We start from the raw sequence: 141,639 nt of genomic DNA on the forward strand, positions 1-141,639 counted from the left end.
TCTTTCCATTGTTTAGCTTTAATGAATTGCTAGTGAGGGATGACCTTTGTCTCTCCTTCCTGAACGAAGAAACAAATAAATTTCTCAAAATTTCAAGGCAAAGAAAACATGTCAGATTGCATGATGGCCACAGAGCTACTGAACGTGTCATTGACAAAGACCATAAGAGCTGCAGCAAGCCAGCAAGGCTAAAGACCTGCTGTAATCAGGGAGGAATCAGAGGAGCTCTGGATGGCTCTGAGGGAGAAGATGGACCGCCCTGAAGAGCAGAGCCAGCAGCAAGCCCTGGAGCCCAGAGACTTGCAGGTGCAAAGTATCCCAGGGGCTCAGGCTTTTATCAAAATTGGCACAAAGAGAGTCTCAAAGATCTCATCTGAGATGGGACCCCATCTGTGAGCACCTAGCAAGGTGGTCACATCTGTCTTGAAGAGCTAGCTACCAAGGAGGGGCCCAGACCTGCCTGTCCTCACACACCAGAGCCAATGTTATTGTGCTCCAGGTTCACAGAATAACAGAATCACAGAATGGCCAAGGTTGGAAGGGACTTCTGGAGATCCTCCAGTCCAACACATTGCCCAGGATCACATCCAGGCGGGTTTTGAATATCTCCAGGGAAGGAGACTCTACCACCTCTCTGGGCAACCTGTTCCGGTGCTCCGTCACCCTCGCAGTCAAGAAGTTTCTCCTCAGGTTCAGATGGAACTTCCTGTGCTTCAGTTTGTGCCCGTTGCCTCTTGTCCTGTTGCTGGGCACCACGGAGAAGAGGCTGGCCCCATCCTCTCGACACCCCCACCTTCAGATACTGGTACACATTGATGAGATCCCCTCTCAGTCGTCTCTTCCCCAGGCTGAACAGGCCCAGCTCTCGCAGCCTTTCCTCAGAGGAGAGATGCTCAAGTCCCCTCATCCTCTTTGTAGCCCTCCAAACAGACTCTCTCCAGTAGTGCCATGTCTCTCTTGTACTGGGGAGCCCAGAACTGGACACAGTACTCCAGATGTGGCCTCCCGAGGGCTGAGGAGAGGGGCAGGATCACCTCCCTCCACCTGCTGGCTACATTCTTGCTAATACACCTCAGGATCCCATTGGCCTTCTTGGCCACAAGGGCACATTGCTGCCTCATGCTCAACTTGTTGTCCACCAGGACTCCCAGGTCCTTCTCTGCAGAGCTGCTTTCCAGCAGGTCAACCCCCAGCCTGTACTGGGGCATGGGGTTATATATCTCCCTAGGTGCAGGACTCTGCACTTGCCTTTGTTGAACTTCATATTGAAATCCTTGACCTAAACTCAATCTCACTGGCCTGCGGACTTGGATGACTTGCTCTTAGAAAGAGGCTTGGTGACCTGCACGGTGGAAGAGACACGGGAATGAGAAGAGCAGCATCACAATCAGAAGTTACTGTGCGCCATCCACATCAGTTCATTGCCCATCCCTGACCTCTTCAGCCTAATCTTCACTACAGCAACCACCAGCCTTTCATGAAGTAAGAAACTTAGCACAAAAAGTAATCCCTCTCCCAGATGTTGGACTTGAGATGGTGCAGAAGTTTTCCCATTTTGAGGTGAGAAGCTTTGTTGCACTGGAAAGAAGGGCCAAGTGTAGGAGTCTCAGGTACGTAGTTTGAGTATTGGATGGGAGTGGGAAATGAAGTAATGCCAGTATAGAGCAAAAGTGATGTGTGAGGAGTGGGAACGAGGAGGAACCCTGGAAGGCTCAAGGTGGGGACAGGAGATGGGTGGCACAGAGTTGGAGCCTGCAAGGCAACAGCACTGACTCAGACTGATCCAGATGTGAGGGAGAGAGCTTTGAAAGGAGGGAGATCTTGAACATTATTTTAGCTACTGACAGGCAACTTGCTGCCCAGGCAGTGAGATAAGGGGTGGGAGAAGCCGAGAGTCTTTACTGCCTCCTGGCTGATGGCTGGGTGCCAGAAGGCTTTGTTTCTGAGCAATGACAAGTAGAGAATTTGTTATTTCTTGAAATGATGCATTTATAAAGAATTGGCAAAATATCACAAGCCTGTAGCAGAGACTTTTTCCGGAAAGGCTGTATGGATTTTTATTTCCTCAGGAGGAGGGAGGCCTCACCCCTCAATGCTCCAAATGCCCCAGCTTAAGTGAGAGGTTGCACGCTGGAGTGAAGGTCACCACCAGTCCTGTATGCTTCCTAGCTTTGGGAAATCCTTCCATATTCATCCCCTCTGAAAAGTTATGGGTAACTGGGTCCCTTTTAACTCCATCCCTGCTGGGGACCCCTCTCCTGTGAAGATGCTGGTCACCCCGTGGCTGCATCAGTAGTGGCCTGCAGGCTCAGGGGAGATGGTGGGCCAGAGCAGGCTATTCCCAGGCTACAAGATAATCACTGAGGGCCAGGTTGGGAGTCTCTTCTCACTTGCTGTGTTTCCTCAGCACGCTGAGAGATGGCAGCAAAGCCCCTGATAAGGCAGAGCATCTCAACCAAAAGAGATGTGCCCTATCACTTTCTGGAGAGGAACCCGGATGTAACCCTGCAAGGTGATATGCATTGCCCTTGCTCTGAGGTCCTGCTGGATTTGGCTGAGCTGAGAGACCTTGAGCCTGCAGTGTTTCAGGAGCTCCAGCTCCCCAAGAGCACTTTCCTGCAGCATTGCTGGGCTCTGTCTGGGGGCAGCCAGGGCACTCACTGCAGTTACTCTGACAAGTGATTAGCAGTCAGAGAGATTCCCAGATTACAGCCAGGGAGGAAATGCACGTGTGAGAATGAAAGAAATCAATCATTCAGAAAAATTTTCCCCTACTCCTGGCTCCTTGTGTTCAGAGCACATCAAAGCAGCATGAAGGGGCTGCTAATCCATCAGCTAGGCCCTTTCCACAGCCCTGACATGTGTCTGATACATGGGGGGATCCTCAGACACTGTGGAGAGGAGAAGGTCGCTCTGATGTGTCTTGGGCTGAAATCCCCTTTGCAGTGCATGGAAAGTGCTTTGAATTTGGGTCACTGAATCTGAACTTGCTTTTAGGATTAGATGGACTTTAGCATTTTGTCCTCTGTTCTAGCCCAGGGTTGCCCAAGTGTTTCTCAGTGCCATCTGACAGTCCAGGGCAATGAAGATCCCATGAGAACAGCTCGTAAGATTTCAGGACTGTCAAAGCTGAATTTGAACCCTGATCCCAGCCTGGCCCAGTGCCCACAGCGCAGCCAGACCTAATCTGAGACTGTACACTACCCATGTTTAATGAGGTATTGTATATGGATGTGTCTGACTGTGTGTACGCACATGTCACGGGGCTCTGGCTGTCTTGCTCAATGTTTGCATCTGTCTGTTAGCAAGTCTGGGCATCTGGGACCATTGCCCTTGCCTGCTTAAATGTCTCCTGGGAGCGTGTTTGTGTATCCGTGGATCTTATCACATACGTCTGTGTCTATACGCAGAGGTGTTCACAGCTTACTGCATTTGCACACATACCGTATTTACATCGTGCCAGTGGGTCATGCTGGGCTGTTGGAGATACTTCTTCCCACTGATGGGACAGGATGGGCTGAGCAATGGGGGGACGGCCTGGCAGCTGGAGTGAGGCTGAAGACTTGGTGACATCTCCACATCATGTTGCATGTGTGTCACGCTGCACACCAAGCCGGGGGGGTGGGGTGGGGTGGCGGGGTGGCGTGCTGGTGTCTCTATGTTTTTATGTAGCCTGCAGGCAGCTATTCCAGTATGGCACAAGGGCCATACCACAGAGCAGCCTGCTGGGGAGCACTGCCTTTCTCTCAGGATCTGTTAGGATTTGGGAGGAATTTGGAGGATTGGGAGGTTTGGGAGGCTGAGCTCCTCAGCAGGGCCCAGAGCTGCTGTGTCTCATAGCACCCAGTGAGCTTGGTGTTATATCCTGAAAAGTTTCTTCTTAGCAGTGGTTCCCCTCTAAGACTCTTGAAGAGGCAGTGATGGGGCATATCCCTTAGTGTCCCGTTCCCTTCCACCCCTTGCTCGCCCCACAGCTCCTGGATGTGCCCACATCCTGGTCAGCCCTGGCAGGGCTCTTCCTCAGTACAAATGGCCCTGTTGAGCTCCCTGTAATCCCTCCTGTTCCACAGGCCTGTTTCCCCCTCAAGCTTCATTGCAGGTGGCCAGCAGAGCAGGTTGCAGTGGCATTTCTCCATGGGTTGTGGGTGAGGACCAAGGCATTGGCGCTGCTCTTGGTGCTGTTCCTGTTCTCACCTAAGCAGGGAGGGCTGGAGCTCAGCCTAGCCATTTTCCTGCACCTCAGAGGGAAGACGGGTGGTCACAGAAGCGGGGAAGAAGTAGCATTCCTGATGCTTGGATGCTGGGTGCAACTGCAGCATCTCTGACAGCTGCCTGCTTGCAACGAGGCATCCCTGCTACTAACACAAAATACAGGTCGGGGGGCTGTTGACAGACTTCTCTGACACTGGGCAGAGGGGTGCCTAAGATTTGCCGTGGATCTTTTATCCAGAGTGGCTCCAGGGAGAAATAGGGGTCCCCCCTTCGCCCATGAAGGAAATAGCCCATGTCAGATAAGCCAGGGGCAATGTTGTGGCTGTCTCCGCCCAGAATTTCTTCACTTTCTCCCTCTACCCAGCACAGCCAGAACTCGTGCCATTTTCTTTCCTGAAGAACATCCCTCACAGACAGGGCTATCTTGTTTGTCTCTTCCTCAAAACAATTCCTTCTCTGGAAGGACTATCCAGGCAGCCCCTGCCCCAGAGATGGGCCTGTCTGCAAGGGGGGATGGGGTCGGTGCCATGCAGGGAAGCGTGGCAGTGGGCAGTGGGAGGATTACAGCCTCCTGCACATATGTTGTCCACCCTGTCATCGCCTCTGTGAAGTGAGGATGCTGGTTGGGGAAGTGCCCCCCAGCTCTCTGCCTTTGTCATGAAGAGCCAAACATGCGTGCTGGGAAAAATCACCCTGTGGTAGAAACCATCCCGGCTGGAGCAAGGCACTCCCTTCTCTGCTCTGTGGCCGCAGGGGTGTTTGGCTGCAGATATTTACGGAGCAATTTGCATTCAATTACAGAAGCCGGAAGGACTAGGAGGATTTTCCTTCTGATTTTCTCTTAACTGAAGCCAACTTGTCCGAATTACAACCTAGGAAGCATCTCATTAATGGGAAGTGAGGTCTCCAAACCACAGAGCTCACGGAAAACATTCTCCCAGCAGTGCAGGGACATGGACTGGCTAGAATACAAGATGGTGAGGGACTTATCTGCTAACCATCCTCTCTCCCTTGATGATACTTTTCCCAGTCAAAGCCTTCTCCCATGGCACCTAGTCAGAAAGGAGATAGGATTTTGCAGGCTGCCAGCTCCTCAGATTCCTTTCTTTGGGTCAGGAGAAACTTAACTTTTGCTAGGACTACACTGGTTTTCCCACCTATTTCCTTCCCACCCACCTCCTTCTGCCCTCCCTCCCACAGTGAGAGGTTTGACCTGGGCCAGGAGAAAGTGAAGGTCTAGTGGCACAGTCCTGGGGAAGGCAGTTAAAAGTGATGCATTTAATAACCTTGCTGAAAGCAGGTTCTTTAACAGAGCTGTTGGGCCAGTCCTGAGCACAGTCATCTTGAGAGGGTGGTGGCTGGGGGTAAGTCACTCGCCTGGCCTCTGGGAGATCTGGTTCCCTGCTTGGCTCTCCCTGAGTGACCTCTGGTGAGCCGTTCAGGCTCTCCGTAGGGCTGAAGAGGGAAAACAACACTGTCTTTGTCTGTAGAGCTGGCAGGCTTTCCCGGCCCAAGACTGCCCCTACACTTCTGCTTAGAGCTTGGTGCATGGAGGCCCCAGCTGCAGCTGAGGGTTTCCAGCGCCATGGCTTTCCTTCAAACTCTATGTATAGGGGCTGATTTCCAAATTGTGCCCAGACTCTGGTTTTGGGGTCTGATATCTCTGAACACAAGAGTATCTCAAAGCTTGCTAGAGTCCTTGCCTAAGCACTGGAGATGGGAGTCAAATGCACACAACTGAGCAGAGGCATGGGGAGAGAGAGATAAGGCAGGAACTGGCCTATGCACATGGTAATTACAGAAATGATGGGCAGAGGGAAAAGGAATCTGGGGAGCTCCTGGCTGAGAATACAAAGGTGTTTTCTGCCGAAGGCTTGAAAGCAGAAGCAGAGAGGCAGGGAAGTGCAGCTGGCAGCTGTGCTTGGGTTTATATGGCTGCAAGGCAACTTTTAAGCCAATAACCTAATGCCCTTCCAAGAATACTTTCCTGGATAGAACTCATGTGAGAAGTGCTGAGCCAGCTTCCTTCAGGGATCAAGTCTGAGCGGATGGGGGTGGAGGTAAGGCTCTGAGGTCTTCCTAGTCACTGTGGCACTCACAGACATGCATGCTGGCTGAAACAACTCTCTGTCATTTATATGCAAGACAGAGGACAAATATGTTTGTGGGGGATTGGATTTGTAAGTTTGCTCACTCAGCCACTTATCCTGACCCAGCAGACACCTCCGGCTACTGGCAGGGGAGCTGTACCATCGCGCTGGCTCCTGGCCTTTGCGTGGAGGTGTCTTCTCTCTTCCCCCTGCTGACTGCGCCATCTGCTCCCTGGGCTGCCAGGCCAGGTTTGCTCTCCCTGGCTGCTGTATCTGCCCAGGGCCCTCTCAAGCCTCCTCGACGCACGTGATCTGGTGGTGATGGGGAATATGATAGACCTGCTGTCTGCACTCTGCCACTGGGATACTGTGATGGAGACTGCCATGGCTGTCCAGCCCTTGTCCCTTTCCCGCCCTGCGCACAGAGGCTGTGACATCTCTCCCAGAAGCTGGGTGACAGCATGCGCTTGGCAAGAAGCCCCAGCTTGAGCTGGTCATGGTCACACCATTGAAAGCTGCTTTATTTTTTCATTACCTTTCCTGTCAGCTATAAGGTTGTAGCTTTTATTTTAAGGTTGAATTTGATGCCAGCTTCCAGACAGGAGATCTTGTTATTACTTTGTCAGCAAAACATTGCCCCTTCATCCTGCAGTCATTCCCTGTGAAAGGGTCTAGGTAGACATCATCTCCCCTGAGTATGAGGGGAATGAAAGACTCAGATGGAGAAAGCCAAGTTGTCTGCATCAGCTCAGCCATTTCTGTCAGCTCGACCTGCACCCAGGCCTGAAGAGAGAAGAGATGCCAGGTTTCTTTGATATGACTTGCTTTCCACAAAGCCAGGCTGGCTGGCATTCATTATGTTTGTGTACTTTAAATCTTTATGTCTCCAAGATGCTCCAGTATCTTGCTTATTTCTTTAAGCTTCTGGATTGTGAATTATCTGAGCCTATTGACATGACCAAGTTTAATTTTGGTACTGAGTCCACCCGTTGCTCCCCATGACGACCTTCTCTTCTGTGTACCATAGAGAGAAGGAGAGAAGTTTTCACTGAAGAGAGACTGCTCCTCTCTAGCAGGAGAGAAAGGAAAATTGTGACCTGGCTCAACTCTCCTGACTATGAGCTGCTGCTTTAACTACTCAGCATTCTGCTTCCAAATCTTCCCCCCAGCGTAGCTCCCTGCATCCCCAATGCTCCTTCTACTGCCCTGTACAGATGAACCAAGAGCTAGGTCTTTGAAACCAGTGGTAAGGCTGGCCCACAAATTTCCACTGCTCCTGGAAGGTGAAGACTGCTGCTTCTGCATCTCAGCAGCACTGTCTCTGACCCCCAGTGGGATCCCATCCCATTTAGCAGCACTTATGGTGCAGTACTGTGTCTTGGCTTTGCTGCTGCCCACCACTGGCACCCCTTCACTTCTCCGATCTTTGGCAGGGATAGCCCCATGGCCTGAACTGATGGGTCTGTGGATGCAGCACCCACCACAGCCAGGCTTTGCCCTTCTGCAGGCCTGTCCCTGCTATGGTCGCCAGAGAATAATGCGGCCCGTGGAGCTATGACGGGAATGGGTCTGCAGAGGGCCCTGCCCCCTGTCCTCCCTGCATGACAGGGCACTTAGTTGGGGTCCCTGCCATGTTTGGCGGCTGATCATGCAGCTCTGGAGTGCAGAGACACAGTTACAACCCTCACCTTGATCCTGGGACACTCTGCTCTGCCCTTGCTCAGCACTGTGTTTGTCTCTCCCGCAAATGCTCAGCACTTGGCACGGGCAGGAGTGTCAAGTGGTATCAGTGCCACACACAAGGCTGCAGCCTCCCTTTGCCCACACGCTGAGAAGGGTTCATCACAGCAGTGCGGGGCAGAAATAACCTCCAGACTGCGCGGGACAGAGAAGAGGAGCAGGAAGGGGTGCAGGGAGAACAGAGCAGTCTTGCCACGTTGCCTTGAGTGGGGCCAGCATGGCTCACATTGGCTTCCCTCTCCTGGGCCCCGCCATCTCATTTATTACCCCTCTGCCATTCATCGGCCTCAACAGATGCCCCAAAATAAAGGCTGCATGATTGATACCCAAAGACAATAGGGTGGGAGGGGCCAGTGGGGCTCCTCATGAATAAACATGAGGGTTTTTGGACACAGCTTCCTCTCTTCACAAAATGAGACTGATTGTGTGGCAGGCATTTAAAATTCAGCCGTGGTCGGCCTGTCTTCTAGTGCCCCCCAAACCACTGAGGTGGTTTATTTATTTAATTATTTTCCCTCCTCCCCTTTTGCACTCACTCAGTGATAGACCTAGGTCTTTTCACTCTTTGTCCTCCCTCTTTCTTTCGTTCTTGCTTGCTCCCTCTCTCTCTCTCTTTTTTTATCTTCCTTCCTTTTCCTACTTCTTGTTTCATTCTCTCCCTGGCTTTTGTGCAGGGGGCCATGACGAATGGCACAGAAAAGAGGGTGCTGTGAGAAACTGGAGCTGCCGCTGGCGGAGTGGGTGGTGAGGACTTGGTGCATTGGGGGATGAGGGGGGTCTGTGTGTGAATGTCCGTCTGGGGGCTCCAGCTTGGAGGTGGGATGGGGGGAGGAGGCAGTGGGTGAAAGTGCTGACATGGGCTGTAAAAGGTCCTTTATGTGGTGCAAAGGGTGTATTTGGAAAGCAAACTGGGGCCCACAAAGTGCGAGTGTCCAGAGGCCAGTGTGCTCCTGTGAGGGGTGGCCATGCTGGGGAACTGGTCCTGTGGGGAGGGGGTGAGGGATCCCCTTCTGTCTGTCCCTCTGATGGCTTTTCCCATGGCTGGTGGGAAGTCAGCCCTTCTCACTTAGCCATATCCACAGCAAGTCTCCCATTTGACTTTGACTCACTTTGTGACCATAGAGAAAGGTCTGCTCTACTGTATAACCCTCCCCAGCTAAAAGCAGCCCTAAGCTAGGATGACTGAGCACCTAAAAATCAGGAGACACAGAAGGAGTAAAGAGCTAGCTGGCCACCCAAATGCAGTCCTGATTCTGCTGGAGCTGCAGGACTCTGCTTTGGTGGAGGGCTCTTTGTTCAGGGCTTTCCAGACCCCTAATCTGCTCCCTTGCTGGGACAGTCCAGTGCCTGCTCTAAGTCCCAGCAGAGCCAGTGCCAGTATTTAGATCCTGCATAAGTGGTTTTTTGTGATCTTTGCCAACAACATCCCCAACTGGCTATCCAACTCCAAAACATCCCCTGCCTACACAAGTCTTGTCCTGAGAAGCAGATGAACAGATAAACACAAAGTCAGAGCCCTGCAGGAGGGTGTTCAGAGGTGAAAGTCCCGGGAGAGCCTGGCTGCAGCATGGCTTAGAGTCTTGTTGAATGTGCTGAATTGGAGGTCCTTCCTCACATCCTGGATACTCTGGGGGAGGAATGTGGGATGTGGAGAGGTTGAAATCCTTCATGACCCAGAAAGGGCCAAAATATGTTCTAGGAGCAACTCACCAGAGCAAGGGACATGTTAGATCTCTGCGCAGGCTCATGGCATGTCTTGCCTCACTCTTCAAGCTGCCAGGTCTGTCACTGTAATGCTCTGGGGGGTCTCTAGGAGGAAGTATGAAAAGGTAAAGTCACTGATTCTCATTCTCCTGCCCAGACTGCTTCGTGCCTGCCTTTCAGGCCTCCAGCCTGGCAGGGAGATGCAGGGCCCTGATCCCTGGACATCTGGCTGAATGAAGTGCCTGATGTTGCTCAGGGACTTTTTGTTGAAAGACCCTGGGTGCAGAGTGCCACAAGGCAGCTATGATGCTGTCCTGATGCCCCAGCTGCTTTACAGTGCTACAATTTTCCCTAAGCAACCCCAGGAAGCATTTCTACCCTTTCTCTATCTCTGGGACCTGCTGTCCTGGCCCATCTGAGGCCAAGAAAGGAAAGGTAGTTCTAGACAACTATTTGCGAGAAGGTCCATATGAGTGAGAGGCATCACCTGCCAGACCATATCCTCTCAGGGAAGTTACTGGGGTGAGGAGTGCAATGTCAGGAACAAGAGAAGCCTGGCCACTGGCACTGCAGGCTGAGTCCTGATGGGACATCGGCACTGGAGGCAGTGGCTGGCAAAGGGCAGAGATTTCCCTCTAAAGTGCTGAGGGCCATTAGTTTCAAATTAGAAATTAGAAATTTTATTTTCAAATTTTATTTTTCAAATTATAAATTAGAAAAAAACCTAAACTAGAAAATTTGGCTGAAGGCCTTCCTTAAGTCCATGAGGAGCCCCAGGCCAAAGGTGGAGGACAGGTGGTTCAAAGGTCTCACCCATTGGAGCACCTGGGTTTAGTAGGTGATGCCAGTGACTCTGCTCAGATGTCACATGGGCATTTCTGCAAAGACCCTTTCCTCACTGAAGGCAGCTCCTCACCATCCTCCTTGCTGCCCTCCCTCGCTTCCTCCTGCACATGCTCTCCCTGCATCCCACTTCCCATATCTGCATCCTAGAGCTCTCCATCCTCCACCGCTGCCTAGGTACTGCAGCCAAACATCATCTGCCTGTCACCTCCGTGTGGGGATCAGCTCCCCGGCTTCCTCCCACCATAGGCTGCTACCCTGGCCCACTGACAGGCGGATGGCCGGCCAGTAGCCTGCGGGAAGGATGGGCCTGGCAGGCTCCAGCAGCAGGAGGGCTCATGCATTACAATCCAGTACAATCTGTCCCCCTTCCCTCTGCCCAGCAGTAGGGAAGACGGTTACTGTTTAATCCCATTTGACAGCTCTTTCATCATCTGCCTGCCTCCCTCCAGCTTCCCTGTGGTTCATCCAAGGCTCCTTTGTGGCCGTAATCAAAGCCTGGTGAGTGATGGCTGTTCAGGGGGAGGGAGGGAAAGGACAGAAGAGGAGTGGAGTGAGGGTGGCTTGCCTGGGGGGGGAAAGGGAACAAGACCTTGCCGCAGCACTTGTGTACTCCTTGGGACGGGGGATGGAGCAGGATCCCAGGGGATGGAGGGTGCCTTTGTTGTGCTCCTCCTCGCAGGTGCTTGCTTTGTGTGGTGGCTCTGGAAGTGAGGCACTGGATGAAACATCCCCACTGGTAGCCAGGAGGCTTCCCCACCACAGAGACTGACTGGTGTGTTGCGGGTGAGATGCCCCACTCTGGCCTGGCCGTGGTGGAGAACAGCAGGGGCTTTTATCTGTGCTGGAGGGCAGGCAGGAGGGCAAGGCCACACTGAAAGCTGTTTCCGGTGCTGAGCAGACAGGCAGATTCTCTACCTGCAGCCCTATCCCTTTTGCTGAGTGGTCCAGCACACCCAAGCCTCCTCCCTGGGGATGGACAGATGGGACCCTGGGTTAGACCCCCCTCTGATGCCCTGGTTCCTTCTGCATTTCACTCCTCTCTTCCAGTCTTTAAGGAAGGGAAAGAGCAACGCTGCCCTCAGACCTCCTGCTCCCACCAGTTCCCCTTCCTGATTTTGGCCTCTCTGCTCCCAAGGGGCACTAACCCATGGGGAGCTGTGGCCAAGCACGAGTGCTAGAGACATGAGCTGGCAGTAGCGCAGTGACCTGCCACTTCAGGCCCTGGCAGGGGATGGCAAGCGCTGTGCTGGGCTCTGCGAGTGAAGGATATGCTGAATCCTGATCCTCACCAACTCTGGTGGGCAGGGTGAGGTTTCCTCCAGCCTGCAGTGCATTTTTGCATGAAATCTCCTGATCTTATTTGAAGTCAGGGCAGCGAGCGCATCGATCCAAAGGGAGGGAGGGGAGGGACGAGGCGGGGAAATGGGACACATGCCTTCGCAGCCCCTGTGCTGAATCCCAGCTGCAGTCCTTTCAGGCCAGAGCAGTCTGTTGCTAAGGAGAAAGGGCAGGTCATCCCCTTGTGGAGACTCCCCAAGGGGAAAACAAATGTCGGTTTGTGAAGTCAGTTTAAGACCTCTTTGTTCAGGACACCTTGTTGTTGGAGACTCGGTTACTGGCAAAGCTCACTGCTCTGCATGAGAGCATCACTATGCTTGTGTGCATCTGTGTAGATGCACAGCTCCTGGGTTCCTCTTCCCTGCTGCAGCTCACTGCAGGCCAGGGGATGCCCTGGTAGTGCTGCTGGCTTCCAGCTTCTTGTGAGGAGTGTCAGCACCTGAGCCCATAGCTGCTTCAGTTTGCAGCACATCAGTCCCAGGGGCTGTAGGTGAATGATTGGAATGGGGACAATGGGGCTAGGGCTCATCTGCCTCTGGAAACAGAGATAGTCAGGCAGGGGTTGGCATTTAGAACCCCTGTTTTCTTTTCCCCACACCTTTGCCCCGCTATCCCCTCTGCATGTCTCAGTAAAGCACAGTTGATCTTTACATATGCCAGGGAAGACTGGGGTTATGTGGAAAGAGGCTTTGACAAAAAGCCCTTGGGAAGTGCACAGAGTTCTTGTGCACCTGGTGCTACCACTTCAAGGTGAGACTTGCAGTGGCCTCAGGAGGACGTGCAGTCCCCATCACCAGAGATATTCAAGAACTTAAGCTCAAACAAGGCTAGTTTAAGTCAAAGTAGGGTGGAGGACAGATTAAAATACTCCCAGCAAAAACAGGCCACTGTGTTGGTTCCCATGGCCTAATATAGCTGCCCCTGAGCCTTCATAATTGAGTAAAAATCCAGAGGCAGACCCTTGAGTTTCCCTGAAAGAGAGCCTGCACATCCTCGGGTTATCACATGCATCGAAACTTGGTGACTGTGTTTCCTAAGAACACATGTTCACTCATAAACCCAGGATCCTCTTATCTCAAAGGGCACATCCGACAATTAGCTTATCTGCTGTGAAAGTGAGGAACAGCTTTGGTTATCTGGTTGGCTTCCACAAGTTGAAAAGAAGGGGAAAGACCCCCTAGAAGAATGAAGCAGATATTTGGTATCCTATAAATAAAGTGACTGTGCTCTGAATGTGCTGCAGATCGGCTCCATGTGCTTTGGGTGTGGGGGGGGGGGGGCTGGAAAAGCCCCCTACTTTTAAGGATGCTTAGCACTTCCTTTTATAAAATCCTGTCTTTGGTTGTTCATAACTTTGCCAAACTGTTCCAGGCTGGGTGGGAATTTTTCAGGGTATGTTGCAGCCCCCAGTTAAATTTGGGGGGAAAATTTCAGCCAGGGAGCATAGCTGTTTCCCAGAATAAGGGTAGGGGGAAAAAAAGTATTTGACCTTATTTTGTTTCAAAATTCTGCCTTTGAAGCAAGAGTTTGAAATCTGGCAAGTGGGGAGGGAGAGAGTCTGAGATTTGTCTTGTGTCCCTGGAATATACTCAAATTTGACCAAGTTAAAACACTTTATTTGGGAAAAAATGCAGTTAGCACAAGCTCAGTAGAGTAGCTCTTCTATCTGAGCAGCTTCCTTCCCATGTAGCAGGTCCCCCCACCTCTCAGCTCCTGTGTGAGTTACTGGTAACACAAAGAGACACCATCACAGGCAGACCAAGCCTGCTCAGCTAACCCACAGCTCCAGGGGTGCACACACTCCTGCTTGGCATTCTGTTTTTCTGTGCTCCTGACCTGGTTCCTGTAAACCGTACTGGACAGGGAGTGAGTGTAGATTATTTTTGTCTTCCTTCCAGATTAATCTTCATCTGATGGTCTGGCCATACAGTGTGGGCTCTTCTGAGAGAGGCTTGTCCATTTTGAGTGTTTGGGGGGCGCTAAACCCAGCCAGAGGTGTAGCAAATGTCATAAGGGATCAGATGAACATCTTGGTTTCAAAAAGGACTGTTATGAGGAAGTTTGCAAACAGGTGAGCTCCGTCCTCTGAAAGCCATGCAAGGGTTATGCTATGCTTTGATTTGTTTCAGGCAAGTCATGCCATTTTTCTGTTGTCCCATAAAAGCCTTGCTCAAGTAACAAACTTACAGACAAGCACTGATAAAGATGTGCAAATACACTGTGAGGAGGGTTTTGCCAGGAGAAGAGCCTTGGCTGCCAGGGCCCCATGATAGTGCAGGGGAAACTCAGCATTTGATTTATTCTCGTGCCCTTCAAAGCTGACTTCTCTTGCAGGTTTTCCTTCTTGTCTTAGTTGGGTGTCTTGGGTGTCATGGTGAGTCTCCTAGTTGCCCCAGCCTCATATTTCCCTTCGGAAATTGGTAGAACAAGTTCTGCCGGACAGGGTCTTCCTCATGCGTGGGGAGCTACCAGTGCTGGGTAGCCCCGGTTCTGTCCCCACTTAGAGCTGTGGTGTTGAGTACGCCGGCGGAGTCGGGGGGTGGGGAGTGGGGATGCAGGACCTGGAACCACCTTGTTGGCTAACAGTGGTTAGCACCTCACTCTCAAGTGGGGAGGGAGGCATTGACTCACAATCTCCAGTGCAGGTTGAATGGAAAAACTGGTAAAAATCCTAATTATAGTTTGAAGTCTAACTATTGAGTCATGTAACCAAATAGGGAACAAGTTGGCAGGTCAGCAATGTTCTTAGCATGCCACTGGGTCCGTCTCCTTCCCAGGCTCATGTCTCCAGGGTGCCACCTCCATCTCCTCATGCAACACCTCAACACGCACGGCTTCCTGATTCTGACTCCCAGCCCACCCCTCCACTGCAGAGGGATCACAAACAGGGGTTGGGTTGGAAGATTGCCCGGAGAGCAGGGACAGCAGGCATGTTTCCTCCACCTCAAGGATGTTTCATCTCCCTGCCTGGCCCAGGATACTGTATCCCTCACTTTGAGAGAAAATTAAGAATTGGTTGAGTTGATTTGCTACTGATCATTGTCTGAGGAGCCAAAAACCAGAAAACCTGGTGAAGAGCCCAGCTTTCCACCAATCGGCTCTTTCTTTCTGGAGACTTTCTGGAGGGCAACTGGTACCCCTGGTGTCCTACTCTAAGAAAAGAATATGTTCCCTTTGGAAAGATGCAGTAGGGTATTTCATTTAGCTCCTGTTCATAATGTGCTTCTTCCTCCTCCCTCTCCTGCTGCAGCCCTTCCTCCCTGCTTGCCCCAAAATCCGTATGAAGAAACAAGTATCTTGTTGGCAAACTGAAAACTAGAAGTGATTTATATGTTTATAAGCACAGCTCTGGTTCTCTTCATTTTGGCAAACGAATTGTTTGCATCTTTTTAGAATTCCTTCAACCAAACCACTCATTAGATATGAATTTCAAAACAGCTAGAGGGAGTGGGTGACTCAGGGGAATTAGCAAATGGCTTCCCAAAGCGTTTTATGTCAAGACCACCAGTTCAATTCCAGATCTCAATGCCAGTGGCCCAGAAATGTCATCTAATGGGCGAGTGATCTCTTGTGAGTGTATTTGGGGACCTCGGTCTTTGATTTCTAGCTGGCAGGTGCCTTCACCATAAGAGACCTAATCCAAGGGAGAAGCCAGAAAAGAAGGGAAGAGAATAATTCAATCAAGCAAGTTTCCCTGAGCATGATGATCCCAGCTGCAGGGTCTGACAGTAAGCTAACTGAGAAGTGGTGATGTTCCACCAAAGCCACTTTTACCCCAGCATGGATGTCTGGGAGCTTTTGGGAAAGCTATTCAAATAGGTGTCAGCTTTGAAGTCTGGAAATGGGGAATGCCTACCGATCCCTCTGCTGCAGACATGGTTCAAAGATCGCCTTTATTTTCACTTGGAAGCAAGTAAGAAATTAATGCAAGACACAATACCAGTTGTTGCTTTTCTCTTGCAGACAAGAATTGACACAGCAGCAGACAGGTGTGGCACGTACTGTAATAGCAAAGGGAGCATGTACACATATACACTGGCATTTAGGTTGGATCAGGAGCAAGTTTCCCAGTGGCCCCATTTACTGTGATTTGGATGGTGACAGTAATCTCAGGGTGTCAGGACCTTGAATGCACTAAGAGGCCTTGATTCCTGTGACCAGTCCCATGTGGACCATGCCCTCCTTCCCCCGCCACGGGCCCAGGAGCCTAAGGGCCTTCAGTCCCTGCTCTTTATAGGTGTATATATAGGTCTCCAGTACTGTCTCCTGCACGGATCTTGGACTTGTTTGTTAAGTAGTGTGTCATCTGGATGGACCTCTTTGATGTCTGTGATAGCTTGTCTCCCATCCTGTCTCTGGCTCCATCTCCTTTTGCTCCTGACCGGACTCCCTGGATGGACCCAGGGACTGGTTCATTGCTTGTCTTGTCTGGGGCTGACAATGGACCCTGTTGCCAGGACCTGGCTCTGCCTGCTGTGTTCCCACCCTGTGCGACTTCGCCCCACTGGGGAGGGCATTGCTTGTCGTGACATAACCCTTGGCTTATGGCTTGCCTGCCCTTCAGGAGCAGCTGGCCCTCGTGCTCCCTGACACAGGGCATGTGAACTGGAAGAGTCATCCCAGGAAGGCATCTAATGGGTGTTCAGTCCATGGATCAGACTAGCGCTGCTCCAAAGCAAAGCCTGGAAATGTGCAGTGTGTGGATCCTAGTTCTCAGCACCAACTGTTGTACTCTGTCGGCTGGCTCCTGTTGTGTTGCTCTGCTGGCTCAGGTGGACATGGCTCAGGGAAATCAGAAACTTTTTTATCAATAGCACATGAGGGTGTGTAAAAACATGATTCTCTTTGGGGGTGGTGGGGAGAAGGGATATATTTCTGTGGTAATTGAGCACAAATGGATGGAGCCATCAAAGAGCCCAGACATTTCTTGTTATTCCTCCCTATGTAAGTCTCATCAGATGATGTCCTATCACTTTATCTTTGCTGGAGTTCCTAACTTGGGCCTGCACTGGGAATGGGAGGCAATAGTTCAGCCTGCAGGTTTTCAGGACCCTTAAAGCACCCTCAGAAACATGTGCTTTATATGGGAGAAAGGACAAAAAAGGCCTCTTATGGGACAAGGTCTGTAAGGAGTGTGATCAGCTTCCCAAATCGCAGCTGAGTTCACCTCAGACAGGGAGGAGGCTGCATTCCAGAGCCTGGGACACCCGAAGTGTCTGATCACCTAAATTTCTGTGTGTTACTGGGTCAGGACTGTAGACCTAAGATGCCAGATAGTGCTGTCAGAGAAATGTGTGCTACTCTAGCTGGGAGCATAGAAACCAGAGTCGGCATCAACCTGGGCTGCTCTGCAGTTACTTTCTCAACAATCTTCCTTAAGATGGGGTGTAAATTGCTAAGCAAGTGACTGTCTAGTGATAGCATCTCAAACTAGAGCCTCCACATCACCAATTTTCCTTGAAGGCACATCCAGAGGTCCTTTAAATGCCCTGCACCAATGGTGCAAGTCTGTTCCTACAGTCCTGGTCCATACCCACATGTTTCTATGGGCTCTTTGACTTTGTGTCCTACCTGAGTGTACTGCTCAGAGGGTGATGTGGGGCATGCTGAAATGCCTTTTGCAGGGCAAGCTGTGCTCAGAACTTACTGGAGCCATTCCCAACTACATGTAGAATTTCCTTAGAGCCTATGGTGCCAAGAAAGTCCTTTGTTCAAGGTCTCCATCACTGCTTGTATATAAACCTTTTCTGCTCCCAGACTCCACGCTCTGGCCCACTCTAAGCAAACCTTGGGCCTTGTCTCACAATTAGAGATGAAAATAAACTCTGGTGAAGGGTCCTTTAACTTTCTCTACTCGAGTGAAAATAAATGCGATTTCCCTGCCACCCAGCCCTGTAAATTCCCCTCACGGTGAAATATCTTCCAGATATAGTAAAGAGATGGCTTTTGGCTATTTTTTTAAACATCTTTAACTGCTGTATATATTTCCAGGGAGACGTAATAAGCACTACAGCTAATTTATCTGCATGTACTGTAAATATTTTCAGGAGATAGCAGAAAGGATTTCAAACACATGGCTTGGAGGATTGGCACACAGCATAAGCTGGGTGGGAAGGACACCTTTAACCCTTTGAATGCTGCTTCCTTTCCCTTTGCTTCCTCTCCATGGGTTATCAACCGTACCCACGTCCCCCTGTTGCAGGACTCCCCGTGGCCTCCTGAAAGGGTATGCAAAAGCTGTTGCAGCTCTCCTTCATCAGGCCCTCCCCTGCCTGTGGCTGCTCCTCAGGCCTGTCATCTGGCCAGAAGGTGTTTTGTTTGAATGTTGATATGAAACTTGGTTTTTCACTTGGCTATAAAGTCCCTGTTCCAGGGGCAGCACTATCTTCCCCTGAGCACTCTGGGGAGCACAGGTCTGCTGGGACCTCCTCTCCAGATCTGCCATCCACAGCGTGATGGTTCTCAGAATCCTCCATGTCTGTCCACACAGCTAGTTTTTACTAAGAACATGAAGACGAGATTTGGAAAGAGAAACCTCTTCTTAAGTCCCTGTTTAGGCACCTAAATAACAGTCTTCTACTCCCTGCAGCCTGTGGGACTTCAGCAGAAGTTTCTAGCCCCACTGCGAAAAACCAGGGCAGCTAGCTAATATGGGCTTGGCAGCCTCTTAGTGGAGACACATTTCATCCTATTTCTTATCACTTTTGTTAGCCATTTCTTAACTACTAGCTGAAACTAGTAAAGGTATAGGCAACTTCCCACCACAGCTTTCAGACACCCTATTGAGGAATGGGTGAAAAGCCAGGGCCAGATGAAGAGGCTGAACAGAGAGGAGAGGTGGAGGTGTGAGTTAATATTCCCTGGCTCTTGAAGGTTGCCACAGGCGCTTGTCCTCTGGGGCTTAGTCCCATATCTCACTAGGGGGATGATTTTCCCCACCACTGTGCACTCAGCACCTGGTATAGGCATGCCATAGAAAGAGGAACTTTTACCACACTGGACAGCTCAGCCCCTGTGCTCCTCCACATTGGGATGGGAGAGGGCCAAGGGTTGGATGGAACAGGGTGGGGTGCTGAGGAGGAGAGGAAAGGAGGATGTGAGCACATGTAGCTGTTCAGCAGAGCTGGACACCTTCAGATGCAGACACTGGTTGTCACTTGGAAAGTGGGCAGAGGTCCTTGTTCCCCCCCTCTGCTCAGTAGAGCTGGCCTATGCTCCCAGTGGTTGTGCCATTATATCCAAAGTGCACAGGGACTCTCCACGCATCTGAAACAGAGGCTGGCCCAGGGCAGGGGCCTGCTATCTTCCATCTGATCTGGCTCTGCCTGGGCCATGTGGGGAGCAGGACTACAGAGCATACGTTGAGCAGCCCACTTTGCACTGGTGACCTTTGCTTCTGGCTCTGCTCCTAGGGCTGTGACCTCTGGTACATGTCCAGCTCATGACCCCCATTTATAATGCCATGACCCAGCTTGGGATAGTGACCTCATTTTAGGGAGAAGTCTCATGGGACTATGTGAGATGGGGCTTCAAAGGCCACCTTCACTCTCCACCTGCCTCCCTGTGCCCAGGGGATTGGTGGGGCCCCCACTATCCCCTGAATAGCTTACGTGGAAGGATGGGAATCATTCTAGGAGAAGGTCTGGGGAGAGAAGTCCATGGGGATGTTGGGGGTAGGGGGCAGGAAGCAGAGTCTTTCATCATGTGAGCCGATGTCAGGTGTCAGCAGGGAACTTCACAAAAAGCACGTTCAATTCAATGCCTGTTATTAAGCAAATGCAGCTCTGTGGCACGAACAGCGTGTCCTGAAACCACGGGTCACTGCAGCTGGCCAGTCACCCCACAGAGGTGTCTGTTGTACCAGACTGGGGAGGTTGAACTCTGACTGGCAGGCAAGGTACTAAGGGTTGAGCTGCCTGTAGGCAGAGCTCTTCATAGCTCGGCTAAAAATGTTCTGCTCTAAAACACCTCCTCATCCCTGGTTGTCCTCGCCTCTCCTCGCATCTCTGGAACAGCGCTCACCTCTCGTCCTTCTCATCACCTGCCCTTTAATTGGAGGTGATTTCGTCAAATTCTCAAAAGTGATGTTCCACCTGAGATTCTTGAGTAGTAAGTCCCTTCTTCCTTTCCGGTCACATCTGCAGAGCAGCTTCCAGCTCCCAAATGTCTCCTGGGGTCAGGGATTTCAGTGGAATCATCAAAGCTCCATTCTCTCTTGAGATGGACATTCTCTCCTCTCCAGGTGCTTCTGGTTTGCTGCAGCTGGGGCAGTTGCCTCTGAGAGGGCAAGCTTTGAGAAGCTCTTTGTTTGGGAGAGGTCATGCTGGGGTCTCTGTATGCATGTGCGTGCGCGCGTGCGTGCGTGCGTGCGTGCGTGCGTGTGTGTGTGTGTGTGTGTGTGTGTGTGTGTGTTCCTGTAAGAGATGAGTGGATATGCTGTGTTCCTGTAAGAGATGAGTGGATATGCTAAGGGCCTATTAGGAAGGAACATGGTATTTCTCTAGCTATTTGCACAAGCTCTTGAGGTGCTGGCCATGCTGGGACACCTCTCCATCTTCACATAGTCCTACCTGGTTTTGTTCTGATCCAGAACCAAAACCAGAGTTTTCCCCTTGGGCTTGGCACAAAACAGTCTGGCGGGGCAATTGCTCCCATCACCTAACATTAAACAACAGGCTGAAGTCTCCAGGGCATGAAAGATGACTCTTCATTCATCAGGAGGAGCAGTTTGGCACCCTGAGAGCTCACATATCCATGTAGCCTGAAAGCCTGGCAGTTGTGAGTCCCTCCAAGGAAGTGGGTACTAAGCTGTCTGTTATGTCCTCCAACACACTCCTTCTTGGAAAGCTGCTAGTGTATCTTGCTGCCTGTCGAGAGGCAAAGCCACCTTTGCAATATATGCATGTGTTGTGTGTGAGTATATATATATATATATCTTTTTTCTTTTATTAAAGGAGCTTTTTTCTTAGGCTTGTGACTTGCTCCCAAGCCTCATTTCTTTGTGATGTAATTTAACACAGAGCAAGGACACACGGTACCTATTGGCTTGGAGCCCACCCTAAAAGCCATAAAAAGGAGATAAAAGCCTTTAAATGCTAAGCCTCTCTGAAGAGACAATAAAAGGCAAATGTCTTTCCAGTTTTATGTCTATGCCTTTTATTTGATTTATGGACTTTCTGCTGTATTCCTTCATGGTTTGTGACTCTTCAAGCTGTTCAACTGTTGTAAAATGACCATGGAAGCAGGGCTCCATCAATCTGAGGCTTACGTGGTCTCCAGAGCTGTCCCTTGGCCTAAGTTGGTCCTATTCCAGGGGTCCATCCTGCAGTGCAGGATTACATGTCCCAGGATCTAGGATAGCCTTAGTCCAAGGTCCCATTCCCAGTGTTTGCTCCCCTACAAGGGAAAATCATTTGCAGTGTGCTTGATGTTCTGGTGGCAGACTCCCATACCATTGCAGAAGATGTAGAGAGAGTTTCATTGCCACATGGAGGGCAAAGAGGAAGAGGCAAGCAAAGAGAAAGGACCCAAATGTTTCCATTCAGCCTCCTTGCGACTGGCTACATTTAGGAATGAGAACTGCAAAAAGAATCCAGATGGGGAAACCACAGCTGTTCCCAGCAAGCAGAGCCTTGTTTTCTTTGGGGATGCGCTGCTCGAAGTGGAAGGTCAGGAAAGGCAGCCCTGGGGCTGCGCGGAGGGGTGCAGAGGGGGCCTGCAGGAGAAGGGAGCAGGAGACAATTATCATCATGCAGCCAATACGTGCAGATCTGGAGATAATCAGCCCAGAAACAGGATGCATGCATGTCCTCTGGGGCAGGGATATGAAAGCAATTTCTCTCAATAAAACTATCCTTTTCTCCTCTATTTCTTTCGGAAGTGAAGCTGTGAGCCTGGACGTCCTCAGTTGACTCTCATGGTAGGCCTGCCTCCTCTGAGAGGGAGGAAGAGAGAGAGGAAGAGAGGACCACTGTAGCTGAGGAGAAATCCATGTGCTCTAGCAATGCTCAGCACCCTGGCAGGGACATGTCCATCTTGGAATATGCCCCTGCCTCTGGACAAGACTCCATGACTCCGCCTACTGTGGCCCAGGCATTGTAGGCATTTGCTGGCTGCTGTGCTGGGCAGCTGAGCAAGTCTAGACCCAGGGACTCTTGGATGCCAGCATCTTTCCCAGGCCAGGGACTGAAGGTGACACTGCTCTGTACCTTTGCACAAGCCTGCCTTGCTGGCAGAAGTCCTTCAGTCTTTCCAGGCCCACTCTTACAGCAGGAGAAGCAATGACAGGACTTGAATCACAGAGAGTAGAAAAGGGATGCTCTCAGCCTGTATGGACAGCGTAACAGCACAGGATGGGATCTGGCCTGGATGGGGCAGCTTCTTGGGGCTGGGGCATGCACTTGCTGCAGAGCTGTGTCTGGGAGCAGCTCCTTCTTCCCATGAGAACTAGCCTGTGCCTGGTCCTCCAGGACTTAGTCAGCATGTGCACAGCTTTAAAGTCGAGCCAGAAGTGCTGACACTCGCTCCACTCCTGCATAGCGGCAAATGTCATGCTTCACCTGCCACCCTGAGCAGTCCTCCTGTAGAGCAGGATTGCAAAAGCCTTGAGGTGACTGAGCAGGAGGGAGCAGCTATATGCAGCTATACTGTGGGCATCCTGTGGCATCCCCGTGTTGGGGCATCCCTGTGGCTAGCTCACTTTATAGGCTAGCTCACTGTAAAGTGTCCACAATGGGGGGGTCATCCCTCCTCCCTCCCTGTTGCTGGTGGCCCTAGGGGAATAGCTTGCAATAAGTCCCCTGCCCTTGCTCTCACTCCTACTAGCTGCTTCAAGGTAGCAGTGGCCCTGAGAGCAGGGTGTGACCCCTCCCCTTGCCCAGCACCTCTGTAGGGACAGTTTAGTGTTGCAGATACCCAGACCTCCCCCCCTGCAAAGGCTAAGTGTGCCCTGGTAGGTGAAGATCACTCCTGGCAGGTTCTCCAGCACCACAGCCTGCAGAGCTACCCCATTAGTGAAACCAGGCACAGCCTCCAGCTTCTCTGGTGCCACTGTGCGGTGTTGGACACCACAGACGCGCATTAGCCCTCAAACACATTTCATTTTACTTTTTACAGCAAAAGGAAGAGATCAGACCACGAGAAGCCACGGGTTTGTTACCCTTCTCTGAAATATTCTGTTTTCCGGTCTGAGTTTTGCAGCTTTGTCCGGTTACTTTGGGTCTCCTCTCCCCACTATAGGTCTATTTCTGGGATGCAAATTGGAGAAACAGCTGGGCCTCCCCAGAGCTCACTGAGCCATCCACCACCTCTCACATTTATGGTCAGTTCATAAAAAACCCAAAGATCTGTGTGTATGTTTGGGGATGCTTGATGGGAGCAGGGTAGGGGAGCAGAATGTAGCCTTTCCTTAAGTCTCTGAAAATATATATTCTTGCTTGTAAAAAAAATTAGTAATTTTAAACCGCAGGCGAATGCTTCGCATTCCTGAGCAATGCTGCCCTCTGTTTACTGCCCTTATTGTTCTCAATGAGCTGGAACCGTGGAAATGAATATTCTCTCCGACCCCATCCTTTGCCCTGAGAAAGAAAGGAAAAAAGAAAGAAAAGGAAAAAAGAACCAAAAATGCTGAAGGAAAACAGAGTCATTCTCCCCACGACTGAGTGAAAGAATAACATGGAACCGTGGAAATAGAGCTGCCAGGGCACAGCAATTGATTTAAAGTAGGATCTGAATGCCGTCACCATTGTGGTGTGCAGGGCTCAGACCAGCCGGGGGGGTTTCAGCTGGGTTTCCTGAGTAGTCTCTTCCTTATTAAGAGGAGATATTGGCAAAGGGGGAGGCGGTGAAACACTTGGGGGTTGCTGGCTGGGGGACGGCAAAGGGGAGGAAGATTTAAAGCTCAGCCTGGGGCTTCCTGTGCTTAGGTTATCTCAGACTGGGGCGTAACTGTGGACCACACAGGCACACGCCGAAATAATTTTTACTGGTTCTGCAGTATAACATGCAGCACATGGATCTGGGAGCCTTGCTGTACTGACAGGCTGCCTTGGCATGCTGACCAGCCACAGGACCCTCTGATGCACTGGGGTCCAAGGAGGACTTGCAATGGGCTGCAGGGAAGACCCACATCTGGCTGCAAGGAGGACATGCAGGCTTTTTAATTCTGTCTCTAGGGGAGCAAAGGCTTCCACTCTGCTGGAGGACAGGGAGCATAAAAAGCTGCCTTGTGAAGCAATTCCAGAGCCAATACCTAGGTTTCCCTCCCAAAGTCACAAACCCATTGCCTGAAGACTGTGAGGAGCAGAAAAACTAGCTGAGCATTTGGCCTTTGCAGCAAACAGCACCTTTTAGCCCTATACCCCACAATCCTCTGCTTTTGATGAGAGGAAGGGAGGGCTGGACACCATAATCCATCATTAGTGAGAGTTCCAGGAAGGGAACACAGATTTGCAGAGTCCTGAGCCAGTGCCTTATCTTGCCCTATGCACCAATGTGGCAGAGAGCATCTCTGTGTTTCCTCAGCCGCATTGCCATGCACTCTTCTCTGGGCCATGGGATGCTTATGTGGAGACACGCGTCCCTCCAACACCTGTCTCCAGCCCCAGCTCCACTCTCTGGAGTGCAAGCTTTCCTTTGGGGATTGCTTTGGAGGCAGCACTTGCTGCTGGCATCCCTGAACTGTGAGAGAACCCATCCCTGCATCCACAACCCCTCTTCTCTGCTCCCATGTCAGTTTGGTGCCTAGGAAGCAAAGGCAGTGCTCTCTGAGTTAGTAGGGTTCAACCCCATCTGCCCAGCCACATGGATGGACAGTCTCTCCTGCACACTGCTGCCACTGACCACAAGCTGTGGCAGGTCAGTGGTGCAGCATCCATGCCAGGCTAGCCTGAGAGGGAGGCTAATAGCCTCTTTCACTCCCTCCTACCATTTATGCCTGCCCAACCCTGCTGGCAGACAAAAGTCCCAGGCCCTCTTGCACTCCCCTCAATTAATCATCACGTTGGGTAATTAAATGAGTGGCCGAGCGGGCAGCCAGTGAGGGCTAGGCCTGCAGGTGTGGTGTAAGCAGGTGGCCCTGGCTGCTGTGGCTTGGCGGAGAAAGCTTTTAACTGGAATAGGGTTACAGCCAGGCAGCCCAGCAATGCCAGGGATGTGAGGAATCCCCTACCTGCTTCAAAAGGATGCATTCTTTATCAGCTAATTAAAAAAGGGCAGTGGGTGGGAGGGGACCAGGGAACTGGTGTGCACCTGCTCTGGCAAACACCTGACCAAGAAGGGGGAGAGAGAGGGACTGACGGTGGGAACTAGAGTGAGGCGGTGGGTGCAGGGGGTTGGGGGCTGCTGGGATTTTGATAGAGGGCAGGTGGCAAAATAGCAAGGGAGGAGAAGCTACTGGGAGCTCAGCAGGCCTGGGGGTCAGGCTCCATAGAAGGCTAAATGTGCCCTCGTGACAGCACCCCAGCAAAGGCTTCTTCCAGGGGTAGATTCCCCTCCAAGGTTCTACCTTGGTGCTTCCCCTCCAGCAATGGGCCACCAGGGCAAAGCAACGTCCCACGCTCCTGCTCATAGCCCAAGCATGTCCCTTGGGGGCTCCCTTTCCTGAGTGGCTCCATGCTGTGTGAGGACAACAAGACATATTACGCCAAGAACTCCTCTGCTCTAGGTTGCCCACAAACAGTGTTGTCTGAGCGCTTCAGGCTCAGGGAGCCAGGGTAGCTTGGGCTGCCTTGAAGTCTCCGTGAGAGATTCCAGCAGTCTTGCAGGGTGCCTTGGCTAGAAAATCACCCAAGCGGAGAGCCACCAAAGGAGGCTGGACATGATGGAGGCTAAGGCAGCACTCTGGGAGCAGCACTGACCCTCCTGCTTCACTCCAAAAGCACCTCTTGATACTTTCTCCCAGCAACATGATGAATGGTGGTGAAATACAGAGGACCAATGAATTAAGCTCTCCTTTTTCTCACTGCCAGATACTCTCTAGTTTGCAATGGCCATCGCAGCCTGCTGGTATTGCTTACTCAAGTGTCATGGGGAGCACCTGGCCCTGTTCCAAGTAGCCACAGACATGATGAGGCCTTTGAATTCAGCAGGGACCAGAATCCTCTCAAACCCCCAAAGCAGGGCTTCAAACTGAGCATGCCTCTCGCTGTTTCTCTTGCCTTCTGTCGGCTGCCACATCATCCCTAGCTTTAGCTATTTGTCCCAGGCAGCATTTGGCCAAGTGTACAAGTGCATGACAGTGTCGTGCTCTGGGGGATTTGGTCAGATCTTCTTAATTTCCACACAACTACATCTCCAAATGGTCTCTCTCTTCATGCCAAGTTTGATTAAAAAAGTCTTGAAAGAGAGACCCAAGCTAGAGAGCATCTCCACTGTTGATTTATCGGTAGGATTTATTATCAATTTAAGATTAGTAGGGATGCTTCCTATATGGGTAATGGTCCAGTGTGTTTCATATATATCTACATGTCTCTCTTGCAGTAACCTGATCCAAGTTATGTATTGCTTGACTGTTGCTCTTTCACGGTTGATTTTTCCTTTTTTTTTGTTTTAATATTTTTAGGTGGGAAAAATGTTTCAAAATCCACATTTTGGTCAGAATTGCTCCCACAGTGAATTAGCACAGGGCAAAATTTCTGGTGGAAAAGAGCAGACTGTTCTGGGAGCTGGTAGGGGTAAGCCCTGATTTAGGAGTTTGTGCCTTGAGGGAGATTTCCCATGTGGATCCTCCAACATCCAGTAAAAGCAGGGCTCACCACAGCTTTTCCTGTTCTTCCCTTCTCAAGAAACATGTAGGAACAGAATATCTTTGAACTCTTTATCCCTCTGTCGAATTCAGTTGAAATTGGCTGGTGGCTTCGAAAGTTACAGGGCTAGACAGAAAGACATACCCACACATATCTTCATTGCATAAACCTCATTTTCTTTGGAAATCAAGCCAAAAAAAGAAAGAAAGGAAAAGGATGAAATGTAGTGGAAATGAGCCATTCATAAGCTGTCAGAGCAGTTTGTACACAGAGCCTAGCACCGATTTAATGAGATAATTTCACACCTTTAATTAGATAGGTGCAGTTCTGTGCATGAACAAGGCTGCGGGGCACTGGGAAATCAGGACAATTCACACAAATTATGTTGCTCAGATGAGTCATCCTTGGCCCAGCAGGGCCCCTCCGGAGGTAACCCATGGCAGGAGATGCAATGGGATCACAGCAATGGTTTTGCTTTTTGACTCTGACTCTGGGGAAACAGGATTGTGCTGTTACCAAAAGCACAAAAGAAATCCTGGAAGTGTTGTCCATTTTGAGGGGACTTTCATATCGTGCTGAATGGTCTGTGGGCAATGCACCAGCAAGGATGGACTCAGAGCAGAGCAAGGTCAGGAGCTGTTCCCAAAGTCCCAGTGTGACACTGGCGGCACCTTGCCAAGCCTAGGCTGTGATGTGTGCTTGCCCCTCTGAAACTGATTTCCCAACTGTAAAGTGCTGGAAGGGGCCTCTGAGAAGTGCTGCCAGGTGGCAACCGAGGGGAGCTCTGGTCCACATCTGAGAAGTCATTTTGGTGTCTGACCTGTGGATTAAAGTGACTGAATATGAATTACAGCCTAAATCCAGTTGGAGTTGGGTCTAGATCTTGCTATAAATCCTCATCTCAAAATGGGGTTTGTGTTTTCCTGGGGTCCTTCAGCTCCTTCTGCTTCTCTCCACCCCGGAGGGATGTCTGCAACTCGCTGCTAGGTGCAAGCCCTGCCAACACTGGCAGCAGTGATGGACATCTTCCCACTGGCTGCAGCTCCTGGCTCTGTGCTCAGATTCTGTATCCCCTAGCCAGGTTCACTTCCCATGGGTGCCATCCCATGCCACAGCACCCGTTCTCTACAGCTGACCAGTCCAGCACACCAGGCCCAGACCTGGTGTGTGGCCGCCCCTCGTGGTGCCAGGGCTGGGTGGGAGGCCACAGGACAGATCCTGTGAAAGCACGCAGGAGGGGAATGCCTGGGTTTAGAAAGGCTCCTGAAAGCCCTTTCAGCCCTCTCTTTCTCCCCAGAGCAGAAGGGCCTTCACACAGCTCCCAGGAGACTGGAGCTGATGGGAAACCAATGCAATCGCATCTCTGCTCTAGCAGCTGCTCCCTGCCAGCCTTGGCCCTAACAGTGCACAAGCTAGGCTTTGTCTCTTGGGATGGGAGATCGAGAGGAAAAAGTCTGAGAGACAGATAAATATGCTTTTAAAATATATATAAATTTCTTCCCCCACCCCTCTCTCTTCAGCTTGTAGCTTAGCTTCTCCTTCCTTCTCCACCTGGCAGCTGGGCTCATCATGGATGCATGCCAGCTGAAAAACAAATGCTCTTCCTGACCTTCTCAAAAATGACAAAGGTGGTTTTGAATGTGTGGTTCAGCCCGGAGGTGGTGTAGACCCTCATCGGCTGGGGACTGCTCTCAAACCTGGTGCCATTGCTGCCAGGAGATGCAGCTCCTCCTGGGCAGAGCCAGAGGATCCTGGAGAGAAGGCAGTGGGGAAGGAGGGCAGAGAGGCAGGAGCTTGACGGAAGAAGCTGTAAGGGCAGTGGAGAGAGACTGGTACCAGCTCTCTTCGCCCTAATACCTCTCCACCCCGGGTAGGAAGCACTAGTCCCCAGTGTAGGAGGACTGACTCCACGTGAGCTGTGTAAAAATGCAGCCCTGGCCTTGGGGGAATACTGGAAGTCTAAAGGGGGCAACATCTGCCCCACAGCACTCAAAGGGCGTGCAGAAGGGGTGATATGGGGCAGTACTGGGCCCACAGAGTCCTCTAACCCCCACTTTGGCAGGAGCAGGATTTGCGGGAAGTGGTACTCAGCCTTGGCAGGAGCATCGCAACAGCCAAGGAGGGACATATGGTCCCAGCCAGTTCTGGCAGGAACCAAGTGCTGCAGCAAAGGGAGGAAGCTGGGCAGGACAATATGGTTGGGGCAAAAGCTGTGCTGTGAGGAGGAGCTGGTGCAGAAATGAGTGTCCCAGTGTCGGCTGCTGGTGTCCCATAAGCTGGCCATGGCCTGGGGTGGCTCTGGCCTTTGCGGGATCAGGCTCTAGACCCTTGTCTGGCTTTGCAAAGCTATGCCATACTGACTTCTCCCTGCTCAGATTGCCAAGCTCAGTGACGCCCAAGGGGACAAGGAACGGTGTAACTCCCCTGTCCCTCTCCCACATGGAGGTTGCCCTGCCTGCCTGTGCCATGTAACGTGGCTTAATCCCTCCCATTCCAGCCCGCTCTCAGATCAAACCTGACCCCTGCAGCAGACAAGCATGTGCCAAGGAGCTGTGCAGCCTGGTTACTCAGATTGTGAACACAGGCCAAGTGAGAGCCATGCTGACTGTGCCATCTGAGCCGCTGCTCTCTGCAAACCTCAGTGCCTCATGGAGATGCGCCCTGCATCCCGCCAGCCCCAACAGCCATGGCAAAGATGGAGGCCAGGTGCTTTCTGCACCTGACCCACAAAGCCCTCGTTCTCTGAGACTTGTATGATTCAGAGGAAACTTGTGTGGTTGTCTAACTCAGGCAATAATCAGGGTTACAAAAGCACAGGCTGAGAAAAGCTAGACATATTTAAGGGGAACCCAAATCTCCTCCTTATGGGCATAAACCGATCTCTGAATATCTGGGCTAAGTAAAATTTCAGATTTTCTCCGTCTCAGTGCCGGAAGTCCATCTCTGGTGCTGGGAATTGGGACAAGCTGGAACACTGGGGTGGCAGGTGGTGTACACAGCCACCATGGTGCATTTCTGCACTGATGGCAAGAGAGTGAGCCCCCGCCAACTAGCCAAGAGCCATTTGGCTCTTGAATAGAGGGGTCCTGCTCCTCTGGAGCAGCCAGTGGTGGCTGCTGCTGGATCTGCCCCCTAAGCTGGCATCTTGCTTGAGGGCACCAGCTTGCCTCCACAATCCTGGCCACATGGGACTGTGTTGCTTCAGTCCAGAAACGCTCCTCAAGCTTCTTGTGTGTCTGAGGAAGAGTTTTGCAAGGATGGTCCACACACTGAGGTTTATCTGTGTAAGTTAGAGCTGCAGGCAGCTCAGCATCTGCTAGTACTGTCTCCAGCTGGGCTGCTGGGCAAGATTTTGGCACATAGGTAGCATTTATTTTAAATCTAGAAAATCAAAGCTATTTTAATACCCAAGTTTCTTGCTGAGACAATGTAGTCCCCTGCTTTCCAGCACATCTATCCTTGCTAGAGGACTTGGCCTATCACTGCCATCCCCAGATCCTTGTTCCTCCTGGCAGGAAGACAGCTGACTCCCAGTTTCCTATCTCTGCGTTGGCTGCCTCGGGGGATAACATACTGGTGTTGCTCCATGCCAGGAATGACAAGATCCTGCAGTTAGCAGCCACCTTGTCAAACATGCAAATCTGTCAAAAAGGCGGGCATGCCAGCTGCATCCTAAAAACACTTGCTTATCTCTTGCAAACACAGCACATGTGCTAGCTGGGCCCTCCAGCATCTCATGAGACAGGCTTGCCAGGCCCAGCAAGTGGCTTGGGAGTGCTCTTCCTCATCAAGGTCTTTGCAACTGCAGAGGGATATGATAAGCAGAGTCAGTAACAAGTCCATGGTCATATGCCTGATACTTCCCCTTCTAAGACTTACTTTTCTGTGCCAGGCCTCTGCTTCAGGTGATACATTTTAAAGGAAATTTTCAGGGAGAGGGTATGGAAACCTCAGTTGTGTCTCTAAATAAAGTTTGAAGCTGAATACAGATTTTGGCCAGATTTTCAAATATGTTCAATGGTTTACTAAGAAGGTCATGTGTCCCTGCTCTGGAGCATGGGCTTGCAACTTGGCAGGCTTTCACACTGGAATTGGGAACATATCTCTGGGTGTTTTGATGAAAATATCAGGTTTGGCTAAAACATTCATTCTTTGAAACCTCTCCATCTGTAGCAACTTGGCACAGGTTGGCAGCCAGCTCATAATGCCTTGAGCTGCTCACCACCAGCTCCTGTTCAGGCTTCCAGAGTTGAGCAGCCTGGTGGGAGCTGTGCTCTGGTGTGATGAATTGTGTCCCTGCTCAGCATGGCAGGACTGTCCCTCAGACTGTTGCTCAACACCCCTGAGGCTGCAGTGGGGGCAACACGAGAGAAGCGAGCTGAAAGACTTTTACTTATGCTGCATCTTCCTCCTTGGTGGTACCCAGAGGATGTGGCAGAGGGAGCAGTGTGACCTGAAGGCAGAGGGAGGAAAAGCTAGGTAAAGGGTGGTGATGGCAGTGAGAAATGAGTTGGAAAGGAGGAAGAGGCTGTAGGGAGGATGCAAGTGAAACCTGGGTTGGGCTGGGTGAAGAGGTGACAGATGAGCGAAGAGCTGTGAGTGGCTGGACAGGGAGATCAAAGAGTGAGGCTGATGGCACCGGGCACTGCATCCAGCTCTGCTCTGTGAGATCACTCTGCCACTCTCAGCACTGGGACACAGTGAGGTCACTGCCAACACCTTGCAGCAGGACCCACAGGCACGAGCTGAGACAGCACCATGTTCCTCTGCTGCAGAACTGTGATTTCTGGCCCTCCTCCTCACCTGGCTTCTCTCTTCTCTGTATCCCTGGGACGTGGCTCTGTTGCCTTCTTTGCTATTTCATGCTCTGGGATCCTCTGATACAGAAATGCAATCACAGCTCTGCTGCCTGTCACAGCATGGGGAGGTGCTCCCAGGCCTGAGATGCAACTCCATGACGTTTTCAGATTTTCCAGAAAAGATTTGAGAAGTTGAGCAGCCCCAGAGGAGAAACCGGGGGCGGGGGGAATGGTAGAATGAAGGAGGGGGAGTTTCCCCTCCTAATTTCAATAAACTAAATGAAAGGGGTGGAAAATTGGTATTTCATGCAAAACTTGGCGAAGATTAAACCACTTCCAGATGCCGTCTCAGAAGGTTTTGCTCCAACCTGATCTGTTGCAGATAAAGTTGTAGACTCCCCTGCCAGATATTGTATTACGAGCCAGTGGAGTTTCCAAACAATGCTGTGATCCAGTCGGCATTTTGTGCCATGTTGCCCTAAAAACGGGACAGAAAGGATCCAGAAATATCCCTGAGGCTGCAAATCAAGCCTTAGACTGGGCAGAGCATCTGTCTCTGTTGATTAGCAGGCTGCAAGAACCCGTGGAGGAGCAGGAGGTTGAGGTGGCTGCAAGGTTACATCCTTGCAGTCGGCAGGTGTCCAGCAGGTTAGCTGCAGGAGCTGAGTGTGCTAGATCAGTGCTGGGCTAAAGGCAGTAAGATCCTTGCTCCTGCCTGGAGGCTACGGGAGACCAGACGCAGGATAGCTGTTGACCCAAGGGCTCTTCCTCCCTCCATACAGCTTCAGGGGTTGTATTGTGTTAGATCAGTCCTTTTCAGTAGGGCAGTCAGTGACTTCACTAGCTGCTGGTAGTCCTGCCCCAACCCACAGCTGTGGGTTTCCATCTATGCATGCGCTCTGCTTCGCATCACGGTTGGACAGACAAGCTTTCCTCACCGAGCGGGGCAGGGTGCTAGGCCAGGAGATGCCAGGCCTGACATAGCCCACCTCCTCTGTAACTGGCAACCAGGAAACCAGTGCAGAGAGCCTAGAAGCCGCCATCAATCACCTCCTGCTCCCCTCAGATCCTTCAGCAGGAGCTGAGCCCATGGGAGGGTGAGAGGATGTGGGCCCAGGCCTCTCTGTGACAGCAAAGTTCTGCATGTCACAGCCAATACTGCCACTGGCTCATGACTTTTATCTGTTGCAGGACCCTGAGGATGGGGCTCTCCACATCCTGGTTCATACACAGGCCTCAGAAGCACTTTACAGGATGGGGGAAGTAACATATCCTTGATTTTAAGGCTGGGGAAACTGAGGCCTAGCCAGGCCAAGACTAGAAGAGGAAGGGCCTGCACTTCTCTGGCTGCTGCTCAGCAGGACGTCTGGCCATGCTGGGCAAAGGTGGGCTCCCACACCTCTAAGCCACGGCTTTGTCCTCACTGGTGCCAGTCCAGGCAGCTCTCCTGGGCTAGGCACGCTCGGTCCTTGGGGCTGGCAGGGCAGGGAGCTGAACTGCGGCTCCGCTTGGCTTGGGTGCAGCTGGGCCGGCACACCTGCCCAGAGCAGGGGACATAGCTGGCATTCCTGGCTGCCGGAGCCCGCTTCCTGCCCCCCCTCCCATCGTGCGCTTCACCCCCGCCGCCTTTCGGCCTCTGTTTGTTTTCTTAGAAGGCGGGTCCTGCACTCGCAAAGCTCAACAATTTCCTGCCTCTGCGAATACATTCCTCTCCCCCATTATATGTGTCTCTCTCGCCTGCCTTTCCCACCTTAGGGATGGATGCTGCAGTCCTTGGTCTCTTGCACTAAGCACAGCCCTCGCATCAAAATAGAGTACTGCTTCTGTCCCTGGTGTGCACCTCCTTTTCCCTCTATCCAGCCTACCTCAGTTTCCCTGACTGGGACTCCTACAGCCAGGGTTGCTTTTGGGAGGCATTTTTAAAGCCTGGGGATGCAGGACCCTGGGGCCTACAGGACCCAACCGAGGTCCTTGGGGTGCCACCGGAGATGATACCCATCTCCCTACACAGTGCTAGAGGTGAAAGAGATGGCTGAGCAGCTTGCATTCAGTCCAGCTAAATTCACTCACACAAGTATCATCTTCCCTGTGCAATCCCCCCTAAGTGACCATGTACTCTCCCTCCTGGTCCCTGCTGGTGGGACCTCTGCGAGCCCTGTTCCAAAAGAGCCAAGAACACGGAGGAGGTTGCTGTGGCTTGGTGGGAAGGGTGATGGAGCCAAGAGGTGCATGTCTGGCAGAGGGCGGGAGGCAGAGGATGACACTGAGCCTTGGCTCCTGGGGGAGGCAGATGGGGCAGAGCTGGAAGAAGAGAGGGGTTATAGGGTGGCACAGGAAGTTTGGCCACTGGGGACAGAAGGGTCAGGATGAAGGGATGGGCAGGGTCTGTGAGCCTGCCTTCCTGCCCTGTGCTCCCAGCCAATCTTTCTATCTCCCTCCCTCCCTCCTCCTGTCATCCGTCTCCCCTATTATCTTTATCCTTCTCCAGTTCCTGGCTTTAATGGTTTGAGGGGTAGTTCCCTGCTGGTAAGGTCTGGAAGCTGTGCTACAAGGCAGAGCTGAGCCCCAGGGTGCTGGGCTTTCTGGTTAGTACGTCAGCAGCCTCAGGGAAACAGCAGGACTCATGAGAGAGCAAACATGGAACAAGGCCTGGAAAGGAAGGTGCAACCCAATCTAAGGGGGAGGATTGGGTTCAGAGCTCAGCTCTGTTAGAATGGGCTGGGAGAGCTCTTGTTCTCCTGAGTTCCTGGGTCAGTATGTCATGAGTGTGGGGGATCTCAGACCATCAGGAAGGGCTGATCTACTTTGCTCCTGGCTGCATCACTCTGAAGTAGTTTATTGCTGGCCTGAACTGGGTGAATAAAGGATGCATCTTGCTCCAGGTGTGGGTGCTGCCTGGAAGGCAGGAGCACCCCTTCCCTGGGGCACTGCACTGTAGCTCTTTGTTCACTGCTGATCCCAGCTAATGAAAGCTGATGTGCTGACAGCACTCTTTCTTATAAGCCTTTACTCCACAGGGATGTGGTGATCTAAAGCAGGGGCCTGCAGGATCACAGGGTACCAATCCAGCCCAGACCCTGGCACCTGGCTCTTAGGGATGCTGCAGCCTCAGAAATGCCAGCTGACCTTGGAGACTACCTTCAGGCTACCAGGAGGACTTCCAGCCTCCTCCCTGGGCCACAGCACAGGGGCTCAGCTATCGAGGAGCTGCAGAAATTTTCCAGCTAGGGTGACGAAGTGTGGCTCAGCTGTTGAACTAGAAGAACCCTGATTTCTGGGGGTGGGTGCTGCTAACAGATGGGGTGAGGGCTGGGGAGATGGGTGAGGAATGGGTTGTGAGCCCTAGACATGGAGAAAAAGGCAAACTTGCCGGATGTGCCCTTCCCACCCTCATCTTTGTGAGGGCTGCCAATGCTCCTACCCACCCGTGGCCTGAAAAGAAAGAAAAACCCTGACCCGCCTGTCAGGAAACCTCAAATCAAGGCCAATGTTTTTGAAAGGTTTTTTCTCCTCTCCCTTTTAACACATCTGCCAATATAATCTGACCTTTTCCAAATAAATAGAGCCTACGCGCTCCAGCTTTGATCCAGCACTCCAAATTTTCTATTTACTTAATTGGCCCATCCAAGGCCTGAGTGAGCTGCGAGCCGGCAGCTGCTGCCTCTGCATTCCTTGGGGCTTATCGCCGGCCACTCACCTGGTTGTCATTACCCATTGCCGCTGGGAAGTGGGGCCAGCTGCGTTCCTGACCCCCTGGCTGGGCAGTCGCTGCACCAGATCCACCTGAGCCCATGCTCAAGCTAGGGTCCGGGGCAGACTCGCAGGGCTGCCCACTGCATACCGAATCAAACAGCTGCCATCTTGCAACCTCCTGGGCTGCACAGGAGCTTTGCTGTTCCCTATGCTCCACAATGAGGCCTAGGCTCTGAACCCCCCAGCACCCTGATGGGCACCCTGCCCAGCTGCACAAGCTGGCAGCACAGGAATGAGGCCTCCCTGGAGGCCTCTTACAGTCAAAGGACCTTCACTCCGATATCTCACTTCTTGTTCAATACCCATGCTTGGCCTAGTCACCCTGCTCCCCTTGCCTCGATCTCCGCTGATGCTAAGGGGTGATTTGCTCAGAGGAGACATCTCCAGTGAGGCAGATGAAACCCCCTGTGCGACATGGGGCTGGTGACCCATTTAACTTCATCCCTGGAGTTGCCGCTTGCGATGGGGTAGAGGGGTAAGTGTCTCCACAGGCTTCCTCTCTGGGCAAGGCAGGGAGAGATGCTCCTCCAGAAGGAGGTTCAGAGCCTAAGTCAGCTGCTTAGAGATGCTTCTGCAGGAGCCTGTCTCCATACAGACCATATCCTGGAAACTCTGCCCTGATTTAGGAATTGCAAATGTCCCCCCTCACTGCAGAAGGAATCACAGAACTTTCACCCCACATGGGAACAGCATACTCTGAGCACTCAGAAAAACCCATCTCTGAGCTGGAGTGGTCCATTGTCCCCTGAGACCTTTCCTGCTGCTGCATCAGCTCATGGTAAGGACAAAGATCTCCTGCTGAGCAACTGAGACGGCTGAAACTTCCTTGGCAGGACCCTCCTCTCCTGGCCATGGGCAGGACAGAGGGGTAAGGGAAAGTGGGCCTGAGGAGCCCAGCCTGGGACTGCATGGCCAGAAAGCAGAGGGGAGGACAGGGCTGAGAAGATCAGCATAGCTTGGGGGAGACTGGGACAATGTTGCCATCATTAAGGCATCGTGAGGATCAGATGGTGGGTAGATTTCGCTCCCAGGGATTGAGCGGCTTGTCTTCCTTGCTTCTACACTGTTTGCAATCAACACAGGGTGGTGCATCATTCTGGAGCATCCTCGTAGCCCCTATGCTCAAGAGGAGAGAGAACAGGTTCTGCCTGAGGAGGCCACTGGACCATGGTAGAGAAGAAAGCCCCCAAACTGGGGGGTGTGTGCTTTGGGCAGATGCCTTTAGCTATTATTATTCAGTTCAGAAAAAGGAAAGAAATGCAGGGAAGGCTGGGGTTGGCACTGTCTCTGCAGGCAGAACCAGATATGTTGCCTTGGTCCTGTGTCTTTCTACCACATGCTGGCTAAGTTTGTCCCTGTTCTTACCCTGCAGAGGCAGAAAATGCAATTTCTGGCTTCAATTTCTCAGCTTCTTCAGTTAATAACAAAATGAAATGGGCAGGCTGAGCTTTGGGACCATGCAGCTAGTTGGAAAGCGGGAAGAGCAGCATCCAAAGGCACTCTTCTCCAAGCAGAAGAGTTTTCTTGGAAACTGGTCTTTTGACATGACTCAGAGATTCTTCTGGGTTGATCCCAGCCTCTGTAGCCTTGTAGCACTGCAAAGTGTGCAGCTCATTGCAGTGCTTGCTGCTGCTGTGATCAAATACATGTAGGGTTGGAGAAGGGAGGGATGGCCGAGCTGGGCTCAGCAGTCCTTTACTTTCACTTTTCTTTACTTCTCACTTTTACATATTCACTCCCAAACACCTCACAGTTCACCTCTAATAGATCCTCTACTCCTTTGTCACCAGGAGGTATCAGTCAAAGCCACAGAGAGTCATGTCTAGAGAATCCACCCTTCATTTCCCATTGACTCTCTGGGGAGGGGGAGGCCTCTGGTTCAACTCAGTAACGTGAGAAGAGATTGGTGGTGTTCTGCACACCCAGGATAGCTTCTGGTGTGCGGGAGAGACAAAGCCTCTGAATGAGCCCTCAGGGTTTCTGGAGAAGCTGAAAGAAATGAGACTTCTTGGGTGTTTGACATTAATTTGGGGAACTGAATCCAGTCCCTCCCTAAATGGTGCTGTGCTGTCGATACATCAGTGGTGGAGAGCTCACAGCAGTTTATTCTTCCTTCCCAGCCATTAGAATCCACTTTCTGTTCAGCTTCATTTCTCTTTACAAAGGCACTGGGGCCATATCAGGCACTCACCGGGGAAGAGCAGAAGAGCATGTTTCTAGTGGCTCTGCATCCAGCCAGCTCTCTCTTCCAGTGGCCTCTGCTGCAGCTTCTTATGGGCTCTGGAGCAGCCCCGCAGCAGGTGTTTATCCTGCCCTGGAGTGAGGAGTTCTGTACCAAGGTACAGAACAGTGTTGGAGAAGAATCTATTCCTCTGAGGTGCACTTGCTTCTGTGGGACCAAGGAGAGCATCTTCCTTTGAGATGAGGGCAGGTAGATACAGAAGGGGATGGACAGTTTACAGTATTGTTTTAGTGCTCAGAAAGGTGGGAGAGGCTGGAAAATCTTCTTCTGGACACCACTGAGGCATGAGGATGGATCCTAGCTCCTGAAAGACCCATATGCTTGGCAATAACTGCTGAGTTCCTGATACCCCCCATAATGAAGTAAGGGAGATGAGAGCCACCTACAAAGCTCTCAGCCCTCTAGGCATCTCTCTTAGAAATTCTGCAGCTCTCCAGAATCATTTGCTCCTGTAGATATAATTGTCTAGGTGTTAGAAGCCTGTGAATATAAATTCTAGAAGCTGGAGAGAATCTAGCTGGGTCCCCCTGGACACTGCTCTGAGATCCTTCCATCTGTAAGGCAACTAGAGGTGCTAGTACATCTCTCTCTGCTCTCATCTCCTGAGAACAAACATTCCTGGCTGGTTGGGAGGAAGGAAATTCATGTGGAAATAGTTTCTGAAGATAACATAAATTAATTATGGAAGCTGTCCATGATTAGAGAAGAAACATTGTTTGAACAGTGCAGCTATATCTAGTAAAGAAATGCTACATTTGTTTGACTCAAAAGAATCACAAAATCCTTTACCTAAGTGATAGAGGAGCACTGGGATCCCTGAATCTCAGAAGGACCATGCTCCAAGAGCCCTCAGGTGCCAGACACTTCCTACTCATGAATCCTTCAGAGCTGGATGGGAATTAAGACCAGAATATGTTATTTCTCCAGGTCCTGGGCCACTTGAACAAGGTGAGTAACAGTTTAACAAGCTGATGCAGAGGTTATATTGAAAAAGATTTGGTGAATCTGCTGAGTTTTGAATACAGCCCAGTTGCATGAGCTGCAACCAGAGCAGAGTGCCCTCAGCACCAATGTTTTCTTCTACATCACCTGTCCTTTGCACCTTTAGCTACTATTAGACCTCCTTCACATACAGGCTATCCCTCCCTGCAGCCAAGGCACCCAGCCAAGCCTTCCCTACTGTGGGGGAGCTGTGCCTGCTCAGTTTGAAGGCCGCAGAAGAGCAGTTGGGTTTGACTGGTAGCAAAACTGGTATTGGCTGTAATGGCCTTTTCCCTTGTGGATCATCAGGGTGGCCTGAATGAAGGTGGATGGTCCTGGCCATTCGAACTAGTCATTCTTATTGTGAGAGAGACCAAGTAAGTGCCCTGGTCTTTGGGTAGCTGAAGAGAAGTAGATTAGAGAAGTTCCCTGGAGGCCCTGGCTTAATGACATTGGAAGCCGAGGCCAGACGTATAGAAGATGTGGTCAGGATAGAATGGATGGATCTTAACCTCCACAGGGAAGAAGGGTGTCCAGTACGGGAAGGGAGCTGGCCTAGCCCTGCCTGTGCATCATGCATGGTGGATGCCACCCAGCCCTCCCCCTTGCTGCTAGGGTGCTGGTCCTCCCTGCAGCCCTCCTGAATAGCTTATTGGAATTTTCCTCTGATTAACTTCTGGTTCTAGTTTTTCACATTGTGGCTCATAATTTATAAGTCAGAGCCACTGGTGGAAAAAAGGAATATTTCACTCCCAAGCAGCCCTGAGTGGCACCGCTGGATGCACTGGCTCAGTGATTGATGGGCACCATGGTGCGAGGGGTGATGGACCATGTCCAGGACTCAGCTGAAGAGCCTGTTCAAGAGTATAGGGCTTTGTGGTACCAGCCCAGGCTGCTGACAGATGGACCATGTACAGCCTGTGAAGGATGATACCTCCAGCGGCTGTGCTTACCCTTCTGCCTCTTGCTGTTACACTGGGGTGTCGCGGTACATGGAGCGTGTCTAGCTCAGGAAGGACGTCACCTCCTCTGCTATTCAGGCTTTTCACTGACATGCTCTCTCTTTCCCTGCATCTGTTCTCTGCTCTCCCAGCCAGCTGTGGAGCCAATATAAATCCTCATAGCCCATTTACACTGCTCTGAGTGTCTCTCTAGGCAATGACGATGATTCAATACAAGTGATCTGTTCAAGAGCTTCTTTCTAGGGGGAAGTGGCCCCGAGACCACAGGCAGTGCTTGCCTGTGTCCTGGCTGACTCACTGACATATATCTAATCAGCTGAGTTCACCCAGGGACTGAGAAAGAGCTTCTCTTTGCTTTTTTAAGGTGCTCCTGCAAAGGCTGGGCAGCTTTGGTGTGAACCAGGCCTTGGGCAAGAAAGTATGAGACACAGTCCTCCTGTTCTGCATGGTGCGGCATGGAAACAGAGGGAAGAGTTGAGCCTCTCAGGGTATCTCTGTCAGTGTCCCTCAATCTTTGGTGTCTTCCTGGGGGACCCAGGAGGGGCCCACCTCAAAATTGAGTTCCCAGCTCTGGCAGTGAATTCTCAGGCTGCACTAGGAACCTAGTGTCCTCAAAGTGTGAAAGGCTCCTAGAAATGAGATTCGCAGCACACTGAGAAGGGAGGATACTTGATATGTGAGGAAAGGGTTGGACATCTACCTTCTTCACTCAGCCAAAATGATGTGAACCCAGCAGCAGAACTTCAGTCTCTGTTCAATTCATCCCATACATTTATGGTAGAGGTAGCTGTGTTTTTAGGCAGGGCTGAGCCTCAGGAATCATCTGCATGCTGGTCATGCAGGTGCTAAAATTGCCCAGCTTGAACTCTGGGCTTGTGAGGAAAATAGATGTTGCAATGGTCTTTCAGCACCAGCCCTGATGGTGTGGAAGTGTGTGGAGAAGGAAAAAGAAAAGACTGGGAGGAGTGGACCAGAGGTAATGACTGACTTGTCTCCATTTCCCTACACCATAAACCAACAATGAAACCTGGGATAGGGGAAGACCAGATGGGAAGAGAGGAGAAGCCTTTAAGTAGGCCATGGACCTGTTGAGAAAGTCTTTCAGCCAGAGATCTCAGATGGCTTCACCACCCAGAATGTCTTGCTGCAGCTGTATCCCCAGCTCTTTGAAACCACTTCAGATATCTCCTTAATTGCCTGCTGCTGCTTTATCCGTCCCAAACACCACCATGGCCAATCTCTGAGTATCCCTCAACTTGGTAAACTGTTAGTTTCCAAGTCAAAAGCTGGGCCCATTGATGCTTCCCCACGACACTCAGCAAGGTCTTGAACAAATCACTCCTTCCTGTCAGTGCTATCAGAGGGGGCTGCTGTGGGAGGCACAACAAAAGGTTGGCAAGGAGGCAGCTGAGGAGGGGCACGGAGGGAAGGGAAGGTGGTGTAGGGTGGAATTTCAATGTTTGACATGTTGACGTTTCCCAAGTAGAAGCCAGCCACTCAACATCTGGCTGAAAATATTGCATCTTGCTTAAGAGCAACTCCAGATGTTCCCAAGACCTTTTTTCATTATTTTTTCCTTTCTTTCCTTTCTTTCCTTTCTTTCCTTTCTTTCCTTTCTTTCCTTTCTTTCCTTTCTTTCCTTTCTTTCCTTTCTTTCCTTTCTTTCCTTTCTTTCCTTTCTTTCCTTTCTTTTTCTTTCTTTCCTTTTCTTTTCTTTTCTTTCCTTCTTTCCTTTTTTCCTTCTTTCCTTCTTTCTTTCTTTCTTTCTTTCCCCCCTCTCTCCCAGCCACTCTTGACTCACTAAATCAAGGGAGACAGGCTTTTAACTCTCTGGAAAGAAATAAACGACTCAATGGTGAGATGAAACGAATTCTCTGTAACTGAGTGAGCAGATGTGTGTTGGGGGAGGGAAAAGGAGGGCAAGGTAAAGCAGAACAAGAGAAAGAGAGAGAGGCATATATACATGGCTATGTCTTTAACCTGAGGTGGCCAGATGAGTCCACAGCACGATGGCCTGAGGAATGTAAAGTCTCCACTGAACATACAGGAGTGGCAAGGGCAGGATTTGTGACTGGAAGAAAAGGGGAAAGGACCAGTTGCTGTTTCACTGGGTTGACTGGTCATCTCCTCTTCGGCATAATTGGGTCCAGTTCTTACCTCCTGGATGTGGCTCAGAGCCAAGAAGGTCAAAAGAAGGATGAGTCTGCTATGTTGAGGATGTTCATCCAAAGAGGTGATTTATCATCACTGACGAGAAGGAAAGAATGAGCAGCCAAACAGCAAGAAACTTGGAAAAAGAGAAAGTTTGGAGGGAGGGAGAGGTCATAGGTGAGAGGGATGAGTAAGAAGAGAAAGACGGAGGAGAGTGGTGAGAATGTGAGGGAAAGATGCAGAAATATAGAAACATGGCTTCTCTGTCATTTTTCTTGGCTCGTGCTGAAGATCTGTCCTGTTCTTCCCCCCCTCAGTGTCAAAAACAATAGTGTTCAACATAGACAGCTGAAGCATCTCTAATGCCCTGTAGCTGCTCAGTCTGAAATCTCTTCAGAGAGAGAATCACTAGCTTGGTGCCTGTCTTGTAGTACCTACTCTATCCCCTCTTGAGCCATTGGTTCCAGTTCCATCAATGTCTCTAAGTTGCTTTGCCTAGGTTTGAATGTCCCAAGCCTCTGACAGTCTCACCCTTTCCCTGTGGCTTTGTAGACTCCTTAGGTAAAGCCATGAAGCTTAAACCAGCTGCTTTCTTCCCTACGTACATTTGTAAAGTAACCCTAACAAAAGTGTGATGGGGGTAGCACAGGAAAAGTTAATATTGTTGCATTCCTGTTCCCCTTAGAAGTAATGAAGTAAAATATTAGGTGACCACTATCAAATAGGTCAAATAAGAGAAGCAATCTGGTGGCATTCTAGTATATGCTGTATAGGACTATACCCAAAAACCTGAGAGAGCTGGTCTCAGAGAAACATGTGATTAAAAGGGAGTTAGTATGAAAGAACCCACCTCTATTTTATTTTAGCCTGTGCCAGAAACCTAGCTCTAGTTGCTCTGAAGCAACTGATGAGCCAAGCATTTGCGCTAAGTAATTCTAATAAAGTGTTCACTGCATGGTGGTAATCTGGTCATGCCAGCACCTTGGCAAGACATATCCCATGAGAATTACCCATACTCCAAAAGTTTGGCAGTAGGTGAGGTCAGCCTTTCAGTCTGATGAAGTCCAAAGTATCAAGCATGAGAAATGGTTCCAGATGCCTGCCTATTCAGCCACCCTCATGGCAATTTCATAAGGGCATGTGGATTTTAAAGAGCTGATGCTCAACATTATCTGATAGTTGGGCCTCCAAGAGGTCTCAGGGCTGGAATCCTGGAAACTTATGCACATACAACCTTGTTGGGGAGTTTTTCACTGCACTTTACATACCTGAAACTCATAAGAAACCCTCAGAGACCTTCTGTTTGGTACTAAAAGCCCTTCAGAAAGTGATAGAGGAGATCTCTTGAAGCTAACAAATGAGTGGTAACACAGTTCTGCAGAGTAATTAAGCTCATCCCTATGCAGGAATGAAGTCTGGAGCTATGGAACAGGAAAATGACCTGCAGGCCAGCACCTCTGTTTCTGGCATCGGTGTGGCATGTGCATGGGAACTCCAGCACTTTCAGTGGCTATCAAGGAGAAATGACCTGGTCTTCACACCAGGAGAGAGCACACACCAGCCTAAGTGCCTCATGCAATTGTGGCCAGCGTTATGTTTCATGACAGTAAAGAACTAGGGCTAGTTAGAAAATTCCGAACAAATTTTTTTTCTCCTCTGAAAAAGGCAGTTTGCTTAAACTGAACTAACTCACTGGCCCACCTCTTCAGCATTCAGCCCAGCTGATGGCCGCTAAGCTGAACTGCAGTGCTGAGGGGAGTCACAGCTCTGAGAAAGGCTGAGACCCCTGCACCAGAGCTAGTGGCTCAGGAGCCCTGTGAATCTGAGTTTTGGCTCCAGGTGGGCTCATGGGCTCTTGGTCCTGGCTCACCTGCAGGTGGTCTGAATTTCCTTTGGGCTCCAGCTTGAGATGTGGCTATGAGAGTTTCTAGGCTTCCTGCCCTGGAGCCAGGGGTCTCAGGATCCTTGTTTCTGGCTCTGGAGTGTGAGGCCAAGAGGCCATCCTGGCTCTCAGGAGAACCTGTGCTTCAAAATTTTCCAAATAAATCACTTGGATTATTTCTAACTGACATTTTTTGGAGGCCTTTTCCTTCTGCCAGAAGGGAACAACTTGATTTATTCATTTTTCTAAAATTCATAAGGAAGGAAAGTTCCAACTTTTGACCACTCTATATCCATTTGAAAACAGCATCCACTTCATTGTAAGCATGCTCTCAAGATGTTAATTCCCCAAGTAGGGGAACAAACAGCCTTACCTGAACCCCCCCTAGATTCTTAGAGGAGAGCGGAGAGAGGACCTGATACTCTCCCCAATAAATTCGGCCAGACCAGCTGCCTCAGCCCATCCTGACAGTGCTCTCCTGTGACCTGCCTTTCCAAATGCAAAGGAATGGTATTGTGGAATAATTAGTGAATTCATGCACATCCTAGTCTGCTCCAGACAAGCTGAGTTCACCTGGGTAGTGCTTGTGGTTGCTCAATCCCTTCTTGTGCAGCTGGATGGAAGATTACTGCTGGGCACCACAGGGCTTGGGCTGGTTTGCCACTGTGTAGCAGATGAGCTTGTCTCAGAGGGATGCACAATGCAGAAGCACCTGATTCCCAAACAGGAGGACAAGGGAAGGTGGGATTGCAGCACAGGCGGGGAGACAACTGACTGAACAGAGGAAGGCAGCCATGGAGACCTGGTTCAAGTTGCATTTGAGCGGGAGGCTCACACAGCCACCTGTCCCGCACCTTTCCTCTCCAATGGACTGTGTCTCACACATACCCTGGGCTAGATGCAGCAGGTCAGCCTCATGTATGACCTGCCAGGCAGCTTTACTGGCAACTTGGCTCCCAGAGGAAAGGAAGGAGAAGATGCAGTGCTGTGCCGGGGGACAGAAGGGAAAAGCCATCTATGGAGCTATGTATGAAGGTGTACACCCTACAGCAGGTCTTCCATGACATGAGTCATCCATTCCCCTATGGGAAGGCATGGGTGGCATTTTATGACCTGATGCACAGGTCGCCCACTTTGAGAGAGGGACAGGACAAGAGCTGCAGCCTGCTTGGCAGGTCCAAACAGCAGGGTTGGGAAGGGTCCAGCCCAGAGCAAATCTGAAGGCTACACTCATGTTTATCACTATCACTCTATCCTGCTAGAGCAGGATAGACCCTGGGCACTGAGTTTGGTGGGTATACAGCTCCAAAGTGCTGTGCCCAGCTCTGTGACCATGGGGATCATTCAAAGGAGCCCTGAAAGGGCACCCATGACTGCTGGGAGCCCTCACTACAGTTGGCCAATGCACCCCTCTCTGGGGACAAGCTGCATATAGAAAGGTCAGGTGATGATGTCCAGCTCCTGACACCGTCTCCCCACCCAGGGCTTGATGGTGTGAGGGGCTGACTGGGATGTGTGTAGTGGGAAGTGGGACTGTCATTGTCGACTGTTAGCTTTTGAGACCCAGTGGGCTCCCTGGTACCTTTTGTGAACACCTATAGGCACCCCCAGAGCCTTCACACCACCCCCTGGCACTCATAGGCTAGTGTCAGAGGTCTCTTAAGCCCTGGGTCGCCAGCCCAGAAGCCACTGCCTGCTCACAAGACTGGTTGCGATGGAGCCATGGTCCCATTCTGGGTATGTGGAACCTGTGTGGAAAGTTTTTGATTTGTATGTTTTGGTATTTTTTTCCTTTTCCTTTGGCTGGGTAAACACTGGCAGGAGGTTTACAAGCCATGGAGAAGGGATGTGCCTCTCAGAGGAACACCAGGCCAAAGCAAGGTCGAGCTGCAGGCCTTTCCTAACTGCAGAAGCCACATCTTTCCACTTGGGGGCTGGGGCACAGCCATCACACGTTCCTCTGTTCCAAACTGGCTTTGTTGAGGCTAACTTTCCTTCTCTGTCTGTCAAGGGAGCAGCTGTGTCCAAGTCCATCTGTAAATGGGGTCAATGCAGGGTCTAGGATGGCCATTCCTGCCCTCAGTAGCCTTCTGCACCCTGGGAAGCAGAGTGCCATGTTGGGTACCAGGACCCCAGCTGGCAAGGCAGGAGACCCTGCAGCAGCATTGCCCTCATGTCCCCACTAGGCTCCAGACAGCCAGGCCTTGCACAGCATAAACTCCCCCCATTTGTGCTTGCTGCTTTTGTCCATGCAAAGGTATAGCCCCCACTACTGTTTTCAGTTCTCCCTGGGCCTGGCTGGCACCATGGGAAGGGCAAGGGTGAGGCAGGAAGAGTGGGTGCAGGAGGCAGGGAACAGCTCTGCTGCAGATCCCTTGGGGCCCACCACCTCCCTGGAGATCCCCTAAAGCAGTGAGACTGCGGCGGGTCTGAGCAGAGTGAGACAATGAAATGGAGTAAACAAACCAGGAATTTTCTGGTAGGAAAAAGGCTACCGGAGCTGAAAAATTCCTCAACTTTGCACCGGCTGGCAATGAATGAAGAATGCAACACAAGCTAGCGTCTGTGGCCAGTTGGAGCTGAGGCCCCAAGCCAGGGGCATTGCCCCTCCTCAAGGCTGGAGGGGTGAAGCCAGCATGGCTAAAGAGCACCTGCTGTACTAATCTGCCCATCCTTGCCTCCAGTGGAAGGTGGCAGAGGGGTGCTAGCGTTAGCTATGGGGAAAGCTTTGTGCTGGCTTGGGAAACAGTGCCATAGCTTAGATCTTGGTGGCCTCTGAGCATCACTGGTGCATACTGCAGGGATAGGGGGTTGGCAGGGCAGCTGTGGGTCAGAGAGCCTTCCTGTCATTGTGGCTGCTGTGGCACTGCCCCCCACCGCCCCGGCTGGCACAAGCCCTGTGGTGGCTCACAGTGCTGGTATGTGCTGCACACTCCTCCTCTGGTTTTGGTGGGAGGCCTGGGAAAGAGTACACCTGGCCCTACCTCAAACACAGGTGCTCCGCACTGCTCCTGGTACTGCTTGCCTGGCATCAAGGGGCTGCAAAGACGTGGGGACATTCTAACAATCTTCACCAGAGCAGCTTTTTCAGAGGGTCTGATCACACTTAGACACCTCTTTCAGGGGCTGGGGCTTCTGCCCAGAGCAGTTGTAGCCCACACCCCATGCAAGCAGACTCCTACATGCCCAGCAGCTATTTCCATGGGGAAAGGAGCCTGATCCATCCTGGCACTGAGGCTGGACATGACCCCAGCATGTTGAGGGGTGGTCTGTATATTTTCCCTGGCCTCAGCTTGAGGGAGATGCAGTGGTTAATGGGAATGAATATGGGGCTGTCACCTGGCTTGTGCCTCTGCACCCCAGGCCAGCTGGGTCATCTCTGCAGTTCAGAAGGGAGCAGAAGGAGCCTCTGACACCACAACACATCCAGGGGCAGCAACAGGATCTCTCTGTTATCTTCTGTCCAGGGTAAGTAGCACCAGACCTCACCAGACCCTCTCACCCCAGCCCCATGCACAGGCAGAGCCAGTCATGGGCTACGCTCAGTAGCGGGCTGGCCACGAGGACCTGGTGCAGGAGAGAGGCCATGGCACTGTGCTCTCCAGAGACACGAGATGTCCAGGGGGGAAGATACGGGAAGCTGAAGGTCTGAGACACCTGTTGAACACCCTGTAGGCTTCCTATTCCCCTGTAGGCTCACTGGGAATATGCACCATCTCACTATCTGCAGGGAGATGGGGTTGATTTCATTTCTCTGGAGAGGATGTGAGAATCCGATGGGAAAATTTGCATTTTCAAACTGTTACATTTCACAAAAGGTGCTGTTCAGCCACTTAAAATATAGGTGACAAGTACAAAAGGCATTTGACATTATTAAGCAATTCAAATCTTCAGGATATCGAAGATATATGGTTTGTAACCAAGTCCCAGCTTCAATCTGCTTCTATACTGTAAATTCCAATTACATCATGCTGCCTTGTTTAAATACCGTGAAACCTGGCTCATGCCCTAAGTATGTTTTATATATTGCCACATCTATTTGAAATAGATGGGCAATGTGTTTTACGGCACATGTGCAAATATCTCTGTATTTTTCCATCTGGGGGTTTATGGGATCTTTCAGAAAATTAATAATGGGGCTCAGAGGAAATGTTCGACTTGGAGGCAGTAGCAGAGATTTATAGCAATCCTAGTGGGTGCCAGGGAAAAGCCTGAAAGCGTCCTTAGAAGACAAAGGCCTGCCATTTCACCAGGCACTCCCTGAAAGCTAATTTTGCGTAACGGATGAGACTGGGAATTTCCCCGTGTGAGCTGGCAGGTTGCTGGAAAGGAATTTCTCTGAAAAGGCAAGGCATTTAGCACTGCAACAAAGGTTCAGAACGGGAAGCAGGAACCAACATTCGCCTTGTCGGCATCCCAGATATCTGAGCAACGCCTGTCCTAGTGCTGCTGCTGGGTAGGACTCAAACCCTATCCCTTTTCAGGATGAAAAGCCGAGCCTTGCTGGTGACAGCAGAGACTGGTGTGCTGCTGCTCAGAGACCTCCCCTCCCCCCGTCTTCTTTCAGCCATCTCTGTCTTGCTTCAAGCCAAGCTCTTGTGCCAGCCCAGCCTCACTCTACAAGAGACATGACACCATTCAGCTTTGCTGGAAAAGGGACAACATGAAGCTCCATGTCAGTGGGCTGGCCAAAAACACCTCAATTTCTGACTAAAGATATGAGTCAGATCCTGCTTGGCTCTGCTGGGCCTCAAAATGGATAAGCTGGTGGTCACTAGCCAGAAAGTACTAATAGCTCCCTGTGCACATGGACCTGAACAACACCAGTCCAGTCCTGGCCATGCTCCATGCCTCATGGGTTTGCAGGGATAATGGTGTGGGATGCCAACAGCACCAGAAACAGACACTTAGGACTCACTGCACACCGGGGGGGGGGGGGGGGGGGCCTCAAATGGCCTGCAAGGCTACATGTGCCCAGCAACCTAGCGTGGACAGCCCCAGAGCTCATGGCCCTGCACGCTAAGTTGTCTGATGCATTAGCACCCGAGTATCCCTGCTCTCACAGTCTTTCTGCCCTGTGCTGGCACAAGCAGGCTGCAGGCAGGACACAACACTCTCTTGCTCAAGATGTCTCTATGGTGACTCCAGTCCTGGAGACAAATCCACCTCAGATGCTTCCTGTCCCCTAGGATACGCTAAGCTAATATCCACTCTTCCCCAAATCCTTCATAGGCTCCTCTAGCAGGCAGCCCTTTTCTCCCCACAGTACAGGGTGATCCCCATGCTGGAGGTGTGACAAGGCACTTTAAAGTGCTGCACACACACTGGCATAATAAACTCATGATATAATGACTGTGTGTGCGCTTTCTGGCTGCTGCCGGCTCTCCTTCAAGCACTCTTTCTTCTGAGTTTCTCCAACACCAGCCATATTCTGGGAGTGCTTCATCTCCCCAGTACTTGCAATAAACAAAAGCCAATTATTTCCCATTGCGTGGGTCCTCTGAGGGGGGAAGCAGTGGGTGGTGTTTATTTTGACAGCAGAGAGGCCTGTTCTCTAAGCTTTCTGGGTAGTGTGTGTTGTCCAAGATGAAAACATCAGCCGTTTATTTGAGTCTCGCATTGACTGTGTAAATAGGAGACTTGGTTCAACAGATGCTGGCGGGCAGCTCTGCAATGAGGGGCCAATTCTGCCCCGTGCAGAGGGCCCTGAGGCTCCTCGGCTGTCATTGACTGAACAGAGATGTAGCATCTCTGTGAACAAGCGGTCCCACTAACCCCCAGTGTCTTCTAGGCTTGAGAAATGAATGGCAGAGGATGAAACGGCAGGGTTGAACCTGTCGTGGGGTAACAGCAGTGAAAGCCTGGAAGAAGGCGCAATAAGACAGAGCCTGTGTCACCACACTTCTGGGCTTGCTGCCCAGCAGCAAATTGCTGTTGCTGCTCTGGTCTGGCTCTTTTCAGTTCCAGGAAGAGAACTGTGTAACTGTGCTGATGCTGGACCTCTTATCCAAGCTGGTTATCCAGGTCCCTTCCAGTGGAGTGGAGACACAACACCCAGTGGGGCTCTGCTGGTCTTCACTCTGAGAGGCAGCGTAGGTGGAAATGAAGCAGCTCTGTCTCCTGCACCAGCCCAACTGGACAGCAGGCACCATGGCTGGCAACTCATCCTTTTAGTTTCATACCAAGCAACCTCTCCGGTAGGCTTTGGCACAGCTTTGTGCTATTTCAGACACTTGATACTCAGAAAACCTTTCCGGACAAAATCACAGTGATGTCATAAGGTCAGTGCAAAGTAGTGTGGACAGGACTGGTTGGCTCTGGCAGGGGTCAGACTTCAGCAGTGGAAATGTGGCTGCTCTGCTCTGCTTGCTAGTATAGGCAGCCATTCCATGCAGACTGAGCAATGTTTGCATGTGCAGATGTTCATCTAGAGTAGCGCTCAGGATGCACCACTGCTCATGCATGAGCCACACCCAACCCCAAAGGATCCTCCATCTGAAGAACCCCTGCAGAGGTGCCTGCTCCAGTTCTTGTGGTTCAATGACAGGAGTGGAAAGGAAGAGTTTTGCCCTATGAAGCTGTACCTGGGCAGATACCAACAGCTCCCTTGAGCTCCACAGCACCCAGGACTCATCCCGCCTACCACAAGCCATCTCAGTCACTGATATCTGAGCTTGGCTGTTACTCAGGGCTCCCTGGATAGCTGATGGAGGGGGAGAGACTTCCCATCTCTGGGGATTCCTCTCCAACCTTGGCTTGCACCCATCTAAAGAGCTGCAGCCAGTCGGGGGGGAGGGGGGCTGGGCAGAAAGGAGATGGTTGCCCACTTGCCAGCCTCTCCCTTCACCTCCAAGCGCTGTCTCTGGATCGATAGACGATACGGTTTCCAGCCAGACCTCTTGGAGAGTCCTTGCCAAGGGGAGGGAGGAGATAGCCTGTCTGAGGCCAGGGAGCATAGCTGGGCTGTGAGGTAGGGTCCCAGTTCAGGATGGCTCTGTCTCCCCAAAGGGTTGGCAGGGGGGTTGTTCTTCTTTTCTTTTACCTCATTCTCTCCATCACCACTGAGGTGGGAAAACATTCACAGAAGGAAACCAACGGGTTTCGCCAGATGGCTGCCCCACTGACCCTAGCCGTTCCCCGTCTTTAACTCTTCCTTAGGAAAACACGGTGCAGGCCAGCCAATCAATTAATGGTTTCCTCATGTTCCCTGAGCACTCGGCCTGATGTGGGAAAACTCCTTCCTTGCTCCCAGTCGACTTGCTCTCTGTGACTTGGCAGGAGGGCAGTTCCCTCTTTTTTTGGTTCTTTTTTTTTTTTTTTTTTGCACTAGGGGAGACTGTAAAACTGCCTGGAGAAGGTGAATTATTTCTGGGAAAGGTGCGGAGGTGATTACCCAAACTGACAAACCAAGCCCTCTGTCTTTCCTTGCCAAACCCTATGAGCAAAGGAAAAGCACCCTGCCCCCAGGCATCAGACAGTTCAGTGCGTGGGTGGATATGGCACACATTTAGGGAAGAGCTGGCTGCTGCCAGCACATAGGAGGCCAGAGGGCTCTGCGGTTTAGGTTGCCTGTGTTGCTCACAGTGAGGAAGTCAAGATTTCAAATCTCTCCCAGATGCACTGGGGGGGCTGTTGCTCTTTCAGTGAGTATGGGAAAGCCCAAGCACTGGGGAGGTCTGCCAGGGGATTTCACTCAGCACTGAGCTCCTCTGGGGTGGGAGATGCTTCCCTTGGGGCTGCAAAATGGGAAGATATGACCCAAACTCTCCTGCAAACTAGATAGCTGCTGTCCCAAGCAAAGCCATATTCCTTTTGGGTGAGGGACAGGATGGTCTCAGAAGACATCTCCAGAAGTGCACAGAGTTCCCATACAAACTGGGAGAAATGTGTTTTCTGACCAAGCGCAATGGTTCCGTCTCCTAGAAGAGTCCTTCTCTAAGGGCCTATCTGACCCTGCATCTGGGGCAGGACCATGCACTGGGCCCAGAGAAGCAGGAGGGCAAGGCCTCCTGCCAGCAGTGGCTGAAATGAAGGATTCAAGAGAATAGCATTGTCTACAGACAGCTGCAGGGCAACTCTTAGTTGTGTTTAGGTGCTCTGAAGAGAGACACCTGAAAGGCTGAGTTCAGTTGTCCTGAGGCAACTGTTTGGTGCCATTGGAAATACCCTCAGGAATCCCTCAACACCTCCAGCTGCCTTTCCTGTAGTTGTTCTGTTGCATCAGCTAGCCCCATGTGGAAGTCTGATATCCTGGGTGCCTATGTTTAGCCAATGAACTGTGGCTTAAAATAGATAAACACATACATAGATAGATAGATAGGCAGGCAGGCAGGCAGGCAGGCAGGCAGACATATAGGTTGAATGAATGAATGAATGAATGAACAAATGAATGACTAACATCGTGATTAACTTTGGAGTAGTAAATACCCTGAAGGCTTGTAACAACACAGTAGACATTTTGAACAATAATCTATTTCTCTCTACTCAGCTCAAAACTTTTGCAACAAGAAGACTGGAATAGTTCAACCGCTTTACGTTTCACTGAAGGTCTTCACCAGTGGCCATGAGGAAAGTCAGCAACTGACTGGAACGAGGCACTTCATACACTGAACAAAAAGCATCTTTGGCAAGAGGCCATGGTCACGGCCAGAGGAGCCACATTTGGGGCTTGCAAGGCAGAGGAGGGAACTGCTGCACTGACTCACTCACTGGGAGGAGGTCTGAGAAATGCAGGGTTAGAGATTACTCAGGAAGCAAAATTAGGGAGGTTAATAAGGCCTGTAAGGGTTGTAAAGCACCAGGTAAAATGAAGTACTGAGGTGAGGGAATGGTAGATGAAACATTGCAGCACCAAGAGCCTTTTGGTGTTCATCCTGGCAGATCCCATGCTTGTTTTGCTCTTCCAGACCCTGTTCTGCTGTGAGCCATACTTGGTTACCACTCAGAGCCATCCAGCAGCCCTGGTGTTCCATGGCCAGCTCAGCACAAACAACAAAACAAGTCTGGTAACCATTCATCAGGGAAAATCCGGGCCAATAGCTCTGGTGCTTCCACCATGCTTATGCCCACATACATGCACGCCCTACATGCAGCAGGAAATCCACCACCTGAAAACAAAAGCAAAGAATCCTTCCAAGCCCATTTTCAGCATTATCTTGGGCAGTCATCTCATTTCTCATCTGCCACTTATTCTGCTGGATTTTTCTTTTCTACAACTTGCTTTTCTTTCTGTGTTTGAGAAGAGACATGTTCGGCATATGACCCAGCCAGATCTGCAGAGTACAGGGGCCCAGCAAGTCAAGGAGGAGGAAAAGAAGCCTGGCTTTCTGCGTGGCCTGAAAGTCAGTTGTCTACATGAATGCTTCCCACTAGGAGAAGGAAAGGGGAATGGGGAGCAGAGCATGGTTGGCAGGTTCAGCAGGAGGGCTGTAGGTAGTTGTGGCTGGGTGAGAGAAAGAGAACTAATATCCCCAAATCCAGGTAAATCTCCTGGAGGAGAAGGTTGGAAAAAGAAAAGGGGAAAAAATGTTTGCAAGCTAGAGTTGCCACACGTCTGTCCTCCTCACTGCTCCACTGTAGCCTCCTACTAAGGGCACAGCTCCTGAGCACCAAAGCCACCAGAGGGGACTTCCTGGAGTCCTCAAGCATCCTGGAGGGACACAGTAGCCCTCACTTGAAATCTTTCCATCACATTGAGGTGGACGGAGGAGAGGGGGATTCCTAGTCACTAGAGAAGAGTGCAGAGCCTCAGTTCCCTATAGCACCAGAACCAGGTCTTTGCCATAGGGCTACATCCACTGTTGTGTACTCTGTTTCATTTTCAGACTATCCCCTGGGGCTGCCAAGACCAGAAGGCATTTCACAGCAAGGTACATTCTTTAGCAATGAATGGGGTGGGTGGAAAGTCAACATGTCTGAAAGATGGCAGTAGGCCACCCTTCCCCAATGCAACAGGTCCACAGGATAAAAAACCCACATTTTTCCATGTTACAAGCAATGAAAAGATGCATGAAAATGATCTGATAAAAATGCCATCATCATGCCTCTCAGAGAGCAGGAGTCACTTCCAAGACCCAGACTGATCTGCACCACAGGAGGGAGAGAAGAAATTGCTCTACATACCAGAGCATGAAGGGAACAATGACAGCAAGGGAGACCATGCCAAGTCATGACAAGGCAGGGAAAGGAGCCGAGCAATGGTCTTGCCCCTACTTAGCGGCCCAACACCTCACCAAATGGTATGTTCCCAGAGCCCAGCACTGAAGCACGCTCCTTTAGCTGAGCAAAATGCAGTTCCTTTTGCTTTACTGAACTGGCCTTTTCTTAATCCAAGGGAAGTGTTTCCTTTGGGGATTCATTTATTTATATGGACTTCAGGTTATCAAGAACAAACTAATGGGAAATAACCTCTGTACCCATCTATCCATCTGTCTGTGTGCTAAGGTTGGGGTTCAGCTCTCCAGAATCTTGAGACCTCTTGTGACTGGAGCTGGCTGGAAAATATGGAAAAAGAGCATCAGATTTTCTGTAGCATTCCCACATTTTGCTTCTTTCCTTGGCCAAATTCCGGGTTTCCATGAAAAATGTCCATCAGCATTTTGAAATGAGAAAAATTTCAACCAGCTGCAAAATTCAGTCCCAAAGCAGGGGGAAGTTTGCAAAGTTGGCCTCTCTTCCAGTTTGTCTTTTCAAATTGAGATATTTTGCCCCAGCTAACTGAGGGAATACCAAGGAAAGTCCAAAAGGTCTATTTAAAAAAATACTCCTGCAGAAAGTGCTTAGTTCTTTTGGCATTTCCCACGCGGGAAAATGAGCCCTCAGAAGGGCTTGTCTCAGTGAGATATTTCTAAGCATATACCCGATTTCAAAGAACTGCTGTTACTCTGTTAGCTAAATCTTTAGGCTAGAAAACTGGAGCATACTAAAGTATTTGCAGCTCTTCTACTGCAATAATTTTCTTTTTCTTTAAGAATTTGTTTTAGAAAATATGTGCCTTTATTCTGCCAAGGAGTATTTGCACTGCAGTACCTCTTGCCCTTGCAAAGCTACAGTGCTTGCAGTCCTACAGTTGCTGGCCCTGGGCACAGGGACCTCAGGGTATCCCCTGCTGCTATGGAAGCCCTTCTGACTGCAGTGTCACCAGCTGACTTGGCAACACCCCATGGTAGCAATAAAGCCCCACCACCGAACAGGGTGGAATCTGTTTGAAAGACCTGTGGCCGTGCAGTGCAGGAGGGTTAATAAGTCAAGTCGAGAGGGTGGATTTTTCCTACAATTAATTTCTCAGAGCTGTTCTTGTATCTATTGAGTGACCTCAGTGATAAGTCACCCCAGCATCTTCTGGGAGCCTGTTCTGGGCAGCAGCACTATGCACTGTGCAGCATTGCTGGGGTTACACGGATACAGGCAGGCATGGAAATGCCCCCAGCTCAGCTTCAGCCTGCCAGAGCTTGCACAAACCAGCCTCCAATTGCATCAGCAGAGGCAAGAAGGGAACTCCTTGCTGGACTGCTAATTATCTTTTTTTCTTCCCTGAAATTGGCTTTGAAAGAAGTTAACCCTACTGGAAATTTGGCTTGATTGCTCTTTGTTTTAGTTGTGGCTTTGTTTAAATATTTGTATTATGAATAGCAATAAAATAATTACATAAACCGTTAATAATTATATAAAAACAATACATAAACAAAATAAACAGCAAGTAATGTTACTAACAGCATTAGTATTCCTATTTTGTTCAGTTATAATTCATGCAATAAGAGTTGTGATGGGAAGACAGAACAGTGTATTAAGCCTTCCAAAGACCTTAGCTGAAAGCAGTTTTTTTCTAGGTATTAACCTCTGTGGATGCAATGCCCCACAGGTTTTGAGTAATTCCAGATGCTTGAGGTGCCTGAGAAATGGAGGTGGGGGGGGGGGTTGGGGAGGGCCCCCTTTGGCTTGATGAATCCAGTGAGTACAAATAAGCCTATTGTGGGCTGCACTCGCTTCAGTGGCAGATGGCCCAGTCCTGGAGAGATGGAAGACCTTTCTGGGATCCATAGTCTCCGCTGTGCCAAGATTGGCCAGTCAGCCGAAGGGGCTATGCCCACCACTTGCCATGCTCAGAGGTGATGCTGCCACGTCTGCCCTTGGACAAGCTTGGAGCAAAGTCTATGGGGCACAGAGGACCAGAAGCGGCTGTGTCACTGCCACAAATTTCCACTGGAGAGCTTCCTGGTGCATCAGGGAGTGCTCAGAGCTGGCCCTACAGCATCCCTGGGGCTCCTGAACCCCTTGGCCCACTTCAGTCAAGAAATAAAGGTGTAATAAAGTTCCTACAAGACCTGTGAAAACTTGTGAGCCAGTAAAGCCTCAGCTCACAGATATGGGTGCAACAGGATGGAGGAGCCACAAAGCCCTTGACTTCTCAGACCATGGGCAAACTGCATGTGCAGGCAAAGAAAACACAGAATTAGGCAGTCAGTACTTATTAGACTTGTGTTATTAAAAATAATAATAATAAAATAATAATACAACCCAAAACATATGTATTTTATATATGTTACATTATGGTCCATAACATTCGCTGGCTTTTCTTTTTACATATTCAACAAGGATTTCACAGAGGCTTCCCATGGCCTCCACATTGCAGGGCCCTGGTGCCTCTGCATGGGCACCCTTGGGGTGATATTTACATGACACAGGTCACAGCAGCCAGGCCTTGGGTAGCCCTGAGAGCACAGTGGAGCCCACTCTCCTGATCTGCAGGGACACACAGGGGCCTCACAAAGGCTTCCACCAGCATCCTGCATCTGCCCCATCTGATCATACATTTAATTATAAAGCAAACAGAAAAAGAAGACAAAAGGCATGTGGCTGTGTGTAGGGGGGGGTGTTTAAATATGCATCTTTGAGCAGCTGCATATGTAAATCCCCTGGAAAGCATTGCTTCTCCCAAGACACTTACTGAGCCTACATGTGCAACAGGCTTAAGGCATGGCTTTTCAGGCTGGACTCCCTGACTGGTTTTGTCCCTCCTGGATCTGGGGATGGCTTCAGTTGCATTTGGTACCCGGCTTCAGTTTAATGCCGACAGAAGATAGTTACAGCAGTGCTGATTTGCTCAGGCACAGGGGCCAGTGCAAAGCAAGCACACAGGTGGGATGAGATGCTAGGCTATATGTTGCGAACCCTGGCCACAAAAGCACTGCTTTTCACCAGAGAGCTGCTCAAATGGCAAATGGGGCATGGAAAAGGATGGCTGTGAGAGTCAGTCAGCAACTCCTGGTAGCATTGCCTGTGGAGATGTCACAAGGGGAAAAGCAGCCCATAGTTTTGCAGCTCCCTGAATTCTGCCTGCTGTTGTGTCTGTGTTGAGAGGGCCTTGGCAGCAGCCCTGCCCTGAGCTGCAGAGAGGGCCAGCAGTGCTTCTGCACATCCATGGGATGCTCACGTCACTGCTTTTTCCACCCTCAGCACAGCTCTGCAGCAACCCAGCCCAGGTGTCCCAGAGGCAGATTAATGTCCCCACATGGAATTTCCAGCCAGCTGCACCAGGGAAAGGCTGGTGCCCTTTCATGGACAACGGGAGCAGTTTCCTGTGAACTAACCTGGTGGGAAGAGCTCATGAGTCAGTCCACCAGGTCAAAGTAAGAGATAAAAATAAGGTGAATTCTTGCTTTGGCTTTTGGAGTGACACAAGCAGAGGAAAGGCAGGAAAACATCTTCCAGGCAACAGCTTTAACTAAGGTGGCCTGTTCCAGTCCTTTGGCCAGGATCTTGAGGACTTTCTTCAGCCAAAGAGGGGAAGCTTCTCTTCGCAGCGGCAGCCCACAGGGTACTTGGTGGTCCTCTCTGGGTGTCTCTGATCTCAGTGCTGGTATTGAGACACACATCTCAGCAGGACAAGCATTTGTACTAAAAGACACCAGCTGGGAGACATCGCTCTTTATCCTCACTCCTAGCTCAAGGCAGCAGAGCTGGAAACAAGAGAGGAGGATAAATCCCAGTTGGACTAGATGAATTTTTTGGTCCTTTCCAACCTTAACCGTTCTGTGATTCTGTGAAATCAAGTACACCAACCACTAACACCTAAGTCCTCAAAGTGTTTTAGGTACCAAGCTTCCAAGTGAAGAGGAACCAGGTGCCAGAGGAACCTGGGAGCCTCTTGCCCTAGTAAGCTGTGCAGAGTGCTGTTCGGGGAGCACAGACACTTTATGTCTCTCCCAAAGGCTCTATTTGCTTGGAGAAAGCATGTGCTTCTGCAACCCTGCCCTCTGAGTGTCTGTGTCTGTAGAGGAGTAGTGCCACTTCTGCTCTTCCTTGGGCTTCAGTCACTGAGAAGAGCTGGTGAAACACTAGCACCCAGCGAGGTAATACCGAGCAGCCCCCCCCCAGCACTGAGGCCATGCACATGACCCTAATGGGAATTCTGTTTATGCCTGAGGTGGGGCAGGCACCTTGCTTCACATTATCCACCAACTGAAGACTATTTTGCCACTGACTTCTGAGTGACAATTGCTGGGTACACTGGACAGCAAGTGAGCTCAGGGCAATGCCAGCAGCACTGATTCTAGGACTCCTAGGTGCAAGTAGCAGTGGGAGGAAGAGGAAAGATGGATGGCCCACGTGGTTCAAGGGCCATCTTGTGGCAGAGGCTGATGGCCCATCACAACCAGAACAAGAAGTATCAGTCCCCTCAGGTCAACTGAAACAGGGAAGGAGGCTCTCTGCCAGGAGCATGGCATAGGACCAACTCATCCAAACCATCTCAGTCCTCAGTCCCACACACCTTTTGCTGCTCTGCCTCTGGCCTTCCCCCAGCTCTTCCCAGGCCCTATGAAAGCACTCCAGCATTCATGGGGCCTGATAGGTGGCACTCTCGGCTTCATGACTCTCTGAGAAGCCACTTCCAGCACCTCAAGCAACTCCACCAACACACTTAATTCCCAGACTGGGACATCTGCATGTCCACACAGACATCCTCCTGTGCCTAGATCCTCACTGCCCCAAATCCCCTGTCCTGAATCACCACAGTACTCTGCCAGTCTCTTCAATTGCAAGCTACAGCACAACCTAACCCCACCAGCCTGGGCCTAGAAGCACCAGGCCACCGATGGGATGGGGAGTCTGTGCGGGCTGTCATTGGCTCAAAGGGCAAAGCCATCATCCTAAGGAACCAGAAGACTGCAGGGTAGGCTACAATACCTTGCCAAGCCATTCGATGTTCTAAGAAAGAAAGGCAAGTTTTGTAGGGGAAGGAATATCTTTCGTCAGATCAACTCTTATTTCTGCTCATATTTATTTTGCCACTACCTCAACATGGGAAGATACTGATGTTGTCTGTTTGAACTGGAGGCTAATACACTACGAAGAAGAAATAAAAGAAAATGCCTACACAGGCTGACCAATGAAAATTCTTCTCTCTTCCTGCCAGCTCTGCCTTTTGTACGTCCTAAGGCAACCCTGGCCACAGCAATACTTTCCAGGAATGCATGGAGGCAGGCCAGCTCTGAATGATGCACAGCAACCGTACAGTCACTGGGTATCAACTCAACAGAAATCAATGGAGTTATGCGAGTCAGTCCCAGCTGAGTATGTAGGCCTACATACATGCAAGATAATACAAGATTGCTTAGGTCACCATCTCCACTCTACCCCAGGTTCTGGGTACTGGCAGGGCAGGCTTTAGCCTTTATGCAGATGTGAGGAGAAAAAGGGTGTCTCCAGGTCTTTCCTGTTGGATCATGTGGGTAACATACTACAATAGGTAATGGCCAGGGGGGTTGTGGAGTCCACTCCTGTCTCCTTGGGGAACTCATCTCTGCTTGCCAGTGGTCACCAACTTGGCTGCCAGGGCCGGACTCCTCACCATGATCCTTCCACCAGCACAGTGGTTCTACCCCAGGCTAGGGCACTGGGTCCATGTAAAGCTGAGGTCACCAGTGAATCAGGTTTTGCAAAAGTTCATTTGGTTCTTCCTAGTGGAGCTCCTGGGGCTGATATCTCTCCACTACTGGATGGCTTCCATTGAGCTAGTCCACATGTATACTGGGATGAAGAGAAGAAACTGACCTCATATTTCTATTGGGCAAGAAAAAAGGGCATAGAGAACTAAAGACAGCCCACTTTCAGAGAGTATCAAAGAGGCAGGCCCTGGATGCTGGAAATGGAGAGCTGTCAACTCAGACATCAACACTGGGCAGAAAAAGATTTTGTTGAAGGGCAAAAGAAGACTAGAAAATGAAAGCTATGAACAGCATACCTGGAGAAGGAAACCAACCCCCTTAGAGCTCCTTCAGGCAACAGGCACCAAGAGGATCTCTCTCCATTTTGCTCCTCATTAAAGGTTTGTCGTTACTGCGTTATTTTTAATACATATTAATAGAAAAAGACCCAAACGCACACTCAAATGTGCACACACACACACACACACACACATACACACACACACAAGGAATATCATTGCCAAAATATACACTATAGACAGAAGAGTCCGTTCATACTATGTATATATACAGAGTCTCTGGGAGCAGTCTAGGCAGCGCGCACAGGCAGGGTTGGGGGCTTAGGTAAGGGACAGATGTGAAACTCCTCATGGTTTCACACACTTTCCTTTCTTCTCCCGCCGTTGCAATTTCCGAAGACGACGAGTCCAAGCATCCCTCCACTGAATGACCAGGCTGTTCTTATCGGCCATCAGTCCTGGCCGATCAGTGGAGTTTTCACTGATCCCCATGACCAAGTACTTCTTGCTGATCTGGATCTTGGGACACTTGCAGGACAGGTCTTTCATGTGAATCCACAGGAAGTTGTCACCGCGCTTGACCCGCTCGTCACGACACTTGTAGACAGAGAGGATATTTATGGTGAACTTGGCCCAGTTGGCCACCGTCTCCATTTCTAAGATGTTCACTTGGACCACTAAGGGAAAAGAAAGAGAGAGAGATACAATGACTGAGGGTGCAGCTGATGGGAAGATGCTTTGCCTTGCTCCCTCGAGGAAGTTCTGGTGACAGATAGATTGCCTTGGCTCATCATGTACATGATTGTTCCTGCTCCAGGATGAGAACTGTTGATCCCTTAAAAGCCTCATCTGTCTTGCTCCACTGCACCTTCTGGAAAGGCTTATTCAGAGAGCTGGGATCATTGCTCCTCACCATATCCTTAGGAAGCAGACATTTTTTTTTTCAAATATTTTATTTTTGGGTTGAGAGGAGGGCTAAAAGGAGATTTTTGATGAGAACAAATGTTCTTCTGTTCAAGCTATGCTGGGTGCTGAACACCCTGAGAGCGGCTTTCCTCCCTACTCCAAATGTTCCTTGTCCCACACTGCCCAGCTTCCAGAACGGCTGGGGAAGAAGGCAGCATGAAGGGGCATGGTCCGCACAAGCCGTGGGGTGCCCTCCCACCAGGAGCATGGAGAAACCAAAGTGGTCCTGGCTGAACAGAGGGCAAATATTTTGGAGAACTGTACCCTTCTCACTCCAGCATTCGTACTCCTTCCAGACACCTCCTCCTCTCCCCTCTGGGACCCTACTCAGAGGCAGCCCTTTTCTTCTGCTCCCTTGCCCCGAACCATCTTCTCTGTCAGAGTGGATGGTTCCTGTGGAAGACAAATTGCAACCCCTCCACCAGTTGTGGGAAACTTCACAATGCTCCACAATGCTCTTGTATCAGGGTAAATCACAACAAACAAGTGCTATCACCTGAGCCCCAGTCTCAGTGGTAAGCGATTGATATATGCTTTTTGGACCTTCCAGAAAACAGCCATATGAAGAAGATATTCATTGTTAACATATTGGGCAGGTAAGGAAAAAGATGGAGAAGGGGAGAGGATGCAAGATCTTCATTTTGTTTTTGTTGGTTTTTTTTTGTTTAAGATTTTTTTTTCCCTGAACTTTGTGCTGGTGGAAGGGACTGCCACAGCCCTGGGAAGAGCCATTCCCTCCTGACGGTGGAGGGCTAGCACAGCGAGGACAGTGATGCCCTAGCTGCCCTTGGCACCTCCATCTGCAAGCAGCCTGCAAGCAGAGGTGGGCCTGGCAGTAGAGGGGGACCTGGCAGGGCTAACTCTTCTTTTGGTAAGCTCCATGTGGCTGGGAAATCTGGTACCCCTGCAGCATGGAAAAGGCATTTCCTGGCATCTCCTGGGAATGGAGGACCCACCACCTTGCCAGCACAGGCAGACCAGATCTCTAGAGCATGATCCCTTTGCAGGGGGCCTTGGCCTCCCATTCAGGCCCCCTGAAGAGAAGCACTGTCGTTCCCAACATGGGGCACTGACCGGGGGCAGAAGCACTGTCCTGGGGGCACTACAGCCCTGAGCGCATGGGGAATCGAGTTGAGGCCACTGTGAACATGGAAGGTCATCGGAGAATGCCAGAAGACTGGGCCTGTGTTTGGGGCAGGGAGCTGAAGGGTCCCAGAGTGCTCACCTGGCCATGGGAGCTGCCCATGGCCAGAGGTATGTGCCCACGGGGACCTTCATCTCACCTAGCCACAGTCAGACTGAAGCTGGCCATTGGCCCTGGAGCTCCCGCCTCAGCAAAGCTGAGCTTGATCTAGTGAGGAAGAAGGTCCTTACCATAGTCCTTTTTGCAGTACTTTTTCATATTAATCTTGTAGTTGCCTTTGGCTGGTTTGCAGTACGAGTCACAGTCTGTAGAGAAGGAAGAAAGGGTTGAGTCCTGAATGATTTGAAGCAAGCATAGTAAGTGCAATCTTGTCCCAACCAGAAGGGGAAGGGGAAGATGGGGTGGGTACATATGGTGGAGGAGAAACCAGGAAAACCCAGCTCCTGCAGAAGATGGTATATACACCAAATTCAAATGTCCTCCAGGAGGCTTCTGAGACAAAACCTTAACTGTTATTAATTGATGCAGTTCCTTTGACTTCAGCTGAGCCCTGGCAGCTCACATTAATTGTGGGTTGGCCCTGCTGTGAACACTCAAACTGCAGCACTAATAGTAAAGCCTCAGCAGCTGGGAAGAGAAACTTAAGTAGTAGCAGTTTTGGGCTCGTCAAGCAGGCTGTGTCCTGTGGCCTGTACTGAGCAGGTCATAATGGTCTCCTAGGGAGTTTGCTGGATAAATCACAACAAGAATGGCAGAGAGAGCCTGAGGATCCTTCTTTGGGACTCAGAAGGAGATGGATTGGGAGAAATGCAGGTAAATGCTCCTGTAGAGGCAAGAAGTGCCCTGCTTGCTCCACCTCCAGGATGACAGAGGGTGGTTGGTACTCCAGGAGCTGAGAGCGAGCAGGACCCACATCCCCAGCACTGCTGTCTCACTCTGATAAATTCACTCCTTTTTTCTGGTTTACTGCAGGCCCTACAGGCTGGATGTAAGGAAATCCCATGGAGCTGGAAAGTCTATTGTGCCAAACTCACTCCAAAGTAGCACAATGGTTTTGAATGGTGTCACAGTCCAAAGGGTAGTTTGACCCAAGAAGTAGGGTGCTTATGGGGGATGCCCTCCATGGTGAGGGCTGCAGGTGTCTGAGGGGTCTCACTCTGGACTGGTTAGGCAGTGGAGACCAAGAGGGAGATCACACAAGGGAGAGTCAAAAGGAAAGATGCAATCCTGCAAACATGGGAGATGAAGGAAACAGAGGACTGAGCATCAACTCTACCGTCAACTCTCTGGGCAAGAGACCCAAAGGAAGGTCTGAATCCAGACCAAAGGCAAGGGGTTAGGTATAAACACATCTCAAGTCACTCAGATAAGGTGCTGAGGTGAGAGGCATGGCCACCCTCAGGCTCGTACTCTTCAAGGGCAGTTCAGTCCTCGGGGCCCAGGGGAGCAAGGAACTTCTCCTTTGGGGTAAGCCCTCCAAAGATCCACTCTTCATTAGGGTACCAAAGCTGGAGAAGGTGACTCTGGGCCCTGGAGGAGCAGGCGGGCAGGAAAGAGGCTCTCCTGCAATACATGTCACTCTCAGCTGCCTGAGCATCACCCTGCTCACACTGACTGTGAGGATGGCAGAAAAGGTCACCATGCTGCCCTCTGTGGGCACACAGCATCCCTGGGCCTGCAGCATCTCTGCCTGACTTCCCTCAGGCTCCTGGCCTCCGCCCCCAGGGAAAGGCTCATGTCCTCAAGGTTTTTTTTTTTTTTCCTATGCATTTCTAAAGGCCCCAAATTTGCATCTCAAGCAGAGTGAAGGCAGGCCTGGAATGCCTCTTTCCTTCTCCCCAAAGGCTTTGATCCCAACAATTGCTCGAAGCAGCCCAGTTCTCTTCCTTTCTTTGCCCCTGCCATCTTCTTTTGAAATCTCAATTTGTCTCTTTCCAAATGGCATGTTTTTCTAAGCCCATCTTTCTTCCTTTCTTTCCACCACTCAGGTTTTCTGTCCAGCTTGGCAGAGCCAACTCAGCTTCCCCTGGGACAGAGCAAGCAGTCACTGAAGTTGTCTTTGTTTGTGGGTTGCCACAGAGATCATTCGGGATGAAGGCAGGGGGATAGAGGGAGGGGGGTGAAGGTTTGGGGAAAGAGAGGGGAATAACAGCCACCCTGTGCCAAAGGGAGGAAGGAAAAAGAAGAAAGAAAGAAACTCAGAAACACAAACTGGTCCTGGACTCTCCTGCTTTCTCCTTTTCTGCCTAGCTCCCTTTTATTGCGGACTTTGTGACGCCTGTTCCAAATTTGTCATTGATAGAAATGGCTCAGCACGAAGCTAATTCCTGGGCAGAGGGGGGTGAGCTCTGCTCTTCAGCTCAGCCTTCCCTGCTGACCCGTGAGTGGTGTTGTCACTGCCTCGCTGCCCTTCCACGTGAGCTCACATTGGGGGTCACTGGCTGCCACGTCTCTGCTTCCCTCCCAGGGCTGAGGGGATGGTGGTGGTAGTTGCAGATAGGCATGGACATGGCACAGGGACCGTGTCAGGCCATCCCATCCTGCTGGCGGTGCAAAGGCAGGGCTTGGCACTGCTGGGTGGTTGGCTGCCTGAATTGCTGGATTTTAAACACTGTGAACACTGTGGTAGCTCCTGAGTGCTAAATACTCAGTGCTGCTTTGAAGGTGGCCCACAGCATGTGACAGCCAGGCCCCTACTTAAAGGACAGATCCAGGGCTCTTAAAAGTAAAAATCCAGGCCCAAACAGTCCAGAGGCAAAGGCTGTATTTCCCTACTGTTGCCTGGGGAGTGTCTGAGGCTGGCAGAACTTGTGTCAGCAGTTCCAGCATGGCCCCGGGGCACCCTGGCCAAGCAGAGCAACTCTCCTGGTTGCCCCCAGACAAACTCTGGCACCCAAACATACTGCTTTCTTCAAAAATCCATGAGAGACAGGGGGGAAAGTGCCCTTTTCTTCCCCAAGGAGAGCAAGAGGAGGCTGTCCATGTGCCCAGGCCATGACACTCCAGGTCCTTCCCTCCCGAGCATCTCCCTTGCCGCAGCGTCCTGCCGGGGTGCTGGCCCCAGTGCAAGCTTTTGATGAAGGTTGGGACAGCATGAGTGTGCCTGTGCTGGGAGGTGTGGAGGGACCATGCAGGCTGCAGGCAGGCCTGCTGGTGGCTCCTCAGGGAGCAGTAGCAGGGATAAAGCAGACTGAGCAGCAGGAGGGACCTTTGGCAAGGCAGGAGTTAAAGCCAAAGAGCACCGCCAGGGATCGAACCCTGGAGAGCTGCCCATAAAGCTGAGCCTTTCTGTGTAACAATGATTTTTAAGTGCCACAAGCTGTAAAGTGCTCTGCAGGGTCAGAAAACACCTTTCCGGAATTGGAGTGATTTCTCTTGAAGAAACTAGAAGGGTTTCAGGGCAAAAGGGGAAAAAAGGGAGAATCAGAAATGACTAATAGCAGTATTTTTGCAGTTCAAAAGACTGCCCGAAGTTTCAGCAGTGTCCCATCCCAAGAGCTCTGCTCTGCCCCAACCTCCTCATGCATTGTCTGGCTCAGGCACTCAAGCTGGGGGGATGCAGAGCAAAGGCTGGTGACAGCCTCTGCCAAAGGGTGCAGACACAAGAGGTGGCCGCAGGGGCAGGAATCAGAGGAGAGCAGCATGGTGTGGGTCACTGTGGGCAATATCTTCAAAGTGGGCCATGTTTTTAGGGGGCAAAAGAAAAAAATCCCACTAGGGCTGCTCTCAGCTCCTACAAATCCAGTCAGAGCGGATTGAGCCAAGCTGAATTTTCACAAGGACACATAGGAACATATGGGCCTGTAGTCCCACTTCACTGCTGGAAATGAGAATCCGGAGCCAAGCCACCAAAAAAGTTAGCCAGCATCACAAACAGAGGGCTAGGCAATGAAAGGAGAGAGCCTCAGGGAGAGGAAACCCTGCCTACATTTGGGAAAGGCCATGGCTCAGCCACTGGTCCTACATCGACAGGGAGCTACCCCTGCCACTGGGGAGAGCTGGGTTTCATGTGGGAGGGGAGGATGGCACATAGCTTTTCAGGCCGGAGGGCACAAACCTGGGTTTATTGCTGCATCTGGCAAGAGGACAGCCCAGGGCAGCTGCAGTGCCGCTGGCACACCAACGCCGACGCCAGGCTGGTCCCGAGTACGCGGGGCCCACAGGGTGTGAGGCGGTGGGGTGTGAGGGGACTGCAGGGGCAGCCTCTGCCAAACTGCTCTCCCTGCCAGCCCTCTGCTCTATCGTTCATTAACAAAAGAAAGAAAGAAAAGAAGAAAGAAAAACAATAACTGCCCTGGGCTCCTGCTCATGATTAACATAATAAAACTGTGATTCTGAAGAGCCAGAAATGGTGTTTGGAATTAACAATTTGGGATTAGTTTGGGGACTTTCAACCTCAGCTTTGTGCTGAGGAACATTCCTCAAATATAAAATCAATTTCTGCCTCAATTTATGTAAGAAACAGAGAAGGAAAAAAAAGCCCAAATGACGCAAGGCATTTATTTCCCTTCCTTGCCGCTGAACACATGGCCTTCATTGCCATGCACTCAGGGTTGGTTTGTATTGCTGCAGTTGTGGAAAGCAGCTTTGTGAGGGTTGTGAGGGATTAAACCAGATTGCCCTCCCCACTGCCAGGGCTTAGACACCATTTAAAGGGTGAGCAGGGCCTGCCTGGGTCTGCCACAAACCACCTCACAGCCAAGCTCCCTATCCCTGGGGGTTTCACCTCCAGAAGGCAGGGCTTTATTGGGTGGGATAGCCCCCCCCCCCCCCCAATCTCCCATGCTGGTGACCCCAGCGTGGCACCTGGCTCTAGGGAGCTGCCCCAGGCTGAGCGGCCACGTCTGCTCTGCGGCAAGGAGATGCTGACTGACGGGTCTCAGCTCCGGGACTGGGGCTGCAGAGGTGGTGCCGAGGACATGGCAAGCGGTGAAAGGAAAAGGCTTGGGAGGGAGAGGGGAGGCAGTTCGGTGAAGGGAAGCAGGGCTCTTCCCGTGGCCAGGCGCTGGGAGGGAGCCAAGGGAGTGGCTTTGCCTGCACTGTAAGCCAGGCTCGGCTATGCACTTGCTATCAATCCTGAAGGGTAACCCTATAAAAACGTCAGGAGAAGTTGGACAGCCATCAGAGAAGCTGTTTCACAAGTGCCTCTCTCCCTTGCCAGCTCTCAAAGCATCTCTCCCACCTTCCCAGCTCCCTTTTAAACCTCCCAGATATGGTGTTATACTTGCTAAGGGGATTTGGAAAGATCAAGTTAAGCCTCAATGGCTCCGCAGCTCTCATCCTGGATGCACAGGTACGCACCCGCCTGCCTCCCTTACACCTGCCCTTCCCACCTAGCCCTCCTGCCACAGCTGAGGGACTGTCTATCTGCTGTGCTGCTGCTGGACCTGTCCCCAGGCCATCAACACTGCTACAGAGCAGCCCCCAAAAGTGCCAGCCCCGAGGCACAGCTGCATCCCCTGGAGAATGTATCCCCCAGCCTGGGACATTGCTGATTCCCCCAGGATGCACTGCAATCCTGGCCCTGACACATGCCTCCAGCCCTTCCTGCTGCATGAAAGGGCCTCCTCGTGCGAGGTCCCTCTCTGAGACACAGCTCTGTCACATTTGCCATCTTGGAAGAGCTCTCTTCCCCTGTTCCCCACTGCTGCTGCATCCCTCAGTAGTACATAGTCCCTTTACACGCTTGGATTTTGGCCACTGCATTACGGTCACACGCACTAGCCTAATCACTGGCTGTGCTGGTGTTCTCCAGAATCTGCTTCATGAAGCTCCATGGTCCCTCTTAATGGGGTGAGAGCAGCCCCATCCTTTACCTCGGGGCGGCGGGGGGGGGGGGGAAGACAGACAGTAGGCAGACAGTGCCCTCCTTAGGGGCATGGGCGAGGGAGGAAGTGAGAGCAGGTGCAGGGGAAACTGAGGCACTGCTGCAGGGTAGTCCCACAGTGCCAAGGAGCTGAAGGCCTACAAATGCCAGGCATGGCATGGAAGGACAAGCAGGGCTGTTGTCAGTCTCCTCCATATGAAACGACACAAGCACACCTGGCGCCCACGGTCACACCTGCACTCCCACTCCCACACAGTTCTCAGCGTGCATCCCCGCCACCCCGCTCTCTGCTGTCCCAGTCGGGCTGAGCTGCTCACCTGTGTCACCACACAAGAGCTGTCCTGAACTAAAGGGGAAAACCAGATTAGAAGCAGACTTGGTTCTGCCGCATGGCTGCCTTCCGCACTCCTCCCTCCTCTCCACGGACACATTCCCAGAGTCAGCCTTCCTAATCCCCCTTTTTTCTCCTTCCAGCACGCACACCCTTCAGTTTGCCCCCCTCCCCAATCCTCCATTGCCCTAAACTGCTTTTTCCACTTAAGTTGGGCTCCACGGCCCAGGCTGGAGCTTTCACCACTCCCAGGAATGATGTGAATGTGCTGTGCTCAGCAGGGGACTGCGCTGGGGCACGCTGCCAGGTGGGCACGGAAAGGAAATAGCTGTCATTTGTGTGAGCAAGCGTGTACAAGGATGGGAGTAGATGTGTGTGTGCATGAGCTGGGCCATACGGGTGAGCGGAGAGGGGCCTGAATCGCCGCCTGCCAACAGCAGGTTTGCACCAGTCCCTGGTACAAACACATATAGCAACCCGCCACGTGTGCGTGACTGCAAAACCACAGGTAGGAGCAACAGAGTGGTGGGGGAGAGGGAAAAGCCTGCCTGGCTGAGATAACAGGTGAGCGCCCAGAAGGGTTGGTGCGCAAGGGGAACGAAGGGAGGCAGACGCCGAGAGACGTCGTGCCCACGTGGGATGAGGGAGCACGCACGGAGACAAACGGTGAGGGGCGAGCACCCCCGATTTCCGAGGGGCAGCACAGACTGGGCTTCATGAAGGGGTGGGGGAGGGGGACATGTGTGAGAGGCAGTGAGTTTGCACATCTGGTTTACTTCTCCTTGCCTTGAAAAAGGAAGGAATATTTTGTTTTAAGAGAGATGTAACTTAATTAGGTGTTATGGCTGCAAATCTTTTACTGCTGACTTTGAATTTCTTTAAAGCCCTGTTTTGCACTCTGGTTTTGTTAATTCTGCTAACAGGGAACAAGAATTTTTTTCTTTCACTAAGTGGAAATATTTTAAAATAATAATAATAATCACAAAAAATTAGACCCAGGACATTTTGTTACAGAGCTAGTCCGCAACTTGGGCAGAGAGGTCAAAGCTGGACCTTGAAGGTCACAAAGGCCCAGAGAGGCAGGAGAAAGCCATGAAGGGAGAAAAGCTGCTGGACCAAGGGAGAGGATGGTAAATGCCAGCAGAAAGCCACGGCTCACCTAGGGAAAGGGTCCCCAGTGGGGGGAGGTGTGGGAGACAGACAGGGAGGGGAGGGGCAGCTGAACACCTGAAAACCAGAGGGCTTCAAACAATGAAACCCTGTTAGCAGACCCCTCAAAGGGCCAGGCACACCTGTTGCAGCCTCAGCAAGGCTCTCGCTCTGCATTAATGGATGGAGAAGGAGGGAGGGAGATGGAGAAAGGAGGTGGAGGTGGAGGTGGAGGTGGAGGTGGAGGTGCTCTGAGGCTTTCCTGGGTTGTGATGGGATGGCAAAGCTGGTGAATGCTGGGCATAGGACAGGGCCCCAGGGGCCAGTCCCTAAGGACCAGCAGCCAAAAGCCCCTCAGGTGAGTACCTCGTTCTCAGGGAAGGCCAAGGAGAGGCAAAACCCTAGAGGGCTTCCCCTTTGGACCCTGTGAGCTTCACGCTGCTCCTCCCTTGCCCTTCTGTCACCAGCCTCTCTGCCATCCCCAGCTAACTCTGGAGCTTGCTGGGTATCCTCTCTGTCCCCCCCAGTCCTGGTGCACAGCCACACTGCAGTGACAGCCCCAGCTCCCCTGGGGTCTGACCCTCCTGCTTATTTTGTGATCACTGCCAGGATCTGACCTCAGAGCATCGCCCTAGCCAGCACTGGGGCAGAGGGTGCAGGCAAGCAGGAGGGTAGATCCAGGAGGGTAGAGGCAGCAGGGCAGAGGGTAAGCAGAGCAGAGGGACAGAAGATACAGACAGAGAGTTAGAGAGTGCAGATAGGAAAGTGCCAGCAGGATGGTGCAGGTATTAAGGCAGAGGGCTGCAGGCAGCAGTGTAGCAGGGTGCGAGCAGCAGAGCAGAAGGGTTCAGGCAACAGGGTGCAGGCAACAGGGCAGCAGGCTGCAGGCAGAGGGGCAGAGGGTACAGCCAGCACTGCCACAGCAGGTTGCAGCCAGCCCTGCTCTAGCTGAAGAGCACTCAGGAGGCTGGAAAACCCCTGGGCAGAGCTGGACAATGCAAGAATGTCTGCCCCATTTTCGATCCCTGCTCATCATGTGAATGGGGGAGCATGTCGTAGAGGAGCAGGACCCTAGCTGGAGCCTATGCTCTTCTGGAGCAGACTCTGAGCAAAGGCAAACTACTTTGCATTAAAGAGGTTTGAGCTAGAAGCCAGAAATCTTAAAACAACAAACCCACAGATAAAACTACAGGCAGTTTAAGAGAGACCTTCTCCACTATAACAAAGTAAACATCAGGGTCTCCATTGAGTGCCATTTATTTTTATGCAGCTGAAAATATCAGACATAATTCTAAGAATGTTCCTATTTATAAAGCACTGAAGGGGAGTCACCTTGATTAACTCTGCTCCATGTGTTGCTCTGTTTGCTATAAAACCTTCTAAATCCCCCCCTTTTCCCAAAGCCCCTTCTTTGGTATTCCCAGCTCCCAGTTAGGAACTTCATGGCCAAAAAGCAAAAAGTTCCTATTTCAAAATGAACTGGAGAATAGTCTTGAATTAATTTCCCATAAGCCTTCTTGTCCAAACCAGAGCCAAAGGAAAGACAAACACTCACATTCAGCTCCCTCCTGCTCTGCTTGCCAAAAGCCCTGATGGAAAGGGGACCCCAAAGGACCCCTGGGTGCCAGGGAGCAGGAAGGGGCTCCCATCCAGCCCTGTCATCCCTCCCTGATTCCAGCTGGCTTCAAGAGCTCCAAACTGGAAGCACTACAGGGACCAGGGGCTCTGGCTGGGGTCTCCCAGCTACTCCAGGCCCAGGCAGATGGGCCACAATGCTGGGCCTCTGCTCCCTTGTTGGAGTCACCCTGGAAGGAGCTTGTAGAGGAGCCACTGCAATCCCCAAAAGGAGGCAGACTAGGAGCAGAGGTGGTGTGCAAGCTGCCCTGTTCTGGTCAGCCTCCTTAGCAGAATTACCATCAGAGATAGCTCAGATCTTATCGTTGTCCCATTGCACTGTACAAAATGCATGATTTACAGAGGATTGGCTCTATTCCACAACCAAAGTATGAAATGAAATCTCTGTTAGATCCATTCAGAGCTGCTTGACACAGGATAAAATCCATATATTGATAATACCTCTTGTTTCTTGCTATAGCCAGGACTGAGGGGCCAGAACCTCCATTGTGCAAGCCAGTGCAGGCCTGGGAGAGTGAGAGGAGCAGTGCCAGGTTGCACCAGGTGGGGTCTAGTCTGTGCATTGCTCTGAGCCCTTCCACAGAAATGCAGTGACACCACCTCCCTCCGTGCGTGTCTGCAAGCTCTGCTCTGCAAGGAGCTGAGTTAATGAAGCAGTCATCTATTAGCCTTTTCCTCCATAATCACTAAGAAAGCCTCCCTCCACTCCCTCACTATCTATACCCATTTCTCTTGTAGCAACTCAGTAGCTTTGAAACCTCTCCTCCTCGTCAAACTCCTACAGACCCAGTCACTCCTACAGACTCACAGCCACATGAATGCATGCGCACAGCCACAGGAAACCAAGCTAAAATACTACTTATCGCAGAGAGCTAAATACAAGGGGTAGGCTAAGGGAGGGGAGCCACCAAAGTGTGCTCAGAGACATTCCTAACAGCTGAGGAATATGGCCTCCGTCATGAGCCAACCTGTGAAGGGGTAAGTAGCTTCTGGCATTTTACCCCTTCCACATGAGATGGCTATATAAACAGGAGTTGGAGGCAAGGCTGAATGCAGGGCACCAGGGTCTCTTAGGAGTCCGCAGCTTTCCCTGTCAAGCATGTACTCTGAACAGGGCTGGGGGAAGCTCCTCAATAAATATGGGCACAGGAAGCCCCTGAGAAGCTCACACAGGAGGTTTCTCAGGTGTCTTACTGGGACCACATGTACCATGACCTAGAGTCAAGAACAGCGTAGGATGTCTTGTCTTTCAGGCTGGGATTTGTGAAAGAACCAAGGTCTTGAGGGCAGCAGAGCAAATGGTGGCCTGAGAAGGAAAGTGGCCTCTTCATCTCTTAATTTCTTCACCTCTGTCCTGGCCAAGCGAGAAAGGATCCCTACAAATGGATATGCAGGGAGATTGCTAGGAACAGCCACACTGTGGTGCTAGCGGGGTCAAAATGGGTATTAGGAAGGGAGAGAAAAGTCCTGCCATACTCTGCCTCTTGTGCACAGAAATTCTTGTATATGCCTTTGAAGAGCTGGCCCAACATTGGTACACCCCATTCGCTCTGACTGCTGACGATAATCATGTAAGAAACAGATGACAAGAATATGGATTAGATGGCAGAATTAGATAGGCCTGGGAGAGGGAGAGATGGCCTACTAAAGAAAGAAGGTTGGGGATGAGATATGCAAAGAGGCTGTTTTACTGTCTGCCATGGCATCTGTCAGGGCACATCCTGCAGAACCATTCAGGGCACTGCACACTGGCTGCTGCCTCAGCTCGGCTCTTCTCTGGGCGCCGAGACCAGTGGCACACCACTGTGTGGTGCTATCGGCATGCTTTGTGTCAGGGATTGATGGGATCTGAGGTGACCTTTGTGGGGCCCTGGAAGCAGGAGCCAGACTGGAAGAGGGAACCTAATCCATCAATCCAGGCATCTGCATTGCCCTCAGCATCCTGGTACCCAGCCTGTTTCTGAGCTACAGCTTCTACAAGAGCTTGAGCAAACCCAGGACACTGCATGGAAATTAGAGTCTTGCCTCTAGTTTGGGGATAAAAGGGGCTGTTCTTGAGGAGGTCTAATGGCAGAGACTTTCACGTCAGAAACATCCCCCTTACATGTGCAAAGCCTAAAGCGTGCTCAAGGAGCTGCCCCTCTGCAGCAGTTATCCTCTCCCATGTGTCTTCACTCAGTGTGAAGAGATGGCAGCAGCAGACTCTCCTTCAGTGCTACACTGCACCCAGATGCCAGAGCAGAGTATTAGTACTGGCACATCCTGCCAGGCAGGAGAGGATGCTACATTGCTCCATACAGAAGTGGTGATAGTGATCCTCCGATTCTAGCAATCTCATGATCCTACCATCCTGCAGCATTGTGGCTAAGAGACAAGCCAGGGGTGACCATCTGAGACCCAAACACTTCACTTTTTCAGATCTGAGTGAGGCAAGTCCTATGTAGCCCATGCATGAGTGGGAGACCTGGCAGTGCGTGCCCCAGCATTAGGTGTTCCTGAGCCTCCCTGCAATGAAGCCAGCATGGATGGCCTACCAAACTAGCACGGTTCCAGCGCTGGTTCAGAAAGCCAGTGCCAGGCAGAGGCAAAGGGTGCTCTTGCACTGCAACCAATAAGAAGAGATTAAAGAAACAAACCCCCAGACATGCACTGAGAGACAGTAATAGGTGCCATATCCCTGTCATAGCCTGGTGACGGGCCGCGAGGCCTGGATGGGTTGCTAGTTGTGTCAGGGTCTTTATTTTCCATGAAGATGACAAAGAAACCCCTGTCAAGTTTTGTTTGTAACTTTCTAGAAATAAATAGGATTTCAAAATCTCATTAATTTTTTTGTTAAAGGCAGCCTCGTGGCTGGTGATCTGGGTTTGGAGAGGTGGCTCAGCACTTGGTCTCTGGGTGTCCCAGTGAGGGGAGAGGAGAGGTGAGGTGAGGCAAGGTGAGGTGAGGAGAGGAGAGGAGATGTCACTGAGCAAGCCTTAAGCCATGAGCTTGGCCTGGCCCATGGTGCAGACCACTTACCTGCAGGTGCTTCAGTGCTGGTGATGAGGGAGGTTGGGTTGATGGCAGGGATCTCTGAAAGAGAAAGGGAGAGATGTCTTCAGGAAAGGGGGTTGCCAGCCTTGGGAAGGTTCAGATCCCAGGGCACCTCTTCTTTCTCCTTTCAGCCCACTACTGGGGCAACACTTACAATCTAGGCAGAGGAACCAAGCTGAGAGTGCCTGAAAGGGGACTTGCCCCCATGTGAGGTCTCCACGCCTCTACTGCTTTGCTAAGGAGCTCCAGGATCAACCTGGAAGCCAGGGAAGGCGCTGAGGACAACATACAGATGAAAGCCCTTCACAAACAAGGTGCAGAGGGGATTTCGTGGGTCACCTTCCAGGGAGTAAATTAAGAAAGAAAATGGATTGAACAAGCCTAATATAGATATCACAGGCTATTAAACGCACCTGGAATTTTCCAAACTGAGCTTAGTAAACTGGGAGATGTTGAGGCACTGCAATCCTCCAGAGTCCTAAGTCACTGCTTTAGAAGACACGTGCTCCAGGGGCTGAAAGACACCTGGGTGATCTGAGTGGTGCTCCATGCTGCATAGCACAGGCATAATTTGGGGAAAGACAACACTTTCTCAGGGTTCCTGGATAAAAACCTTGGGGAAATTCTGTCCTAACCCCAAGTGTGGGCAACAGTAACCTTGTCTCAAGGGACATGAGCAAGCGACACCAGTCAACCCTCTTGGGAAGCCTGTTTCTGGACATAGGGCCACTGTTCAGAGGGGACATTTTTCCATTGTCACAAGGTGAATCCAGAGTAATTGAGAACTCATTGGCTTTAACTCCCACTACTACTATTCCAGGAGATGCAGTGGATGCTGGAGGGAGGGAAGTTGTTCCTCTATCATTTGTGCCAAATTTGAATCCACTGAAAAAATAAAGATAGTTTTACACTGACATCAGTGCATTCAAGACCTGCCCTTGCTCCAACTCTGACTGACCATGCATAGAATTCAGCCATGAGGGAGAAAGGTACCTTGTCGCAGGATTAAGACAGCATTCATCAGCAATCCAAGCGAGCCTTTTAGACACTCCCTGGCTAATGGGATGAAACACAGTCACCTCCAGAAGGCAACTCAGCCATCCTGCCTTGATCACCTCTTGGAGGAGGGCTGCTGCTGATGGAGAACCCCTTGGCTTGATTACTTCAGAGCATTTCCACTTGACCCAAGCTCTCCGTGAGCTCAAGCTGGGGAAGAGAACTGTTCCCTGGATCCAGCATGCCAGGGGAGTTTCAAGTCAGGACACCAAGGTGCTACCTGGGGAGGTGCTGACAGCACTGCAGCCCTGAAACACAGGGAAGAACAGCGCAGAGAGCGTAGCAGTACTCACTGATGCAGGGGGCCACCGGTGAGCGGCTTTGCTGGTAGCCCTTGGCACAGCGGTTGCACGTGAGGCCCGTCACACCGTCTTTGCATGGACACTGTCCGGTGGTCTGGTTGCAGGTTTTACCAGCTGCCCCAACTGGGTGGCAGTCACAGGCTGAACAGGAGAGAGAGAAAAAGCTTCAGGTACAAGGGCAACAAACCTGACAAACTGTCCACACTAACATGCTGAGCCTGAGCTTTAGTTAGTGATAGGCCAAAATTTCAATCAAACTACAACCTCCCCTCTCTCTGCCATTGGCTCTCAGGCTGCAATGTGGGTGGGCAGAGGAAGTGGGAAGAAGGGCTAAGCTTTGCACGTGGTGGCAAGGTTGGGATTGGGCAGAGGAACGTCCATGACAGAGATAACCAAGCATGGGCACACCAGGGTGGAAGACAGAGACAGACAGATGACCCAGCAGTGCCCTCAGGATTACTGCTGTGGGTCAAGGCAGCAGTGCCAGGGCTATGTGTGTGCTCCATCAGGTGGTGCCAGGGATGAAACAATAAGGAGCTGGAGCTCTCCCACAGCATTTGCAGCAGGGCTTCATTCCCTGCACAAAATCCCAAAGTGAGAATAATGATGCTGGAACAAAGCAGGAGTAGAGCCACAGGCAGACCCAAGGGGCAGTCTAGACATCCTTGAAGAGGTGGGCCAACCCAAGGAGGTGATAGGTTCTTTCAATACATTGGCTAGGATGCACATGAGAAAAGCCTTTAGATGCAGCACTGCCCAGATTCCCCACCATCCTATGAGTCCATGCTGGCCATGGCACTGTCGTGTGCTGTGACTAGCCTGGGAAGGAGGGTGAGTGAATGAAGGCCTTGGGCCACGGCATGGCTTCTGCTCATGGTGCAGCTCAGAATAAGCACTTGGAGATGGAGGAACTCAAATGGGCCCTTGCAGCTGCCAGCTGCCATTTAAGGTCTGGACAGAAAAGGAATAGTTTCTTCCCACCTCCACTTTGCAGGCAGCTGGTTTGGGGATAGCCTGACCAACATGGGAAGGAAAGGAGATTTCCAGGCACTGCACAGTTACTGCTGTCAGCCTTGTCCTGAACAGGCAAAGGTAGTGGGGCAAGCCTGAATTGGTAGGAGGGGAGCTAAGGCTCATTAAGACAGCTAATTGCTACTTGGTGGCAGGAGGGAAAGGAGTGAAAGAGAGACAGGGAAAATAAAAATGCTGGTTTCCAGCAGGGCATTTTGGAAAAAAATATGTTTAAAATGTGTTTAATATAGAACTCCATCCAGACCTGGTTTGTGTCAGAGAGAAAAAAGAGGAAACCAGTGTATATTGCTCTGCTAGGTTTTCCCGATGAGGAAGTGAATGGAGCCAGCAATCCTAGCACAGGGGAGAAGGGATGGTGAATGCCATGGCTCCCCCAGGATGAGGGAGACTATCCATACCAATGCCCCCATGCCCTGCAGAGGTAGCAGTTGCAGCATGAGTGCCTGCACTAGCGTGCAGTAGTCAAGTTTTCTGGTTATTTTTGGCCTTCATGCCACATCTGTCTCAAGTGAAGACCAGGGAGGAACCCCTGGCATGGGGTGGAGGCCTTGGAGAAGGGGCCAACATCACCACCTGGCAGGAAAGGCATGATTGCAACTCGAGGGAGGTCCGTCCTAGGGCAGCGGAATCAGCAAGCCAAACCACCACCACCCAGGTTGCAAGCAGCAGAGTTTTGGGTAGGAGATGAAACTCCAGGCCCTGTTGTGGCCAGGCTCAGCAATGAGACACATATAGCTCATGTGGAGGTGTGAAAACTCTCATGTAGAGGGAATAGTAGGGCCAGGGATGGGATCAGAGGCATGGCAGGGACGGAATCCCGCTAGACATGCGCCAGGGGCTGCTCTCCCTTCACCAGAAAGCCACCTCAATCAGAGGGCAATGCCCAAACCCATAGCAGTAGTGAAAGGCATTTTCTGTACTCGTTCCTCCATCCCTGAGCTACTCCAGAGCTGAACCAACTTTGAGTTTTTATGCAAATTTTAAGTTCATTTTAGTTTTAGGATGGTCTGAAGTGGGTAGTCTCAATGCTTCTCAAGCATATGAGCCTCAATGCCCAGACTCATCCTCTCTTCCTGGCAGTAGGATGCTGTCTCCATGGGTTTCTACCACAGCTTCTCCAAGGGACAGGTCACATTTGAGGTGGGCGAAAGTTGGTCTTCACCCTCGGGAAAGAGCCTACTTTATTACTCATTAGCACACTGCAGGCCCTTAGTCTGGATGATGAACCCAGCAGGGGTTGTCTAAGAGGAGGCATGTGGGAGGGGAAGACAATGCTCAATCAGGAGACGACCTTCCCATGTGCCTTCCCAGGGCTGGGTTTGGCTATGAGCTGGAGGAGGTTATCTGGGCCTCCATCAGTGTAAGAGTTGAACGTGATTCCAAAGCAAAACAAAAACAACTCCCCCTGCCCACCCTCGCAACCCCCTGATGTTATCATTTCCCTAATTTTCACCAGATGGGACCTCGTCAGAGCACCACAGCCCTGCTCCCCAGGCCTTCTCCTACATGGTGAGAAACAAGAGCAAGCAGCCTCTAATGGGGACCAGATGCTTCACTCCTTATCAGATCTTGGCTGGGATTGGAAACGGACGTGTTTCTGACAAGGATATTTTGGGGGCTCAGCTGTGATAACAAATGGCAGTGAGCAAGGGAGTCTTGGCATGACGGGGCCTTCAGAAACACAGAGCCTTTCTTCAGCCACAACACATTTTCTTGCCAGGATGGCTGGGGCCATGTAACACCTCACTTAGCAACCTGAGGCTTTTGCTAGCTCTCCTGGAAACACTCTGTAGTCAGGTCAACAGAGACTCCTCAAAGACCTCTGGGATCACGGCATGATCCAATCCCTGGACTTGATCTGTGGTGCAACAGGTCTCCAATACTGAGAGATGACGAGCTGCACCACAGACACCCTCTTTGAGCCAACAGCTCCTGGGTGGTTATGAAGCAGGTAAAGTTGGTGCAGGTACCACAGCCCCCTGCTCTGGGGTTTTAGAAGTGCTCCTGCCCCAGCAGCTATCTGGAGCTGAGAAAACTCAACCTATGCTACCCTACCCTGAGCCCCTCCTGGGATGATTGATTCCTCCCTTATGGCTTTGCCTAGTCCACAACTTTGGCTTGTGGAGCAGAGACATGCATGCTGCAATGTGCCAAACCATCATACAGATCCACATGACCACAGCCATCCCCAAAGCCAACATAGCTCTGGGAGAACCTGCTGGACTGTCTGTCAGTAGGCTGTTGCGGAGAGATAAAGATACTGGGAGGGTGAAGGTACTGTAGGGATGACAGCCTCTCATAGGAGCGATGTGAGCAGGTTATGTCAGGAGCCCATCCAAGATGACTGCTTGGAAAAAGCTGATAGCAACAGTCCAGTCCTTGGCCAGTCCTAGGATGACTTGCCAAGAATACTACTACTGCTCTGCCTTCCTCTAGAGTAGCGTAATGGACTTAGCTACCTCTCTTGAACCACTGTGTTCCAGGATGTTTCAGCTACTTCCAGCACATCCTGAAGATCCCTGTGTACCCACTCTACAGACTCTTCTCAAGGGCTCTGCTGAGTCCTGTGGCACTTAGAGGAAGCAAGCGCCCTTGAAGAGCTGGCAGGTATGTCTGCTCCTGGAAAAGGTCCATTGCTTTGTCTCTTTTCAGTTAGTAATGGCTTAGATATCCATTGGTAGGGCTGGGCATGAAGTGCCATCCCTGCTTGCTAGCACTCATGCTGGAAAATGCAGCCTCATGCCCACTGGTATCACACCCTTTGTCATCTCCCTGCTTTAAGGGCTTTTACTCCGTTGCTTTCTCTGTATAAACCATGTATCTGTGCTTGGAGAAGCCTTAGCTGACAGTGCAACTATGCTGAGAAACCTGTCTGTTGGCCCGTTCCACTGACTCGTGTGTTTGCCTTCCTAATGCCACACAATGCCGTTTTCCAGCCTGCAGTCTAACTTGCCACAGAGCGACTGGGTAGAAACCCTGCCAAATACTTTATCGCCTGAGAAATGTATTATTACAGCAGCTGCCCAGGTAAACCTTAGAGATCACTGCAGACTTCAGTCTTCCACTATGCTTTATGTATGCATAGTAAAAGACAGTCCATGCCCTAAAAAATTTACAACTAAAGGCATGGTTCCAGCAAAGATTTATACAAGTGCTTAGCTTCACACATTGTGGATAATCTCTTGGGCCTCAGTGGTGTATTCCTGGTGTAAAGTTTAAGCACGTACATAAATCTCTGTACAATCAGAACTCAATTCATTTAAGTGGATTCCTGTTCATATTGTGGAAGATGGCTTTCAATGACTCCTAATATTTTATCTGGATCAGCAATTAAACTAGCTTTGCTTGTCTTATGTCCACGACAGACATGGTCTATCTCATCAGATTTCTTCTGTAGATAGCTTGGTCTCTGTGAGACCAGCCTCTGGCTTTCACTGTGCTCTCTAAGGTCCCTCACCCCACTATAATCTAATTCCCTTGTAGTCCCACAAAGATTGATCACCCTTTCCAGTACCCAAGGGCAAGAACCAGTCCAAACGGCACTCAGTGCATTTTACGGGACAGATTCCACTGTCCAGCACAACCACTCTAACAGATCCGTTTGCACGACCTCTGCAAGGGACATCCCCAATCGGCACAAACAGCATCAGCCCTTTATATGCTTCTCTGTCCTGACATTGCTTGCCACTGCCTGGGCCCACAGAGAGGAAGGCTGCCAGGCTGCTCGGGGGCATCTGCAGCAGCCCCTGCCTGCTCTTTGGTGCTGCCTGTTTGGGCCCCTGTCCTAAGCACCATGGTGCTGCAAGTGCAGGGAGCCGCAGCACAGCTTCACACTCCTCTGCCCACACACCAAGCCATGCTGTTTGCAGTCCCGTGAGTTGCTGGGATCTGGCCCTCAGTGTTTGAATGGTGGATTAAGTCACTAGCTTGGAGCTTAACTCATTGAGTTTTACTTGCCAGAAAGCATGTCTTGCACCTAATATTGAGGGTATTTTTGCTTCTTAAGGCTTAGCTGCTACTGCTTCACCAGTTTTCATTGGAGAAAGCTCACGTTTTACAGCTTTGTTTAAATTACAGGGATTAATGCACAGCCATTCTTTATTTGACTTTTCAATTACCACCATTGAATTAATCCTGTAGGTTGTTCTGTGTTTTCCATCCTCCCAGCTTTTCCGTATTACAGAGTCCAGTTCTGACGCTGTCTGCTGGCGGGCAGAGCACTGGAGTTGATAGCCTCTCCTGCTCTCCTTGAGCCCTCTTAGGTCACTGGCAGGTGGCTGAGGACTCTGCTCAGGTGCCATGGGGACGTGTGGGTTTGTAGCATTTGCAGTGAATATTTATGTACCTATCTTCTAGGTCTGGACAGTCACTGAGTCCTAGCAAAGACCATGTTTGGAAAGTTATTTAATAACATGATTTGGTTTTGTTTAAATAAAGTGTAACAGTTACAGGCCTCTGGACTAGTATGTCATGTCCTGAATATGAAACAAGGTTATATCTAAGGTTATATATATATATATATATTTATATATAAACTTATATATAACAAGGTTATATTCAAGCCTATAATGTTTCCCTTTGGTGGGCTTCTCAGCTTCTGCCCTGCAGTAATGCTGTGATGCACATGAAGACCTTAGTTCACAGCTTTCAAAGCCTGTAGCTGTCAGCTCACAGCAGCTTGCTCTGCACATGCTTTTTAGATTTGCTGTAGAGGCCTTGATTTTTATTTTCTTTTTTTCTTGGAGGAGTGTCGATATTCTGGAGTTTAGGTGCACAACATATCGTTGGAAAAGCCAACCCATCACATCTCTGTGTATTTACTGGGCAGCATCTCAGTCCCCACTCTTGCTCACACCTGCTGCAATGCAACTTGTGCCATCAGGAAATTTCCAAAGAGTATCAAAATACCACAGCGTGGATTGACTCTGCACCTTGTCAGCCTAAGCAGAATTGTATTTCCTGCATTTCATGGTCCTGACAAATGTTAGAAACTTTGCAGCTGTCTCACCAGGCTGGCATGGGTTAGATACAACGCAGCATGTTCCCCAGGCTTGGTGTGTGTGGGTGACTGCAAACTGGAGTGAAGTGCAGCTACAGCCCTCAAACTCCCATTTGCAACCCCAGTTATCAGAGCAACGACATCTCAGCACAGACCTGGAACTCAGTAAAGCCCTGCTTACGGTTTACATGGCTGAGCTGGGAGGATCCTCAAATGTCCCATGAGACAGCTAGCATGCAACGCTGCAACTCTGACATCACAGAACCACTTCAGCTTTTACTTTCAGCAGCTCCAGAGCCCATTCATTGCACTAGGCATCCAGACTCCTAGGAGGAGATAGGCTTTGAACTAATTGCCTCCCGATCTAAATGGATCCACTAATGCATATGTACAAGAAATGGGGACAAATACTCTCTGTTTTATGAAGGGAAGGATGGTCAAAGAAACAGAAGCATTGAAGGATTTTATTATACAACCACCTTCCCTGAGATGGAGCCAGACACTGGCTCCTAAGATCCAAGGTACTGCCTTTATTGCAAGATCCTCCTCCACATATGCCCCATAGCGGGAGACGGGCTTTGCGCACATGTTCATCTGGCTTGGCTGAACCTTTGCAACATTTCAAAATCACTTGCAAATTCTGCCAGCCCTCAGGAACCAGCAACCACAGATCAGGCTGGCAGAAAGCTGCCTCTGGCTTGGCATGTAGACTAGCAGGTGGGGAGGTTTTTCTGCAAGGGGGGAACCTGCTAAAGTACCAAGTCCTTCTCTTTGCCTGAGCCTGTGGAATTGCACATTGGCATTTCTCCTGGCAGAGCGGATGCTGGGGTATTTGCTCTGTCTTCCCAGAACAATGTGCCCTTCATTACCGTAAGGACACGGCGGCACCTGCAAGCTGTGTTTGTAGGCTCCTCCTGCTTCCTCGTCTCACTGGCATGCCTGCTGCTTCTGCCAAGGCTGAATGAGTGGGTGCAAACCCTGGGGGACCTGGGAGCAAAGTGGTATCAGCCCCTACAGGGCAGCCCCCACCCACTTCCCTCTGCTCCTGAGCACCTTGGGGTGCTTTGCACCCCAGCTCCCTCCATGATCAGCCCAGAGGAATGAAAGGATGTGCTCAGCCCCTGTCTCTGCACATTCTGGTCTGTGGTTTAGCTGTAAATGATGGCAGAACTGCCTCCAAATGTAAATGCTTTCTATTGTCCTAATACTCTGCAATTACCACACTTTGAGGATATCAGAGCTGGACTTGCCCTGACAGATTTCAGGCTGCTGCTGTTGCTGTATGGATTAGGCAGGCAAAGCCGTGGTGTGCTTTGCTGGAGGAGGCCAGGGCCTCTCCATTTTTTCCAGCCTTAGCCCTGAAAATAAGGATATCTGAACTACAGCCAGCATAGGAAATATGCTGAACCCCTCCCACAGCTTAGCAACATGTGGAAATAAATCCACTAGGTACTCTGAGTCCTTGCACACACACGCACACACTGTGAGTGTCTTTGTGCCTAAAGGGTTTCTTGCAACTCCTGTGGGCTGGTGTGTGCTGTTGGATAAGCAGAACTTCAGCAGTGAAGGCACTCCGATTCCAAGCAAAGAACATAGGCAGGGTACCAATGGCTGCCATTCCCGCTGCTCCTGGTTACAAGAGAGCCTCTCTGAGGGGGCTGTGCACAGACCGAGGGAAGAAAAGTGCTCCCACAAATCTGTACCCAGCTCTGAGACCTAAACATTGAGGCTGGGCCATATGCAATTTGCTGCCTTCCTGTTTCCAGCATTTAGCCAAATCCTACTTTTTTTGCCCCCCCCCTTTTTTTTTTTTTTTTTTGGTCAGTAGTCTCTTCCCTAGCTGAAACAAAAACAGGGACCTCAGTGGCCGGGAGAGAGGCAGGGTCCCTCCCCAGGGTCCGAGGGGGAGGCAAAAGCCCACAAGGCTTCCAGTTTCTTTGGTATTTTATCAGATAATTTTTGTAGCAAAGAAGGAAGGAGTCAGTGACCCCAAAGAAGGTAGAAACCTCTCATTTAGGCACTGTGGATCCAGTTTGGCCCACAGAGGATGCTCACATGGGTGAGGCAGAGGCACCGGGCTCAGATCCTGGCTTGGTACTCCGTGCGCTCACATAGGTGTGGGAGACACAAAGAAGCCCCCAGCACCCCAGGAGCCCTAATGCCTGGGGGGTGAGCCGTGACTGCTTGTGAGCCTCTGCTGCCTGAGGAATACCCTGCACTGAAGTCTCTACTTCCCAAGCTGAGGCCTCTGAAGCCAGCTATGCCTGGGGCCTGCATGCCCTGCTCGCTGTCTGAAAGCAGCCATGGGAGATTTGCAAAAGGTGATGTGAGGGCAGGAATAAAGCACCGTCAGCAGGCTCCCAGTGCTGAAATGCGAATGGCAAGGTTGGGAGGTGTGTGTGCATATGTGTTGGACAGAGGGGAGGAGGGAGGGAAGAGTTGCAGAGGGGAGATTTCACTGCAGCTCCAGTTCCTGCAAATCCCCTCCCTGCCCCTCCAGAGGAAATGACTCAGGGCTTTTTCGAGAAACTGCAAGCTGACAACTTTGCCGCCTGCCCTGCTGCTTTTCTGGTGGGCTGCAATGTGGAGGCAGTCCTTTCCAGTGGGGAACGTGCCAGATCAGAGTAGTGCAGATAGCTGGCTGGAGCCCCTGGTGATGGGAAACACCCTCAGAGACAGGGTGCACTGAGCACGGTTCCTGCTGAGTAGTGGCAATGGGCAGAAAATTGTCAAGAAAAGACACTTTTGCTCCAGCTGTCCCAGTTTGCTTGTGCTTCAGCAGGATCTGTGGGCTACTGGCATCACTTCCCACTCCAAGGCTCTGAACCATGGCCATGCATCTGTGCCCGCTGCTGACAGGAGGGTGGATCCTGGCACACATGGCTTCAGAGTCAGTGCCAGAACCCCTAGGCCTGAGCAGTCCCATCGCCTCTGTAAATGGCAGATGCTCCAAAGAGGGCTGGAGACACCACAGGGAGATGCTTTGTGCTGTCTCCACTAAGTAAAAAGAAGGGCTTTCTCCTTTCTTCATGTCTCCTCAGCCGGATGCTGTTTCAAAGGGGTCCCTCTCCAATCACTGCTCAGCCTTGTTTTGTGCAAAATACTGAATCTCTGGTATAACGGGCTGCTATCGGCTAGACAGAGCACAGCAGCTGTGGGAGCAAGCCACAGTGGGGACCCTCAGAGCCCCTTGCCAGGCCCTCCAAGGAACAGGACACAGCCACAGGCTGCTATGATACAAGCCCACCTGCCATCCCCCCTCTGCATAGGATATCTGCCTCATCCCATATCCTCTTCTTCCTCTCCCAGTGTCTCCCAATGTTAACCCAAGGATGATGGTGCCTACCATAGGTTTGGGATCTGACTGCCACCTGGGGCAAGGCCCATCAATGGGAGCCTGGGCACAGCCACAGGAGCTGCCATGGCCATGGGTGCTAGGAAGCAGCGCTTGACGCCGCAGGGGCTGAGGAGGTGATGCAGGCTGTGGAGATGTGGGGTGGGGCCTGCCAAGTTGGCTGCTTAGGTTACTAAAAGTGATTAGCTCATTGCTGATGAGCTGTCTGTAGGCAGGCCTCTGCTCTCCCTGCCACGCTCCTGCTGCTGCGTTGCACTTTACGGGGCACTTGTAAAAACTGTGAAGATTCTCCTCACCCTTCAGTTGGTTCTCTCAAACATCCCCCAAGAGAATAAGGATGGAGAGAAGGAGGGGTGGATCATACAGTAAGGGCAATGAAGGGATTTTGCCTATTCACAGCCCAGGACACATCCTGGACCCAAATGAGATGTACTTAGAAATGACACTAATATACTGGAGAGAGGAGACCTGAAAGCCAAATACTTCAACTCCAGACTTGCTCTACAGCCACAAAGTTAACTCTCCTAAACCAGCTTCAGCAGTCACGGCAGGCCCTACACAAATACTTTTTTCCCTAGTGCTGGCATCATGTTATCGCAGTGGCACCCCTAAGCAAAGCAAGCAGTCTGGTGCTTATGTCCTCACGGCCTGCCCTGGTTCCTCTAAGCGCCGAGGCACAGAGGACTAGGGGCGGTTGCAGTGCAGCTGTGTCACTGCCACAATCTGGCTCACAGATCAAGGCCAGTAAATGAGAGCTGCTCCCCACTCCCAGCAGCCAGTCTTTGAGGTGGTGAGTTAGACACCCAGCTGGTGTCTCCTCTGACAGTGGGAAGAGATGAAGGGAGCTCTCCCTGCAGTGAACGTCAGGGCATTGCAACTGCTTGAGCTCAGTGCTCCAATCTGCTGCGCTTGGAAAAGGAGGCTGGAAGTACTAAGAAAGGAACCTGGCTTTTGGAAGCACATTTCTCAAAGGAAGAGAGACAGACCACAAATCTGACCCCAAATGAGGGAAATTGGCTTCAAGAATTGGTAGCTGGGAGGAGAGTGGCATTAGTATCTGTCTTCAGAGCCCACTCACAAAGAAGCCGGGTGCACACAGGGCACGTGTCACCATATTATCTGCTTGAAAAGTGTTATTTGAGGCAAAGCAAGAAAAGGCCAGTATGATCCCAACTGCTTCAGCACATACAGATAAGGTGCCTTGCACCAGCTGTTTCTCCCCAGTTGCTGAGGCTCAGCCATGGGGTTTAGCTAGATGATGCTCCATTCATTTCCTTCCACTATTATCATCATGACACTGTACTACTTGCCAGAGAGGAAACTGCACTCCCTTCCGGGAGATACTTGCAATCTAAGCTGGAAAAAAGGGATCAGGGGTGAATTCCTGGCTTCAGAGAAGTCTGTGAGAGAAGTCTCCTGTTAACTTCAGCAGGGCCAGCACTTCAGCCAGGATAATGCTGGTCCTTGGAGATGGTCAAGGGGTTAGCTAACCGTTGTTTTGAGCTTCCACAGGGGAAAGAGGCTCCATAGAGGGGGTTGAAAAAGGAGGAGAACGCAGGCCAGATGTGCTATGCCAAGAGCTAAAAGCAGAGAGGAGAGGTTCAGTCCCATGACTTTTGGCACAGACCGTAGACCTTGTGAGGTCAGGCTGCAGCTTGCTGCCTAGGGGACAGTGTGGCTCTTCACTGAGTCACAGGACAAGCCACTCTGCCAGAAGGACCTGTTGGTGCTCAGCATTCCTGCAAAAACAGGCCCAAAGAGTCAGCTTAAAACCCTTGCCCTGGGGTCCTGTATCACAGCACAACAGGGAGATGGAAATCACTGTAAGCTACACTCCAGCCCTCCAACAAAAAGAAAGCCATTGCAAATCATTTTGTGAAGAAGCCTGAATACTTCTGAGAGGGTCTAGATCCGAGATTCGCGAGACTGTTTTCCAACGAGTTTAGTGACCCACCTTTTCCAACACCTGCCCAGCCCAGCAGCTCTCCAAATACTGACTGCCAGAGACCAAAACCATGGTCACTGTGGTCACATTCAGATCCTCCCTGTCCTTGCAAGGCAAGAAGACAGCCCTAGCAGTGTCTCCTTTTGTGGAAGGCACTCCCAGGAACCTGTCATTTGGTCTGCTTCCCTTGGGTTGTTCACATCACCCTTCAGGGCTCTGGGAGCCTGCAGAGATGCTGGGCTCAAAAGAGCTCTCCCTGGCTATCTCCCGCTGGGAGGCAGATAAAAGTTGGGTTTGGAAAGGTTCAAGGTGACCCACAGCTGTTGCAAGGAGCAGCTGTACTCTGAGTAGAGTAGGGGGATTGGGTGGGGGGGAATGCAAGGAAAGAGGAGGGAGACTAAGAGGGACTATGTTACTTGTGCTATCCACATGAAGACCTCCCCACCTTACCTTTGCAGGCCTTGCGATCAGTGATGGACTTGCTCAGGTCCCGGTAGAAGCCCTCCTTGCAGTAATGGCAGTGCCGTCCTGCGGTATTATGCCGGCAGTTGAGGCAAACTCCTCCGCTCTTCCTGCCTGAGAGCTTGTAGAGCTCCATGTTGAAACGGCAGCGCCTGGCGTGCAGGTTGCAGTTGCAGGCTGCAAGGGAAGGGGAGAGGGTGAGGCAGGGGCAAGGCAGGGGAGCAGCTGAAGTGCCATTGCCTTGACTGCTGAAGGATGCTCCCAGCCCACTGCACAGGTCCTGGGCCATGCAGGGAGACCACTTGCCCTGGCCATGTCTTAGGACTCGCCATGCCATGTGTTGGGGCCCCTCTGCACTGCTGCCAGGAAGATAGGTGTCCCTGCAGGTGCTGACTCATCTGCTTAGCCCCTTCCATCCACACAGAAATGCCTTTTACAACTTTTATCCAATGGGGTTGATTACCCATCAAGACACTCACTATGTCAGCACTGCCTGAGAGCAGTCCAGTCTCCAGGCAGGAAGTCCCGTGAGATGCACAGGCTTCAAATGATGGTGGTGCCAGTGCCTGGGCCAGGGATCAGTGAGAAGAGCTCATGCAGTTCAGTCCAAAAAGTCCACCTGGGCCTTCAACCTGGGCACTTGGACAATGCTCCCTGTGCTTGCCCCACTTCATTCGTGTGATCCCTCCCTGTGTCTTGCACTGGAAGCTTACAAGCATGATCTGGAACAGGAGTATCAGGCAACATGAATGACCCCAAGCCTGGCATGGCCCTGAGCTGGCCCTTAGCATGCACCTGTAAATGGGCTTCAGGCAGGAGTTTTGTGTGGTAGATGGCTCTTTTCACTGTGAGGGAGGAGAAAATATGCCTTGAGGAAATGGGGAGGAAAGGATGGTAGGTAGGGCCAAGCCAACAGGCAAAAATGATGGAGCCTGAAAGCAGGACATGGAGGTTTCCTAGGTCCTCGTGCTGCTGCAGTGGGGCAGGGGGTAGGGCTGCCTGCTGCTCCATGGGCTCTCTCAGTTCAGCTGCAAGATTCCTAGTGGCAATAGAGCAGAGCCAGGGAAGGCACCATGCAGCCGGCTCCAATGTGCTGTCCAGATGTGCAATATCCGCAGCCCGCCAAAGGGCTGGGTGCAGGGGAGGTCAGTGCAGAGAAGAAAAGGCATGTGTGTGGAGTGGGGCCAGGGGGCACCTGGGAGGTAGGGGGGGGCCACTCTGCCATAAATCAGAAACAAGTGCAGAACGGATGGCTTCAGCGAGATACTGAGGGGAAACTCCAGCAGCGCCAGCTGGGCACCTGCTGTCCTGCTGCCACCTCCTCCCTGCTGTCTCCAACAGATGGCAGCCACCACTGCACAACCCTGCCCAAAAGAGGTAGCTGGGCCTGCCAGGGGGTATGGAGGGGGGCACCGAGCCACATCCTGGATGGGCTGCTATCAAAAGGACCACTGATGGGACCACTGATGCCTGCAGCTTCAGCCCACCTGCTCCCCCATGCTTTGCTGCACTGGCCACTCAGGCTTTGGTCCACCTCTTGCCAAGGGGCAGCAATGGAAGCGTTTCCTGATGCTTTGGCCACAGCCATCCTCGGGGATTTGAGTCCCTGCTCCATCACATCTCACTCCCATTGCCAGGGCTACTGGCAGACGTGACTGCAACTGGGGAGGGGGTGGTAGAAGCAGGATGGGACTGGAGGCCTCCAAAAACTGAGGTCCAGCCCTGGGCCAGCATCCCTAGCGACTGCGGCACCTGACAGCCCCTAGCCCTGCCATGACACAGCAGCTCAAAGCCTCCCCACTCCCAAACCCTTGCAGCAGCACAACCAAACCATGCTGGGTAGTGGTTTGGATTTGCTGGGATTTGGGTTTGCTGGGATTTGGTTGTTGAAGCGAGGAGGGAAGTAAGCCGCTTGCTGCCTTTGTAGTTTCCTGCCCCCTCCTTCCCCAGCAGCCTGTTTCAATGACAGACCCCAGCCTGCGCTTTCGGCAGACCACCCGCCTTGTGCTGGTTGTGGGGGCTGTGAAGGCAGAACCCTGTCTGCACTGCTTGGTGCCAGCCTCAATGTGGAGGGAGAGCAGTGCCAGTGGCAGTCGGGGTGCTGGACTGTCAGCAGGGAGCTGGGCAGCAACAGAGCCCCCAAACTCTTTTTGTTTAAGGCTCTACTCAGGCTGTGCATACCTCACACTTGCAAAGCCCCATATAGAGAACAGACACGTGCATGCACAAACATAGGAGCGTGCACACACGTATACACATACACAAACGTGCACACGCACCCTCACATAGACGTACGCATGAGCTCCTGTGCACCACACACATGTGCACATGCACATACATGCTCACGTGCACATACATGCATGCAGAAAAACGTGCACACATGCACAAATATGTACATTCATGCCAATGCTCACATATGCACACACACAAAACCACGCATGCATATATACACGCACGCACATAAACATGCGCGCGCGCACACACACACACACACACAATTTTTCTTTATTAGCCACAGCAACCAATAAGACACTCCCCCCTCCTTCAATTCCACGTGTGCGAGATAAAAAGGAAAAGCAATGCCAGTTCCTGTTTAACACTCTCACAAAAAGATAATGGGAACAAGATTTCCTTTGGCGAAATGCGACGCCCTCCCCCAGCCCCAGCCCCCCCCCCCCTTCCCTGCCCTCCCAGCTCTGGTAAATTGAGGCTGGGTGAGAGTTTTTCCAGGCATACTGTGAAATTCATTAACATGTCAGCCCCAGATTTAACTGCTGGGCCTGCTTGTCGTTTGTGTGAAATTTCCTCCGCCACCCTCCCCCCCGGTTCCCCGCGTCAGCCCTGGCAGCACCGCCAGGAGGAAGGTGGGAGCTTCAACCCGCCACAGATCAAACGGCAGCCGGCTGCCTCGCGCCCCGGCCCCTCGCCTGCTTCAGCTTTCCAGCCTCGCCTCTGAGGCTGGAGACCTCCTTGTACAGTGTGGGAGGAAAGCAGGTCAGCCTTCTTCCTGGAGCAAACCTCAACCCCAAAAGAGCCTTTCTAGAGGTTTAAAGAAGTTAGTGAATGCCTGTTCCCAGCCTTGGTACTGCTAACACCACATACTCAAACCTCAGCTCCTCCAAAGCTCCCCTGAGTTATGAGATTAGTGTAAAAATCACATGGTACGCCTAAGAATAACATCTTTGGCATTGTGGTAGGTACCTTTTGGGGTTTGTGCCTTTAAAGTTCACTTTTTCTCAGTGCCTGTGAGAAAGAGAAACTCTCAGGGCAAATTCTCACAACGCAGCTAGGCTCCAGGATGTGACACTTGAAGAAAAAGCATCAAATATTGCTGGTGCCCTGACAAGACTGACTGATGATGCTGCTGCACTTGCAGGTTTTGCTGGAGACCAGAAGAGATGTGGCAAAGATGTACCAAGGTGCCAGGAAGAGAACTTCTCAGTGAGCTTCTACCTTCAGGTGCCCATCTCTTGCTAACAACCTGGGGTTTCCTCATCCTGGGAAGTGCCTGCAGACAAGCACCCTGGAGCAGCTGGAAAGCTGCCCTGTTTCAGCAGCAACCCACTAACTGGACATGTGGAAATGATGCCTCATGTTGCTCTCCAAGGCAGGTTTCCCAGGCTGGGAGTGCGTGGCTTAGCACTGCCAGAGTGCGAGGCCAGGGTTTCCGCTCAGCTGCCCTTGGGAGGGGAAATCCCACTTGCATCCTCTTGGAAAACAGAGGGGATAGGAACTGAGAGGGGATGCGAAGAGCAGGGGAGGAGCAAGGTCACGTAAATGATTTGCCAGTCTTGCTGTGGGTCCCTCTGCCTCCAGTTTAACTGGTGAGAGAATAACTGGCCTGGCCTTTTTGCACCAGGGACGCAGAGAGAGAAGTGGCATCACAGGACCCTGTTTCGCTGCCTAGGTCCCTTGGTTCACCCTTGCCTGGAGGCACTTCTGACCACCTTGCTGGCATGTTCTCACCAGCCTGCAAGGGCCCACTTTTCTCCAGCTGTGGGAGCTTGGGAACCTGCTGGCAAAACCTCATATCCCAGTTCAGGAGCTAAGCTTTGGTGAGAAATCTCTGGCAACTTCCTTTCACTTCTCTCTGCATCTTTCCTTCTGGCTGTGGAAGAGATGCTGCCCTTTCTGGGTTGTTGCTCCTCGTATAGTCTGGGTGTCAGCAAACTGTTCCCTCATCACTGCGAAATGATTTATGGGGAGCCAAAAAGGCATTTGAGTGTGATCCCTGCCAGGGTTCATGCTAGGAGAGTGCAGGCAGTGAGGACAAAACTAATATGGGCTGCAGGTCCTCCTCCAAATGACAACTTCATGCCCCTCAGCAGGGGCACAGCATGGCTGGCCTCTACCCTGGGAGCATGGTGAGGGTAGTGAGGCCTCAAGAGACCTCAAGGTGGTACCAGGTGTACACCTGGGTGGTGTACACTATTGCAGGAACCTCATCTAATCCAGGGATCAAATAGATGATGCTAGAATGGCTCAGTGTCAGCAAGCTCCCTCCTTTGCACCACCCAAGAGTCAGAAGGGAAGGTTAGGAATTTGGCCCCCATGTTGCTGCAGAAGTTGAGTTCACAGGCCAGGAAGGACACAGCCAAGGAGACAAACCAAGAAACGCTAGGTCAGAAGTGGAGGCTCCCCAAGCGTGTGCGCCCCATGTCAGGCAGCACAGCAAGGCCCTGAAGGCAGGAACTCAAAGCCTGCCGCAGCCCAGCATTTCCTCCAGCTTGGGAGATCTGGCTGGGTTTTCCCTAGCAGCCCCTCGCTGGGACAGTGGCTGTCCCCATCTCTAGGATAGGGTTACATGATATATGTGACTCCTTACTTCCCCTGAAGCAGTCATCTAGTGCTAATCAGACCAGACAGGTCCCCCCTCGTACTGGGCTGAATGCTTGTACTGTTCTTCAGAGCTGACTTAGTTGCAAGCTCTGTCTGTCTCCTTAATCACTAATTAAAGGCTTGAATGTTCCCTGCTGTTTGGGGTATTAATAAGAATTTAATTGCACAGTTTGGGGCTAATTACGTGGTAGCTTGCTTCAGCCCTTGTATAGTATGCCCAATTAAACAATCATATGATCAATTAAACAATCACAAGATCTAATATTTTGCAATTATAGACTAATTAAACTTAGACACCTTGCAACGGAGCAACCTTCTTTCCCCTTTTTGATGACTTTCGATCCCCTGACCTGGTTGTGGCCTCCCCCTTCCCCTGCAGCAAGACTGCCCCACAATCACTCTCCTTCGCTGGGTGACCAGACCCAATGGTTCTGGACTCAGCCTTGAGGCACCCTGCAACAGGCAAGGCTCGTGCCTACAAAAGCAAACATCAGGCTTGGGCAAGAGAGGCCGAAGATGACATTGAGCACAAGAGAAATGTTTCCTCAGAAAGAGAGGAACAGCAGAGGTGGGAGAGCCTGGGGTAACAGGGCACAAGTGCGCTCAGGGCAGGAGCCCTCGGCACAGGTGTGACAGAGCCAGCGTGAGTGCAGGATGGGCAGAGTGATGCACCCAGGCAGCATTGTGGGGGGGGGGGAGTGAGGCCCATAGGGGCAGGAAGCACCCACCGTGCTTCTGGGGACCATGGAGCCTGCTTGGGCACAGGATGTGAGGGGGCTTGCCGCACCGACAAGTTCCCTGGGAATAATTAGTTAATGGAACAGGCTCAGCGAAACCTTAGACTGGCTGCTGCTGCCAACCCACAGCGGATTTGAGCTACGCCCCTGCTTTCACTGGAGGAGTGCCCGGTTGGGATGCTACCTCCGCCCTGAGGGAAGGGGAATCCAGACCAGAAAACCCCCTTTTCCTCTCACCCTAACAACATATCCATCATGTTGGGCAGGGAAAAGCCCTGCCTCAGAGCACAGCAGCTGCAGCCTGGAAGGTTTGGGGCTGTGCGGCCATGGTCATGCCACGTGATCTCACTCACACTACCTCCTTGTGTGCCTTTCTTTTGCTGCCCTTCGGCAGGGCTCTGCTTCCTCTGCGTCAAAGCAGGGCAGCCCCACCGCTCGCCGTGCCAGAAAGGGCACAGGGCAGGCAGGGTGCGAGTGATTCACACACAGTTGCAGGGAGGTGGCACAGCCAAGCCTGAGACGAGAGACGACAGCAGCACCCCGGCACTACCAACGGGCTGCTCTGGGCTGGGCACCTCTCTGGGATGCTCCCTGCCTCCTTGCGCATTAATTATCGCTTAGTTTGTTTTCCCCCAGCAGTGCAGAGGACTCTCACAGAGAGAAACGTGTGGTCCATGGACTTGGGGAAGATACTCAGACAGATGGGCCAAGGGCTCCTACCTCTGATACTAGGAAACAGGAGAAATGAAAAAATTGAGCGCCTGCCCGGGAAAGGCAAGAGCTGACAGCCAGGAACATGAGGTACAAGGCTGAGCTTCCCCAGCCCTGTCACTAGAAAAGGACTCTGGATCATCAGACAGAGTGCTAATCCCCTCCGTAGCAGCTGGGTTCCCTTGTCGCTGCTCATGGGGAGCCATCTCGCAGCCTCTGAAAAGAGTCTTAAAAAAGGGCTGAATGAGCAGCTGACCAAGGACAGCCAGGAGAAAATGAGGGGGGGCTAATTAACTTGCTGAAGCTGTAAGGGTGCTTTGGCGCAGTTCCAGCTACAGACTGAGCCATCAGATCTTCTGCACCTCCTGGCACTAATCCTGTACAAGGAGATAAATGGGGGGAACTCTCCCCAGCTACATACACAACCTTCAGCACAAACAGCTCCGGACTTCCTTTCCTGCTCTGAGCTCCGTGGGTCTACTGCACCCTGCACAGCAAAGGCCCATTGGTGCCAGGGAAGGCTGCGCTATTATAGAGCTGGGTGGCATTAGGATGCCTGAAAGATGGGGAAGGGAGCCTCTTCTCCCCAGCTCTCCAAGCCTGTTTAGCACTGTTCCTAGATCTCTAAAAGGCATCTTCTACCCTGACCTGCCTACATCTGCTCTCTCCTGGGGACGACAATGGCTGCTGGGAACAAACAGGTTTCCAGTGCACTTGCTGGGGGAAAGGCTTAGGAGAGCCTCATTGGTGGAGAAACAGTTCTTAAACTGGCTGCAGGTGTGATGGCCAGCAGACCATGGGCAGCTCGGATCGTCTTCTCATCTGACCATAGGCTGCACCAGTGTAAAAAAGCCCAGGCCAATTCACTGGTTTTAAAATGAGGATTTCCGAGATAATTTTGAATCAAAGTCACTGAGATAAAAAAAAGAAAGAAAATATATGTGGGGGAAGGAGAGGGCAAAGGAGATAGATGAAGCACACAGGTGCCTGTAAACCCCTTCACCACCTGGAATGTGGCATTTGTGGATATTAGTGTGACAGATTGATCAGCTGTGGCCCTGCAGACCCGCCAGCCACTCTGCCACCCAGCCTGGAGTGGAGAGAGCTGTGGCCAGCGTGGTCTTCACACGAGAGTGCAGCCACTTCCCTGGAGAGCCCCTAGATCAAAGCAAACCCCACGTATTATCTTCTTGCTCTGTGGAGAGGATTCTGCATGCTGGAGCAAGGTTTCCCTTTTGTACAGTGTTCAGAAAGGCTCTCCAGCCGTGGAAGCGACAATGGGAACAAGAGCTCCAGAATTACCAACGAGTGGATCAATTACTTCCAGTGGCTGCACTGCACTAATCTGTTCCCCTCCAGCACCGGGTGTTTTTGAGGACAGCCCACCAACTCAGTGACCAGTCTCACTGTGGCAGCGGGAGTCCAAACCAAGCAACTCCTTGTGCGTCGGCAGAGACCTGCTGCTGCTTTGTGGAAGCGTTGCCCTGTCTCTCCCAGGCATGGCTGACAGCTGGGGCAGCCCTCTCGCCAGTCCATCTCAGCGAGATGCCACACTCAGAGGCAGCAGGGAAAGGGAAGGCACAGGTCTATGAGAGTAAAGCTGATGGATCACACAGGGGTCCCTGGATTTTGGCAATTCTGCTCCCATTGGCTCCTCTGCAGGGATTATCCTTCTCCGAGCCAGTCCCATGCTAAAAGACTGGGGGCTCAGTGGTGGTGGAGGGTGCTTGGTGGGAGAAGAAAACCTCTCTCATTTTGTGCCCTTCTTTTTCCCCTGTTTCAAACAGGTTTTAATACAAATAGTCCTATCTGGGTTTGGCAAATGAAGAAAACCCTCCTAAAACAATGCACCTGAAGGAAGACAGACCCTTCCCTCCCCTCCTCTCCCATCAGTCTGATCGGGCTTGATTCTCATGGGCTGGCAACCTGGCCACCAGGCTCATTCCCCACCTCTCCACTGTGCCCTGAATGCCTTCTCCTTTTGGGCAGGGACCATCCCCAGGTCTCCTATCTCAGATGGAAGTTCAGAAATGGGGCCTTTTCAGTCCCCATGGGGCTTCAGCTCAGCACCAAGGGGCTGCTCCTTGCACAAGGCTTGTGAGCTGGTAGCTGCTTTTTGGTTTTAATAGACCAGAAATAGCCACCTGAACCCCAAATGACAGGCCTGTTTCCACAGGCTTGCACAAGAAAAGACCTGGCAGCATAATGCCCTGGCAGCTCCTGGCACTGCATTGGGAAGAGAGGCACACTGGAGGGTGAAAGCGGGGGGGTCCTGCTTTTGGCAGGACGAGCTCATTGCCAGACGAGCAGGCCTTTTAGGGCACAAGGAGAGTTCTGTGGCGCCCATGGGCCAACGGCACCTCTCTCCAGCCAGCCCACATGGTGGATGGACACTGCTGATGCATGGCTGTCTTCAGCTTGCAGCATGGCACCCTGGAAAATCCAATCTTGACATCCTGGCTGCAACACCCCCAAGTCCCACCTGCACTCCCAAGTCACATTTGCCCATGTAATAGTGTGGTATGGTGACCACCCTTGTTCCTATGAACACCATGGCCACCTTATGATTGCCACATGATGGTCATGCTTTACATCGAAGCTCAAATTTTATCTTTGATTGTTTGTTTTCACCTTTGCATTTCCAAGAACAGGCAAGAAGCAGAAATTCTTGTGAAATAAGAAAAGCAGAACCAAAAGGGTTTTGGTGGGCTCTCCTCCCTGAAACGCGTGGTCACTCATTGAGTCCTCTCTCTTCCTCTGACACCTTGGGCCAGCTCAGCCTCTGGTGTAAACTCCAGGAAAACCTGGGATGGGTTTTCTCAGATTGATTTATTTGTCCTTTTCTCCAGAGTCATGCACGGCTGTCCCAGTATCATGACATGTTGTTACAAGACAATATTTCACCCCCACCCCAGAGCAGTTACGAGACTTTGCAGGGGGGGAGGCATTAGGCAAGGATAAGCCCCTTTGCAGGACAGCTATGAGTTATGCAAGGGAAGGACCTGACCATTGGAGCACCAAGTCAAGAGGTGACAGTCACAACATAGTCAAGAAGCTACACCAGACCTTTAGCTCTATCTTGAGCAGCTCTCAGGGTGCTGTAAACTACCCTGTAACTCTGCCTCTTGGTCCAGCTCTGGACTACCATGGGGCTGCGAGGACTCCAGGGTCTGGCCTCCTCCTCCTCAGCTCTCCGCGTGATGCCGACTACTCCATGTGACTCTTCATCACAACAGCACCTCACACCCAAGGCCTTCCCACACTGCTCCCATGACTGGGTTCAGTTTCATCTGAAAGTGATCCAGCATGGATTCCTGGGCTCTGTCCAGGGCTGCACTTGCAGGGGAAGTCAGAGTCAGGGAAACCCCCGCAGCCTGGGCTGAGCAAAGGGAACTTCCCGGGCGGCCCTCTCCTTTTAATTGGTGCTAATTGCTGCGTCTGTTCGTGCTGGCTGGGGAGATGTTATTGTTGAAAAGCACAGAGGGGAAGGCTCGGAGAGCTAATCCAGCTTTCAGCCGTTAAGCCCTTTGGAGGCGTGTGATGGAGAAGCTCTTTCAGGTCCCTTCAGAGAGGGCACAAAGCCCGAGAGGGGAAAGGGAAAAAGAAGGGGATCAAATCAACAGGAAAAACTACTTTCACACGCAGCTCGGCTAAGGGCCTTTGTGTGCGGGGCTTGTCAGGGGTGTCTTGAAGGGACCGCTCTGTGCCCCCGCCTCCTCCCTATTTTTCTTTTCTCTCTGGTTTATCTTTTCAGGCCCATCTGCCAAAGGAGCGGCCTCACTGGGGGCAGGGAGGGCGTGCGGACCACCACAGGGATGCTTGGGGAGCACCGGCCTGGCTCCCGACCCTGCACAGGGCTGCTTGGCCATGCAGCTGGTTCAGCCCGGCCACCTGGTCTAAGGGTGCCCAAGCCACAGCAGCAGCTTTTGCTAGGGTCCAGGCCTCATGGGAAGGATGGGAGGTTTGTAAAAGTTCTCCCCAAATCCAGTTCCTTCTCTGAAAGTGCCCGGCTGGAGTCTCCTCTAGTTTACCTTCTTTTATGCAAGCTCCAGCAGAGTTGCTCTGCTGTAATCACACTGTTTTAACAAAGCATAAGGAGGCCAGTCTGCTGTAGGGTGGCCATCATGGTGGCAGCTTTGATAGGCAGATGAGGAGGGACATGCACCCAACCGCTACCTCTTCAGTGTCCTCCTTTTAGACTGTTGGTTTTCCACCCATTTATCTGCCAGTCTGAAATCTTCCTAGTCTGATCTCTGCTGGGCACAGGCCACTGAAGGAGGTGGCAGCAGCCAGGGGTGCAGATTTGTTTTTTATTCCAAGTTTTGCTCAAAAACTTATCTTTCTGAGACAAGCGGGAAAACAAATGGGCTGACATATTCCCACAGGGCATGTGGTGTTTTACAATACCAGCTCAAGCACTTCTTTTGAAATAGCTGCCTTTTTAGTCACTCTTAGATGAAATCTTCTCTAATATATATATTTAAGCTGACAGCTGGGATCTCAATAAAACATTGATCAGAAATATTAACAAGTCCCTCTGACCTCTAGCACATCCACTGAGCCTTTCATGGGTTGATTAATGGTATGGCTTCCCTTGTCTCCATCCTTCTGCCACCCTCTGGGACCTGGGCTTTGGTCCAGTAGGAGGTGAAGGGCTGTTTTTCCCTCTCCCAGGAGTTCATAAGTCTCTGGCATCCCCCCACCTATCACAGATTAGGATAAAAGGGAAAAGCTTCCACAAAAATCCCATAGAAAAATAAATTTCAAAGCGCAGTGACTGAATAACGTCGTTTTGATACTTTTGAAATGTTTCATTTAGATTACAACATTTTAATTCACATAAACTTTTTTAAGAACAGATAAGCTAAAATGGCCACGCAAAGCACTGTGCCAGACCAAATGTGAATGATAAAATGTTGAAACAGGGTATTTCAAATATTTCCTTAATCTCCTGGCTTTTTTTAAGCCACACTGCCTTCTCCCTGACCCAAATGACATCTCTTTGGGGAACCTCTGTGATTCCTCCCTTGCTCCAGGGGCAACTGGTTTGCTACCCAAGAGAAACACCCTTTTGCAAGCACAGCTGATGCCCCCTCGGCCTTTGCAGACATTCTGAAAAACACCAGTACTTTTCCAGGGGGGTTTGGTGCTTTGGCTTGTCACTGAGTCACTGTAGCTACAGAATAGATATCCCAAAGCAGAGACAAAGCAGACACTAAAGCCCTACTCAGCTGTCCAAAAAGACGGAGGCTCACCAGGAATTTGAAAAACATCCCAAGAGAAGCGCAATTCTTAAGTTTGTCTCAATCCCATCACTTCTTCCCTTTGCAACTCATCTCTGGGGCTATGGCCTGCAGGAAGAAAATAAGACAGGCAGTGCAGAGAGGGAGGAATCACTTACCGAGACACTCGTTGGCCTCCCTGGCGTTGGCCCGCTGCCAGGGGCGGTCATAGTGGAAGGGCTTACAGCGGTCACACTCAGGGCCCTCCGTGTTGTGCTTGCAGTCGCACACCAGCTTCTGCTCCTTGTCCTTCACACAGCGTGATGCGTGCCCATTGCACTTGCAGCGCCCACCGACCTGCAGCTCGCCCACTGCATAATAATAGGGTGACGAGCCAGTGCCTCCATCCTCCTCTACGTTGTCACGACTCCCCAGGTCACGGAAGAGATGAGGGCGACTGAAAATGATCCGGATGTCAGTTGCCGTCACCCAGTCCTGGAGCACAGGGCTGTTGTCAAAGTCTTGGGCAGAGGGCCGCCCATCAAGGGTGCTGAAGGCGATGAGGCCCCCAGTGAGGGGGTAGAGGTCAGTGAGGCCATCGGTGCAGAGGGCCTCCTGCTCGTTCTGTTTGGTGACAGTGGCTTTGTTGGGCTTGCCATAGATCTTGCGGCACTGGGAGGAGTAGTACTGGTATGGCACCCATGTCTTGCCATAATCCATGGACTTGAAGATGGCGGTGGACTCGGGACGGGGCGAGCAGAACTGGAGACTGACATATACCACCTCAAACTTCTTGCCAAGGGAGAGGGTGAGGGTGACATTCTGGGGCGAGTGGTGCAGGGTCTCCGAGCGCCAGCACGTCATGTTGGAGGCAGTGTTGAGGTCAGTGAGGTAGGCTGGTGGGTGGGCTTTGCGGGGATCTGAGGCATTGCAGTGCCGTGTTGGGGGCTTCCCGCATGTGCTGGAGGCCTGCACCTCCTTCCCGAAGGCAGCGTTGACAAACTCAGGGATGCAGCGGCGAGGAGCACCATTCTCATCATAGCAAGGGTCCGGGGGAGTCTGCTGGGCCACGAAGGGGTTCACTGTCTGGGAGAGGCCCAGCATGCAGGCAGTAAGGAGCAGGCGCAGGAGCTGCAGGACCTCCATCCTCCTGGGGCAAGAAAACCAGGTCCTTCCTGGAGGAAAAGCAAAGAGCAGTGTGAATACATGCAGCAGCTCAGCTGGACAGCAGCTCCTATGCTTGCTCCTCCTCAGAGGCTAAAATAGCACAGCAAAGCCAGTATGTGGAGGTTGGCAAGGGACGGGGAAGACCCAGATACCTAGGCCTTGATTTGTGCGCATCTTCCCACCCAGTTTCTACTGAAACAGCATCCTGGGAGTGGAGAAGGAAAGTAGTTAATTTGTGACATCCTATTTACAGCAATCCCTCATCTATACTTCAGCAGAAATGAAATACCTGGGAAGGTGGCAGAACAAGCTGGGCTTAGGAAGGAAGGAGGTCAAAACCAGACACCTGGGCTCAGACGTTCCCTGAGACTGTTACAAATGTCTTGCCGATCTCGGGCACAACAGGGACTTCTGAGGCCCCTTGAGAGCCTTTTGCAGGGGGAACAAACGCTCAGCATCTTGCCTGCAGCCACCAGGCTTTTCTGTACAGCCCCGTACATGCAAGGTAATGCCCCCGAGCTGAAGCAGCTCAAGTCACACAGCAGAGAAAGAGGCAAATTAGCCCAGTGATGCTAGCGTGGCTGGCTGAGACCCCCACTGTGTTTTCCTTCACCTTTCTGTGACTCCAGAGCATCAGGTGTCCTTCTTGCCCCCAACCTGAGGCCAGTGCGTTCCCATCTCACATGATGATTGGGCTGCCAAGATTTATCGACCTCTCAAAGCTCCCGGATGGGAGCCAGCCCACCCCTAAACCCTGCAGGCTATGTCAAAGGCATGAGAAGCACAAACATGCTGGCATTGAGCGCAGCCTGCTTGGTGGCTGCTCTCTCTGAGTGGGGCCTCTGTCAGCCATGCTGAAGCTGCCTCCCCCGACGGGATGCTAATCAAGCACTACCTTCTCACCTTGCTGCTGGCTTTCTTCCTCAGCCAGGCATGCACAAGAAATATTGGCTGGTTTAGCCAGGCCAAAGAGCAGGAGATGAGACAATATCTTTTTTGATCTCTCTTCACCACTTAAATCCACTGCATGGGCAGTTTATCTTGCAAGAACATACTCACAACACCTGTGACAATGAACAGAGGGAGAACAGGCTCACCTGTCCCTCTTCTCCCTGCATGCAAAAATCTGCGCTGGAAAAAAAACATTTTTGGCTGATAGAGGCTACATCTCTGTAGGATTTGCTGGCAGCGCTATCCCCCCAAGCCCTGAAGTTGTTCAGCAAGATGGCTCAGCCACAATGCCTCCCACACCTCCCTGCACTCCTCTGGTGGTCAGCCCAGCTGGGAGCTAGAGCAGGGAATTGATCCAGACTTAGGAAAACCCCTTTAAAAAGGAGGCTCAGTACTCAGCTCTTCAGCACCGTTTGGGTGCCCCAGGAGGGACTGTGGGGAGTAGCACATCTTGCTGAACCACAGGGCAGGAAGTCCCAAGAGGCAGAGGAGATCTGTAAGCCATGATAGCAACAGAAAACTCAGTATCGTCAAATCACAGCCTGAAGCACTTCCTGTCAGCACCAGGAAAAAGAACAGCAGTGAAAACATGTTGTGGGGACACTCTGTGACAGGCAGCAGCTCTCCAGGATTATGTCCAGTGGCTCAGCTGGGGCTCCTGGGGTCAGCACCACCTTCCCTGCTATCCCAAACCATCAGAGTGGCCATTCCACTGGCCACAAGCATACCTCCTTCTCTGAGGGGATTACGAGCCTGGGGCTGTATCTCCTCTGAGTCACACTGCCATGCTACCAGAGTCTCCTCACTTGCCAAAAGAGGTAATTCTGGCATTGCCCCCAGGAAACTGAGGTTTAGGTCTGGACCATGTGCTAATAAAAGAAAAAGCAAGAGAAAGAAAGCTCAGGGCTTAGCTAGGCTCCTCTGCCTGCAGCTGCAGGGCAGGTCTAGGTAATGCTGGGTTGCTCCCAGAGAACATGGCACATCTCCCAGTTATGAGCTGCTGACGTGCTGTTGGCTTCAAGGATAGAAGAGGGACCTGAGGTCATTTCATTTCCCTCCAGCTCTGACCAGAGCAGGACTGTCCCATGAAGCAGTGAGATATGAAGCAGTCATACCCTATCCTCAGCCTTGAAAGCTCTGTGCCAAGGAGCCAGGTTTCACATTTACTGAGGAAACGCCTTAAGTGCTGCAAGGCACCGGGAGAGGGGCAATCTTCTCCGAGAAGCCAAGCTGGGCAGCTAGCATCGGCTGCACTGCCCTGTCTGCACAGCCAAGGGAGAGGCATCCCAGCACACACTTAACTGGAAGGGCCATGCCAACTACTGCCCAACCACAGAGAGGGCTTGCCTGCGAAGCCAAGACTTTCTGGCCTCTTCTCAATAGGATCAGTCCTTTGCTGCAGCAAGGGAAGGCGGAAGAGATCCCCCTCCTCGCATCGTCCCTTCTCCCACTAGTAAATCATTACAGGATGACTTGGGTTTTGTGCTTTGCTCTCAGGAACGAAGCCTTGGCCAATGCTAGAGGCACGACTCAATGTGGCAAACTCTCTGCTACTAATTTATAGCCCCCTGCTCCCAACACAGGGGGCTCCTGGCTATCCGGCTGCCTGCTCCTTCTGAAGGAGGCAGGCAGGGAACAGTCGGTTTGAAATGATCTGGGATTTTTTCCTTTTGCAAAAAAAAAAAAAAAAGAAATCGTCGCTTTGGAAGAAAGCTTGCTCTTTCCTGACTGCCAAACCACTAATGGGGCGGGAAGCTCCTCCCTTTCCAAGCACAGCCATGCAGCCAGCTCCTCTGGAAAAGGAGAGCTGATGCTGTGACTCTGAGTGAGCCAAAGGGGAAGAAGGGAAAGGGATCTCAACCAGTCCCCAGAGATCTCCCCTAGAAGGATTCCTGGCCACTTCTGTACCATTTACTTCCTGCTTCATCCATTGCTGATCAGAAAGGAGATGCTGCTGAAACTCAGAGGCTCCCTTGGTGGTCTTTGCGTCTCCCTAGTCGATGTATCTTCTACTATCTGGCAGTACTGCAGAGCTTTTCAGGGAGACCCCTTGGGCTCTCAGATCACCAGGAACCCAGTACTCCGTCAATGCAGCGGGCAGGCAAGTGTTGCAAGAGCAGAGGTGGAAACAGAGGCCAGTTTAAAACCACTTGCCCAAGGCCACACTCAAGGCTGGAGGGAGAAGGCAGGTTCCTGCGGGCCAGGCACTGACTTCACCCTCCAAGAAAGAGAGTGGGGATGTGCTAGTCACTGCAGTGGAGAGAAAGAGCCACTCTTCCAGGCTTGGAGCAAGCAGTGCCGTACCAAGGAGTGCCAAACCCAGCCACTGGCTGGAGCTGGAGGAGATGTGTCTCATGTAATTCCCTCTTCTCCTCAGGCAGACTGCGATGTGTGTCTGCTGAAGTGTTACCACCCCATCTCTGAGTCCATCCACCAGCAGCTTCTGCACTGGCAGGATCATTATGCTCACTGGGGCTGGACTGCTGAGCCCTGCTACTGCAACTCAAGTCAACCTTGTGGTGGGCCAGAGACTGAAGGCTTCTGCAGTCACTTGCTGCTTCTTGTTATGTCATCTGCAATCCCAGACAACACCCTTGCAGGGACAGGGAGAGCAGGAACCAGAGAACAGCAATGTCAGGAGGGGAAGGACTAGAATGTGGCCAAGAAACAGCAATGGTGCTCAGCTCAGCACTGCCAGTGCTCCACCACCTCCAGTTGGGTTTGCACAATTTGTGGCATCAGATACAAAAGGAGAGCATCCCTCCAGGAGAAGAGTGACTGGGCTCCCCTGAAACCTTTCCAATCATGAAAACCAGACCAATGCTTCCTTGGAGGTACAAAGCAAACAAACACTCTCCCCAGCAAACCTAGTAGCTTTGTGCTGCACAGGGCGGGCAGGGATTTGAGCATTCCCAGCTGCTAGACCACAGCTAAATCTTGTTTCAAGCACTGTGGTGCAGGAAGATAAGTGCCACTGTCTGTCTGCATCCTGCACCTTCAGTGCTCTCCCCCACCAGATGCCTCATAGAGACCCCCTACCACCCTCTTGTCCTCTGGCAAACAGGCCTTGCAGTGGTGCAGTTCGGCAGCCAAGCATGTCCATTTAGCTCGTGCATGAGGGACAATGGTGAGAGCATGGCTCTACCTTGCAGCCCTGCTGAGATCAAAGTGGGATCACATTGCTGGTGAAAGGGGGAGAAGCCAAACCTGCTGCTAGGAAAGGGGGCAGGGCAGGCACACAGCACAGTGCTCATGGCTGCTCTGGGCCTCTGTCCCAGGCTTAGAGCTGGGTAGCTATTTCCTACCACTGTTTGCTGGGGGACCATGGAGGAAGCCTGTGGAAACATGCTGGAGAGGTGTGGTTCCCTGTATTGCTAACAGCTTCCAGACTCAGCCCAAGTTGACTATACAGACACCCCCTGCTTCTTGTCCCCCAGCAAGCGCTTGACATTAGTCCCTGGCAAATTAGTAATGCCCTTCCAACTCCTCCCACTCCCCAAAACATCACTCTGTAAAGAGCCTCCCCTGCACTGCAGGCAGCACACAGCACTCTGCCTGGAGCCCCCAGCCCTGCTGGCCAGCAGCTGCCTCCCAAGTGGGGAGATGAGAGTGAGGGGGAGGTGAAGTACCAGCTATGGGCCTTGCTGAGCTCCCAGGCTGCCTGTGCCGAGGAGGGCGGATGCTGCCAATTTTAATCTGTCCAGTGCGCTGGGAACTGTCCAGCAAGAGAGCACAGATCAGTGCTGAATCCTAATGGGACAAACTTTGCAAACCTGATGGGATGGACTGCACAGCCCCACCAGGACAGACTGCAGAGCCCCAGCAGGGTGGATCGCAGAGCCCTGATGCGACAGACTGCACAAAGCTGACAGGACAGACCACGCAGCCCCCATGGATTGACTGTACAAACCCAACTGGACAGACTGCAAGTCCTGATGGGATGGACCTAACAGCCCTGATGTGATGAACTGCACAAACCTGATGGGACGGACTGCGCGCACATGCCAGGAATTCCCAGCTGCTGAGAGCTGAGTCAGCTCAGTGTGGGCTGAGTGTGGATAAGAGTCTGCTAGCTGCATCTCAACTATATCTCTGTCCTTCAGCACTGATGTCCCCTCTCCCTGCCCCATCACTCTCAGGCCTGGGCAAAAAAGCTGAGGCTCTTACAGGCTCCTTCTCTTAAGACAAAGACCTGGTCCTTTCTTTCTTGCTCTCTTTCTGCTATGCCAACACTGCTGCCTTGCCTAGGGAGGGACTAGCAACACCCATCCTCCAGAGAAAGGCGAAACCCCAACACTCACTGACCATGTGTCCCAGTGCCCTTCAACCTGCCCTCCCAACAGGAGAGACCTACTTTAAAAGCCAATTGTGCCATGGTAGAACTAGTGAACCTGGCTTCTCACAGGTTTGTGTCCTTCACTGCACAAACCTCCTTCCCTCTGCCCTGTTGGACATCCCCAGCAGGCAAGTGTCAGCAGGTGCTGCACCTGTTCCCGGACTACCTGCCTGGTGCCAAGCAAACTCCATGGGGACAGAGCCAGAGTCCCTGCAAGCCCACAGGCAGAGAGTCCCAGCTGCTACATAGCACCTGGGACTCCAGCTCTTACCTCTCTTCACTCCCTGGGAAAGCACTTGGCACAGTGCAGGCCTTTCTTCCAGCACAGCAGCCTGCAAAACATTCACCAACCCCTTGGCAGTGCCCCAGGAGACCTGACCATATGCATATCCGCAGACGCTCAGCACAGCCCCGTGATACTTCCAACTCTCCCGCTATCCCCATCACACAGGAACACGCAGGAGGCCTCTCCCTCCTGCCATGTAGAGAGACCCAGCAGGGGGCAGCCACCTCCCCAGGACCCTGCAGCCAGGGGGCCTAAAGCAGCTGCATGGCAGCATGTCACACAGAGGCAACCCTGAAGAGACAGCCACATGGGAAAATGTCTATGCAGGCAGGAAAGAGATAGAGAAACCCACAGGGATCTCTCAGGAGCCAGGAAAATTTTTTTCCTTGCCTGAGCTGAAACTACTGGGAGCCACTTCAATCTGCCCCAGGGCAGCTCAGGATGCATTTAATAAGGCATCAGCTACAATACGTCCAGAGAGAAATCTTTTACATCCATAATCTCTTCTCTGCTCCAATGGCAGCAAGAAGACACAAGTAAGGCTAGAATCAGGTCTTCTGCCTGCAAAGACCTTTCAATTCCCCATTTGCTAGTAAATGAAGACGCTGGAAAACGCCTTCCCAGCACAGCAGAGTCATGTGCAGCGGGGAATGGGCAGTGGGCAGCTGGCCCCTTCCCCCTGAGCACATTCCACGCTGTTTCACAAGGTGCAGTGTGAAAACACTTGAAAATGAATTCTGTCAGCAGAAGCTGCAGGAATAGGCCTGAACACTGCTACTAGGCCAGAACAAGCCAGAGATGGACACAGCTTGATTGCCTTCAAGTGGAGAAGAGCCCTTTTTCACCAGCCAGAGAGCCAGCTTGATATCTTTACATCAAATCAAAGCAAGGGAAAAGCCCAGAGCACAGCTGGCCTCTCACCAGTGTTCACAGAGGAGATGAAGGCCAGAGAAGGGCAGCTTGTGTTACGAGCAGAGCAGGAGCAATGGGCCAGGGTTAATGCTGCCTTGGGGACAAGGTCCTGAGTGCTGGTGGACAGGAGCATTTTCTGCCCTTTCTCTTGTGGCAGCTGACTTCTGACACCAGGAGAGGAAGGGCTTTCTGTTCTGTTCCTGGTGGCTCTCCCACAAGGCCAACCAAGGCAGGGGACCTGGAAAAGGGCTCCAAAGAGTGTAACGCCTAACCTTTAAGGCCTCTGCTCCTGCCAGAGAGCAGCCGCACGGGAGCCAATGCTCCAGTGCCTGCCGAGCAGTGTATCAGCGCTGCAGAGGCATCACATGAATGGAAATCATTATCATCTGCGAGACCACACACATGCATACACGCTCCGCACTCAATTCACCCCATTATCCTGCTGAAAGAGAGCTGGGGCCTGCGGTCTCCATGGGCCTCACCTCTCTATCGGAAAGGAGGGCAGCTGCAATCTGCTCCATTTTATGCATATTCAGCATGACCCCTGGACTCCCAGCAAGCTGCCAGAGAGGCCCGGGAGTGGGTATTTCTCACCCAGCTCCCACCTGCCCCCCTTCCATTTCGCATCTTCACTGCCCCCAGTTCAGATCAAATGGAGACACTGTTGATTAAGCCTGGGAGAAAGGGGCTGAGTTTCGCCCCCACGCATGCCAGCAGCAATGCTGAAAGCAGCATAGGACACATGTGGATCTGGTGTAAGGAGGCATACAGGCTCCTGACACACAAGCCTGCAGCAGGGTGGATCTCCAAGCCCACAGAGAGAGCATTGCAGGGGAAAGTGCCCTAGCATCTTCCCGACTCTACTGTGGGGTTAGGACCTTCAGGTTATCTCTGATGGTCACCAGCTTCCAGCCATCACCGCTGCTTATTCTGCCACAGCACCTGAGAGAGGCTTTTGGGGAAGCATGTCAGTTTGGGGCTTACCCTTCCCAAGGAAGCACCCGCTGTCTCAGCCCTCTGCTGTGGCCGCACTCCTCCCCAGAAGTGGCTGCATTTTTGAGGTGGGCGATTTCCTCACTTCTCTATTTGGGGAATGCTAATAGGCTGTGTGGTTTGGAAGGAAATCACGATACTTTAACACTCAGAAGTCCTTTTCACTTTAAAAATTAGCTACTACATACAGCACCTCCACACCACTTCTCCTCAAAGTAATACTTGAATAAGCATGACCTGTGGTGTTTCCTTGCCTCCTGCGCCTCAAGGAGAGGCTTGCTGGGGCCATGCCTCGAGCCTGACCTTCTATGGGACTTCCCTTCCCCTTGTCTGCAGGGCAAGCACCACCTTTGAGAGCAATATTGGGGTTTGGGTGCATACTTGCAAGCCAGGCACCGGTTCACATCCTGGATCCTCCCCATTTCAGTGCCAGCACACCCTGGTAATGCGGGTCCTTAATAGTCTCATTCCAAAAATCAAATGCAAACAGGCAGGTGCAGCAAGTGAGCCAAAAAGGAATAAACTTCCCCAAATACTGACGCTGGGATCTACAACAGACCCAGGGTCGCCACAGTACAGATCAGGGCAGCAGTAGCTTTGCGGACATAATTACAGGATTAAGTGGAACAACAGAGAGAAGGAAGGAAAGAGAAGGGAGTTATTAGGCAGATTTGAACCCAGGACCTTTGCCATGCTGGAACAGCCCTCTCCAATTAAAACAGAGAGGAAAACTGCCAGCTGACCCAAGCAATAGTCTGCTCTCCATGCTGCAGCCCAGCCACCACAGTGGGCTATTGCGTATCATTTGCTAATCCGCACAAGGACGCGTTTGAGGCCTGAGTCACGCATTGAAAAATGTGGCTTTAGCAGAGGGCAGGCAATTGCTAAACCCAAGCAGCCAGCGCTGTGTCTAAACTGCCAGGGAGGGGGAAGGGGAAAGCACCCAAACGAAGGCAGGGAGAAGGTGTTTCCCTTCTCCAAGGGACCAACAGTGCTCCTCGGTGGGTCCTTTCTGATGCTGTCAGACTGCAATAAGAGTAAAGTAGACTTTTTTCCCTTCGGGCCAGGGCAGAGCGGTGCACGGGGTGCTCACGCTCACCCTGCCCTAGCAATTCCTGAGGAAAGCACTTGGCCTTATTTGGAATTAGTTTGGATAGGGGATATCTGATCCCCCTCGAAGTGCTGCTTCACCCTGTACACATACAGACATGAGATCCTAGATGTGCGCTCCAGGCAGGGAGAAGGCGGCATGTGGCAGGGACACAGCAGGCTTGCGCCCACCCCCCGTGGGGCACCAAAAGGCACAGCCCTGCCAGGGAACAAAGGCCACTTTCCAGAAATCACCTAAGCAGGGACTAAAGGACCCAAGCGCATGAGGGGATTCAGCCAAACAAGGGTCTAGGGATTAGATCCAAAGCATTCAGATCCTGCAGGACTGGTTGTACATGAGCTGTGTAAGCCCTGCAGCCCAGCTCAGGCACCATCCAAGTAGGAAAGCCCTGGGAGGGCTGGAAGAGGACTGTAAGCAGAGGAGAAATGATATGCTTGCATGATGCTTAGAGAGGGGACATGCTGCATAGCCTCCCCCTAGGGTTCCTGGGTCCCTGGCTGATCCCTGTGCTGGTGCACTCACTACAAGGCAGCGTGACACATCCAGGCACACCACTCGCCTGGTGCTGTGGGCCAGCAGTGGGCAGAGATGCTGAGGCCTGAGAGAAGGCCAGGCCAACAGTCCACACAAGCACCTCAGCCTGCCTCGCTCCAAGCCCTCTCCTGGACCAGCTACCCTCACTGTGGCCACACTCGGGCTAGATGTCAGCACAGCTCCCAAGGGAGATATGGTTGGAGGTAGGAAATAGCTGAGGGCAGTGGAGAAGCTGCGAACGGGTGTAAATGACCAGCGTGTGTCCCTTAAATGGGATATATCTGCTACCAGAACTTCTACGCTGCCATCTCATTATGGGCCCTTTTTAACGAAGGCAAATCCACACCCTTGACACGTGTTGAGGAAGCCACCCATTTCAGACTTGCCCCAGCTGCCTATAAATGGGACCCCTCCAGAGGAGCAGAGAGGGCTCCCAGCCTCCCCGCTGGCTTCCCCTCCCTTTGCGCCCGCCTGCGGGCGCTGGTCCCTCGCATGCCGAGCCCAGTGCCAGCTGGGGAATGTTTCGGCCCCCATCCGACAAGCGGAATGCGTCAAGACCAAACTCAGCTCCGGACACGGATAAATCATTCCATGTGTCTCTGGGACAAAAACACAACGGAGAAATATTTAAAATGAAAGGAAAAACCCCACACAGCCAAGGCGCTGGGACCAGGCTCGGCTTTCTGACAGGAGGGAGCAAGGCGGAGGAGAGCAAAAGCAAGCAAACGGTGGCAGGCCGAGCAGGCGAGGGGCCGTGCACGCCAGGACTCGGAGAAAAGAAGCCAGAGGGGCGCAGACGTTGTGAGTAGGAGGGGCAGAGGGAGCAGCAGAGCTAATCGCCTTTCCAGCCTGTGTTAATGGAACGATTGGTGCCCACCTGGGACATGGCTAATGGCTCCTGCACAGCGCAGCACGCTCTATCTCCGTGCAACTAATTCTTTACGAGCTCCCTCCTCTGTGTTCATTTTTAATTTAAATATCAGAAGCCTATAAATATATACATACTTTCATTCGTTTTTGCTCACGAAGCCAGTTATACTGCGCGGCTCCTCAGATCAGAAGGGTTCCTTGGGCTTTCAGCCTCTGCTCTGCAAAGTATGTGCGATTCATGTGGGCAATTACAAGACAGACCGTATTTCCGAAACAGGCACTCACAGTGATAGATATTGCAATGCACTTTGACAGGCCAGAGACAGCATTACATAAGCCATATGATACCGCAGCAGTGCCAGGAGACACATACAAATTACACTGCATGCAGGAAAGGATGGGCCAGATTCTGACCTCAGCCCCTTTGGCATCAAACAGAAGCAACTCCATTCAGATCAAGCCAAACAAGACGTAAGCGACTCCATTCAAATTTACACTGGCATACCTGTGGTCAGAATCTGGCCTGGCTTGAATTAATTTCAGTCTGATGTTGCAAAAGGAAGAAAGAGAGCCCAGATTTCCTAGGTTATCGAAAACAAGGGAAAGAAATCCACCAAGAACCAAACAGTCCAAGGACTACTCAAACACGTGCAAAGAGCTGTCAAAGAATGGATCCTTAAATGCATTATTAGTTACCCATTTTGGTAACTCATAAGTCAGTGTCCACAGGAAAGACAGATCAAAGCTATGCAGACCACAGTAGTGTCCATGGGTTTACCACTGGATCCTCCCAAGTCCACTTGGCTCTCCAGAAGCCCTGGATGAAGCCAGCCCATCTCTCCCTGGAAGAGACCAGGAGATGAGATTTATGCATGGTATTATCTGCACAGTACCAAGCTGAATCCTTCTTGTGTGACACTCCATTTGTTGCGTTCCCTGGCCAGTGCTTCCCACCAATGCATGTTAGAGTTCTATTCCTAACACGCCCACTGCAACAGCAGCTAAAGGAGACATCTGGAGCCACCATTCTCGAAGGAGCAGAAAATGGTTGCATCACTGCAACCCCATTTATTAACATCTACTACTGCTCGACTTGTTGCTTTACACGACTTTAATCCCATCCTAGCCATCTTAAACCCCTTTGCACATTCCTGCTGCATTGTTCAGATTCGTCACGTGCTCCCAGGAATATCATTTGGTATGCAGAGCGCTTTATTCCTGCTGATCCCAGCTGATGCATGGGACTCTTGCGGTTCCATCACAGAAGGCTTCATCCCTTCTGCCCCTTTCCACTCCATACGGGAATAAAGTGGTCTGGTTTCCATAACATCCCTTGTTGCCTTTTCATAACATGCTGGGCACAGATGTTGAAAATAGTCTGGATGAATATTTAAAATGGTATTCAGAGATGACAACATTTGGCCAGCTTTGAAAGATCTCTCACATAGGGTAGAGGATGGCTTATGACAACAGGGCCGGAAACACACAGCACTTTGACATCTCATTTTTTTCTCCTTGGCTATTGGTACAATATTTCATGCCCCTGGTGTCACACAGCCTGTTATTGCTTGAGTACCCGCCAAGTCTCCAGTCTTTGGAAGAGGCTGTCACGTACATTTTTAACATCACGGGCAAAAGCGGAATATGGAAAATTTGTCGCATTTCCATACCAAGTGCAAGTGTCCTGTGAATGGCTCAGGGAGGGGCTCATGGGGGCACGGAATAATTGTTTCCTTATGGAGCAAGGCCTGACTAATATGGTGGGGGAAAAGGAGAGAGAGGTGCTGTATACAGTGTTGGCATGGCAGGCTGCTTCCCTGATGAAGGAAGACAAAGCCACTCAAACTCAAAAAAGCACATGCCCCAAGGTCTGCAGCAACGGCCATCTCATTCAAGGCCTAGAAACTCTGCTTAGACCTGCAGCTCTTCCAGCTGTTGCCCATGCTAGAACCAGGCCCAGCTTGGAGACTTCAGATTCTGGTACCCACCTGCACCTGGGGCCCTGGGAACAGCATTAACACCCTTCCATTAAGTCTCCCAGGGCAGTTTGCATTTCTGAAGGGCTTCAGGGCTCCTCACTACCGGTCACAGTGCGCTCGGCCGCATTCCCAGGCCTGGCTCTGAGGCACTTCTTTTTCCTCCAGACCTCAAACTCATCTCTGCTGCAGTCAAACTCAGCATTAAACCTGCTCTCTTCTCAACACAGAGACCTGATTCACCCTCCTCCTTCAGTTGTATGCCTAGAAACATCTCCACCAGGTTGTTGAGACACCCGGTAACCTACCACGGGCTCAGCTCTTGGACTGCAGGACCTCCTGTCCCCTTGCCAGCTCGCTCCACCAAGTGGTCAGAAAAGCACAGCAGCTCCTCCTGTTTTACAAATGGAATATTGCGGGGAAAAAAAAAAGGTTCCCTCCATCCATCAAAATGCCTTGGAGTTTGTGCTCAAAGCATAGCTCCAGTCACCTCCCCACAGCACTGGCCACAGCGAGATCTGGCCCCTCCTCACTTTCAGGGAGAGCAACAGCAAATTCGGTAGGGGTAGAACAATCTATGGTCCTTTCCAACCATTCAGGGTTTGCACGTCCAGATCTACACTCAGTATCATCTCAGCCTGGCTACAGCTCTGACACAAATGGCTCAGCCAGAGGTGAGGATGCTCAGCCCAGCTTATGACATGTCCCCTGCCTGGATACACTTGCAGATCAAGCTTGTCCAACAGAGGGGAGTTTGCACACAAACACTGCCCAGTTCAAGAGCAAAGCACCATGACTGCTGCAGTGCTCGAGTGCTGCGCATGCCTGCTCTGCCAGAGGAGAGGGCCCTTCCTACTCATGTGGCTTTCCTCACCAGCCCTGCTTGCCTGGCATGGTGAGAATCAAACCATGCAAGATACTGAGCACCATGTCCCCATCACATAAACTATTTCTTAACCCAATAAAGGTGTTTGCATGCACTTGCTCTCCAGGGCAGAGAGAGCGTTTGAAGAAACAAGGGCTTACCAATAGCTCTGAGACAGAAAAGCACAAGCAAAAATCACCAATCACCAAATAGAGCCTACTTTCCTTTCTTCCTGTGCGACCCCATCCTCTCACTCTGCCCCACATCCTGCTCACGCATGCCCTGGCCAAAACCGCCAGCCCTCACCCTAACCAATAGGCCAGGGGAGGCAGGGGGTGCGGGTGTGTGTTATCGAGGGGCCTCGTGCAGCCTAGCCTGAGGACTACTTTCAAAGCAACCCAGCTGCAAGGGAGCCATAGGGGAGCTCTTTCCAGCACCAACTCACCCTTTGAGCTTTGCCGCAGATTGGTCCTTCTAAGGTAGCTATGCCAGGAGGGACAAGCAATGGCCCCAAATTGGGATCAGTGGCAAAGGCAAAGCCACCACACCAAGGCACCTAGTCGCTTTGCGTTTACAAAGAGCTTTCAAACATGTAAAAAGTTTGGGCACTTCTCAACCTCCAGCAGGAGCTGCAGGGCACAGAAGAGCACGTGTGTGTCCCGTGCCTGGTCAGCCAGAGCTGGCACAGCACGCAGCAGCCTGGCACAGCTCCTGCCCACTGCTTCCCTCACCGACACCAAAGGTAGGAGGACCCTAGGACATGCTGGGAGAGGCCAGACTGGGCCAGACTTTTGGAGGCTCAGATCCCCCCGACAGTTCTGCAGTATGGGGGCAGCGACCCTAGGAGGCTTTGTACAGTGCGGAGCACCCCTATGCATAGCCCCTCGACTCTGCCAGGAGGGCAGGGCTGAGATCGGGTCCCGTCGCAGGAGCCAGGCTGGGACAAAGCACAGAGCATCCACAGCTGCTCTGCTCCTCTGCACCACAGTGCTTGGGCCAGGCTCTGGGGGGTCCCTGGCCGTGGGCGGGCAGCAACCCTGGCCCCTCTGCAGGGAGGTCCCATTTTTGGCAATCCCAGAGCCCGGAGTGAAAGGATGAAATGGGAAATAAAGGGAGGGTGGAGGGAAAGAAGGAGGAATAAAAGGCAACAAGGGCGCCGGGGGAGCGATGAAAAGAAAAACAGGGAGCTGCTCGGTGGTGTTTGCCGTGGCCGGGCGGCGGGTAGGGGCACGGAGCAGGCGGAGGGACTATGCCCGGGAGAAGTTGGAGAAGCAGCTTACCGCGGCGAGGCAGGTAGCTAGTCGGGTCCGGGCACGGCAAGGGGCAGGTCCGGGGCCGCTGGCGGCGAGAGGAGCGCGGGGCCGCGGTAGCAGCGCGGGCGGCGAGGCGTGAGGGGACAGCTTTCCCCCCGCCCCTTCCTTTGCTGATCGAAAAAAAAAAAGTAATAATAACAATTTGCCAAAAAAAAAAAAAAAGAGGAGGGGAGGCAAAAGCAAAATAAGGCGAAATAGTGCAAAGTGGGAGTGCTGCTCCGGCAGTGCGGGCGGGTCCCCAGCGCCGTGCCCGCAGCGTGCCGTGCTCCCCGCCCGCTCCGCCGCCGCTCGCCGCACTGCCCGGGGCTGCTGCTCCGGCAGCGGGAGGGAGGCGAGGCGGCAAAGAAGGGAGGGAAGGCAAGAAAGGAGAGGAAAGGGAAAAGGTGGGGGGGGGGCAAGAAGTAGAGAAACTGAGCCCCGGTCGCTGCCTGGAAGCGGAGTAAAAAGGCTCCAATAAATCCCGGGGTTGAAAAGAAGGGAAAAGTCACCTCCCCGAGGAAATCAGAAGCAGATTTCGAGCCATTTAATCACATGCAGGGAGGTGTGTGTGCGTGTGTGCGCCGCCCGCCGCGGCGCTGCCAGCCCTGCCTCCGCCCTCCCGCGGCCGCCCCGCCGGGAGCGGAGCGGGCCGGGCCGGGCCGGGCCGGGAAGGGAAGGGGCCGCCCCGTCAGGAGCGGGCCGCGGCTCGCCGGGAAGGGAAGGGAAGGGGCGGCCCCGCCGGGAGCGGAGCGGGCGGCTCCGGGCTGCGCCGGGAAGGGGCGGCCCCGCCGGGAGCGGATCGGAGCGGGCCGAGCCGCCCCGGGGAGACGCCCTCCCCGTCGGGACGTCGGGCACCGGCGCGGCCCGGCGCGCGGGGCCCTCGGTGGCTGTGGCCCCCACCTGCCGCCGGCCGGCCTCACTCGCAGCCCTGCCTCGGGGCAGTGGGTCAGGTGCGACAGCTATGCTCTTCTACTCGCAGGAGACCTGGGCCACCACGGCCCTGCGGGCAGCCTCCTTTCAGGCGCAGATGGGCACCTTCCACCCTAGCATTTTTTTGCCAGTCCCAGTAGGAAGCGCACCCATCACCCAGTGTGTGAAACCAGGAGAGAGATGATCGTACTGAGAACAGCAAGCCATCCTGATGGGTCAGCCAGCGTGACAGCACAGGCAACACCATGCTGCAGTACCCAGGAGCTGGCGGCTCAGTAAACTGAATGTGCATCTGATGCTGCAAAGGCAGCATATAATCCTCTGCCTGGTCCCCAAAGCAGAAGAAATCAGGGATTTACCAGGCAGGTGAACGGCCTCCTACTATGGTGTGGAGTGTCTGCTCTAGCCTGTAATGCAGGGGCTTTTCATATGTTGCAGCAGCAGGGCCAGGCTTGGCCTGTGATGTTTGGTCAGGAGGGAAGCAAACATGGGTATTAGTCCACTGACACCCACAGCCCAGACAGTCTCCCCTTTGCAGCCACCTCCAGATTTCATCCTGACATGCCTACCCTTTAGCCATCCCCAGGTCACCTGTGAACTGACTCCGTGATTTCTGTGCAGAAAAAAAGGGAAACTAATTTAATCAACAGTTATGTGAGGAAGTGGAGGTGAGCATAAAACCTGGATCTGAGTCACCTTGCTCACTGAGGCCACTGGTTAGGTGGGGTAGTATTTGGAACTCTTCCTAGTTCCCTGGCTGATCCCCACATCTCCCAGTTCAGTCTGGGAAATGTCCCTCCCACAGATGCCCTTGCAAGGAATGCAAGGACTGACAAGGATACCACAGGAGAGGAGAAAGTCAAGGTGCCAGTATGGTGCTAGATTTGGCCCCCATTTACATTTAAGGGCACTGACCACCAGCACGAGGCTCCCATTCAGCATCCCGTGCATTTCTCCTCTCCCTGAAGACCCTTGGTTAGCCAGGCAAAGCAGCAACAATCCTGTTATTTCAGGCAAAGAGGTTTCCGGGAGAAGTAGAAACTCAGTTTGTCTCCTCTGCCCCTGGTGGGCTTGCAAATGCTTGCTGAAGGAAGAGACCCCAGCTGGCCCAAAGTCCCAAAGGAAATGCTGTTCGTGCATTGTCAACCTTGTTGTACCAAATACATTTCCCCCACTCGAACAGCAGGGACACAACCATGGGTAAACAAGGGCAAAACCACCAGGAGACAAGGCTAAGGAGATCTAGGAGATGGACAGAGTAACCTCAAGGCACTTGCAGTTAGAGATGCCGCAGGTGTATCGCAGTCCCACCGTCTCTCCCTGGGACTCTCGAGCACTTGGACAGCTAGCAAGCCACAGGCTGCAAAGCCCTGGAAGTCCAAATGAAGATACCAGAGAGGAAGGCAAATGCAGGGCCAGGATTTGCCTTGCATGCAGGCCAGATGTGAGCATGTTGCAGAGAAGCCAGTGATCATAAGGAAAGTTCAGGTCATTGTAGCTGGGCTGAAATGAGGTTGGGATGACCAAGGTTGGGGGGGTGCGGGGAGGGCAGAAGGGGGTATGGCTCCAAGATCCTCAGAGGACCCCCAGCAGAAGTGGTCCCAAGGACTGAGCTGAAGGCAGTTTCCCCACTGGAAAGCACACAGACTATTATGAAAGTGAGCAGTGATGCTGAGCCAGCCTGATTCAGCTGCTCCAGTGTAGTGCTGAGTTGGGGGGCTGTGTCACCTCCCAGAATCTCAGAGTAGTTTCAGTGCTGCTTTTTTCACACTTAGAGGAAAGTGTGGGACCCCCTTGTCCTGGAACCCAAAAGTAATGGAAGAGATGGTGCCCACTATACATGGAAAGTCCTTGAACCAGTGTCCATAGGTCTCACTTCAGTGAAAGACCAACTGAGAAAGGCAAAAGCTGTTTCCTGGTTCCCCACTTCCACTGTTCCCAGTCTTCCACTGTTCCCAGTACTTTGCAGAGATGGACAGAGCACCTAAGAGAAAAGGTATAAATCCGGACTTGGCAAACCGTGGGGCTGCTGAGGATGCTAATGAGGCTCACTGTAGTAGGAGCCAAACCACTGAGACCTGCAGCACCAACGTTTTGGTTGTCCCTTGGCATGCAAACATTATTGCAAAGATGGGTACCCAGCAACCTACCAGCACTCACCTCACTGCACATTGTCCTTTGCTGGAGCAGGTCTCCCAGGGAGGAGGGCTGGGAGGAGAGGAGGGTGAACACACTGTGTGATTTCTGTCATCCTTGTATATGCCAGTAGCTCTGCTACTTGCAAGGTCAGTAGTCTCATTCTGCATGTGCACCAGTTCCTACCCCCCAGACTAGCCTTGTGGCACCTGGAAGTAAGACGTCTGATGCTAGGTGCTTCTCATTTAACAAAGGATTTCTGGAAGGACACAACTCCTTCCCAGCTCCATCATGGAGTCAGGTGTGCACAGGCTGTTGGAGCAAAAGCTGTGGCTCAAGCACCAAGTCTTCTGGGGCCAGATATCTCACATCCTCTCCTGCAGGAATCTGCCCTTTGCACCAGGCAATGCAAAGAGACAGAGACAGACACTCACTTCTAAATGCTCACAGCTGGTCCAGTCCTGCAAGTGGGCTTTCTTGGCTGTTGCTTTTGACAGAGAGAAAGAGATGCAAACCACTCCTATGACAAATCCAGTCCTCTACTGCTGGGCCTGGGACAGATCAGAAGGAATGGGGACTGAATAGAGCAAGCAATGGGCTTTGAAGGCTATGTCAACAACAGCATGGTGGGGAAACAGAAGGAGCTTTCCCTGTGCTGAGTGGTAGGGAGGGAGGATTTCTCTGAGTTTATGTGGTAGTCCCAGCAGAGATAAATCTCAGCAAATAGTGGGGCCTTCAAACCACACCAGGTTCCTCAGGTCTAGAGAAGAGGGAGGGAGAACAACAGAACGGGGAGCTGGCAGAAGCAGGAGGAAGAACTGTATGTGTTGATAGCGAAAGTGGGAGTGCTGGGGGTGGCTGTTGCCAGTGCTATCCAGATAGGGCTGGGAGAGCTGTAGGGAGGATGAAGTGTGGGAGCCACTGGGGATGGAGGCTCTGCAGAGCCAGAGCAAGCCGGCCTTGCACAGCCTTCGCTTGCCCTCTGCTGGTCCCACCAGCCCCACTGCTCCGTCCATGCTCTGAGGCAAACACAGAAATGAAGCAAACACCCCAGCCTCAACTCACTGAAGGGCTGAATGCGTCTCCTTTCAGCCTCCCCCCCACTACCACATACCACTCTCACCAATACCTTCCGTGAAAACTCAGCTTCCAGATACTTTGTTTTCTGCATATATGGGTGCCCATTTCAGACCATCCACTTACAAGGGAGGAAGGAAGGTGTGGCTGATTGCATGAAGTCTAAGCAGCAGAGAACTGAGCACTGGGGAAATGGGGGCCCAGCAAAATCAAATTCACTGTCCTGCCAGTCTCCAGCAGGGACTGAGTCAGATGGTTCTTATTCAGTCTCCAGTCTACACTGACCAAGCTGGGCAAACAAGACGACACATGCTGTCCTGATAGCTCAGATTACCTCCCTGCCTTCCTTGGGATGGCATGAGCTCTGGCACCTGCAGTTGGTGCAGGACAAGTGAGAGACCAGAGCTCTGTACAAGAAGGCACAGTGAACAGTGAGCCACCCTGTGCTTCTAAGACCCGGCCAGTGATGGAGAGACCGAACACAGCAAGACTGTGCCAAACTGGATGCCCCAAGGCTATGACACTTGCCAGATGAGGACATGCAGCAGGATAGCCACAGCCTGTACCACCAGCTGTGCCAAAGGAGAAACTTGTCAGCAGGCAACACCAGCCCCACTCGTTGTCTTCACTTCCTAGCATGTAGGAAATGCTCTAAGAGGTGGAGGCTCAGGTTCCCAGGCAGGTTCCCTTCACCTTATTGGGCAGACAGGTAAAAGATTCCATTTACCACTTTCCCAGAGTCCTCCTTTAACCTCTTCACTAGGAAAGGAATAGGTTTGTTGCCTATGAGGGCCACCCCATTGCCCTCGAGGATGACTGGCATCCCCACTCTCTGTGGAGTCAGTATGAGCTCAGGGTCCACCCTGCCTTGTTTTAGATTTTAAAAATGGTGCCTGAAAGAAGAGGATTCCATGTTAGCCACTGGGGCATCCTCAGGGTGATTCCATAATTCTCACATTTTCCTTCTTTCTGTGTTATTTACTCTTCAGAGGGATGCTCTGCTGTTCTCCTGCCTGCCTCATTTTCTGGGTTGCCAGTATCCCGCAGACATATCTCCCTTCTCATGCTGTGTTAAGAGCCCTTCCCCACACCCAATCTCTTCCTGAATGCAGGTCACCCAAACTGTCCCCAGGAATGGAAAAGTGCTCTTTCCAGGGCACTGCAGAGAGGTACCAGCACCCTGCTTCACTGGATATACTTTGACCACAGCATCTTGTGTATTTACCACCGCCCCATGATGCTGGCAGCTCATGAACTGAAGCTCCCCAGGCCACGTGGGTCTGCTTTCTTCAGCCTAAGAGCCTCCTGCTCACCAACAGCCTTCCTGCAGGCCCAGAGCACCTGAAAGGCCATCTAGGTCCTTCATCTCCTGCTGTATGGCCAGAGAACAGAGAGACTTCACAAACTTCCTGCCAGCCCTGGGATCTGGGTGCAAGCAGCTCCTGGGGGTTCAGGCACTACAGGAGGTGTTGGGGCAGCCGAAGGGGGCATTTCTTGAGGGGCATCACCACTGCTTTAGCATAACAGCTCTCCTGTGCCACCCAGGGCAGTTGATAAGGGCAGCTCATAGCGAGCTTTTCAAGTCTGTGTGCCCCAAATAGCCTGTGTAAAATTTGCTTTACATTGCTACCGGGAGAAATACAAAAAGGGATACATCTTTGCCTCCACCTTGGGTTACATGGCCCTCTTGCCTCCAGCTGGGAGACCTGAGCATTTGGGGCTCGACTCTCATTTATACATAAACCATTTGACTAATGACATAAATACCTATTTTAAGGCATGAGCAGACGTGAGAATCAGACCCCAGGAAGGGCACCAGTTGTTGGCTGAAAGGGGTGAAGTGAACGTGGTCTGGGAAACAAGGTGCAACATCACTGCGAGGTGAAGTTACATGGAATTTTCCCCACCTTGCCCCCACCTCTGCTCCTTGGAGGGCATAGTGTGTTAATCTGCCTTGGCCTGCTGGGCCTTTTCTGGAGGAGAGTGCAGAGGCGAGGACAGATGTGTAGGGAGGCAGATGAGCAATACTTCCCCAAACACCCTCTGGTGCCTCTAGCAAGCTGTGGCTCAGCTGGTACCTCAGCAGCGATCCTGTTGTTTCAGCATGTCTTCAGCTTGAGTGATAACACTCAAGCTCACACTCAACATGGTAAGTTATCTTTCCATGGCTGCGCTCACATAATTAAAGAAGTCATGTCTCCTTACTCATGCTAGCTGCCACAGCAAAGGCATACCCTGGGTAATGCTGAATGGGATGAGAGCATCTTGCTTCACTGGAGGCCCCCAGACCTAAAAAAAAAGCCATTATTGGGGGTTAATAGTGAGTGAAAGGAATTGATTTTGTGCCCCTTTCCCTCTCTCTGCAGCTTTCTGAGCTGCAACCCATGAGTCTGTCCCCTTCTAGCCAACCTAAGGTTCATTTTTAACCATTCAAATTCTTGTATCATTGTCATGGCTGTGTGTGCATATTGCTCAGGAATTTCATCACCCCACTTCAGGATCCCATTTGCTGTCATCCCCTGCCCTGTCCATGCAGTTATTGCTCTGGCTAGAGTAGCTGGCTCAGTAGCCGTACAAATCCCTTCCCTACGGCCAGCAGAGGGACACGTCAGTCCTAAGTCTTCATGAGTGGCACAACAGCAACGGGCAGATCTGGAAATGTCAGGCTACCTGGTACCTGGTACCTTCTCCAGCACTGGCAGGTGCGTGTTAGTCTGGTGGGAGGGCCTGCTCCAGCACTGCAGGGAATCAACAGGTGGAGCAGAGTCCTTGTTGGGCAGCCACAAGATGGTGCTGTTTCTCCACAATTAGCAGCATCATGGCATGGCTGGAAAACGGGAAAGCTTTTACCAGTCCCTAGCTATATCCTTCTACTGCCTCCATGCAGTTCTCCAGGCCCAGAATACTACCATCTTTTCACATCTTTGGCATAGCTGGGGACAGGATCCCACAGTCTAGGAACGGATCTCTTGCTACAGTTACTTCATGGAAAACTCATCCCCTGGGACACTGGCAATTAAACTTGTGTTTTAGGCACTGGCATCGCTGCAGAGGCAAAGGGGGCAATGTGCAGTCTCTCTGGCACATATCCATGTGGACATGTGTGCATGTGGGAGCCTTTGGCAAACTCCCCATGTGGCTGGGTCTCTCGGGGGTAGCATAGCTGCCCACCAGCAGCATCTCTTCTCTAGTCAAGGAACAGAGCTGGGAGCCATTGCTGTGAGGAAACTAAACAGGGTAACATGTCTGCAGGACAAAGGCTTCTTTCAGAAAACACCTCATCTGTCCTATGAAGGGTCAGCACAGTAAACTTTGGCCTTAGTATAAGGAGAAAAGACTCTTAACAAAACCTCATTAGATACCTCAGCATCTTCAGGTGCTATCCCCTTCCTATCTGCTCTCGCTTTACAGCTCCACTTAGTGGCTCACTAACCTTGGGCTCACTGCATTAGCCCAGGAGGGATCTGGAGGAACAGGATGATGTCCCACTGCCTCATGTGTTGGAGGAATCTGAACTATGGTTCCTGGTGTATAATGCCTTCTCTGTGGTGTTAGCGAAAACAGCATTCACCACAGAAAGGTGCTGCTGGTGTTGCAATCGGAGTATACATAGCACATTCCCTAGTGCTCCAGGGGTGTTCCTAGCTAGTGACCAAAGAAAGAGGTCTAGCTGCAAACATATGGGTCTGCAAAAGCACCTGAAAAATGGAGAGACTCCCTGCAGTAGCCAAGTTGCCTCTGCTGCTTGAGCCAGCAGCATAGGTTATGGCCACACTGCATCACAAACCTGCCTGGCAAATGGAGGCTGTCCTGTGTGAGCTGAGCGCAGATAGCTAGCATGGCTCCGGCATGGCTGGAGTTGAGGCTTGGCTTGTGTCTTGTTTGCTCCAAATCAATTCAGCGTTTAGAGCTGGGTAGACTTGGGCTGGAATTCCAGAAAGCCTCAGGAACGTTGGCCATGCCTTTGAAGCTCAGTAGGGCACAGTGCAGAGGGCCCTCCTTTTGCTCCCAGCGTGCTGGTGGGACCATGCATGACAGCACAGAGATGCCAGTTCAGGTCTCAAAAGCAAAGGGGCCTGCTGCTTCTCAAATGTTGTCTCAGGCAGGGCCTCACACTGTCTCAGCTAGCAGTCTCTTAAGTCCAGAGCTCACTCAGTTGCAAGTAGCAGTGCACTGAGTGACGTAAACAAATCCCTGGGTTTTTTTTTGAAATGCCAATGGGACTCAAGTGCCTGCTTTCCTTGGCCTCTTTGGGAATGCTGGCACACAAGAAGGCCAGTAGGCCTAATTTCTTCTTCCCACCAGAGCCTGGAAAGAGGCGAAATGAACAGAAGCACTTGGCCAAACTGATGTACTGGGAAGATCAAAAGTCTGTGCCGCTGCCAACATCATCACACCCAGCAGAGACCGCAGAGCACGTCCCTGTTCCCAGCAACAGTAGGGTGGAGCACGATGCTCTCCCAAATTCAGGGTGAAGTTCTCCTGCATGTGCAAAAGTATCATTCAGTCATTTGCAACACACCAGTTTTCCACACATGGCTACCGCTGCATTGCTAACGCACAAGATGTGTCATTGCAGCATCCTGTGTGGGGTCAGTGCCACCTGGCCCAAGCTCTTGGCACACAGCATGGCACTTGCTGTGGCTAGACTTGACTAGAACGATGCCAGTGGGATGGGTGCTGCTCCTCTGTGGCCGTGTTCCTCCAAACCCAGGCACTGCCACGCTCCAGTACATTTCTTGGTTATCTCACCTCTTCACCCAGACTCATGCAATGAGTGTAGGGATGAACGCTCACCAGAGGAGACTGCAAGTGCTGACATAGGACCAAGGGGTTCCTTAGCATGGCTGCATCACAGCACGTAGGTAGTACAGCCATCCCTGTTACATTAGCTAAAAGTCTTCCTTTGAATCTGTCCTGGAAACGAGTCTGGCTGGAAGGTGCTGGGGCTGCCTATCAGTGATAACAGGGAGAGGAGATGGAAGGGCTGGGAGAGGTTTGGGGGCTCTGAAGTGGGAAGGCTGGGGGCAAAGGAGAAAGGAAGGAAGGAACAGGGGTGAAAAGGGAAGAAAGGAAAACAGGAGAGGGAGAGGAAAGATGAGAGTGAAAGGAGGAGAAAGAAGATCAGAGGAATGTGGAATGTGAAGGGGGAAGAGAAGAAAGACGAGTTGGGGGGTAGCGGGCGGGAAGAGACACACATACACAGAGACACAGAGAGTTTTGTAACAACTTAAATTCATTCCAGACAATGTCCAAGGAGCCCTGGCAGCACGAGTTGAAACAAACCCTGCCTTTGATTTTATGAGTTCATTATATGTTGCTCGGGACAGTGATTCACGCGTCTTGGCTGCTTCACATTTTCCCTTGTGTCACAAATGAAGAGGGGACCATGAGATGGATTCTTTGGGTGGAAAATATTCCCTCAATTGTTAGGTAGATGTCTCTGCGCCGTACAGAGATCCCAAGAGAGTGGTCTCCTGGGTTGCCCAAGGTCTCCACACAGTACACACAACCTCAATGCCTTGTGCTGTGCCCTGCATCTCACTCGCTCTTAAAGGGAAAGCACCGGCATGGGACAGACAGGAGGAGATGAGAAGATTCCCAGTGACAGCCACACAGGTTCTGTGCCCTCCCTTCAGCTACAAACTGCAGGACAGGCCAGAGACTGGTAAACTAGGAGAGCTAGGACCCATCTGGGGAGGAGATGCAGCCAACAGGATTGTCTATATGGCCCCATAAGAGCAGTGTCCCACAGTCCATCTCTGCCCAAGGGTGAGAGAGGGTGATCCCAGGGCTGCAGCCTCAGACATGCCTGCTCGAGGACCACACTGCAGTTAAACTGCAGCTCTGTGGTTACTTCACTGCACTAGGTGGGTGCTTCTCATTTCTGTCCTTATCCCAAGAACATCACTGAACTTAACTACTTGTTCCTGCCTGAAGGTGCAAGACATTGGATGAGCTCCAGGAAAAACCGTTCAGGAGCGGGTTGGTGGCTTTCCTAGATCGTTTTGGTTGGATGTATTCATGAACCTAATATAGGCCCTGGTCAGAAGAATAACAAATCCTGTCTGAGCCAACACCAAGGTTTGCATTGGAGCTGATCGAAAAACATCAATGACTTGGTTGGGTATTGTTTCTATTTTTAGCTTCCTGTGTCATTTTAGGTTTTCCAGTGAAAAGAGAGGAAAAAAAGTACTAATTTTTAAAATATGCTGTTGGTAGAGAAAATAAAGGCCTTAGAAACTGAACACCATAAGCTTTGGTTTTGATTTATAATATCTCTTGTGAACCCAGGAAAGTTCAGCAAAATTTTTCACTCTGATCAGAAAGCCATTTTTCACGGTGGGCTGAGCCCTAGGAAATGAAAGCACTACTATCATGAACAGCTATGACCGATGCTATGGAGCTAGCTTCCCATGTCAGTGTGTATAACAGTTCTGTGGATGCCTTATACTACCAGTATGAAGGCATCTCAAAAATCCATCCACTCCTAGTCAGGATGTGGAAACCTTTGCACGTATCTAAATTAGCTCATAAGAATAGTTATGACTAACCCAGATAATCTGAGACTCACTTCCAAGCATGTGTCAGTGCCAGACAAACTTCACTGACTCAGAGGTAGAAATGCTGCATTGACACCAACCTTGAGACGGGCTGCAGCAAACAGGGCAAGAAATGCTGAAGTAGGATTGGTGAAAACTCATAGGCTGATGGGGGACAATTGTGGGAAAGCACATTTCTGTAAAAAAACATCAGAAAAACTGAAAGGTGGACATTGCATCAAAGATATCCCATAAAAGTCCCTACCAGGGAGTTCCCTTGTGTAATTGCTGCATGTTTGACCAAAGGTGCTGATTGGGGCACTCAGATGGGTACAAGGAAATGCTGCAGCAGGAGGTCTGCTTTGAGAAATAAGAGGATGGTGCTGCAGCTTGAATAAAATTGTGTGGCACCTGGGGATGAAAAGTTTTTGAGAAGCTGAGAAGACATGGTGCTGGAGCTGGGTGGGTGGCTGGCTTTCTGCACATTGGCAGGACTAGCTGGAAGCTGCCAGCCAAGGTGGAGAGGGCAGCACTGGGAAGAGTTGCAGGAGGAGTTGTCTGCAGAACGCAGGGGAGCGTCACACAGGGGGAGCCCTGTTGTGCTTAGGAAGAGCAGGCAGCCCACCTGCTCTTTCTTGGGTATTGCTAAACCAGAGCCCAAATGTGGCTTGAGCTCTGGAGCATTGTTTGGTCACTGAAGAAGCGGATGAGAAACAGAGTCCCAGGCTTGGTACTGATAGCCCAACCCTGGAACTGCAGAGATGCCCTGCTCTGAAAAAGCTCCAGCGACCAAGTTACCCCATGCTCCCTTCTTCCTCCAGGCCAGGGCTAAGGCACTGACAGTCCTGTGGGGAGTCTCTTCTGAGGATAAAGTGGAGTCTTTATTCTGCTGGGATTGCAGGCTAGCATCTTTGCCCAGCACAAGCTTCACTTCAGGAAAATGAAGGTTTTTTTGTTTGAGTGTTGTTGTTTTTAAAGAGATTTCTTAGGCAAAACACTGGCTGAGACAGATCAGCTCTTTTTCAAAGTTATCCCGGGGCAAAAGACAGAGGGTGTGGGCTGTGATACACACCCACATCTGTACAATAAGGAAGGCAACAGCGCAAAGCAAAAACAATTGCATGAAAAGCTTTCCAACAACAAAGTTTGAAAACCCACAGAGCCCAGGCTATTTCTTGTGGTCGGTGGGTAAGAATTCCCAGATAATGCAGCCTGACAATGGAACAATGGAGTCCGAAAGACGCAGTTCATGATTAGGAGTTATATAAGACCGTCTGGCATTTATTAATAACACTTGTGTTGTGCTTTATTTTCTTAGTTAGCACTTTTCAGGTTCAGAGCACTTTACAACCCCTGGCTATTTCATATTTGATGCTAGGCACGAGGTGACTAGAAGCAAATGTTGGCCTTTAGCAGAAGGAACACCCCTTATGTCTGCTTCTATTTTAGACCTTAAAGGGGAAAAGGGAAACATTAAGTAATGAGCTTACACTGAATACTTGGGACCTTTCTTGTTTCCTACGCTCTTAAAGGTGATGCAAGTCCATAGAGAAACATCATTTAGAAAAACAGTCTTCCTGGGATGAGTTACAGAATCTTAAAGCTTTCAACATGCTCCTTTTCCTGGAGAGTGAGCAAAACTGGGACTTTTGTTAGGATGCAGGAATACGCTTTGTCATTTGCCCAAGTGGGAACCAGCCCTGGAGGAGTAGTCCACAACGAGCCTGCTGCCATGACTTCTGCCTCTCTGGCCACTGCTTCAGGAGTAGGAGGGAAACATATCCCCATGGAGTGAAGACTATCCTGATGGCTGCCTACCACATCCTTGAGACATGCAAATCGAAGCAGTAATCATAGCTCATCCTCGAGGACCCACTCAGTGCAGTGTGAGCTAGGCTGGAGGCTTTCTTTCCCCAGGACACACGAGACCTTGACAGAGAGCAGGAGTCATTCTGCCCAGTAGAGCAGATGAGCGGTCCAGTGAGAACAGGTTGTCTCCTTCTAGTCTGGGTAAGCGATTTATTGCTCCTCTGACTGTTGCTAGTGGTATGTGCTGACCGCTCAGCCTGCTCATGAAAAACAAGAGAATTCCCATCCAAGCTCCAGTGCCAAGCAGGCAACGACAGTTTTCATCTGAGCAGGCCTGAGAACCTCTTCTCAGCCCTGGGAGGCAGATGTCTCAAAGCAGCTCAGATCTGGGAGAGCTGTTGCCTATGGGAGCAGGCGTTGGATTCAAATGCCCACACAGCTCATCAGATGGCCCCCTGGGTTGTGCACAAAATAATCCAGGCAAAATGGAACTAGCACAGATAGGAATTAAACCTGCCCATGTATGTGCAGGCACAAACAAAGGGGTCCTGCTGGCCCTACAGCTCTACTCCTAGCCAGGAGGCATTGGAGAGCTGCAGATTCCCATGGTACTACACTTTGCAATGAGGAGGTGACAGCTTCGGCAGCTAGAGCAAGGGCTGGGATCTTGTGCTTTCTTCCACTGGCAATTGCAGTGCACATGCGCCAGTAAGCAGTTCTGAGGCAAGGAAATTCACGCTGCCAGCACCTCCTCTGATAGGAAAGGCCTGGGGGCGCTAACCAAAGCCAAGGGCAAAGATCTACCCTAATGGCAGCTCTGTGACAAACACAGAGAGTTCTGGGGGAGATGCCAGTGCAGTTCTAGCTGCAGTTTTCAAATCACTGACTGAAGGAACTGGGCTGTGATGCTGAAGTACAATTCCCAGAGTGGGTTGAACAGCAGCAAAGCTGATGCATCCTGTGACTTAAATTGTTCATATCTGCCCAGACACATCTGCCTGCACAGGAGATATTCTGAGGTAACAAATACCATGAGTCTGCTTGTGTTTCTACTGACATCTCAGAGGCACTGGTAGCACCAGGAGCATTTTTTGCACTTGAGATCCCCCCCGGCTGGGGGAAAACTGTGTACCACCAGTCAGCGCTCCTTGGTGGAGAGCATACTGCCTGCTGCATTCCAAGTGCCAGAAGCACTGGATCCTGGATATTGGTAGCCATTTTCAAGTTAGTGGCTTATCATCTCATTCAGTTACAGTGTTTGGGAAGGAAATGGCAAGGTCATCCCCACAGTCTAATCATTTCACATCTTCTCAGCCTTTGCCATCTGCATGCCAAATAGTGCGTAAGATAGAGGCAGCAGGACACCAGTTGCTTGGTATTCCCCATGATGGAGCCAAGGGGATGAGTGCAGGCAGGTGCTGGTACCAGGAGGTGCTGGTGACTCATATGGGGACCATACAGAGGCAGTCAGGGGCTGCTCTCAGGTCTTTGGCTACAGAATATATTGCTGAGGATAGTAAGGGAAAACAAGGGCGTCCCCTGGCATTTTCCTCTCATCATATGTCTGCCTCAGCCCCAGGGAGAGAGTTCTGCTGTCTCTTCATGCACCTGTATGGCTTCTTGCATGGCTGAGATGGGTGATTACCAGGCTGGGTATGACCTAGAGGGACTGAACAGCTGCATGGCCGTGCTATGTGAAGTGGAGTATGTTCTGCAACAGCAGGTACTAAAAGGGGGAGATAGTGCCCCTCAAGCCCCCACTTCAGTACATCTGGTCCTGATGATCTCACTTGCTGACTGGCTGAGATGGTGGTATGGATGAGATCCAGCTGGCTATGCCTGAGTCCAGGTGGCGTAGGCTGAGGTGAGATTGGCTGATGAAGCAGGCAGCCAGAGGAGATGATGAGATTCATTTCAGGCCTTTTAAATTAAGATGTATGTGTACCCTTTGTTGTTGAGTTTGAAATCAGGACCCTCCCAGCTTCAATGATGGTAAGCATAAGAGGTTAGATTTTTGTTCTGTACTTATAACCTGAGAATTATAACTAGAAATCTTCTAGCAACACTTTCAGGCAGAAAAATCCTTTTTGTAACACACCTTGAAATACTGCACAGAAAAGTCTTGATTACCAAGACATTTCTTTGGGGGGAAAAAACCATATAGACCCAGGCATGTTGATAAGGGATAAAACATTACCCTCATACTTTTGGGGAAAGGATCACATCCACCACCCAATCTGAAAAGACCTTTTGGTTCCCTTTTCACTTTGAGTCACTACAACCACATCAACACTAAACTTTGAATATATAGAGCCTGGGGGTTTCTTTAAGTTAAAATTGGATCAAAAGGCTTTGGTGCTGTCTGAGATAAAGTTCTGGAATATTCCATCATGAAATTTTTGCTATAGATTAATTTGGTGGGAAGTTGCAGGTACACACAGAAATAAAATGGATTCAAGGCCGGTTTGGAATGACAAAGTTTCCTGTCAATGGTAAATCCATTTTCTGAGACTGTTCTGTTCAGATGTGGATGTCACCACCTGTCTTCCGTGCCTTCATGCCCTCAGATGAGGTTCATTTAACAATATGGCTATGTCTTAAAGTCATCTAGATACCAAGCCAGTGTCTCCAGAGACTAGTGGTAATTAGTCATTCTTATATTTCTTGATCTGCTCAGCCTTGCTATGGAGTTTTACCCTGTCGGCAGGTTGTTATTTTTGGACATGTGTTTCCAAGCATGGTCTCCTGCACCTCAGATAGAAATGGAGAGCATTTTAGAGAGAACTGACTGCATGTTTTCTGAAATTGTCCATGGCTTTGGAATGTCATGGCCCAGCTCTGACAGCTCTCAGTGCATGGCAAAGACAGCCTTTTCCCTAGGAAGCTCAATAACACAATGTACTGGGGCAGAGAAGAATGGAAGAAGCATGGTGGAGATGACTGGAAGTGTAGGTCTGCCAGGTTGGCTAGTAGACATCACTGCCAAATATATCAGTGCACTTGGCTGTGCCTGGGCTAGGTATTGAAGTCCCATGCATTAGCAGGCTTGCCCAGAGCCTGTGAACAAGTGCTTTTATTTTTATGTGTGTATACATCCACAGAAACATCTCCTGTTCGCATTGCAAAGGGTTGGAAGTTTGCAGATGGCCTTTCTTAGCCAGCAGAGGTGCCACGTAGTGTTTGCCAACTTTTTTGGATGAAAAATGGCATCAGAATATGAAATTCTGATGAAGAACAGAGGAAAAAACTGACCGGATTTTCACAATTCCTTTCCTGACTCCTGGCTCACTACAGAGTTGGTCAAATATTTCTAAATTCAGCAATACTTCAAAATTTTTGACCAAAAAACACAAGGATTTTTTAGAAAAAAGTTTCTCAATTTTTCCCTTCTGCCTTGCCCACGTATCCCACTCACTGAGAATAGAATCCAGTTGTTTTTTCTGACTAGAACCACACTTTTAAAGAGTGCAGCCATTCCCTTAATTAGGGCTGATAAATCTTGCAGGCATAGATGAAGATAAATCACATTCTGAGCCCAGAGTACAAATTCTCAGGGCTGAAACATTTGTGTGGTATTTGTTAAGCAATTTGAAGGCTTACTGAAGTAACTGAGCTGGACAACAGGGCTGGACCTAAACCAGGACAACAACTGCGTACAGACACTCAGAACGTAGGCAACAGAGATGGAGGGGCCCATACGAACCACACTTCACGCAGAGAATTCATGGAGGATATCTTCTTTCTTCTATGCTGGGTATCTTTGGTTACGCTCCTTTCACCACTCCCTTCGGGAGGACGGAGGGCTGCTTAGTCTGTCCCCTTGGAAAGTCTTTATATTCAAGATATGTTAAAGTTTCCCACAACAAACAAATTCACTTCAGCCCAGAGGAAAGTAGCAGAGAGCTCTGGACTGTTGTGTCTCTTTATTGGTCAGTGGCTGCCACTGCTGCAGCAGGGTCCAAAGGAGATGGAGGCAATGGCTCCAGCAAAGCTGGAAAGGCCTATTGGGACTTCCAGGATCTCTGGTAACTGGTGGGAAGCTGGATTTTGCAGCTGAACCCTATCCCAAGAGCTGCTGTGCATCCAATATGCATTGCCCAGCCTGGGCTCAAAGCTTTCGTTCAAGAGAACCCAGCTGTTCCCTTGCAAAGGACAGCTGCCCTTGAGGGAGATGAGTTCTTCTCTCACATATTGCTGTGGCTTCCATCTTTCCCAGACCTCTCAGGCAAAGGCTTTGGGGTGTCCTCATTCCTGATGATTCCCTCTGTGAGATGGGTGTCTCGTGATATAGGTCCACCAGGACAGCAGTCTATAGAGCAGAGGGTTGCAGACACGAAGTGACAACAAAGCAGCGAGAGCTGATGAGATTAGTTGTGACCTGGAGTAAAGTGTGGCAGCCCTGTCATGGGACAGGCTGAAAGATGTATGGCATCCCTGGCTGAAGATCAGCTTTACCCTCCTCTTTGAGGTCAAGAGCTCAGAGGCATTTCCATGTGGACATTTCCGGTGTTGCTTCAATTGTCACAAGAGGTTCCTAAGTTCTCTGCGCAACTGGGAGGGAAATGAGACCAGCAAGAGCAGGCTGTGGCCAAGACTGGCCCTTGCCAGGACATCGGCTACCACTTAGCCCCCCGACTACAGCACAAGATGAGTTGTTGCTAGCCCACCTGTCTACCTCTGAAGCGGCGCTGGCCAGGGAGCGCCAACACAGTGACGTGGCACTGCAGTGGGCTGGGGCAACCTGAGGTGCAAGGCAGCATCGCTCAGAGCCACAGCAGCTTGCCCACGGCTGACCTGGAGGCACCAGTGTTGATCAGATCGGGGCTCCGCTGGGGACGCGGCTGTGTGAGGCAACTCCAAAGGTACATAGCAGGAAGGGACTGTGTGAGGACACCCCCATGAGCGCGCAGCAGTGAAAAGCTGTATGAAGAGAGCCCGAAGCCACGTGAAGGGGGAGGAACTGAGGGGAGGCCAAATGTGTGTTACTGTGTGAGGGGCCCCAAAGCCACATGGCAGGGAAGGGCTGTGTCAGGAGACCCCATGACTGCGTGGCAGGGAAGGAGCTGTGAGAGGAGACCCCAAAGCCGTGTGGCGGGGAAGGGGCTGTGAGGCCGAGGGAGCGCGGGGCACGGCGGTGGCGGGCAGCCTGCCCATGGCGCGGGGCCCGGGCAGCAGGCCGCTGGGCGAGCGGGACGAGCCGGACGGCGGGAACGGCTCCGGGGGAAGGAGCCGGCCGGGGCGGCGGGGGGCTGCCCGGGCCCCGCTGTGGGGCGCGGGAGGGCGGAGCAGCGGTGCCCGCTGCCCGGCCTCCCGCCGCGCGGCCGCCAGGTGGCGCTCTCTCCCCGAGCCACGGCGCCCGCGGCGGCCCCCGGCCCCGGTGGGCCCTGGCCCTGCCCCGCCGCCGCCTCGCCGCCCGCGGAGGGAGCTGCCGACGTGGTGGGATCGCGGTGCCTGGCGCCCCGCAGGGCTCCCGGCCTTCCCGGTAGCTGCGTCCCGCTTGCTGTCCCCTGGCTGCGGGGGGTGACGCGGCCGAGCGGGCCAGTCGTGCGTCCTCGGGCGGCCCTGCCCGCAGCGCCCCGCAGAAGAGGGGCAGAGAGACGCAGGCAGCGCCCCGGGGCACGTCGTGGGGACGGCTCCCCGGCTCCCATGGGGGCATGTCCTTCGTCTCCGCCCGTGCAAGAGATGCAGGTGAGCGCCCACGCAGCCTCCCCTCAGAGCCGGCTTCTCCGCAAGAGCCCAGAGGCATGAAAATAGCCTTCCCCAGACCTCTGCCCAGGCCTAGTGCCTTTTGCTCTGTCTGCAGGCATCAGCTGCACCGTGGCGTTCAAGGCACGGTGTCTGGCCTGACTTTCAGACTCAGGCGTCTCTTGAGCCAGGAAGGCACTGGGGAGAGGGAGCCTTGTGCAAGAACAGCACAAGGTGCCCAGTGCCCTAGCTGACATATGAGGCAAAGCTTCCATTGTGGAGCAGAGCATAATCCACCACAGCCTCTCCTTAGGAAGAACAGAACTGCTACAGCCATCCCAGGAAAGTGAACATCAGCTTTGTTTGAACTGCAGCGGCAGACCCAAGCAGCAATGGGATGCGATGCACCACTGGCTTGTCCTCAGAACCCGCTGTCTGTAGGCCAGGTTGGGATAGCTCAGCTTGTTCCCAGCATAGGGGTCACATACCCAAGGTGGGGACAGCTTAGTGAACCTCCAGGCACTTGCTGCCAGAAGTGCTGTCTGGGAGGAGGGCACAGCCCTGGTGTTCCTGGTAGGAAACCACACTTATGCAACGTGATGGCAGCTTGGACTGAGGATGGACCTCCCAGGATAGTACAGCCCAAAGGGGCTCCCATTGGGCACCACAACACTGCACAAAAGAAAAGCTTAACAACACTTTACTTTATTATTAGCAAAAAAAGTCCAGCTTCGTGGCTGCCCATTGACCTGCATGTTGCCATCTCTGTCTCAAAGAGGTGTGCAAGAGGACTGTTAGCTGCAATTCCTGGTGAGAAAGAAGGAGGCAAAAGTAGGCTCTTTTCTAAAACATGGTGAGCTAAACACCAGTTCACCTTGGGGCTTCATCTCAGCTCGAGGATGAAATATAGCCCGTCTTCCAAGAAAGCAAATAGGCTGAACGAGGACTGGAGACCCGTTCCTTTGTTGGTACCTTCTCTTGGAGAAAAACTGTGTCTTTTGGCAGTAAATGGGATGGAAGCAGAGCAGGCAATGCTTGAGGACACAAATAGCCTCGGAGGGGATCTGATGGCTCTTGTACAACCCTCCCAGAAGCATATGGACTTGAACACCTATAAATAATTCCCCAGCGTGAGCCAAGTTCCACGACAGGGAGCTCTCTTTCTCCAGTACTGTTGTTCTCTCTTCCCTATCCCAGAGCCTGCTCTCTGAAGGCCGTCTTGCTCTTGCACCCAGAAATGTAACCTTTACTTCACTTCTAGGTGCTCCTACTGCATGGCTCTGCTTCTTACCATCTCCTCTCCAGGCTGCCTCCAAGGCAGCCAATACTGCAGATGGAGAAGCTGTAATGTTGTGCTCTCAGCGAGCCCAGCACTCTAGAATCACTGCTGGCTGGCAGGTGCAAAAATCAACTGCCCTAGGAGCTCCAGGAACCTCAGTGGGGCATCTGCCAGTAGCTCTTACAGAACTGGCTCCAAAGGCCTGACCATTTTTTCCTTTGAATTCAACAAGCTTTGGAGCTGGCTGTAAGGCTTCCCTAGGCAAGGAACGGTCCATATTCTGACTAAGGGGGGAGGCCAGTGAGCTCAGTTGGTCACCATGCTCTCTGATCTTACAGCATGGGGAGATAACTGGTTTCCAAGGGCCATGTTTACACATGACAAGACAAAGCGTGCAGCTGATCGGGCCAGGCGCCCTGTGAGCAACCATGCCCTAGATTTGGCAATTACTTAAAGTAATACGCTTTACTCCCAGCTTCCAGATCCAAGGAGAAACATTTTCCATCATGTCTTTTGTCTGCTCTCTGAAAGTGTGGGCTTCTGTCTAGGTGCCTCTCTATGTTCAGAACATCTGTATAATGCTAAATGTGGAGAGCAGAGTCGCCTACCACACCCTTGTGTCCAGTGGTGTTGCCATGTGGGCTGTGGGCCCTCAAAGGTCTGTGAACTGCTCCATGCAGCTTGGCAGGAGACTTAAATTCTCTCAGCAGGGCATTGCACCTCCCCTGGAGGAACAGTGGGGCCTGCAAACTGAGAAAGGTGGAATCATTCTTCTTGACCTCACTGCACCTATGCTGGGATCAGACACAACTGCACCAGCCACATCCCACACATCTGCTCCAGTGCTTGGGTGTCTCCCTGGCAGATTCATCCATCACAAAAAAGTATGTACACTGATCTGCTGTTTTCAGACTGGCTCTGCTTTTGTGAATGGATTCATTCACCAGCCACCTGAAAGAGCCATTTTAGCCAATGGTCTGCTTGCAAGCACTTCCTCCCAGCTAGTCATGATTTGTTCTTCATTGCTCTGCCTTCTTGATTGGGCTCCCAGGAGCCACATGATGTTGTCCCTGCTCCTTGACGGGATGTCTGACATTTTTAAGCAGAATAAGAAACAGCTAATGCCGCAGAGCAAGCATGCCTCCTGGATAGCACTGCTGTTAATGTTTGTTTTCAGTCAGTGAGAGGAAGGGAGACTCTTGCATATTTCTTGCAAATGAACTGGCAGTCATTCAGACACCTTTGGCATGGAAGAGAATAAAACCCTGGATTGCCCCCTGCTTTCCCTTGCAAGCACACTGGTGGATGGGTTAGGGCCTAGCTCTGCTGAGGAGCTACTACTGAGCATATGGTTGGGTTTATGGAGATACAGGAAGCTATGGAGAATTGCAAAGGAGTGATGAGAAAGGCAGGCTTACGTGGGCCTCACACGAAAGAAATGGACTACGCACTTCTGCGCCAGGCAGCCCTGGGGAGATGGCTAGAGAAGACCCCACCTCTTTCCACTCCATGGGGTATGCCTCCATACCTGTGGCCTGTAACAACACTTGTAATGTTAATGTTAGTTGCATGCTTTTCAACATGGTGATAAACGAGGAGATGGACGTGTCTAGCGGAGGCATGTCCAGGTTACCCAGAGCGCTTGGCCAGCAACACTCAGCAGAATGGACTTGCCGGGGACTTTCTGGTGGATGGAACAGGACACAGAATGAGACTGCCTTTCCCCTGACATCTCCTGGATATCATGCCTAGTTGCAAAGGCAAATGACAAAAAACGTTCATGCTGGGGAGAGGAAGGGAGAGAGTAGCACATTTTTGCACATTGAGAAAAGTCCCGGTTTAGTCTGAGCTTGACATAAAAAGTTTGAGGAAACCAATTATTCCTTCTAGTCCATTCGTCTGCCTTTCTAGGAATGATGAGTGATAGGCTTAGATCATCACCCGTGCCTGAGTCAGATATCTCAAGAGCTGACATTAGATGTCTGTGAGCACTGTGAATCTGGGTCATCCTGGCAGAACAGGCATGCCGACAGAAACTGCATTACTTGAGACCTGCTTTAGCAGGAAGGATCCACCCAGACCTGAGCTAAACGGGGCAAGAAGGCAAAGGAAAATGGGGATGAAACACCCTTTGCAATGGAGAGGAAAGAGTTAACCTCCTGTGAACAGCAGAACTAGTGTCAAAGCCAAAGGAGGATGTGAAAGACTCTAAAGGAGGAGATGTGCCTCTGTACCACCGAGTCAAAAGTCAGAAGCCATCCAGAACTCACATTCTCTCGCGTGACAAGCAAGTCCATGCCTGTGGCTGGGATGATCTAAAACTGGGGTTCATGCAGAGGAGAGCAGTTCCCCAGGTGGCAGAAGGGCCCTGACACACAGAAGCAAGAGATGGAGACCTTTACAAAGCTGTGAGAGGTTCTCTCTGCTCTGAGCAAGGCTTTTCAGGGACTAAAGGAGAAAAAGATCCAGACTTGACCTAAGCAAGGGAGCTGCCTAGGCACAGCGTGTGGTGCTGGAGCAGGCCAGCTCTAGCCAATGCTGGCTGTGGGGAGGAAAGCTGCCTTTGTTTCCCTGTCACGCCAGTGGATGTGTGTCTGCACTGCTTGGCATGGCAGTCAGGTCTCAGTGAGCTTCCTCCCCCATGTGTACTCTGTCCTACCCAAACGAAAACAGGGTTAAGCTGTTGATCCTGCTGCAAGCCACCTCATCCTGTTCTGTCAGCAATGTGGTGTGGCTGCATTAGAGGGGCTTCCAAAGCCCCTGAGAATCTGCCATTTGCGTGAAGAGAGAGCCAGGGCTCCTGCCCCAAATGCTACGTTGCCGTTGCTGCCACAGAAAACACTCTTTGAAATTGCAGTCCATATTCATCAGCATGCTTCTGACCCCAAGCAGGACAGTCTGTCCAGGGGAGAGAGGAGATGCAGAGGGAAGTGGCATGGTGGAGGCTGGAGGACAGGGGAGCAGCTGGGAGGGAAGGCAAGTCTGAACGTGGAAATGCTGCATGGAGTGGAGAAGGGAGACTGGTAAAGTGCGTGCCTCACTGAGGCTTCACGGGGCAAAGGCAGCATCCCCCTGCAAATAGCTTAGGAGGCGGGTGAATAGAGGGATCAGTTGGGTGACCGTGAGTGGGTACATGCCTGCCAGAATATGTGTCCATGGACATGTGTGTCTCTTGCCAAGATGATGATAAGCGTGACCCAGCCTACAGGATGCCACCCACCCATGGTGCTCTAGGCCTCTCTCTGATGCCACCACACCAGTGTGTAGGGAGGAAAAGACCCATGTCTTCAGAAGTTGGCACCCACCGCATCTCAGGACTCATGGAGGCCTGTTCTGCCCCCTTTCCCCCCACGTCCCCAGCTTGTCCCTTAATCACAAGCAGATTGGTGGGACAATAATAATAACCGCACCAAAGAACTGGGCCTTGCTCCCCTTTGTCTTTCACTCCTTTGAGGCACAGCAGAGGAGGCAAGCCCATGGCCCAGCCGTCACACGTCCAACTCATTGCCTTAGCAGCGCAGCTAAGCAGGAGGCGTGTCAGCATGAGATAACTGTGTCCCTGTGGGGCAGCCAGGTTAGAAAGAGCAAGGCCCAGCGAGACCACACTTATCCCGCAGCTGCCCTCCGAGCCTCCCTCCACTCCCTGTCCCCTGCCCACATCTAAGCAGAAGTTGCTGAGCACCTTGGCCCTCAGCTGTCTTTCCTTTTGCATCCAGACAACCCGACATCTCAAGCAAGGCCACTATGTTTTTTGTAGAGAGGGAGGCAGCTTCCCTCCCCCCCCCGCCCCGGCCCCCTAGCACATGGCATGGAAGCTTTAGGCTGGTTTTCTCTAGAGTTCACACAAATCTCTCCTCCCTCGTTCCCCCCCTCCCCCACACAACTGAACTCAGCCATTGAGTCCAGGGAATGGTTTATTTCCCAGGTTAGCACAAAGCAGGGGGCTCTGTGTGCCCCTGGAACCAGCAGAACAAAACGCACAAAGACGTTAGAGGGCCATTTGTAACCAAATCCCAACACACCAGATACTGTTGGGATTATGTCAGAAATATTTTCCCAGAATGCCCTCCCCCCATGCTCCCTCCTACAGATGTTCGGCCCCCACACCACAGATGTTGTTCTTCTTGCAAAATGAGCTTTCCCCTTCCTCTCCCAAATGCCCCTGATGTTTTGCACATTGCCTTAGTGAGGTTTATTTTCCACCCTGCCCTCCATGTCCCCCCTTCCCCGCTCCCTTGCTGACAAACACACAAAAAGGCCAACCTGTTTCCTCTCACAGGGGTGAGCTGATGGCTACAAAGCTCTTTGGAGTCATCAAGGGCTGGACATTAGTGCTTTTCTCACCTCATCCCCATGAACCTGCACTTCCCTGCCTGTTAAAAAAAGCCCTCTCCTTGTTTTGGCCTTTCTCTTTTTGACTGTGACCTGTCATCTCTGCAGACCTTTCTTGCTCCAGGCAGGCCCACTGGACCTCTGGTTCCTTGGAAGAAGCCACATGACCTTGTTCCTTTCAAGCTGGATGGACCCAAGCAAAACCCTTCGAAGGTTCCCTGTGCCTTCCCATGGCCTCCTGCGGGCTTTGCATCGTGCCTGCTCTCACCTGGTCCCCGCTGCGTGTGCTGAGCTGGAGGGAGATGGGGCTCTCCCTGCTGCTCCATACGTGGCTGGTGGAGTGCAGGAATGTTGCTCCTCATTGGCAAGGGCCTCCAGCAGCACTTTGTTCCTTGGGGATGCCGGGCACATTTCAGACACTGAAGAGAACAGCCAGACCTTCCCCGCACCACCAGCAGCCCACGCACAGCAAGGAGGGAGACAGTCTGGCAGCTTTTCAGGGCCCTGGTCCAAGCCCTAGACAAACCTCCACTGGGAGCAGGTTTGCACTGTCAGTGCACAAGCTCACAAGTCCTGAGCTCACTTCAGACAGCTCCCAGGGAGCACGCCCTTGCTAAGCTGTCCAAGCTGCTGCCAAGGAGGTGCTGAGCTCCCACGAAGGGCTGTATGCCTCCCCAGTACTCTCCTTTACCTTTTGCTCAGACGAGCTGCAGCAAGAGAGCAGGGGCCTGAACCAGCTCCAGTGAGCAGGGGTTGAAGGCTGGTGGCACTCAGCATCATTGCACAATCAGCGCTTCCTCCTGACCCCAGGACACACTCAACTATGCTGCAGGGCAGAGATGCCAGCCCTGGGGCTCCTTCTCAGCAGGGCTGGGAAGAGGGCTCTTCTCCATCCTTCCCTCCTGTGCTAGTGACTGCAGACAGGAAAAAGATTTGTTCTGACACATGGGGCTGCTGAGTTGTGTCAGGCGTTCAGGCGTTTTGATGGCTGGGGCTGTAACCTCTACCGCTTCCTCTGCCAGTGGGAGAGAGCTGAATCCAGGAGCCACAGAGCATGCGAGAGCCCTAGAACGGCTTCACCAACAAGAATCTCCCAAGGATTTCAGATGACACTTCCTATCCAAGACATTTCTGCTCTTTTATGCATTAGGAGCCATTTCTCTCCTGTCCTTTTTCTCCTCAGCAGAAAGAAAACCCAGAGCAGGATCCCCAAGAGGTGTAAACTAGTGGAGCTCTACAAGCTTCCAGGGTGTCTCACTGATTTACACCAGCCTGGCCCAGCCAAAGTACTTTCCTCGTCACCTGCTCTGAGCAAGAATTCGACTCCACTGGTCTCCCAGGGAGCCGGGGTGCAGCATGGAGTTTTTCTTCAAAGATAGAGTTTATTGCTAAAAATGTTTTGATCAGTGATAGCTCATATTTACATTGATATGTTTTTAAAGGAATATTCAAGTAAACATTTCCAATAGTTTCTGGCATAATCTCTAGCTTTTTTTCCTATACACAAATGTTAAAAATAAATAAACTGTACACAGAAAATTTCCTTTAACATCTCTACATGACTATATGTATTCCCACACAACAAAACGATTCCACTCTTTCATAGATTTGTACTTTTCTTTAAAAATTCCTCCTTAATTAATCGTTATACACTTTAAAAAAAAAAAAAACCAAGAGCTTGGTGAGTTAGTTCAAACATCAGTGACAAGGTCTGAAGAAGACAAAAAAAAAAAAAAAAGCAGCACAGAGAAACAATCATCTTCGGGCATGCTGCCGTTCTTTCTTTCTTTTTTCCCTCCTTTTCCTTTTGTTGAAATCATCTTTACAGGAAATTTCTGCCCTTCCCTTCTGCAGGGAAGCACTCAGGTTCTGTGGGGATGGGTTTAAAATGTGGTCCTATGTCTTTAAAATAATAATAATAATAACAATAATAATTATAATAATAATAAAAAACAGCTGAAATTTCCCCCCTTTCCTTTAAAATCTCTCTATTTACACGGCTGGTAATTTTTTTAAAAATTTTTTTATTTTCCTTTTGTTAGAAGGCTATATACGTATAAAAATAGACATCTGATTGTAGTGCTTTACTGTGCCTTTGGCCTGCCCTGCAGTTCCTGGGTTCGCTTTTCCCCTTTCAAATAAAATAACATTAAAATAAGTCAAAAAGGGTTCCCCCCCCCCTCTCCGAGGGGAAAAAAAATCCAAACGAAAAAAGAAACCAGTGCAAGGGGCCGAGGGGAGGCGGGCGGGCAGTGCCTGGGCGGCGGTGCCGGTGTCCGTGCCGGGGCGGCGCGGGGCGGCCGCGGAGCCGCCCGCCGGTGGGGCCGCCGCGGGGCCGGGGCCGGCGGCTAGCAGGAGCACTTGCACTCGGAGATGAGCGGGTACTGCACGGGGATCCAAGTGCAGTACTTCTGGCTGGACCAGCCCTGGCAGTGCCAGCGCAGGAAGGTCTTGGTGACGGACTTGACGGGCTTGCAGAACATGCCCTCGGGGAAGGAGCAGGACTTCTCGGCGAAGCAGTTGCCCTCCTTGATGTAGCGGGGCCAGAAGCGGACGCCCAGGTCCTTCCAGGTGTAGAGCACGGGGCAGTAGGTGTACGCCCAGAGCCACTGCAGCACCTTCCGCCGCGCCTTCTTGCCCACCTTGAGGCGCGGCCCGTGGGGCGGCGCGCCCAGCTCCAGCCGCCGCAGCTCCGCGGGCAGCGGCGCCGCCGCCCGCGCCCGCCCCGCCGCCGCCGCCGCCGCCGCCGCCGCCTCGGCGCCCGAGGCGTTCGCCGGGCCCGGCACCGCCACGGCCATGAAGCTGGGGTCGAAATGGCTGCCCAGCTTCTTCCTTAAAGTCCGCTCGTCCAGGTCTTGCTCCTTGGGGTCGTACTCGGGGTCCGGGTGCTCCACGATGTCTTTGACGGGCAGGTTGTCGCTGGGCGAGGGCCGGAGCCGGAGGAAGGGCTGGCCCCAGCCCGGCCGCAGCAGCCCCAGGCAGGAGCAGAGCAGGAGGGCTCGGATCGCCGTCATGCTCCGGGCGGGCCCGGCCCGGCCCGGCCGGCACCCGCCGCCCTCGGCTCGGCGCTGGCTTCCCCGCGGGGCTGGCGCTGCGGGCTCGGCTCCTAGCGCTGCCCGGCGGCGCCTGCCAACTCCCGGGGATTCATAAATAGGCAGAGACAAAGTCCGGCGAGGCCCGTTACTTTAAATAGCTCGGCTGGGGTTGTGTGACAGACGCATCTGAGGCTCCCTCCGCTCCCGCGGCCCGGGCTCGCTCCCCGGGACTCCCCGCCGGGCCGGCTCCAGCCGGGGCCGAGAGCGCCGGGGGGTCCGTGCCTCCCCCACGGGCGGCGGCTGGGCAGGACACGGCGGCGGCCGAGCCTTCCTCCTCCTCCTCCTCGTCCTCCTCCTCCTTCTCCTCCGCTCTCGCTCGCTTGCGCTCTCCCCCCCAAAATTCACAGCGGACTCGTCTCCATCGCCATGGTGACAGCTGGGCTGAGCCCCACGACAGCTTGTCTAGACGGTGTGACAGGGTTTGGCGTGAGACCGGAGCCCGAGAATAAAACCCTCCTTTATAGCCGGGCGAGCCGGGCGAGGGGGCGGGGAGGAGGGTCACGGCGGCGCGGCCCGCTCGGGCGGCCCCTGCGCCGCGCCGCCTGCGCGGGGCACCGCCGGGGCGCGCGGAGGCTCAGGCGGCCGCGGCGGGCGGCGCCGGCTGCGCCCGGGGCCGGGGTGGGCTCCTCTTCATGGCGCGGGCTCCCGCGGAGGCGAGGGGCTGGGGCGGCCCGTGGCCCCCCAGGGCATCCTCCGCGGAGGATGGGACGGCGCGGCGGCGGGGGTCCCCGGCAGGCAGCGGAGGTGGCGACAGGCGAGGGGAAGCGGCGAGGCGGCCGGCCGGGGCGGCGCGCCCGAGGCTCCCAGCGCGGTCCCTGGCGGCGCCCCCGGCTCCGTGAAGCAGCTTCTCGGCGAGGGCCCGGCAGCGCGGGGCTCGGCCGCCGCTCCAGGGGCCCGGCTCGGCCGCGCCGCGCTCAGCGCATCCAGCCGCGGGGCAGCTCCGCGCCCTGCCCTGCCCTGCCCTGCCCTGCCCTGCCCTGCCCTGCCCTGCGCGCTCGGCTCGGCTCGGCTCGGCTCGGCTCGGCTCGGCCCGGCCCGGCCCGGCTC

General features: G+C 51.9%; 2 protein-coding genes across 4 annotated transcripts; both read right to left on the minus strand.

The window, feature by feature from the left end:
• Window positions 1–51,944: 51,944 nt before the first annotated feature.
• Window positions 51,945–114,348, minus strand: NTN3 (netrin 3). Of its 3 annotated transcripts, none has more exons than XM_009672092.2 (7): window positions 113,696–114,348; window positions 98,594–99,589; window positions 86,894–87,082; window positions 75,104–75,253; window positions 73,740–73,793; window positions 62,010–62,084; window positions 51,945–60,346 (listed from the first exon to the last, which is right to left on the minus strand). In XM_009672092.2, the coding sequence occupies exons 2-7, from the start codon at window positions 99,558–99,560 to the stop codon at window positions 60,018–60,020; spliced, it is 1,764 nt and encodes a 587-aa protein (XP_009670387.2). In that variant the 5' UTR covers window positions 99,561–99,589; window positions 113,696–114,348; the 3' UTR covers window positions 51,945–60,017. The 3 variants fall into 3 exon arrangements, with proteins under 3 accessions (XP_009670387.2, XP_068764874.1, XP_068764875.1); XM_068908773.1 differs by lacking the exon at window positions 113,696–114,348 and adding an exon at window positions 112,861–112,879; XM_068908774.1 differs by lacking the exon at window positions 113,696–114,348 and adding an exon at window positions 100,485–100,504.
• Window positions 114,349–139,824: 25,476 nt separating this feature from the next.
• LOC138061068 (noggin-2-like) lies at window positions 139,825–141,054 on the minus strand. Its single transcript, XM_068908375.1, has one exon. The coding sequence runs from the start codon at window positions 140,509–140,511 to the stop codon at window positions 139,846–139,848; it is 666 nt and encodes a 221-aa protein (XP_068764476.1). The 5' UTR covers window positions 140,512–141,054; the 3' UTR covers window positions 139,825–139,845.
• Between the last annotated feature and the right edge of the window lie 585 nt (window positions 141,055–141,639).

Source organism: Struthio camelus, chromosome 15, assembly GCF_040807025.1.
Source record: "Struthio camelus isolate bStrCam1 chromosome 15, bStrCam1.hap1, whole genome shotgun sequence".
In the NCBI taxonomy this organism is placed as follows: domain Eukaryota; kingdom Metazoa; phylum Chordata; class Aves; order Struthioniformes; family Struthionidae; genus Struthio; species Struthio camelus.

Bases quoted from the DNA above. Each gene is read 5' to 3' on its own strand.
- NTN3 (XM_009672092.2), bottom strand. From the start codon at position 99,560: ATGGAGGTCCTGCAGCTCCTGCGCCTGCTCCTTACTGCCTGCATGCTG. The intron at 87,083-98,593 runs GTAAGTGATTCC...CTTCCCTTGCAG, and splicing joins GGAGGCCAACGAGTGTCTCG to CCTGCAACTGCAACCTGCAC. The intron at 73,794-75,103 runs GTGAGTACTGCT...TTTCTCTTTCAG, and splicing joins ACCGGTGGCCCCCTGCATCA to AGATCCCTGCCATCAACCCA.
- LOC138061068 (XM_068908375.1), bottom strand. From the start codon at position 140,511: ATGACGGCGATCCGAGCCCTCCTGCTCTGCTCCTGCCTGGGGCTGCTG.